Below are 144,179 nucleotides of genomic sequence, written 5' to 3'. Positions count from 1 at the left end.
TTCTTGTGACATGAGATTTCAGAAAATATGTTGGTTTCCAGCAAACTGGTATCAAAGAGAGAAGGTTTACTTGTCAGAATGACAAGATCAGTGGAACCTTCCCATTCATATTACAGACTGGTGTGTTACTACAGCCCACTCTATGGAGATGTTTGGGATATGGACTGTGACCTGTTAATAGATGCTCCATACCTCAACTAAGGGCAACGTTACACAATTTGAGCCTGCTCCTGATGCTGGGGAATATGCTGTAGACACGCCTTGTAGTGCTCCTAGCGTCCCAGTCAGACTGCCATTCATCTCACTTCCAGGCTCATAAATGTCTTATCATTAATGTGCGTTCCTGTGGTCTCTTACACAGGATCATATTGCTCATACCCTAACTGATAGAGCACTGCACTGTAACATACCACGATATTCTTTGGACATATCCCAAGGATCATAGTTATGTTGAAGCGCATAATGCACTAGTCTCACAAGCACGAATTCATAGTAGTATTGTTTTGTTGCTGCCTAATCTAAGGCTATACACGCACACACTCACAGCAAAGCCCACACAGGCGTTAAAGAGAGCTTTGTGGTATGACTGCACTGCATGGGACGCTAATTTGTAGTCATCAGTACCACCACGGGCAATCATACACATAACTTTGGCTGCTTACTGAGTTACTGCTTTTAAGTGCTCTAGAAAGTTTCTTTTGTCATCTAGCAGAATGTCTAAATATCTACAAATAGTGCTGCATTTTACACATACTCCATCAAGCCTCAGGGAAGGATTTCTGGCAAGAGAAAGTCTTCCCTTCCGAAGTACGTATGTGGTTTTATGAACAACTATAATCAGTTTGTTGATCTTGCTTTTCCTTAAATCTCGCCCTGGAGTCTGCAGACACAACTCCTGGGATGTCATCTGCATATGTGACCACACCTTCAAGAGTATCTGACCTGTGTAACAGATGTAATAGGGGTTCAATACTAAGATTCCAGAAGAGTGTACCTTGAATTGAGACCTGAGGACAACCCTTGCTAATGTTTTAAATTACCTTGCTCTGAAGCTTTGGCATCCAATTTAGCAGAGTGCTGTTCTGACAAACGAGGAGTCACACTACTACAGAGACCATTTATCCATCTTAAGGCAAAAACAGAATAAATATAGAATACGAGCTGTGACATGTTGCACATTTGTGTTAGGATGAAATGCCACATGTAATTATGTGTTCATTAAGGTAGCTGGAGCCAGACGAATTGATGTCTTCACCCATGGAATAAATCCGCAGACAGACAGTGAAGTTTAGGTGGCCTCTCCCACTCCAGTAAGACTGAGGCAATAAGTTTGACACCATTATGCAAGGAGGCTGCAAGGTTTGTTTCCACTCTGTCACAGAGTAATAAGCTTTGACGTGTTTTTCTGAAAGGTAAAAATTACAAATGCTGTGGGAAGCCAAGTCACATTGCTGTCTGCTGTTGTGCACTGTGTTGTACCAAATACCATGTGGTAAGATATGCAAGTAATGGCTTCCCAAAAGATCAGAGAAAGAACCCTCAACAGTGGGATTGTCCACGGGATAATAGATAAAATGTGAGTACACAGTGGGGAACTGGTCGGAGTAAGGCCCTGCTACCCAACCTCCCCTTAACATGGCTAATGAATTCAGTCCAAGACACAAGTGTAAATCAAATATAAGTTTAGAAAGCAGTATCAGAGGAAGGACTGTGAAAGTGTAAGTAGATACAGTGGCTATTTGTTTCTATTAGTGATAAGCATGTGCTCAACCTGCTATGTTATAATATTAGTGCATAAGGAGAAGTAATAATCGTAGCTGCCAGAAAATGTTTTGCAAAATTGCACATGTATGGTAAGAATCATGATTCTGAGATGCAACTTGTCAGAAGATGCAGAAGGGATTTCAGTGTCATTCTAGGGAATGATTTCCTACTCCACGACCGCGTGGTGGCTGATTATGGGACGCATATTGTTTGACTCAGTGAAGCAACTCACTGTTTCAGTGACACTCGGGCCCTTCAATCACTCGTAATTGTGGAATAAGGCCTCTTCAACAACCTCCAACAGAGCCACATAGATGGGCATTAAAACGTAACACAACTGTCACAATCAAAAGAATTCTGTGAATAGATTCACAACCCAAATGCTGCCTAGATTGGACTTTCTGGTTGATCCACTTGGTTAGAACGACGTTTCCGACAGGTTGTAGATTCATGTGAGAAGAAGTATAATTAAAACAAACAATGGAAAAGAAGTTTTGTGCTCCATTATTTACTGATACCAGTGGGCAAAAGGAATAGACATTCCATGTGGAACAATACTTGCTAGTGGTCAGAAAGTTGTAGAGGAAGAATTTCAATGTGAAAATAATTTAAAGTATAACAGCCAGAAGCAGCATCCAATAGGGCAAATTCATTCAATCGTGATCTTACTTCTGTGAGAAGTCAGCACATCTGCCAGAGTCAGTGAAATCTTTTGTACTCAGTATTAGAGAAATACGCATGGCTGCTCGAGGAATAGCACTATTTGTCAATCACTGATGTTTTACAACTCGAAATTACAACTTAAGACACTAAGCCAGTTGCTTAGAAACTGAACAGGTTCCTATTTTGAATATTATATAACAACAGTTGGCTGCAGGGATAATTCAATCCTCTGCAAAACCCTGGTTGTTACGTACCGTTGGGGTATCCAAAAGTCAATCAGTGGGGAGAAAGCTTATTGGTTACGCATTGGCATACAAGCAGTGAACAAGGTAACTACTTCTGATACTTACCCTCTACCCCATATCGACGAAACACTGGACAGATTAGGGAAATGAGGTATTTTACTACCTTTTGTATGCATTCTGATTACCATCAAATTTCGATTGGACTATAAGACTGACCAAAAACCGAATTTGTGGTTCTGTGAGGGTTGTATGTGTTTTAAACATGCTTTTCAGGCTTAGAAATGCACCTGGCACTTCCCAAAGATTCGCTGACATGTTGTTAAGATGACTGAAATGTACAACATGTTTATTATATTGGGATGAAATATTTTCAAGGATTACTGACAAACATCCCATGAAATTGTGGTATGTTTTATCAACATTACAGCATGTACATTTGAATTTAAGGTGTTCTTTTGCACAGTCACAGGTTAAGCACCTGGGACAATTATTAGTTCAGATGAGGTTAAGGCAGATCTGTGATTAAATGAAGCAGTTGAGACTTTTACAGTGCACACTAATATTAAGGAGATGCTACTTTTCTTGGCCTCACCAATTAATGTCGTCATTTTGTGAATGATCATGCTATGAAAGCGAAACGATTAACTAAGTTGTTAAAGAAAGGTGCACTGTTTGAGTGAAAAAAAAAGAATGTCATTATATGAATGCATGGTGTCTGTTCTTTTGAACATGCCTGCAAGAACAGACACCATGCACAAATGATTCACCATGCATACATGCATTCACCTACATGGGCAATAGATCCACCTTCTTCAGTGCAGATGCACAAGTATGACTGACCTCCTGCAGGAATCTCAGAGTAGCGAGCATGGAAGAAATGGACAGGGACTATGGATAGGTGGCGCTTGGTGGGAATGTGGGTCAGCTGTGAGGCATGACAAGATAGTCTACGCAGTTGCGATAACATTGTGTCCCAGATGGTGCAGTGGTTAATACACCTGCCTAGCGAGCAAGGGGTCCCAGGTTTGAATCCCACTGAGATACACATTTTCACTCATCACCGCTGATTCTGTATAATGTCCCAATGCAGCTGACATCAGTTATCCCTTACCTCTCCTTTCCTTTCTCCCTTCCCCTCAACGTTCAATTTAAAGAGAAAAATGTGAATTGACAATGGGGAAACAAACATGTTTTTACAATTTCACATTATTTCGCAATATGTACAGATTTTGAAAAGCCTTTTATCCTTTCAACAGACACCTCGATTATGCTATCAGTGCTGTTCTTAGTCAGGAATATAATGGAGAGGGAAGGCCCACAGGCAGTGTTTATAGATAGTAGAACCAAGTAGGGACAAATTAAATTATCACTGAGAAAGAATTGCTAGCACTTACATCCAGGGTGAACTACTTGAGACGTTATTTGTATGGAAGAAAATTCACTGTGATCCCTGATCATACCGCTCTTTTGTAGATGCTCAGTTTAAAGGACCTAGTAGTCACTTAAATCGTTGGGGATTACAACTATCAGAACAGGATTATGAAATATGCCACAGACCATGCTAGATTTTCTGCTTAATAAGTAACCATAATAAAGAAACTTGCAGTGCTTGTACGAGGTGCGACAATAAAGTAATGAGACTGATTTTCTTTGCAAGATATGGCAACCCTGCAGGATTGCGTATGCACAATATCTTTGACCTTGGTCTATAAGCTGCTTCTACTCCAAGCGACACATCAATGCAAATGATCAGTCGTGAGTTGTGCTGTAATAAGCTAACATATGTTTGTGTCTCTCGTCACAGAAATGGAACCACATAATATTGCGCAATGGTATGTCATTTATTTTTGCGATGAATTGGGTGAAAACACAACGACAACTTACGATAAGCTTCAGAAGGCTTTTGGAGATGAGGTTATGTCAAGAGCTCAAGTTTTTCGTTGTTTAGTAAAGGCAGAACGGATGTTTAAGATGAAGACCGCAGTGGACGATCATCAATCTCATGGACAGATGTGGACTTGGCCAGGGTGCATGAACTCATACGATCTGATTGAAGATTATCCATGAAAATGATTTCAGAAGAACTAAACATCAATCAAGAAACGGTTCATCATATAATAACTGAAGATCTTGGTATGACAAAGATTTGTGCAAAAATGGTAACCAAAAGTCTTACACCACAACAATGAGAAACACGGAAAAATGTGGCAGCCGATCTGCTAGAGCAAACGGAAATCAATCCAGGTTTGTTGAGTCGTATTATCATTGATGATGAGAGTTGGTTTTTGCAGTACGATCCAGAGACAAAACGCCAAAGTTTTCAATGGTGCTCAAAGGGATCACCCAGACCAAAAAAAGCTCGCATGTCAAAGTCAAAAGTGAAATGCATGCTTGTGTGCTTCTTTGATTCCCAGGGAATCGTTCATAAAGAGTGGGTGCCTACTGGACCAACAGTTAACCAATATTACTACAAAGAAATTTTAAAAAGACTTTGTAAAAAGAGTTCTTCGTGTCCATGCCAACATTGCTGATAATTGGATTCTGCATCACGATAATGCGCCATCCCATACTACTCCGCCAGTACAGCAATTTTTAACCTCAAAACAAATTACAGTACTACCACAGCCACCTTATTCAGCAGATACCGCTCTGGCGACTTTTTTCTATTTGCAAGAGTCAAAACGGCAGTCAAGGGACACCATTTTCAAACAACGCAAATGTCCAAAAAGCTGTGACGATGGTCTTGGAAGATATTACAGAAGATGAGTTCCAGAAATGTTGCCATCAATGGCAGAGGCGCTGGAAAAAGTGTGTGCAATCAAAAGGGAACTACTTTGAAGGAGACAACACTAAACTTGACTAAACCGGTAAGCAACATTTTTTTTTTCGCATCAGACTCATTACTTTACTGTCGCACCTCGTATGTGGAGTATGCTTTCTATTTGTATTACATTGGAAACGTTTGTGTTAGAGTACAACAATAAAACTATCAGGATAGGGTGCCGAAGCATGCCACAAACAACGCTCTACACACGTGAATGCTGATGCTCTAAGCGGTAATGTCACAATTATTCAGACAGACGATGCTTTAATAGAAAAACTGAGAAGTAATGTCATTGATACAATACTTTTCCAGATTTTGTTACAGTCGATGGAATTCCATGCTGCAAAACTACCCCATGCTAACAGAGTCGTAATTCCGAAAAGAGTTGCAAGTACGTATAACAGCTCAATTCTTGACAGTTTGTAGGCATGTCACAATGGACAAAAAGCCATGAATGGCAGAACAGATACATGGTTTTGGTGGGAAAGTAAACAGACTAATGTTTAGATGTGTATACAAAACTACTTGTTTGCAGTCAGAGGTCAATCCCATCATGAACTTAAATTTCCTTGCAGACCAGAAGCTAAAAAACTATTTCAGAATGTTGATTTAGATATGGTCAGGCTGTTCTCACAGAGCACACAAAACAATAAATATATCCTATCTATCACTGATTGTTTTTCTAGGTACTTAATCCTCATATAAATTGCAGATATTACTGCAGTAACAGTGGCAACTGCCCCTGTCAATAGTTTAATTTTATCATTCTGAAGCCCTGATGCTATTTTGACTGATCAGAGGACTGATTTCTTGTCCGACCTGTTTCAACACATGTAAAAACTACTGCAAACCAAAAAAATGGAGAACCACTCCTTTTCATTCTAAAGCTAATGGTCACCTCGAATATGTTCATCAAACAACAGTATGGATGTTGTTTTACAACATAAACCACTTACACAGTGACTACGACAGTCACTTGTGTAGCATCTGTGTTGAATAGTCATATACATGAATCAACTAGTTATACACCATCTGAGGAAGTGTATGGATTGCCTATGAACTCCCCATCTGAACATCATAAATTCTCATCTTGCGTGGATCTGGCAGAAGTTAAAGAATTAGCATGCCACCTCATGGTTGTCTGGAAGTAGGTAAAGCAAAATAGATGTAAAGGTAATCAGAAACAGAATGAATGAAGTAAAAAAAATGACTGTACTTCCCCAGTATGGTCCAGGGAACCTGGTTTTGCTTCATAACCCCAGAATTAAGAAAGGGAAGACTAAGAAATTCATGCATCAATACAAAAGCCATCATACGAGTGACTTTTTCTGTTAATACAGATATTAATTGACAGACCATAAAGTGGTAGTACATTTTGACTGGTGAAGGCTTTATTATGGTCAAGCTCTACCACCCTCTGCACTGTCACTTAGTCAAACTCAAAATAATTCAGCACAAGTTACAGGTGCCATCATGCAGAAAGGCTGGAAGAAAAATACAAGTTGGTGCCAACATGTCCTCAGTATGCCTTGAGAAATAAGTACCACCATGTCTCGAGGTCACGGGACAAAGATATTGTTTGCTTGAACGAATTTCATGTGGTATATTATTCTGTGTAGCAGTGATTTCATAATGGGAATAAATGTATTTTATTGATGCTGTTGCGAATAATAAATTTGTCATTCAGTCAGACATTCTGCGTTTTACGTTTTAGTTTAAATGAATTGTGTTAGATTGTACAATCAGTTTCCAGTTGATGTTAGTTTACTTTTTTCCTCTAGAGGTATTACTTTGTAGGATGCTGCAAGAATTGCTTTCTAAAACAGAAGTGCAAACACCAAAGTAACGAGTGTTGTGTTTTAGAGCAAAAAAAAAAAAAAAACCTGGGGTCATATGCGCCCAAGTCAAAACTATAGAACACGACCATAGAGAGGAGTTAAACGACTATACATCAGACCCAACGGACAGGAGACAGCTAGAAACAGGCACGTGGGAAAAAGGCTAAAAAAACACCATACAGAAATGGAGATCCACAACTAAAAATTAAATAGCCTTCGCAATATTGCTTCGGCGGATAAAAAGTAAAACGTGGTCGACAGCCCGCACATTATTCACTAAAACGGCTGATAAATCAGATGGCAATCCCAAGCTGGAACGTAAATGGTTAAAAACAGGGTATTTCAGCAGGACGTGGCAGACAGTTAAGATTTGGGCGCAATGTGTACAAAGTAGTGGGTAGCGCCACTTAGCAAATGACGATGGCTAAATAGGCAGTGCCAAATATGCAGCCAAGTTAAAATAATCTCCTATCAGCGGGAGGGCCGAGAGGAGGTCATCCAAGGCGCGGGGAGAGGATTGATAAGCAGAAGCTTACTCCAATGAAGGGAGGACCGTTGGCGAAGCCAAAAGGACACCACCTCCTGAGAGATGGAAATGCGGAGATAATCAGAGGGAATATAGGTACTTGCGGGCTGAGGTACGAGGACAGCAGCCTTAGCAGCAGTGGCAGCAGCCTCGTTTCCTGGCAGACTGACATGACCAGGGACCCACAGAAACATCACACTGGCTCCACCAAGAGTGAGCAAGTGACAGTTTTCCTGGACCCACTGCACTAAGGGATGGGCAGTGTACAACACACACAGACTTTGGAGGGCACTGAGTAAGTCTGAGCAGAGAACACAATTGGAAAGGCAGTGTCGCTGGGTGTACTCTGTGGCCTGGTACAAGGCGAAGAGCTTGGCTGTAAATACTGAGGAGTGTGCTGGAAGCCAATATCGAAAGACACGGGTGCTCATGACGAAGGCACACCCGACCCCACGATCAGTCCGAGAGCCATCAGGTACAAAGGTACTATCACGAAGTACCATGTGAAGGTCGTGAAACTGGAAGCGACAGACTGAGGCTGGAGTAGTGTCCTTAGGAAGCAAATAAGGCCACTTCACGAATCCAAGGTGGTGAAGGGTTCACACCCACTGGGAAAGTTGAAGGTAGTGTGAAGCCCCATACTGATGACCAAAGGAATCATCAAAGAAGGAGGCATAGGAGGGGTGGCCACGCATGGCAGACAAACGGCATGTGTACCTGCTGAGGAGAAAGTCATGGTGGTAGGACAGTGGTAGTTCAGCAGCTTCAGCATACAGACTGTCAACTGAGCTGGTGTAAAAGGCGCCCGTGGCCAAACAGATGCCATGATGGTGGATAGGGTTGAGACGGCGTAAAAGGGATGGGCGTGTAGATGCATAAACAAAGTATCCATAGTCGAGTTTCGAATGGACAAGGGACCGGTACAAACGGAGGAGTGTGGTTTGACCGGCACCCCAGGAAGTACTATTGAGGACACGTAGGAGATTGAGGGACCACGTACTGTGGGATGCCAGGTAAGACACATCGGAGGACCAAGAGAGTTTCCTATTGAGCATGAGCCCCAGAAATTTCGTAGTTTCAATGAACAGATAGGCAACAGGCCCAAGATGTAGAGATGGTGGAAGAAACCATTTGCGCCGCCAGAAATTCATACAAACGGTTTTGTCAGTGGAAAAGCGAAAGCCATTGTCGATGCCTCGGGAGTAAAGATGATCGAGACATCACTGAAGACGTCGCCCAATGAGACACATCCATGGAGAGCTGCAATAGATGGCAAAATCCTCAATGACAGAGAGAGCCGGAAATGCCTGGCGGGAGACAGGCGGTTATAAGGTTAATGGCGAGAACAGAACCCTGAGGCACACCATTTTTCTGGGTAAATGTGTCTGACAAGGCAGAATCCATTCACACCTTGTGAACTCAGTCTCGTAAAAATGCCCAAAGAAAACAGCGCAAGCGCCCAGGGAAGCGCCACTTGTAAAGAGTACGGAGGATACCAGTTCTCCAGCAGGTGTCGTAGGCCTTCTCCAAATCGGAAAACACGGGCAACGTCTGGGATTTCCGCAGAAAACCATTCATAACATTGGTGGACAAAGTAACGAGATGATCATCTGCAGAACGCCATGTTCGAAATCCACACTGTGCATTTGTTAGTAAATGGCGAGATTCAAGCCACCACACCAGCCGGGCATGTCTCATAAATTCCATCACGTTCCAAATGCAGCTGGTGAGAGAGATGGGGCGGTAGCTAGAAGGAAAGTTTTTGTCCTTACTGGGCTTAGGTATGGGTATGACGGTGGCTTCACGCCAGCGTCCAAGAAATTTGCCCTCTGCCCAGATGCGGTTGTACATGTTAAGTAGAAAGTGCTTGCCCACAAGAGAAAGCACATGTGGATTGCATCTGGCTCTGGGGCGGAGGATCGGGATGAACTGAGAGCATGATCTAGCTCCCTCATACTAAAGGCGGCACTGTAGCACTCACGATTTGGAGACGAGAAGGGTATCGCCAGAGCCTCCTCTGCTTGTTTCCGATGGAGGAAGGCAGGGTGATAGTGGGAAGAGCTCGAAATTTCCGCAAAATGGCGGCCCCAGATATCGGAGATAGCAATAGGGTCCATGATGACATCGTCAGTGACCGTCAGGCCAGAAATGGGGAATGGATCTTTATTCCAGACAGGCGTCGGAGGTTGGACCACATGACAGAGGAATGTGTGGAACTGTTGAAAGCACTAGTGAATCCAGCTAGCTCTTTTGATATCCCAAAGAACGCGACGACACTTTGCATGCATCTGTTTATAATGAATGCAGTTGGCCAGAACAGGGTGGCGGTTATAAACGCGGAGAGCACGTCTCCATGCGCGAATTGCGTCACGGCATGCCTCAGTCCACCAAGGGGCTGGGACACGACGTGATAAACAAGTGTGAGGAATGGAATGGTCTGTAGCAGTAAGGATAATGTTGGTGAGATAGTCCACCTGGTCATCACAACTGGGCAAATCATTTTCTTCAAAGGTTGCCAGGGAGGAGTGAAGCTGCGAGTCAGCCTTAGTAATCTGCCTTTTGCGTATGCATGTGGATGGGATAGGAGTCAGCAGACAGAGAGCACATAGGAAATGGTAGCTAGAGAAGGTGTCAGAAAGAATGGACCGCTCAAGAAAATGAGCAGGCTGGGCAGTGGTGAAGGATAGGTCCAAATGGGAATAGGTGTGCAAGGAGTCAGAAAAGAAAGTGGGTGCTCCAGTGTTAAGGCAGAATAGGTTATGTTGGTTAAGAAGGTCAGCCAAGAGGGCACCTCTGACAGGTCCTGGGAGAATCCCTTTTGGGGTGCAGTAAAGTCTAAGTAGCAAAAATGGGGGAGGTAGCTGCCTAATTAGCTGAAGGAAGTCTGCCATGGTGACAGTGAATGATGTGAATGATGGGAGCACATGAGTGGTACAGAGGGAAAAGGTCAGGCAGGGAAGGAAAAGGGAAACTGCAACAGCTTGAAGGCAGGTAGTCAGGGAGATGTGTTAACTATGAAGGTCATCCCATATGAGCAGCATGATGCCCCCAAGAGAGGGAATACTGACCTCAGGGGGAAGCTCAAAACGAATTGGTAAGTAATATGAAAGCTCAAAACGGTTGTGAGGGCGCAATTTTTTTTCCTGAAGGCAGAGTACAAGGGGATGCTGTGGCGTTAAAAGCAGCTATAAATCCTCTTTGTGGGACTGAAGGCCGTGAACGTTCCATTGGTGGACTGTCATGAGGAGGAAGAAATGTAGGGGTGTCAACTCTGCAGTCGCTGAGTGACAGCCGGTGGACAGTCGCTACTACAGGGCACAGAAGCATGAGGATCCTGCTTCATGGCGTCCATAGAAGCATCGGCGTGTTCGTGCAGTTGGTCTGTGGAGTCCAACACTGAAGAAGTTTTGGTGGTGCAAACTGGAGAGACACAGGCTGGCTGGGCTAACGGACCACATGGCGACACCATTGAGGAGGATCTTCGAGGTGGCGAAGGAGAAGACTGTTCGCCTTTAGCGGACTTCTTCGAGCCAGTTAGATGAAGACTCGGATGTTTGGCTGCAAGGATGGAGGAAGTCTTCACAAGAGTACTCCTCCAGTCCTTTCCTGCCTGCTGGTTGTGTAGTAGGTGGCTTCGCCCCTTTTGTCTTTCGTTGCACAGTAGGAAGAAGGGATGGCGATGTTGCCTTGACACTGGGTGGTTTCACAACCTCAGAGCCGAATTTGAAGTCGCATGTCTGTGTGGCCATGTCCTTCATGGAGCGAGGGGTAACAAGAACAGACGAGAGAACACAGGGTTTGCGACTAGCCAGTAACTTGCGAGCAACTGGGTAAGGCACTTATTCCTTTACCCAAATCTCTTGAACAGGCTGCTCATCTAGATACATGGGACAATCCCGAGAGGAGGCTGCATGACCGCCATTGCAGTTCATACAGCAGGCAGAAGGAGGCGAACATTCACCCTCATGTGCATCCCTGCCGCAGGTGACGCATTTGGCTGGGTGTCGACAAGATGTGCGAGCATGGTTGAAACAATGACACTGGTAGCAGCGCATCATTTCCAGAATGTATGGCTGGACTGTGATAATTTTATAGCCTGCTTTGATCTTAGAGGGCAGCACCACCCTATCAAAGATGAGGAGAAGAGTGCGGGTGATGACATCGTCAGTGACTGTCATGCTGGAAATTGGGGAATGAATCTTGATTCCAGAGAGTTGTTGGAGGTTGGCCCACACAACAGAGGAAGGTGTGGAACTGTTAAAAGAAGTAGTGAATGAAATCCAGTTAGGTCTTTTGCTATCCCGAAGAACGAGACGACACTTTGGACACATCTGTTTATAATGAATGCAGTTTGACAGCGTAGGGTGGTGGTTAAAAATGCAGAGAGCACGTCTACATGCGCGAACTACATTCGGCATGCCTCACTCCACCAAGGGACTAAGACATGATGTGGTAGAGAGGAAGTGCAGGGGATGGAACATTCTGCAGCAGTAAGGATAAAGTTTGTGAGATATTCGACGTGGTCAGCACAAATGGGGAAATATTGTTCTTTGAAGGTCGCCAAGGAGGAGTAAAGCTGCCAGTCAGCCTTAGGAAGCTGTCATTTAGGCATGTACGAGGATGAGGTGAGAGGCACCCACTTGCCTTTCTCATACTGTGGCATCAAGCAGTCAGGCCTGCAAGATGAGTGGTTTGCCAAGCGAGTGGATTCTTCCTTAATTTATCGAATAACATGAATTCTCGTATCTTACTATTTAATTACAAAATTATCCTCCTGTGTGAATAACACGCAACGGAAACACGCATCTGACTATCAGTGATTTATAGAACTCTGACTGCACACTACGCACTGGCAATACCACATTTAGTTTTTTGTCATTGATTTAACGGCTTTTATATAAATTCGGGACATTATGACAACATACAATTTAATGAAAAAGGCCACCAATCTCTTTCTTTTCACTATTTGATTTATTCCTAAACACACAAATTCTACAACCTACGACAATATCATATGAGAATTTCCGCCCAATGGGCATGGCTTTACATTAGTGAACCTCTATACTATGGTCTCGTAATCTATTTACCGCAACAGTGCACTTCCTGGATAGGATGGTGGATCTTTTATTATACCTCACACTTCGACTCTCACAATCATCCTCACGAAACTTTCCTCCAGATCGAGCGATACAGAAGGAACAAGCATAACCCACAAATCTTTCGAAACTATCTTGCTACTCCCATACAAAACACACATATCCAAATTACATGACATACACAACACAACAATATGAAATACTACACAAAGAACTGTTACAACATCATCACTTTCCGCTTTCCCACTTCAATCAATATTTATCCCAGTTTCACACGACACTGCCCCACTTTGTAATTCTACTTTCCTACTCTGAACTCTGGAGATAAACGCACGTCTTCCTGTGCTATGCAAGCCAAGTGGCGTTGCTGGAAAGACGGCCGACTCACCTTGATTCTCTCTCAGAGTTTAAATTTAGCGTCACACGGAATGATATTTCTTAAATATTTCAACTTATGATACACACGCTATTTCTTAAATATTTCAGCTTATCCTACACACGCTAGTTATTTCAGCTTAAATTAAGCACACGGAAGTATCTCAACTTATAACTACACGTGGTCTCATTGTGACCGTTGGTTTACTACAATCCCCTTAAAGTTACCTGCCTCACATTTAATTCTCCCCACAAAAGTTCCTGAGGAAGAGAAATTATTAATTCTAACTACTCTTAAATATTCCACATCCATACCATGCCTCCACTCTTTCATTACGGAGCACAACAAAAAACAGGTCTTTACAGCAGAAGGTCCAGCGGCAGAAGTGCCGAAACATGGCCGTATTCCGGTTCTCTCGCACCTCTGTCGAAGTGGGAGAAGCACCTTGCTACCTTATTGGTCAGCCACATTTCAGACGCCCAAAGCTCTGGTAACTTCCATCTCTTTGGTCCCACCAAAGGTAGCCAAAGGATCGACTCAAAGATGATCATATACTCCCATTCACTATCTGTGGTTAGCAGACGACCATACATTCATTCATTTACACCACACAGATCTCACCAAACTGAATGTAGGGATTTATTTTGAGGGAGTGCTCATGTGATCAATTAAATAAATAAATTGTCATTCTTTCCCACACTGGTATCCGGCTTCGCTGTATTAATTGAAATTGAGTTACTCTTACACAAAAAATTTGTTGTTCTGACAAGAATTTCGTACCTATTTTCAATGTTGGGCGGTACTGTACCCTTTCAGAGGTATGAGTCAGCAAACGGATAGCACATGGGAAATGGTCGCTCGAGTAGATGTCAGAAAGAATGGACACTCAAGATGATGGGCAAGCTGGGCAGTGCTGAAGGATAGGTCCAAATAGGAATAGGTGTGCGACTAATTGGAAAGGAAAGTGGGTGCTCCAGTGTTAAGGCAGAAGAGGTTAAGTTGGTTAAGAAGGTGAGCCTTGAGGGCACCTCACTGACAGATCCTGGGAGAATCGCAAACGGGATGATGTGCATTAGTCAGCAACTAGCAAAAATGGGGGAGGTAGCTGCCAAATAAGTTGAAGAAAGTCGGCCCTGGTGACAGCGGATGATGGAGGGACATAAATGGTACAGTGATGACATGAATATTTAAAAGTGTGACAAGAAGTAATTGCTTCTACAGTGGACAGATGTTTAAAGAGATCAGTTGTTTTACAATAATGTAACAGTAAAAGAGAATGTGAGGGGCTACTATTCAACATCAGTATGAGTTTACCATGTTACTCATTAAAGCTTTTGACGTTCCTTTAAGTGAGAAATGCAGTGTGGCGAGACATGAAACACTGATTACTTTTGTGTTACCTTAAATACAGATTTTACATCATGTGAAATGTACTTTTTACTACTAAATTTACACTATTGCAAACAAGTTTTAATCGGTACTGGATCATTGTGAAATGAGGATTATAGTTTTGAGGTAGAAGAATGTTTTACTTAACCAGTTCATTAGCAAAGTTGAAGTGAAATAGATAATTGGAGTCGTTAAATAGCAAAATGTCTTTCTAGTACCTACTATTAATAGAATGTTTTTCTTTGGCCTAGTTTCTTATGGGAAACACAAACACCAAATAGTTATATTCTCACTGGTTATCAGAACTCATGCCATTGCCATTTTCCTATCAAAATTTACTAACAGAATTCATTCTTGTCCACAATAGGCAATAAATTAATTAAATACATAAAGAGACAAGAGATAAGTGAATTAATTTATATAATAGTCAAGAACCAAATTTGTGACAGTTAGAGAACCTCTAAATCATGTGTTTGGAGTTAACACTAAAGCCAAATTCATACACTGAATAACCTACAGAGATCATGTACTCAACACACCAGCCTAACATCTAAAAACTGCAGTTATTTGGAATTACCCAAGACTCTCATAGTGTGCACTTGTGGGAAGTGATAAACTATAAAACAATATTATCTGAAAATTATTTTAGCCTTTTGGAAACCTGAATAACTTACACTACAACACTTTCTAGTATTCAGACCAACACATGCATAGAGTGCAGCATAGGTTACTGTTTGGCAACACCTTTGCAGGTTAGATGATATTTGCTCTTTTTATATAAAGTAGTACACAACAAAAGTAAGTCCTGCTATTCGTAATTTGTAGTACAAAGTATCATATCTTATGTGGATTGATCAGGTGAAACAAGCTACACAACTAGTGGCACATTTGATACAACCTGTAGAGAAGCTGGTGTTACTCTGTTGTAGAATGGCAGAACAGCGATTAACTGGAAAGTTGTCGGATAAACCTTATGTTGCTATAACGAACGAACACGCTGACAGCCCACTGCACCCCACATGATATGCTTAGTATCCATACGGGGAGGGCATAGTCACTGACTGCCTCAACCAGTTACAGGACCCTAGCCGGAAATAATGAGGCTGTCTCAAGTTCTACCTACCGTTAAACGTGTGTGTCGTTCTAGACCACCAAAACCCCTTGCCAGTAATTGCCAATAAAACCGTTATCAGTGTCTGTTTCCATCACTATTCACCCAGTACTATGATGATACAAGAGGAGACTCATAAGAAGAGACTCACAAGAAATGGAAACTATGTGATGAGCGAAACTATCCTAGGAGGAAACCATGGATATATTACAGCCTCCTGTAATTATAATACTGCATTTAGAACTAAAAACTGAAGTGCACTTTGCTCAAGCTGTGTCAGAAGGAGCAAATGCCCTGCAGGCCCAGCTTATTCATACACAAACGCACATGATCACCTGAAGAAATTTTCAACTCAATCACCTGGTCAGTGAAACAGCCATGGTAACTAAAAAAATTTATGGTTAGGAATTTTGCTATATGCCATTCTACGAAATGTATTATGCCTCTAAGTACTACACTTTCCTCGAATCTCCACCTAATTTACAAAATAATTCAGACGTGAAATCCTGAACACCAAAGATAAGTCCACCGCCAGAAGATGCTGCTACATGTCGAGACAATAGATCCAGTACAAAAAAGAGTGTAGGTTATCACAGGTAGGTCCGGAAAAAGTAAGTATACAGAATTATAAAAAAGTTTGAGAAATGGAATTTTGAACGGGAAAGCACTTACGAAAGAGGTGAATTATACACTACTTTCTTATCACAAATGATTTCGCTTCATCACGAAATAATGGTACTTGAGAGGTACTAAAGACACACAATGTGTCAAATGTATTTTCCCAGCAAGAATTTGCGATAGGTAACATTGAATTATGGCCAGTTATACAGGTTGCTAAGAGACAAACTATTCTGAAAAAGCAGTACCTCCTTCAGTGTCATATGGATGAATAATAATTGATTATGGTTCTGCAAAGAAGGGTACGTACAATGACTATTGTAACTGCACAGTGACGTGCTAACTGCTCATGCCACTGTTCCAGTTACTCTGAAAGCACGTCACTCATATGTTCACTTCTGTTTCACTTTCAATATTTTCACGAGCCCCACGTTCTTGTGCTTTGTGTTGTTTTCTACATTTTGTTTACTGTATTACATGTGTGATAGAAATGAGGTCTTCGCTGAGGACAGCCTAAACTAGTAAGCTAGTTTGTTGTACTGATACGTGGTTCATTACATTACATTAAGGATCAACTCAGTATTTCATTAGAAATATTCTTATCAGTCAGTGTGCATCATTTCTTATACAATAATGGTTTTATTTCTTTCTTTTATCGGTAACCCAGTAATTATGATTTGATATCCTCTTGGGAAAAAGTACTTATTATGTCCACTACTGTGGCACAAATTATGTCCGTCAAGTTTTGGTATTTTGAACAAGACTGCATGTACTCTGGCTGAGCAACGTAGCTGTTGTGGATTGGCAAGAGGGCCAACCCACTAATGTAAGAGGAAGCTGAAAGGCACGCGTTTTAGCCCACGCAGGCTGGTGTGAGGTCTGGAACAGGACAAGGAAGTTAGTCTAGAAAAAAAGGATGTAGCTGGTGGAATACTTAACTTTAATCCATTAATGTTGAACGTAGCTCTTGTCTGTACATTCTTTATAATATCAATAGCAACTGATAATGGCGCCTTGCTAGGTCGTAGCAATGACGTAGCTGAAGGCTATGCTAACTATCGTCTCGGCAAATGAGAGCGTATTTTGTCAGTGAACCATCGTTACCAAAGTCGGTTGTACAACTGGGGCGAGTGCTAGGAAGACTCTCTAGACCTGCCGTGTGGCAGCGCACGGTCTGCAATCGCTGATAGTGGCGACATGCAGGTCCGACGTTTACTAACGGACCGCGGCCGATTTAAAGGCTACCACCTAGCAAGTGTGGTGTCTGGCGGTGACACCACAGTAGCAACATTTCTTAATTGTGGTTACGCTTCTACTGCATCTACAGCTATTAAAATGTGTAGGTGTAATTAAAGCGAGTTGTTTCCACAAGACCTGGCAGTAATTACCTGTATCACAAATGGTTAATGTCCGGATTGACACGATTTTTATACTACGCCAGAGCTATGGGTAAATATACAAGTGGATCCATGGATGAACCTTTTTGCTCTTAGACCATCATAAGGTGCTGGCGCAAGATAATAAGAATTATGCTAGCCTCTTTTAACCTAGCTACCTGCTAACAAATGCGTATAGAGTCATTTGTCCTCATCCACAGTAAACTAGGAGGAACAGGGACAACTTCTCCATTAGATGGTTTCCTACAATACTGCTAAGCCACGCCACACAGTCATCCCATACTGCTGGAGAAATCCTGTAGTCACGTCTCATTGAAGTTACTTTTTTAACCCTTCTGTGTTATTCCTTGCCCTACTACCACGTCACTGAATCTATGCTATTATTCTTCTGTTAAAGAGAGACCGATGAGCACTTCATCTTGGCCCACATTAAGTTTCCCCATGATTTATTCATATCATCATGGCTGGAATAACTTGGGAATGGGAATATCGTCACTCCACTCTTGCGTTTAGCTAATTAAATGGACGGCCTGTTACTTACAAATTCAGCACTCCATAAGTGAACTATCTGAAACCTTGATCATTCATTCTTTTAAAGTATTCATGTGTTATGTTTCAACTGCAACATCTACAAAGATGATTCCAGGAATTTTCTAACTGTTTCAAGTGTGCAATCTAATCTGAAAAATAACTGTATTTCTTCACACCCACTTATACTTAACATGAGGATGTAAGATCATTAAACAATGACATAGTGTGAAAAATATGATGAGCCTTGGTTGATAATATAGCCCTCATGTTTATTCCATATCATTAACCGTTGAACAGTTTGTGGATGAAAGGAACAAATGGAAATCGCTAGATAGGCAGTTAGTGTCTTTCAATATGTGTCGCACTTAAATACAACCATTATGGGGGGTGCTGATTGGCCTTCTGGTCCCTCCAGGGGCATGCACCTTGTATGGTGTGATTAGCGATCGCCAGAGACACTGATCTCGTCATAGCATTTACTTCTGATCTGTCTTCATAGTATGGTCCGTTATACCATCTTTCATCTTGCTGTCACACAAAAACATACATGCCTTACTTGCACACTGAGAACTACAGTCCCTCATTTAGGGTTATAGTGGCTCCAGTCACACACATCACAAACACCTATGGAACAGAACATTCGCTCTTCAACACTTCACAGCGTGTTCCCCGAGTGGATATCTCTCTCTCTAATTCCACCACAACCATGTTATTTTGACTCATAGTGTTTCATCTATCATTGACACAGCCTTGAACACTATATGTACAGTGATCTGCCTGTAGGTATCTGTCTGTTCAACATATTTTTATAATAATACAGAAGCCTCCATCTGACGATTATGAACACTTGTCCTACACTACTCATCACCCATAATTTGTTGTGCAAAAGGGAACCTCGGACATTATCTACATTCTGCATTGCATCGAATGTGACCTTCAACAGGACAGAATCATATTTATCAAACAGTTCGTGGCTCATGTACCTGTCATTGCACCAATTTCAGCTTCATTCACTCCTTCAAGAAAAATATGAATAATCAAGTCTTCTTCCAATGTGGTCGCCACCAGTGTTATCAGATGCGCTTATACTCTTAAAACACTCACCAACCCATAATTCTGTGCACTTGTCCCTCCAGTGATGAGTTTTACCCGGCACTTAGACATTGCTATTTTGATGGTGTGAATGAAAACTCATCTGATGACGGCTATTGTCTTCATGGAAAGATTTAGCATCCTTCATGCAATCTGTCTGATTGCTCTGTGCTTCCCCATCTGTCACTAACTGAAGGAGCAGAATATCTGAATAGACAGACACTACTGATGTGGGTTAATTCTGATTTTCATTTCCACTGATGTGTTCCATTTTGTGCTCACATGTAGTACACCATGGACAGTTACACAGTTGGACGTATTCCAATGCCTTATACACCTACAAAATTAACACACTCATGCGAGCACTGCAATGCTGTGCAAAACTTTGAATGTTTTACCTATTTTAAGGCATTTATTTACCTCACGTCTCTATGACCATTTCTGCTTGGTTTCACATTGCTTAAGCTTTGACCTACATTTATAGCAGAAGAATAAGTATCTATGGCTTTACAACACAAATGCTTTATGTCAGCAACTCACCCACTTTGATTCCTACCACTTGTAGGCGTCATTACACCTTGACATACTTACGAGATTACAAAAAACCTTGGATTTATCAAGCAACAAGCTCCTGCCTTCCTTTTGCTTCCTTTTATGATAAAATGTAAGTAGCAGTAATTGTAGTGTATGACGTCACCTCCTTTCCTGTTCCTGTGTTTCTATTTTTCACTTGATAATGTCATGTTCTGCAAACTGTTATTTTTGTATAATTTAATTAGTGCTAACATGGACCAGTTAGGCCAATGGCCTTGTCACAGTGGTAAACCCTGTTGCCGTCAGATTGCTGAAGTTGTGTTGTTGGGCTCAGCTAACTACTGGATGAGTGACCATCCAGCCTATCGAGCAATTTTGCCTAGTGGGATGCACTCAGTCCTTGTGAGGCAAACTGAGGAGCTACTTGATTCAGAAGTGACAGATCCAGTCTCATAAACTGACATATGGCTGAGAGAATGGCGTCCTGACTGCATGCCCCACCATCGTCACACTCTGTGACGCCTGCGGGCTGTGGATGACATGGCGGCCAGTCAGTATTGTCGGGCCTCCATGGCCTGTTTGGGCAGAATTTAGTTTTTTATGGATCAGTTAGGTCCCTAAGTAGTTACAAGACTAATGTCCTTTTCAGAAGATGACTATTGTGAACACCTGTTTCCAGTTCATCATGTAACAGGCTACCCTCTGTGGTGCACAACATGCCAGTTTCCTTGGGAGGTTATGAGCTTGGGCAGTTGATCACGAGTCTTGCTAGCTCACCTCTTATCCTTACTGCACCTTCCTATATATATATTAATACATTACATACATTTAACCAATACCCTCAACTTTAATTTCGTTAAAGACAACTGAAGTTGGTTCTGACATTTTCCTGACAGCTGAGCTCTCTATTTTTTCCCATAGTACAATGAGTACACCCACTACTGGGTGAGCCTACTGGCTCCTATTGTAATATTCTTGTCCTACACCTAACATCTCCACATTCATACTAGTTTACATCATGGACACTTCCAAAATGTGGTTTCATTTTCATTAGATTTTCCGAAAAGCGAGGGTAGAAACTCACATTGGGTTTCCGCATAACGTGTAGAATTAGCACAACCACAGTAAATCGTTCACAGCAGTCGACTGTCACGGTAATTTTGCCATATGTTTGGCCATTAGTTCTATTCTTTCTAAAAGTATGCCAAATAACTATTACTACAAGCTTCACCAGTTTCACCATCAGCTATGAATTTCATTTTTTCAAAAAAGTAATAAACTTATACAAATGTTCAAAATAACTATCATCTGACAATATGCTACAGATACTGCTGAGCAATCGAACGTTGGTATCCTGTTGCAATTGCCTCTATGTGAGTGCTGACTCTTGCAACCTCCAAGCATAAATGATGAGGCAGTGTGTCTTACTTCCTCTATATTTTTACGACTTAGTTCTCCTTCACTGCATTACAGACACTGTTCGTTTCCTGTGAACATCCAGTTGCAGTACCACTCTGTTGTGCTATGTGAGTTTCGTTTCATGTGGGTGCAGCTGTGTTGAAGACAAATTTGATAGCCCTGATCAAGTTGATGCTGATAGCTGGGATAAAGTTCTCCACCAGGCTACATTCTTTGTTACTAAGAATCATGAAATCCTAGTATGCCAGCATGTACAGGTCATACACATTGCAGACAACCTTCTGGCTGCCAATTTAAAATTCTGTAGTATAGCCCCTGAGATAGTACTGCAATATAATGAACCTAAAAACTCGATCCAGATTGACTTAACAGCTGTACACAGGGAATTGTGAAAACTGACAGCTAGTATTACAGATCTTGTATAGTACCCGCACAACACAGTTACTTGTGGACACCTTGCATACAATCGTTCCTGTAGGATTACAACATAATTTCAGCTCTAACTACTGCCATCTAAAACCTTCTCGCCAACCTTAACTAATAATTAATTTCATATATCAGTACACATGCAAATGATCTACTCCATGTAGGAATCAACGTTGCTGTATTATTACACTGCTGCTAATGAACTGTCATGATCTACAGATGTGTTAAATGTGCAGATATCCCTGACTGTAACTTGTATCACTTGCAAGTATGAGTATTACCGCCTTCTCTTTCCCTGTAGCCTGAGCAGCTGCTTAAGAATGTTATGCTTGGGGAAAAAGAAAAAAAACCACCGGACATCCTGTTTGTTAGCAAGGATCTTCAAACAGGCCTTGTCATGTAGCTCGAGTTTCAACTGTGCAGTCACACTAATTATTACATGCATCCTACTTTATTATTCTGCACTTGTTGCAACTTGTGAAATGGCATTCTTTTTTAAAATAACTAAAGCATTCCATGTACTCACACTGTTTTTGCAGTGCACGAACTCTTATTTATGCTCACTGAAAACAGATTACTGTATTTGGTACCACAGCCAACTGTAGCAGAAGCTCTCTGCTATGATTGTGCATTTACTCCTCAAACTTATCAAGTTTCTGTAATGGTGGACTTTTATTCAACAGTTCTTATTAAGGTGCGATTCCGAACATGGCAACAGTGATCGACTGCGGGTGCAGAAGACAGATGGCAATGCTGTCGCCTGCAGTTGGTGCGTTGCAGAAAGCAGTGACAGAGAAGCTATGCAGTTGCCAGGAACTACTACGCATTGCGAGAGGTCTGTTAACAGCACCGCTGTTATTGGAAAAGGAAGACGACGACATTTTATTGTTGCATTCCAGGAGAAGACGAAAGCTGGTAATGCCTTTATATAAAAGTAGAACTGCAGAAGGTAGTTACACAGCACTGATAAAAAGACGTTTGTTAGGTGATGAACATATCTTCTGGAGCTACTGTCGTTTTAATAAAAGACAGTTTAATTTCGTGCTGTGTTATTACAGATGACATAAAACCACAGCGCCTAAGAAATGCAATAAGTGCAGAAGAAAAATTATATTTGACGCTGAGGTAAGTCCGCAAAATGTTATACATTATTAGATTGTGATACAATTCCAAGACTTCATGAGAGAGTTGTGGAGGTTGAAGGGCTGCTGTTATCACTAGGCTGATGTGTGTTGCACTGTGCATCCATTATTTCATGATCAGAAACGATCGTGCTATTTTTTTTTCTGCCTTATAAACTGGAGGTAAACTTACAACTGTGTTGACGTGATGGAAAAATCATCATCTTTGTGTTCCATAAAAGTTTCTGGTAAATTTTGCCTAATTTCGTCCCTTTCTTTCCACATATTTAATACTGTATCACCATTACTATGAACTTTACTACATTTTCTTTTCTGTGCTGGCACATAACATTCATCATTTGTTACCACAGATGTTTCACCACTATTTTCTATTGTATGTGTTTCTGCCTTATGTTCTTCCTGTGATGCCGAAAGGTCCAGTTGATGAGCTTGACATCCACTGTCTTCTCGGCTTTCTTGTATTGTTGTCTGTGAAGATGTCAAAGTAATATTTGTTCCTCCAGATCTGTGTTGTGGAATACTGTCAAGGAACGATAGCTGTTCGTGTCTTTCTTTTTGAATTTTTTGAGGCAGCAGAGCCCGTTCCTAATTAGCTTTTCTTCTTGAACCTCTGGTAACCTTCCCTTAAAAATTTCCTCTTCTTCTTGCAGTCATCACCTGCAAATGTAAATTATATTAGCTGTATGTTTTCGTTTGTTTCAGATTCTTGGCCATAGGCGAAAGTTACCGGTCTCTATCATTTGCCTATCGTATATTACCATCTCAAGAGTTGTTAAAAATGTTTTGAAGATATTAAGAATAAGGCTGCTGCCCATGTTGATGCCACCTACTGAATCAGATTTCAGACGTATTGAAGAAGAATTTTGGCTTTAATGGAATATACTTAATTGTGTAGGCGCTATTGTTGGAAAACATGTTCACATAAGGACACCAGAGAAAAGTGGATCTCTGTTTTTTAATTACAAAGATTTTTTCAATTGTTCTGTTGGCTAGTGTGGACGCAAATAGTAAATTCATTAGTGCTGATGTCGGCACTTATGGAAGAAAAAAAAAAAAGAGTCTGATAATGGTATATATCAGAAATCAGCCATGGGCAAGAAAATAGCCACAAAGGAGTTTAATATACCTCCACCAAAATGTTTGCCAGGCACAACTGTGATACTACCAACTTTCCTGATAGGAGACTAAGCGTTTGCTCTCAGTGATTGCATGATGAAACCGTATTCCAGAAGAGTTGCTGCATCACATTGAGACAGCAAGATCTATAATTATACACTCCTGGAAATTGAAATAAGAACACCGTGAATTCATTGTCCCAGGAAGGGGAAACTTTATTGACACATTCCTGAGGTCAGATACATCACATGATCACACTGACAGAACGACAGGCACATAGACACAGGCAACAGAGCATGCACAATGTCGGCACTAGTACAGTGTATATCCACCTTTCGCAGCAATGCAGGCTGCTATTCTCCCATGGAGACGATCGTAGAGATGCTGGATGTAGTCCTGTGGAACGGCTTGCCATGCCATTTCCACCTGGAGCCTCAGTTGGACCAGCGTTCGTGCTGGACGTGCAGACCGCGTGAGACGACGCTTCATCCAGTCCCAAACATGCTCAATGGGGGACAGATCCGGAGATCTTGCTGGCCAGGGTAGATGACTTACACCTTGTAGAGCACGTTGGGTGGCACGGGATGCATGCGGACGTGCATTGTCCTGTTGGAACAGCAAGTTCCCTTGCCGGTCTAGGAATGGTAGAACGATGGGTTCGATGACAGTTTGGATGTACCGTGTACTATTCAGTGTCCCCTCGATGATCAACAGTGGTGTACGGCCAGTGTAGGAGATCGCTCCCCACACCATGATGCCGGGTGTTGGCCCTGTGTGCCTCGGTAGTATGCAGTCCTGATTGTGGCGCTCACCTGCACGGCGCCAAACACACATACTACCATCATTGGCACCAAGGCAGAAGCGACTCTCATCGCTGAAGACGACACGTCTCCATTCGTCACTCCATTCACGCCTGTCGCGACACCACTGGAGGCGGGCTGCACGATGTTGGGGCGTGAGCGGAAGACGGCCTAACGGTGTGCGGGACCGTAGCCCAGCTTCAAGGAGACGGTTGCGAATGGTCCTCGCCAATACCCCAGGAGCAACAGTGTCCCTAATTTGCTGGGAAGTGGCGGTGCGGTCCCCTACGGCACTGCGTAGGATCCTACGGTCTTGGCGTGCATCCGTGTGTCGCTGCGGTCCGGTCCCGGGTCGACGGGCACGTGCACCTTCCGCCGACAACATCGATGTACTGTGGAGACCTCACGCCCCACGTGTTGAGCAATTCGGCGGTACGTCCACCCGGCCTCCCGCATGCCCACTATACGCCCTCGCTCAAAGTCCGTCAACTACACATACGGTTCACGTCCACACTGTCGCGGCATGCTACCAGTGTTAAAGACTGCGATGGAGCTCCGTATGCCACGGCAAACTGGCTGACACTGACGGCGGCGGTGCACAAATGCTGCGCAGCTAGCGCCATTCGACGGCCAACACCGCGGTTCCTGGTGTGTCCGCTGTGCCGTGCGTGTGATCATTGCTTGTACAGCCCTCTCGCAGTGTCCGGAGCAAGTATGGTGGGTCTGACACACCGGTGTCAATGTGTTCTTTTTTCCATTTCCAGGAGTGTAGATTATGACGTGCTCATTGGGCTAATAAGCCAAGTATTTGAGGTATTTTATAGTCCTATTGCTGTGGCGCCTGACGTGGCTCATGACCTCATTTTGTCAGCATGTTCTTTACACAATTTGCTACAAGATGCTGATCTTGAAGAAAATGGTATTCCATTTTATTGCTATAGTGTTAACAAAGCATACAGCCAAAACAAAATGCATAGCTTTTCTCGTTTTGGAGGATTTATAAACAGCAGTGGTTTTGAAATTAGAGACAAACTTAAAGATGTTTTCTCCAATGAATATGGTTCTGTGGTGTGGCAAAAGGCAGCAGTTAACAATGGGTTGTGAATAACAATGGATTGTAAATAATGATTTATGCAAGATGAAATATATATATTGTTGCCTTTTTAATATATTCATATAACTGTTAATGCACATTTGGATTTATTTGTTAGTAAATAATTGGTTGAACATACGTTCTTGTTTTATTTAAATCTTGTGCTACAGCTTCTCAGACGTTACCTTTCACTAAAAGATTTCTGTATTCTTCATGTTCTGTGTCACAAATTACAGAATATTTTGCCACACTGTTAATTAACTTTTCTTCATTGGAGTCCGAGAAACTCATTTTCACTGAATTGGGTATGTTCGGCCAGTAAAAGCAGTCTCCAGTTGCTATGAAGCTCGGTGGCAGTGGCACTACTGGTTCCTGACCAAATGTGCGGTGTGCCACCAAAGCAGGTACACGGTGGCAAGCGACACTGCCACCGTGTTCTGCACGCCTCACATTGCAAACAATGGCAACCAATGGTGCTGCCTGCAGCCGGTCAGTGTTGTCTGCAGCTGTGTTCGGAATCACACCTTTATGATGTAGAACACGCACAACTAGGTTATCTGGTAATCTAACTTGCACAACACCTTTTAATCTTTTCTGCTATATTTGTCTGGATCACCTTTTGTGCTGGCACCAATTGACAGTTTTCGTACACTACCAAATAAATCAAAGACTCGTCTTCTGCAAACCACTGATGAATTACTACCTTGGGAACATGGTAAGTTACCCTTGAGCATGCCACCACACACGTCACCAAGTTATGCCTGCATAGAATGGTTGTCCCCAGTGTCATCTCTCTTCCAATAACTGTAGTTGTCAGAATGGTTATATGATCATATGTAATCGAGGATATTGTGAACTATTCATATCACCAAAACTAGCTATGCTTGAACAGCAGATGTTGGGTAAATATCATACTTAAGCACATTTTGGAACTGTTTCCATTGTATAATTTCTTCCTTTTGCATATTTTGTAATATTAGAGAGCATTATATTCTACTTGGTTAAGGACCAAACCAATGACTTAGGATTAAACAGTATTAGTCTCACTGTGGAGGGTATGAATAAAAATTTAATAAAACAGTACTAGTATTACCGTCATCTTAATGATATCAGTTTATTATGAATACATAATCAGTTTATAATTTATCTTTCATTAACTTTGACACTCTAAATTTCTTACCACAAACAACAGAGTTTATAGGGAAAGTAATGAACATTAGCAATAGTACTGAGCTAAACCTCCTTTTGTATTGAAATACATCACCCTCAACTGACGCACCCCTTTGATGGAGTGTTCCAATCTATTATAATCTGCAAGGCTAGACCTACACAACTGGTAACCATCTTCGGTTGCCCCAATGCTGTCATTCCCAACTACAATACTCCATCATTCCACTAGGCATCACCATTTCACCAGTCCAGCCACTGCCATGTCGATGCATCTTGGCATCCCTCATTCTATTCCTGTTGGCTAAGTACACTGGGAGCAAACCTGTTGCCTCTGCACCACCACACCACTCCATCAGTCCACCATTTTAGTTGGCCACATATTTTTCTACAATAACCAAAATCAGCCAAGTAAAACTCTAAATTATTGTGCTATTATGTGTAACATCAAAATTCTTTCTAGCTTTGTATCCCTGTCCACTTATTTTACTACATTCAGAAATTTTTCTGTTACTCCCATTCGATCATAGCACCCCTTGGCAAGTGCCAGCTGTCCAAAGGAACATTTTCAATCATTCAACAAATACATTTTTTGAGACCAGTAACCTGCTGCTACAGAGCAGGAGTAAAGTGTGCATGGTGGATTGACACACTGGGAAAAAGATTTATTTTAATCATAATTCTAATTTTTCAAACTTAAGCTCTTTATATGGATGAACTACATTTCACTGCAGAGCCTTGGCTAGGCAGGGGCTGGTTCTGTACCAGTTACCATTCTATATTGTCAGCAGTCCATGCCTTGTTCATGTGCATACCATTTTTACAGTGAGAATGTTGAAGGGGTGACACTTCAGAGAAACAACGCTGGTTAGGAAAAGCTTCTAGAATAAACGCCAGCAATCAATCAGAGAGCTGTGACTGATCACATGGAGCCATAGAACAGATGTACATTTCATTCTTCTCTTGGGCAGTATGACACTCAGTCTGTTAGTGGGTTCCCGGGCACCACTTGCATCCCTTAGAGGTAGATTTTGGAAATAAACACATCAGCTGTTTTGTAGCACACACTATCATTCTCTTTTGAACACTATGCTCAATTTTCTGCACTCCTGGATCCAGTTCTTGCACAATCTGTTGCTCAGTCATGATTAGCTTAGGTTATGATTTCATTACGTGCATTTACAGTCATTTATTTATGGGTATCTATTGTGTTTCTATAGATTTAATTCTTTGAGTGGTTTTCCACACAACCACGGAGTATGACATTCATTTCCTGTTTACATGTTATGTACCAGAGAAACACTATTAGCCATCTTTAGCGGACACATGTGGGTATTTTGTACATATTGTGATACCTTGTTCAATGTTTTACTATAGATTATATGGTTTTTCTTGGACATTCATAATATACAATATAGTTGCAAAATTTAGTAGTATAAATTCATATGCAATTAAAGATGGGACCTGTCCTGAAGCCTGGTTGTGATTTACTTTCATTGGAAAATAAAATTTAATGCAAATGTACATGGAGGTTACCAACCACCAATAATCTACACAGCAGTGGTGGACATCCTATCAAGAGAAACAGGGATGAAAATGTGATCACACTGCTACAAAGTCTCATAGCTAAAGTGAATAATGCCAAAAGTTAATGACAACTACCTCAAATTATTAAAAGTATGATGAGACATATTAAACCACTTTAATCAATAATTAATAGGTAGGAAATAAAAAATAAAAATAATTGTTTTGAAATTAAAAACAAGGCGTAAGTACAGAAGTCCAAAAATATTTTGTTTATTTGCAGAAATTAAGAAAGATATCCATTGCAAAAATATTTTTAACACAAGAAACAATCAAAAAGAATGCTCATTTGATTTCTTTATTTAGTACAATAAAATTACTCATTTATATTAAATTCATGCAATTAGTAATCACATTTTGAGCTCTCCCAAGTGTTGTTTTTGCGTATGTGTTACCGTGAATGACCAAAATTGGATAATGTCAACTTACACCAGTGAATGTCAACAGATACCAAATACGTCAGTGAAAAATCGAATATTTCATTACATTGTTGCACATTCGGACCCTCTCCAATGTGTGTCGACAATCACAGATATGCTCTAGTGGAGGTCCAAAGCAGAAGAGTAAAAAAACAAGTGACCGACTCTCTCCCACCAAATCCTTTTTTCTGCAAGGTGTCAATCAGCTTTGTCAGTCTTACGCAAGCTTTGATAATGCGAGCAACGTTTTCTTAATTTTTTTTCCAATACCCTAATTTATACTAAATGGATACTGCAGTAAATTGAGATCTTTTTCATGAAAAGTTAGATGCGTTAGTTGTGGGTGAACGAAAAGACATTTGTTTTTATATTTCTCAAGAAAAGTATTCTAAAATACTTTCTGAAGTGGTTACTGCTAAAATTAAATGCAACACACCTTTGGATTACAGACGATTAAAATGTTTTGATGTGTTAAAAATTAATGATGAAGAGAAGTTAATTGAACCATTAAAACTAGAGGAAACGAACATACAGTATTATGTTACCAATGAAGAATTGTACAGTATATTATATGAAACTCACATCAGAATAGGCCATGGAGGATGACCACTTATGCTTAAAGAGTTGCAAGTTAAATACAAAAATATTACATATGAAGTTGTAATGTTGTATTTAAATTTATGCAAACAATGTCAAATGAAACACAGTGGCCGGCCGTGGTGGCCAAGCGGTTCTAGGCACTTCAGTCCGGAACCGCGCGACTGCTACGGTCGCAGGTTCGACTCCTGCCTCGGGCATGGATGTGTGTGATGTCCTTAGGTTAGTTAGGTTTAAGTAGTTCTAAGTTCTAGGGGACTGATGACCTCAGATGTTAAGTCCCATAGTGCTCAGAGCCATTTGAACCATTTTTTTAAACACAGTGCACCTAAGAAAGAAATTTTTGTGAAGCCAATGGTTAGTTCTGAATTAAACTCAAGATGTCAAGTTGATCTGATAGATCTGCAGTCAAACAGAGATGGTGAATATAAGTTCATAATGGTGTATCAAGATCATTTAACTAAGTTTGTCCAGCTACGACCTTTGAAAACTAAAAGAGCTGAAGAAGTAGCGCATCACGTTCTTTCAATATTTTTAACATTTGGTGCACCAGCAATATTGCAATCAGATAATGGTAGAGAATTTAGTAATCAAGTCATATCCGAAATTTGCGCTATGTGGAAAGATGTTAAAATAGTTCATGGAAAGAGTCATCACAGTGAAACGCAAGGCTCAGTTGAAAGGGCCAATCAGGATATACAGACTATGCTAACTGCATGGATGAACAATAACAATACAAATAAATGGTCAGATGGTTTATCCTTTGTTCAATTTGTTAAGCACACTACATAACACGAAGTCCTTATGAAACTATGTTTGGCATTAAAGCAAAAAGAGGCATAGCATCGTCTTTAACTGAGTGGTGGTCGTACTGAAAACCATATTCCAAAGCAAAATATTGAAGAGGAAGAGGACCTACAACCTACAACACCTTCACATCAAATTCTGTCTGAAAAACACGAGTTGATTTCTACAAAAAGAGTGGCCGTGAAAGAAAATCTTCTACTGCAAGCAACAAAGATGTTACAAACCTCACAAAAACTATATCCTCCTGCTCAAATTGGTGATAATGTACGAATAATTGTGATAATGTACGAATACAAGTCCCTGATGTCGACTGTGGTTGTACAGATAGCTGAAATGTGTTAGCGGTTGCTGTTGGAGTAGAAGACTCCGACTTCTATAAACTGGCAAATAAAAATGGTACACTCAAGCAGCTTTACACACATAATCAGTTCGTAATTTGTAAAGAAAAGTTACTATCCATAGATGAGATTTCTTTTCAAGAAATGTCACTGAGAGAAGCAGCTGCAGCTAATTCGGAACGTGGGGGACCAGGCTATACAAACTGGCATTGCAAAAGGAAGTGTTCCACAAATAAATGCAGTAGTAAACGCAAGGGACTCCTGTGCAATTCAGTGTCATAATGGTTTAAGTTTTTGCAATAAATAAGATTTGAATGACATAAGTAATATTTTATAACTGTTATTTTCTTTTCTCATGTAGAATGTACTGTGTACTTTATGTTATGTCACCCTTGTGACGTTTTATAGCGATTGAATTACGGAAAAGAAAATATAAATCTCCGTGTTCAACATTCACCATTAGTGCATGGTACTGTCACATTTACCGGTGTAAGTCAGAAATAAGGGTATTTAGCAAATACTTTGGACATACACTAAGTGACTATGTGAATGTTGACATTCACTGGTGAAAGTCGACATTCTCCAGATTTTGGTGTTTCACTGTAACATTAAATGTTTGCTTTCCAATTCAATTTTGTACATGTTTACACAGTATTAAACAGTGAACATGTAATTAAGAGCTTTGGTGCACGATGTTTATCTACATTATTTCTGAATCTGTTCAGAGCTTTGTGAAACACAAAAAGCATTTCACAAAAAAATAGCTATTGTGCATTGGTGTTAAGGGCAACCAAGCATTACGAATTTGATAGACTACGCATATTACTGATTCACTTATATGAAGATGCACTGATGGGCAAAGACGTTATGCACAGTGTCCACCAGGAGACTTAATGCCATATGTTGCAAGCACACGAGATAGCAAGGAGAGTATAAGAATATAAGCAGAGCACAAATCAATGAGGAATTATTCTACCAATGACATGGGCTGCAAAAATGTAAATCCAATGACATATGTGACTTTAACAAAAGGCAATTTGTTCTGGCCTGGCAGCTGGGAACGAGCATCTCAAAAGTGGTGAAGCTTGTTGTATGTATGTGACTGTTGTGAACATCTGTAGAAAGTGGCCGAAGGGTGCAAAATCCACAACCCAATGAAATGGTGCAGAGCATCTACACCTCATTATGAAATGTGGAGATCAGAGTTTTGCATGCTATGTGGTTGGTTGGTTTTGGGGAAGGAGACCAGACAGCGTTGTCATCGGTCTCATCGGATTAGGGAAGGATGGGGAAGGAAGTCGGCCGTGCCCTTTCAGAGGAACCATCCCGGCATTTGCCTGGAGTGATTTAGGGAAATCACGGAAAACCTAAATCAGGATGGCCGGACGCGGGATTGAACCATCGTCCTCCCGAATGCGAGTCCAGTGTCTAACCACTGCGCCACCCCGCTCGGTGCATGCTATGTGACTTATCTAATGACAGAAAACAATGCTGGTGCAGGCACACATGATTTGGAAAAGAACCATGCAGTGCACATTGTTGAACATGAGGCACCACACCAAATGACCACTGCATGTCCCCATAATGATCCATCATACTTTACAATCGCAATTGCACTGAGCAAGAGGTCAGTGAGACTGGAATGTAGGTCAATGTAAATGTCACCTGGAAGGATTAGTGAGATTTTCTGTTATAACAGGTTAGCAGTTGCGCCCCGATATGCCATACTCTAGGTGAATGGTAGCAGATGGAAGGACCATTATCCTATGGGGGCATTCACCTGGGCTCCCTTGGGACACATGGTAGTTACGAAATGTGTCATGACAGCTGCACACTACTTGACCATTATTGCCACTGCCTAACTCCCTTCATGCTAGATGTGCTCTTACATGGTGAAAGCATCTTCCAGCAGGATAACTGTCCATGTAGCACGACCAAAATTACTCCACACTGTTCTGGGGAGCATGGTAATGATGTGTAACAGTAAGGTCTTTGAAGGTCAATGAAGGTCCAAAAGGTGGCATAACATCCATTTACAGAATATTCAAAGTGATGACCACTGATATCAATGTAGTGCTGCATTCTTCTTATCATGGATTGAGTGGTATTCCTTATCACATGGGCACTTATCGAAGCAAGTGCTCTGACAATTCTCTCTTGTATATCATGCAAATAGTAAATATTAGCTGAATACAGCATATCCATCTAACGTGCTCTACTGTATCTTCCTTTGTCGTCGGTGTTGTCGTTGTTACTGTGAGGCACCGTTATACCAAGCGGAAAGGCGCGTCAATCTTAGAGCATGAGATATGGTAACCTTAAGTCATTGACAACACACAACGGTCACGGTAGCACCTGATTCCAGAATAGCTGCAGTAGCTAGGATCTACAAACTACCCCCTCTTGACCGGGTCCCCAAAACTTCTATAAAGGCTTCATACAACGATAAGAAATGTTACAGTTCACGGAATAATAACAAATACGACCAAACTGTCTTGTTTGTTCTGTTTTATTTAACATAACTTTGTTCACAGTTTTATTTCACATTCGTCACTCATTCACACTCTGATGTGGAGTATATGTGAGTGCCTTAGCCCTAACTCCCAAGTTCCATCGAAACCCTTTGATGAACAGTTTTGGTTGCTCGACACCAACAGTCAATGATAATGATACAGTTTTACTCCTTTTCATAAATTGGAGCCCACTCTCCACGATATAATTTTAAAAAAATGGTCTCAATACCACGTCCCTCGTGAGATGCGTTTAGATTTATCCCAGAATTGACCGCCCTGTAGGTGTACTCAATTTCATGACCACACTTCGCTATCCACGATTTCGTGTAACTAAATGTCCATTTGTTACTCTAATTGTATACTGTAGTTCTTTAAAACTCACCGCTATATTTTTTCACTAAACACAATTAGCACTTCTTTACTTGTTTATTTTTTCTAAGAGTAAACAAAAAAATGATGCCGCATCATTGGCTTCATCGATATAAAGCAAAACACCTCAATATGCACAATTTCATCTCTTCTTATAGGATCGGCTACCTTACTCATTAATTTACTACATATTATTATTATTATTATTATTATTATTATTATTATTATTATTATGACCGACCACATTGTAACAAATCGTGCGGCGTGCATTTTTAACGATAGCTTTACACTTGCCCAGCCTTTATTCATGCAATATTATATATAAATATACAGACAGGACCGAAAGATCGATCTCTCTACCGTAACCAATAGAGGCAAATACGCTATTCAAGTTCTGTTACATCTATCTTGACTCGTATTGTTACAGTGCCATTGACATGTAAACACCATTCGACAGTTTCACAATACAACATTAATACGAATGCTAAGACTAGTATCATCAACTCAAGCAAATGTGAATGCTGTATTCTTTCGAAGAACAAGTCGATATGCTTCTAAATTATGTAGAACGGCAATGAAATTCAGTGAGAGCTAGAGAATTTTACGCTAAAAGATATCCTCAACATACTCTCCCTACATGGCATACATTTAAATATGTGTATAATAAATTGAGAACAACTGGATCTTTAATTTATTGGCTACATATCCAGCAAAGGAAAGATACTAATAAGGAAACAGAAATTGGTACTCAAGCAACTGTGGTTCAAGATCCTTGTGTTAGTTCTCGTCAAATTGCAAACGAATCTGGCAAGAGCCAGAGTAGTGTTGTTCATATTCTGAATCACCATAAATATCATCCTTACTGTATCAGTCTCCACCAAGATTGAATTAGGACAGATTGTATCAGTCTCCACCAAGATTGAATTAGGACAGATTGTATGCGTCACATTGAATTCTGCCAATGGGCTCAACTTCAGATTCAGATAGATGAAACCTGTATTAATTTGATTTTATTTACTGATGAGGCTATATTCACGAACTATGGAAATGTTAATTTGCATAACATGCATTACTGAGCAACTGAAAATACGTGTTAGCTGCAGAAAGTTGCACACCAAAAACCATGGTTGGTGAATGGATGGTGTGGGATTCTGGAGGACAGAATTATAGTTCCCTATCTCACCAAAAGAAATCTTAATATTAAGAAGTATACCACATTCCTGCAAGAAACGTTAGTTCAGTTACTGGAAGAAATACCTTTAGAAACAAGGAGCAGAATGTGGTATCAGCACGATGGGTGTCCAGAAAATTTTTTGCTGGTGGCTAGAAATGAGTTGCAGAGACAATTCCAAATCATTGGTCTGGACATGGCGGAGATGTGTCGTAGCTGGCTCATTTACCAGACTTGACGGATCTGGATTTTTTCTTGTGGGGATTCGTAAGAGACACTTTATAAAGACATTCCAACTAGACCTGAAGATAAGTGCGAGAGAATTGTCAGAAAAGCACATGCTTATATAAGTGCTGATGTAATAAGGAATACCACTCAATCCATGATAAGAAGAGTGCAGCACTGCACTGATACCAATGGTCATCACTTCTAACACCTTCTGTGAATGGATGTTCATGCCACCTTTGTGACCTTTGAAGATCTTACTCTTGCACATCACTGGATTCATCTCGATAGCCTCTAGCAGAAAATAAGTACCAAACTACAACACCCCATTTAAAAAAAAACATAGTCGACATTCATATTTCTGAAGGGACCCCATCTAGGAACAAAAACACTATGTCATATTATGGCCTCTGCTGTCCCATGGAACATTTGTCCCACAAAATTTTCAGCTACCATCATACTTTCACGGTTATTCTAGGTGGCAATAGTTAGAATCACTCTGTATTTTTGCTGTTGCTGTGCCTATAATGCAGAGCTGAATGTAGCACATGACTATCTTCCATATAATAACCGGCAAACCATCACATTTTCTTGGCCCTGTACTGAATACAGCATGATATTTATGATTAGTGACATATGTAAGTGATTTGACACAATTCGCAACCTCCATGTGCAGTTAAATAGGAAAAATAGCTGCATTAATGACAAACACATTTGACTCACTTTTTTTGTAGGAGTCACCTCAAACTGCATACAAGGATTTATATATTGTAACATTATTTATGACCACTGTGTGGTACACATTATTACCCAGTTTTTCACAATTCTGCATATTTTAATGTTAATTCAAAGGTATCACAAATTTATTGTCTCCCTGCAATCTCCATATTTTGTGGGAATTGAGGGCACCTATGGTAGATACCTGTTTGCTTCAAGTAACACTTATTTGTGCTCTCTTTCTTATATGAAGTAATTCAAGTGCTTTGAGAATACCCAACACAGCAAAATATTTGCTACAGCAATCATATTTGTGAGGTCAGTTTCCAGTGTAACAACACATCACTTGAGATAAGCCAGCTGTGTAAGAGATTTGCCTCAAATACTACAATTTTGTGGAGTTTTCCCAGAGTGTACCAATGCATAACTCTTGAGACTACCCAACTTAGTTTTCAGTTTTGTCACAGAGTTCACACTTGTGAGTTTACGTTCCAGTGTGTGTTAATACATGTAACTTGAGATCACTTGATCCATCAAAAGATTTGCCACAAATATCACATTTGTGAGGTGTTTTTCCGATGTGTGTGAATACATGTTGCTTAAGATTACCTGACCTAGCAAAAGATTTGCCACAAATATCACACTTGTGGGGTGTCTTTCCGGTGTGTATGAATACATGTTGCTTGAGATTACCTGACCTAGCAAAAGATTTGCCACAAATATCACATTTATGAGGTCTTTTTCCATTGTGTGTGGATGCATGTTTCTGGAGATCACCTGACCTAACAAAAGACTTGCCACAATCATCACATTTGTGAGGTCTTTTTCCGGTGTGTATGAATATATGTTTCTTGAGGTCACCTGACATAGCAAAAGATTTGCCACAAATATCACATCTGTGAGGTCTTTTTCCATTGTGTACGAATGCATGTTTCTTGAGATTACCTGACAGAGCAAAAGACTTGCCACAAACATCACATTTGTGAGGTCTTTCTCCGGTGTGTGTGAATGTGTGTTTCTTGAGATCACCCGACATGAAAAAAGATTTGCCACAAACATCACATTTGTGACATCTTTTTCCGATGTGTATGAATAAATGTTTCTTGAGATCAGCTGGCATAGCAAAAGATTTGCCACAAGTACCACATTTGTGAGGTTTCTTTCCAGTGTGGATTAATGCATGTTTCTTGAGAGTATCCAACGCAACAAAAGATTTGTCACAAATACCACATTTATGAGGTTTCTGTCCAGTGTGAAGTAATGAATGTGTCTTCAGATTACGTGACCTAGCAAAAGATTTGCCACAAATATCACATTTGTGGGTTCGGTTTGCACTAACCACAGCTGCTTGGGCACTGACATCAATAGCTGTAGATGAAGTTCCATATTCACTTGTTTTCTCTGCATCGTTTGTCATGTGTGTGTTAAATATGTAATTAGACGAGTTGTTTGAAGCTTTCCAAGTTTCCTTATATGAAGACTGTTCATTTTGTTCTGTGACAGAAACTTCTGGCTCACTGTCCAAGGAGGTACTGCTTTGGGGCTCATCACTACAGCCATATTTCTCATGATTGCCAGCAGTTAAGATTTTATAATTGTCACTCATTCTCCAATGTTTTTTCAAGCTGACATTGCTGTGAAAAACCTCACCACACCACTTACAAACATACAAAGGTGGCTGCGTGCCATCAATGTGCATAAACACGTGCATTATAAGCCTGTATTTTGAAGTAAAGCTCTGTAGGCAGAAATTACAACTATACACATGAAATTCCTTTTCCCTCATACCACAATCATATCTGGTGACAAATGAGCTATCCTCATTCACAGTTAATTCTTCTGTATGAGTATCAAACTCATGTGTTGACTTCTTTCTGCCTACCTCCGATTCATCCTTGACCAGTCCATGGTGATAAGTTTCTTCACATGAAATGCCGCACCTCCCACTATCACTTTGAATCAGTCTGAAAATTGAGGAGAAGAATGTTAAATACTCATAAATACGAGACATAGAAACCATACTTCAGTTTCCAGAAATTAACGACTGTAGGCCACAAGTCATACAAGTGTGCATAAGAAATGAAATATTCAGTAAATGTTAGTGATTTAAAATTACGTGCTACGAGAAGCAAAGAACTGAAGAGGTAAAAGTTTAAAACGAAACTAACCAAGAGGAAATTCAATAATGATTAAACATATTAACTGCTGTTTTGATTTGGAATTTCTAGATAAGAATCACAATCATTCACTTTCAAGTGTTTCAATCTTTTTAAAATATGATGCTACAAGTTAATAGTCTACACCATTTTATTAAATATACCAAAAAAGTATCAGTTATGTTCTTAATTTAAAAATGTCAAGTTCAGGGTATTTCAGATCTAATTAAGAGATATAATGATTATACATAATATTATATAATTTTTTTGGTGGTGTTCTTCCATCATAATAGCTTTGTAAGTGCCTATTGTTTTGTACACACTTTCATCTTTGGAAAGAAATTGGCATGACCATCAATGATTTATTTCACCAAGTACATCAGAATTTTTTGCTGTTTGATTCCTAGTGAGTCAAGAACTATGGTTGTCAATCAGGTGGATAATGATTGTTCATACACAAGAATGAATGTCAGACAAAAACAGCAAAATAACCAATTTGCATACCGAGGAATGAGTGTGAATGACACATTTACACATGGCTTCAACCTAACACTGTGTTTTTGGCACTGCAACTTATGTGAAACATTGCACAAATAGAAGTACTGTCTGAAAGGACATTTTTAGATAGTCCAAAACACCACTGACTGAATCAGACATGTGTATCAATAGCCACAGTGACACCCATCAGAAACAATGCAAGCTGGGATACTGTACTGTGTGACAAGGATGTCAGCTGGTGCATGAGCTACCCCTATAGTATCTGAGTCCTATCAATCCAGCTGCAGTCACATACTTTTCCCCAGAATGGAAAGGTGATGCCTTCCAGGTACCCAGTATGTCCATCACATTGGGCCTGAGAGATTGCAAACACAGGACGGCCTGGATGCTTCAGCATTTTCCTTCTATTCTGATTGTAACTTCTGATTCTCTTTGAACTGTGTTGTATATAGTTTTGTCTGGCATAGTATCCAGGCAGTTTTGAGTGTTTGTTAACTATACATGGAATACAATTTTGAAACATAACTGGTATAATGGTGTTGTCAGTTTCCAGAAGTTAAGAGCTGAATAACTAAATATTCTCTCAACTTTTTTTTTTAACTCAACTAGTTTCAACATGTGTTTTCATTCGAATGGAAGTGAAGTAATTGAATATTAATAACGAAGAAGGAAATCCAAAAAATATGCAATTAATGTTCCAAATAAATACTTCCCTATGTTTCTCAAAATACTAGAAGAAAAACTTTTTATTATTATTTTTATGCTATGCCAGTATTTCACAAACAACCAAGAACAAGAAACAGAATTTCTGGAAAACTTCAAGGACAAATCAATTTTGGTGTTAATTACCAATGTTTTTAGAGGTCTCTATGTAGGTATCATATAATTACTTGGTCCTGGTATCTGTCATACACTTAATCTTTACTCCACAGTTCAGCAGTTTTCTTGGCAGGTAGATCCACAAACTGTTCACACAGTGTTGACAGAAGTGCACAAGCATTTTATCAACACACACAGTACAGCCTGGATAGTAACACTGCTGACAGTTTTCAATACAGTTGTCAAAAAGTTCGACACTATGGCAGTTGCCTCAACTTCATTACTTTCTTTCTTCTCTCTATTCTCAATTCAAAGATTTGTCATCATGATCATAAGCCGTTCCTTATAGCACTGTGAAAAATGTTGCATCACGTTTCACCTACCACTAGAGCATTATCAGCGTATTTGATGGCAGATTTGGAGACTGCTGTGAATAAAAGCTAGCCTATAAAAGCCTTCATCTCAGAAACATCAATATGATGCATGAAAGGTACGTTTTTGGTACACTTTTTTATTATTAAAATTTTGTTTGATGACTATTGAATCTCATCTACAATACTGAGTGAAAAGTACACCCAATTACTTGTTCAGTGTTTGGATTCCTACGCCACACAATAAGTCACATCTCAGCATTCTGCTAAGCTATTTTATATTGTCTTGCAGCAATGTTAGTTAGTAGTTGTGCATCCCTCCATTTGAAAAATTTACCCACACTATAAAAGTATTCCTCTGGTGTCACCATTGTCATCATCATCATCATCCATTTAGTGTTCTGAATTTGTATCACCACCAATTTCTATCAAGTAATCTTAACGAATATCAGGAACTGCATTAATCATTTCCCCAAAATATATGCTGAAGTATGATTTACATACTCTCAGAACTCACGGAGAATAATAAGTCTGTTCAGGCTGTCTTGAATGGTGATATGGGCATAGCACATGCTCCACAATGTGAAATTAATTGCAAGACACTGACAGAAGTCACCATAATTGTTACACTGTAATAATACAATAACCATGAACTGTTGATAAAAGCGCCAGCTGAATCTCGTATAGTACATCTGCGACACAGCACAGACTTTATTCTGAATTTACTGAACGTCAAAATGTGCAAACAGCATCCTGCTTTAATGGCAACTGGTCATTACAAGACACACCAAGTGGCTATAATTACACTGATGTTCCAAGTGTGCAATGTGGGCTGCATACATCGTAGGATGCTGAAACATTGTAGGATGTTCATTAATTGGTGTCTTCATGGAGAATGCTCAAAAGCAATAGTTCCATTTTGTGCCACCAGGTGAAAATATGACAATGTCAGCAGTCAGTATGTGATGTCAATACAGAATAAAGGAAAGGACCAATCAGACAAATGATAATGGTGGTTCTAATATGTTTATTAGGATCTGATCAAAAGTTACAATGTGGTCAAAATGGTCTCCTGACTCAGCAACATGTTGCATCTGTAACATGACATGGTTAACAGTTGCTTGTAGCATATACAGGGTGGAGAAAAATTGTGTCACGAAATTTTTACTCTGGATAGCTGATGCCAGTAGGAACCAAAATTAATAATGTTGTGCAGGTTGACAACAGATCATTTTTATGCAAGTAAACTTGGCGCAACACGCTCAGATTGACTGTGGGATTGACCTGTTGCCTGATATTCCGGACAATACATGACCACAAATGCTTTGGCTGCCAGAGATAATGAGGTATCCAAGGTGGCCTGAATGCTTGGTGGTAGCATGCCAGCCTTCCATTCTGGGGGCGAATCTGCCGGGGTCCCAACATCAATTGTAGTTTCATTATAAGACATACTGGGAACAAACCCATTAATAGCTGTTAGTTCATGTACAGGAAGCCTTTTACAAATTGTGTCAGCCCTGAAAATGGACTTTTTTGCAGCTAGGACATGGTTTACTTAAAGCAGGTGCTCAAACTGGCGACCCTCTGATGCGACAAGCTTGATAATGTCTAACGCTGTTTTGTCGAACTCTTTCAAATATTCCTGGCATTGCCTTGATGTGATTGGAGGCATGTTGAATGCAATATATCTTCGTTTCTAGGTGGTTCGCATCCAGTTGGGTGAACTAGAACCTTGAAAAATCCCCAGAAGAAAAAGACAAGTGGTGTGGTGTCTGGTGATCACAGGGGCCATGTCTCATGAACACGTCTGCCAACTACCCATCCATTGAGGAGTTCATTTAAATATCTGTGCACAGCACGACTTCTGTGTGGGTGCCCTATCATGCTGCAACCACATGCAGAGCCATATGTCCATGGGAACATCTTCCAGCAGGCCAGGTAGAGTTTCTTGCAGTAAGTGATGGTAATTTGCTCCATTAAGTCAAGGAGGTAGATGGACTGGCCGAATCAGATGGTCACCCACAGTGCCTGTCCAAATGTTCAGCAAAAATCGTTCCTGATGTCCTTGAACATATGTGATGTAGGATCTCCCCTCACCTGGTAATGAACATTTCGCGTGTTGTAAAGGCCATCCTGATGGAAGGTGCACTCATCAGTTAAGAACACAATGGTGGGGAAGTCAAGATCTAGTGCAACACCGCAAAAGCCACCGCAAAACCCTAGCCTGTGTTCATAGTCTATCACAGGATTTAGGTCTAGGACAAGGTGGAAGCTAAATGGATGCTGGCCATCATCCCTCAATACCTCCCGGACTAACCAATTAGTCATCTCCATGTCGTATCAAACTGCTTGAGTACTTGTACTTCCTCTAAATGCTCGAGAACAGACTCTTCCAATGCTCCATCCTGTCGTGTTTGAGGCCTTCCAGCATCACCATGATGCTAATGAGCCTGTTTCACAAGTTGCCAGTGAATTGTCATAAATGTTTGCAAGTATGAGTGGCGTCTTGGTTGGTACCGTTCCTCATAGAACCATCAAGCTTCATGCTCATTACCATCGGATAGATCATAAACAAAAACCGCATCCCACTGTTCTTTTAACGAATACTGTGCTGCCATGCTTACTGATGACTAAATCGCAAGTGACGTGTGCGCTCCGAAGAGAAACTTACGTGTGAATGCCTCTGATGTGAGGCGAAGAAAAACAGTAAGACCTATTCAATACATGTGCGTATCATGTTTGGGAGTGACGTGACAACAGTAAGACCTATTCAATACATGTGCGTATCATGTTTGGGAGTGACGTGACGGGACGTTTGTATGTGTGAACAGACAACCATAGCACTGCCCGTCAACCAACGACCGGCAATAGGACAATCCCACGGCCAATCAGAGAGCGTGGTGCCAAGTTTCCATAGTTTAAAAATGGTGCATTGTCGACCTACACAACATGAGTAATTTTGGTTCCTACCGGCATCAGCTATCCAGGGTTAAAATTTCGCAACAAATTTTCTCCACCCTGTATATTGTAATCAGAGTGATACGTCATTGTACACTATCCTTCAGAGCAGGAGTAGTCTGGATACATCTCTGATTGATCTTTCAGATATCACAACATCCACAAGTTATCTGGGGGCTTCTTTGGGAGCATATTTTGAGTCTTGTAGAGATGCCATGTAAAATGTGCCACAAAATCACTTGAGCTGTTGACCGGAGGGGGGTGGGGGAGAGGGAGGAGGGTGAGGGAGAGAGAGAGAGAGAGAGAGAGAGAGAGAGAGAGAGAGAGAGAGAGAGAGAGATCAATCCAGTGACAGCTCTAATGATTACTGCACAAGTTGAGGGGTCTGCTGCACGATCAGCCTTAGCTAAAAGCAACTACAACTGCCATGGGAATGGGACATCTTCCTCTCCCTGCTGCATCATCTAATTCACCTGTTTCTTCATAGTTCTTGATCGTATTCTTTAGCACATTTATTGACATGGGACCTCTTCACAACTCGTTTTTCTGAGAGATTTCTGCAAGGCAGTGCCCGTTATTGCTGCTGTTGTTATAAAACAACTTTACCAGCAAAGCATGGCCTTCCTTATCAGCAGCCACTGCATTTCGTATGGAAGACAGACCTTAACTCTCAGTAGAAGAGAAAAAAAAACAGTTTTTTTTCCCCGAGATTCTCGAGCCAAAAACCCATTTTCTCATGTGAAAATAAAATTTTTTGCGGGTGAAATTGTGTTTTACATGTTAAGCGACGATATATTTTCCAATGGAGCTGTAAAATTGATCAATCCATTGAATGGTGAACGATTTATACACCACCATTGAACTTTGTGGCAGTTCAGGAAACGCAATGTAGCAACAAACGAAGCGTTTTTGAAAGATCTTTGATACACAGCAACATGTACACTTCATATTATCGGATTATGAATGCATAAACACGAATTCTGACAAATACACCATGGTAGCTTCCGAAGCCTCGAGATTGTCACCTGCTTTCCTCAGCCAGTCATAACTGATGTGACGTGATCTCATCAGCCAATGACAGCAGATATTCAGAGCATACGAAATGTGATGGGGGTCACCCAATAAGATCACTGTAAAGTAGCGCAAACACACCAATAGAAAACTTAGTCATTTAAATTAGTATACATACAGTATAACCACAAGAAAAGCTAAGCTTTCACATATTATATCGTCATCAAATTTACGCTGTTTTTTCTTCCGAGGCTATGTTTAGGCAGGATCCTAAGAGCACCTGCTTCAATTGCAGCAGCTGAATATTCCTGACAAGCACGATTATCAATTTCACTGCAATGCCACAGGCACTCCGTGGGTTACCTGGCAATACATGTGCTGTTAAACACTTCGACTTTTCCCATAGCAAAGCCAGTTATGTGTGAAAGACAACTAATTTTTGCCAGCATTACTGCATAATCTGTATAATCCGTAATCAATGAAAGAACTAAAATAAATATGACAGACTAACCCCAAAACGTGTTTTTTTAGTGTGTGTTGCCTTTTTAAGTAAGATCAAACACATGTGACAGTAAAGTTTTAAATAGTAGCATAAATGGATGATCTTCTGGGTCCAAAATTTTTCTATGCAGCTAGTCCTTAGCATTGATTAAAGAAATTCATTGCACATTCACATACTTAATGTAATCAATCCTGCGTAAAAGGAAATTTACTTTGAAATAAGGCTTCTTGAAGCCAACATTCACAATATTCTCCCACAAATACAACCAGTTGTTACACCACACTTATCAAAATGAGGCCCAGAAGAAAGACATATTGCATACTCTTTGACACTGCTGCTGGTAGATGATTGTGTGTGCATTGTTTTATTGTTTTAATGGCCCATTTTCCTTGTAACTAAAGTTTTATTTTGGTGTTAGAATCTCAATTATGTTTTACTGCTGCAGTACTCTTCTGCAGTGGCGAGCAAAAGTAAAATTTTTTTGTCAGTCTCAGTTCTTACCAACCAAAATTAAAAACATTTTAGTGAAAACTAAAAGAATGAAAAATTCCAGGAATTTAAAAATCCTGAATTTTTCTCTGATTTCTCAGTTGTCCTAGGGCATATACACTCTTTAACCTTTTAACCAACAATCGCTTCACAAAAGAAAACAACATGTCACCGAGTGGCAACCACCATGCAAAGATCAAAACAGGAAACATTTCACATTCTGACTGCTTATAGTGTGGTATTTTCACCTGGTGCCAGAATGTGGAACTATTACTTTTTCTGCCTACTCCATGTGCTCACTGGTTAATGAACATATGAAGAATGTTTCAGCATCCTGCGATGTATACGGCCCACACTGAAGCACTCTGAACACTGTCAGTTTAATTATGACCACCTGATATAGTACCAGGTTATTAAATACTTTTAGTTCCTCATACCTCATTTCAAATTTTCATTGGGTATATCTTTTATACTTCTTCTAAAGACCTATTCAAAAATGAACCACACTGTACCATTCACAGAAATACGTTATTAATTACATAACACACCATTGATACTGACGCTCCCAGCTCTTAGTGCACGTACTCGGGGTAATGGGACACATTGACATGCTGATGTTGACAGAGGACAAACGTAAACTTAAGTACAATGCACACCCATCATTCCATCAACCATCATCAGTTGAAGAGTTGTGTGAATAGAATTTACACCAACAAAGGGAAGGTAGAAATGCTACTCATCTATGGGGAATGTAAGTTACCAGAACAGTAATTGCAATACTGTTTTCTTATATAAGGGTATATTTAGTGCGGTGGTTTAGTCCTTTTAAATATTATTGTGTAGAGTTGTCATACAGTAAAGGCTGTCCTTCCTATGAACTGCATCAACATAATATTTCTTTTATTGCTGTTGTTAAAGGTAGATGAAGTACTACGCAGGCAGCAGAAATGTACACAGAGTGATATCCTGACAAGAACCCAACTTCCTGACAGTTGTTTTCTCATCCTGTTGCAACGCTTCAGGAAATAGGAAGTTTCAACCCACAAGAACGCGATCGCCGTAGCACTTGCACAGACGAAGCTGCCGAAGCTAGTGTTCTCACATCCGTTGCTATGAATCTACATGTGAGCACAAGACAGCTTAATCACAAGATCGACATTCCTAAAACCTCAGCATGGGGGGGGAGGGGGGAGGGGGGGAGGGGGGAGGCGGGGCCGCGCAGCTGCAGGGGCTGGACAGGTGACCATTTTCAGGATGCAAATACTGTAAGTGTGTGCTGTGCACAGATAATAAAAGTAACCTACAGCCTGCTCCTGAGCTAATAGCAACAAAACATAATGAGAGAGGTAGATTAATACTTACATGTTTCTTTTATGCACAGGCATTTTAAACAATTCTGATGTATGTGACCCTTCAAACATATTAGTTGTTGTAGCATAACATAGTGGGCGCAGTAGTGCCAGGGGCATGTGGCAGAGGATGCTTGCTCTTAGCTGGATGCTGATGCTCATATTAGTGAAATATGACATGCATGTAAACTGTAGTCGAATCTCACTTATTCGAATGCAAGGTGTAAGGGTGCTTGGAATAGGTGGTATTACATGCAAAATTATCAGCATTACAAGGAGGAGGCAAACTGATCCCATTCGCCTTTGCCTTCAGTACCCTCCTGTAGCTTTAACATATACTTCGTTAGGTATGCAACGAGTAGTAGGCAAACATGCCAAAGAGCAGGAAACAGTAATGGAGTTGCAACATTTATGTTGTTAAAACCAGTGTCCGATGAAACAGATATATCAAGTGGCAAAATAACAATAGTATGCTACATAAAGAGAGAAACATGGTGAATAGTGTGAATGAGGTCAGAATGCAAAGTTGTGCTTATATGTCAGTAATAAAAAGCGGTACTGTGACCTCCAGACAAGATGAGAGGAAATGCAGTTCTGCAAATCGTAAGTAATTACTTTCTTACATAAAAAATCGTGATGTGAACTGTTTAATAATAGAAAAATAACAAAACTGTAACGTTATAGAACCCATTCATGAGGCCTTAGAACAAGAAAAGGGCAAAACGCAATTGGGATTAATAAATTAAGTGGCAGCAGGAAAAGGCAGTTTTATTTACAAATATGAAACAAGTACAGCTATTATTATTTCTATCTATACTGAAGTTGGCGTGACTGACACACACACACACACACACACACACACACACACACACACACACACACACAGAGAGAGAGAGAGAGAGAGAGAGAGAGAGAGAGAGAGAGATTAAAAACGACTACATGTTAATCCCAAATGACCAAAGAGAAGACAGCTAATAACAGACCTGGAGAAAGGTCTATAAAATAAGGCATAGAGAAATGGAGGTCATGAACTAAAAATTATATGGCTTTCGCCATATTGCTACGAAGGATAAAAAGTAAAATGCATTCGGCAGCCCCTGCATCATTAGTTGAAATGGCTGTTAACTGAGATGGCAAACACAAACGAGAATGTAAGTGGTTTAAAAAACGGCATTCCATCAGGAAATGGAGGACCATCAAAGGTTGCGTGCAATGAGTATAAAGTGGTGGGGGAGTGCCACTTAACAAATGGAGATGGTTAAACAGACAGTGCCCAACATGCAAGCTCACTAAAAATGATCTCATGGTGAGAGAGCCGAGAGATCATCCAAGCTGCTGGAGGAGGCTTAATAACCTGGAGCTTGTTCCCATGAAGGTAGGACCAGTGGTGATGCCAAAGTGACAGAACCTGCTGACAGACGCCAACACAGATTAGGAGGAAATGGAAGACCTATAAGGTCAAGGTAGAAGGACTGCAGCTTTGGCAGCAGCATCACTGGCTGTGTTTTCTATCAGATTTATGAGACCAGGAACCATCAAACATAACAGTGGCTCCATCAATCATTAGCAAGTGACAGGTTTCCTGGACCCGTTGCACTAAGAAATGGGCACTGTACAGCACACAGATACTTTGAAGGGCACTGAAAGAGTCAGAGCAGATGACTCAATTGGAAAGCCGGTGTTACTGGATTTGATGCACTGTGTGGCCTGATACAGGGCAAAGAGCTGTGCTGTAAATACTGAGCAGCGTTTCGGAAGCCAATTCCGAAAAACGTTGGTGCCAATAATGAAGGCACACCTGACATCACGGTCAATCTGAGAGCCATCAGTGTACACGAAGGTACTATTGTGAAATTCCATGCGAAGGTCATGAAACTGAAGGCAGTAGAGTAGGGCTGGAGTAGTGTCCTTGGGAAGAGGATGAAGGCCAAGGTTAACATGGGCCATTGCACGTAGCCACGGGGGTGACGGGTTTACACCCAAAGGGAAAGTTGCACATAGTGTGAAGTTAAGCTGCCAGAGCAAGAGCCGAAAGCGAATTCCAGGAGGTAACAGAGGGGAGGGATGTGCCCCATACTGGCGATCAAAGGAGTTATCTAAAAAGGAGGCACAGGATGGGTGGCCATGCATGCCAGAAAAACAGCTAACATATCTGCTAAGGAGAATGTCATGGCGGTAGGATAGCGGGAGTTGGCCAGCTTCTGCATAGACTCTCAACCAGGCTAGTGTAAAAGGCAGCTGTGGCCAAATGGGCACCACGATGGTTGATAGTATTGAGACAGCATAAGAGGCACAGACTGCATAAACGAACAATAGTCTAGTTTCAAATGGACGAGGGAATGGTAAAAACAGAGGAGGGTGGTTCGCTCTGCTCTCCACGAAGTACCACTGAGGACACACAGTACACCGAGGGCCTGTGTACAGCAGTCTGCCAGGTAAGACACATGAAAGGACCAAAAAAGTTTCCTATCGAGCATGAGCCCCAGGAATTTCGTAGTTTCAATTAACGGAGGAGCAACAGGTGCAAGATGTAGAGACTGTGGAAAAAACCAATTGCACAGCCAGAAACTCACACAAACGGTTTTGTCAGTGGAAACACGAAAGTCACAGTCGATGCTCCATGAGTAAAGACGCTGGTCAATGAGGCACATCCTTGGAGAGCTGCAAGAAATGGCAAAATTGTCAACGAAAGAGGGAGCCGGAAATGCCCGGCGGGAGACAGGTGGTTATAAGGTTAATGGTGATAGTAAAGAGGAGAAGCTTAGGACAGAACCCTGAGGCATGCCGTTTTCCTGGATAAAGATGTCTGAGAAGGCAGAATCTACATGTACATTGAAAACTCGTTTTTTTAAAAATTCCTGAAAGAAATGGGGCAGGTGGCCATGGAAGCCTCCTGTGTAGGGAGTATGCAGGATGCCAGTCCTCCACCAGGTGTCTTAAGCTTTCTCCAAGCCGCAAAACACACCCACAGCCTGGGATTTTGGTAGAAAACCATTCATGACAAGGGTGGACAAAATGACGAGAAGATCAACAGCAGAATAGCGCGGTCAAAACCCACACTGTGCAGTAGTTAGTAAATTGCGAGACTAGACCTACCATATCAGCTGGGCATGGATCATACGTTCCATCACCTTGCGAACACAGCTGGTGAGAGAAATGTGGCAGTAGCTGGAAGGAAGGTATTAATCCTTACCAGGCTTAGGTATGGGTAGGACAGTGGCTTCAGGCATCTGGGAAATGTGCCCTTTGCCCACATGCGGTTGTATGTACAAAGCAGAAAGTGCTTGCCTGGAAGAGAAAGGCGCTGCAACAGCTGAATGCAAACATCGTTTGGCCCTGGGGCAGAGGATCAGGATGAAGTGACAGCAGGATCCAGCTCCATCATAGTAAATGCGGCATTGTTGCACTCACGATTCTGGGAAGAGAGGGATATTGCCTGAGACGCCTCCACTCCTTTCCGACTGAGGAATGCAGGGTGATAGTGGGAGGAGCTCGAAATCTCCGCAAAATGATGGACCAAAATGTTGGAGATAGTAATAGGGTCCACAATGATATCATCTGCTAATGTCAGGCCGGAAATTCGGGAATGGCCCTTGGTCCCGGAGAGCTGAAGCTGTTGGCCCAGACGATGGAAGAGGGAGTGGAACAATGAAAGAATTAGTGAATGAAATCCAGCTAACTTCTTTGCTTTCCCGAAGAAAGCCACAACACTGTGCACGCAACTGTTCATATAGAATATAGTTTGCCACTGTAGGATGATGGTTAAAAAGGCGGAGAGCTCATCTCCGTGTGTGAATTGCATCGCAGCACCCCTCAGTCCACCAAGGGACTGGGACGCGCTCTGGTGAAGAGGAAGTGCAACAAATGGGACATGCTACAGTGATTAGGCAATGTTTGTAAGATACTCTACCTGGTCATCACAACTGGGGAAAAGATGTTTGTTGAAGATCAACAGGGGGGAGTAAAGCCTCCAGTCAGTGTTAGTAACCTGCCATTTGGATGTGCACACATGTGGGGTAGGAGTCAGCAATCGAGATGGCACACCAGAAATGGTAGCTCGAGTCAGAGAGTTAGGCAGTGCAGCAGGATAGGTCCAAATGGGAATAGTCTGAGAGGAATGTGGATGTTCCTGTGTTAAGGCAGAAGAGTTCAAGTTGACTGAGAAGATCAGGCAAGATGGCACCACTCTGACAGGTTCTAGAAGAACTCCAAATGCAATGGTGCACATTGAAGTCACCAAGCACCAGGAAGGGGTGAGATAGCTGACAAATAAGCTGGAGGAAGTTGTCAGGTGACATCGAATGACAGAGGGATGTAAATGGCACAAAGAGAAAATGTGAAGTGAGGAAGGAAAAGGCGAACTGCAACAGCTTGAAGATGGGTATTCAGGGAGTTGGATTGACTATGAACATCATCCTGTATGAGCAACATGACTCTCCACAAGATGGAATGCCATCCTGGGGGGGAGGGGTGAAGATCAAGACAGACTAGGAAGAAATGCAAGAGCTCAAAGCAGCTGTAAGAACGCAATTTTGTTTCCTGAGAGCGGAGAACATGTGGAGACTGCAATTCTAAGGGCAGCCATAAATCCTCTTTGTTGGATAAAAGACCACAAACATCACATTAGAAGCAAGTCATGATGAGGAATTAATGAAGAGGTGTCACCTCGGCAGCTGCCGAGGCCAGCATTTGAAGACTCGCTGCTACAGGGCAAGAGGCAGGAGGATCCTGCTCCACGAGGTCCACACAAGTGTCGGCATTCTCCTTTGGCAGAGTCTAGGGCAGATAAAAGGCTGGTGGTGTGCAACAGCATTACGGAGGTCGGCCGGGTGAGGGTACCACAGGGCAACATCATTGAAGAGGATCTTTGAGTCAATGAATGATCTTCTCATTCATTGACGATCTTGTTTGCTTTTGTTTGACATCTCTGAGTCTTTCCAGTTGGCAGAGGAAGGCTCAGATGGTGGTTGGCTGTAGGGATGTAGGAATTCTCCACAGGAGTATTCCTTCTGCCCTATCTGGCCAGCCAGTTGTGTAGCTGGTGACTTTGTCCCATGAGGTGAGAGTTCAGTAACGTGTTGCACAGCTGGATGAGGAGATGGGGACACTACCATGCTTCTCAGCAATTTCAGAACCACAGTGCTAAATTTGAAGTCGCATGTTTGTGTTGCCATGTCCTTTCTGGAGGGAGAGGTAACAAGAACAGTACTGTAAGTGCCAGATGGTACAACACACGGTTTCTGACTAGTCAACAACTTGTGAGTGACTGGGTAAGGCATTTTTTCCTTCACCGTGATCTCCTCGACAGCCTGCTCATTTAGATACACGGAACAACTGCGGGAGGAGGCAGAATGGTCACCATCGCAGTTGATGCAGTGAGGAGGAGGAGGAGGAGGAGGAGGAGGAGCAGGAGGCAGCGTGGTCGCCATTGCAGTTGATGTAGTGAGGAGAAGGAGGCGGACAATTGCCCTCATGAGAATATCTACCACAGGTTACACATTTAGCTGGGTGCTGACAGGACTCTCGAGAGTGGTTGTAATGGCTCTGAGCACTATGGGACTCAACTGCTGAGGTCATTAGTCCCCTAGAACTTAGAACTAGTTAAACCTAACTAACCTAAGGACATCACAAACATCCATGCCCGAGGCAGGATTCGAACCTGCGACCGTAGCGGTCTTGCGGTTCCAGACTGCAGCGCCTTTAACCGCACGGCCACTTCGGCCGGCTGTGGTTGTAACAATGACACTGGTAGCAGTGCATCAGGTTCAGAATATATGGTCTGATTGTGATGACTTCATAAACTGCTTTGAACACTGATGGAAGAACCACTCTGTCAAAAGTGAGAAATAGAGTGTGTGTGGTCACTAAGGAGGCATCTACTTTTTTCATCACTCGATGGACTGCAGTGACACCCAGATCAGAGAGGTTTTTCTGCCTAGTCCAACCATCGAGCAGTCTGGTGGAAACAACAGCATATGAAGAATTCAGCATTCGATGTGCCTTGACATGAACTGAATAGCCATGGAGGAGCAAAACTGCCAGCAGTTGTGCTTGAGAATCAGATGTAGTCTCTAAGGGCAAAGTGCCATTGTGTAAACAACAGCAGGATTTCACATGCCCAGCAATTGCATAAACACCTTTCTGAATAATAAACAGATTTACTGCAGCAAAGGACTGACCGTCTTCCATAATGGAAACCAAAAGAAACCATGGTGCCTCATTTGCTTTACGTTTCATAGTCACTGATTGTGAAGATGACTGTCTCATTGCAAGAAAATGCCCCATGATTGCCAGTGTCTCCAATGGCATGCGCCTGCCAACTGGGAGACCATTTCCGAACGGGGTGCACCCACCTTAGGTGATCGTTCACACCTCAGGTCACACCCCCCGAATACCTGACAGAGGGACCAATCGGCAATTTGGGAAATTAGCAGATCAGATAATCACCACTCCCTGGGCCTGACCTGTACCACGGGGTACGTGCAAACCCTACATGTCGACCCGGGGCTGGGAATTACATGTTACCCAGTCACCTGTTACATGTCAGACACATGGGCCAGCCTTAAGGAGTGCACAAGGAGGAAGAAGAAAAAGGGGAACGTGAAATGCCGAAGTGGAGAAATGATAGGAGAAGGTGACTGAAGAAAGATAAAAGGAACGAAAAACAGTGGATAATATTCTGGTATTGCCTACCGAAAATGCAGTATATATTTACAAAACAGCTCAGACATGTTCCCCAAGGGAGGGGAAAAAAGAACAAGAGGACAGACAAGCAGCATCGAAGGGAAGATGCTGCACAGGCTAGGGCCCCGTGGTAGCAAAGCATGAACCCGCCAAAGAGCAGCAAGCCCCCTGGGGGAGCACACACACAACACAGCATGCAAAGATGTACAGGAACAGAGTTTTAAGAGTTTAATGAATGCCAGCTATGCAATACAGCACGAGCTAAAGTGTTGACAAAGGTGGCAATCATATCTACCTATTTTATGAGAGACTGCGCAGAAATCTACTGTAGTTAGCTCGCCAAACTCTCTGCCTATTGGAAAAACCATAGTTTAACTCCATGATCATTGTTTATTAGTGGAGGTGGAAGTATATTATGATGATTGGTTTGTTGGGCACTCACTGCGTGGTCATCAGCACTGGTACTAACTCCCACTTTTCACACAGTCCAATTTTTTTCACACTCCAATCTAGCCACTGTCACGAATGATGATGATGAAATGATGAGGACAACACAAACACCCAGTCCCCAGGCAGAGAAAATTCCCAGCCCGGCCAGGAATCAACCCGGGATCCCATGATCCTGAGGCAGCAATGCTAGCCACTGAGAAGATAGTAAGCTGTCGTGGAAAGCCCACGTTCAGGATCTTGTTCAAAGACTTAATACTGCCATTTTCACTATTCGAACGGTATCGAAAGTGAGTGATACTTCGACACGTAAATTAGTCTACTTTGCTTATTTTCATTCACTTATGTCATATGGTATTATGTTTTGGGGTAACTATTCCCATTGTAGAAGGATATTTTTGGCTCAGAAATGGGTGGTTCGGCCAATAAGTGGTGTGAGTTCACGAACCTCTTGTCAACCTCTGTTCACGAGTCTGGGTATTTTGACATTGGCCTCTCAATATGTATATTTCTTACTGTCGTTTCTTGTTACCAATATTAGTTTATTTCCAACAATAAGCAGCTTTCACTCGGTTAATACTCGGCAGATATCAAACCTCCATTTGGATCAGACTTCCTTAACTCTTGTGCAAAAAGGTGTGCAGTATACAGCTGCATCCATTTTCAATAAGCTGCCACTCGAATTCAAAAGTCTTAGCAGTAATCCACGCACTTTCAAATTGAAACTGAAGAGTTTCCTCATGGGTCACTCCTTCTATTCTGTCTAGGAGTTCCTTGAAAAAATAAGATGATTCTCATTGTATTGCTGATAGTGTTTGCTTAAACTTATGGACTGATTTTCTTTTAGTTTCATGAACATTTATTTTTATCTGTTATTACTTTTATGTTGTAAGTTCATGTACTGACACATTCCATGACCTTGGAGATTTGCTCCTCAATTTGGTCCTACGGAACTGGACATGTAAATAAATAAATAAGTAGACCATGAGCTGCGGACGGAAGTATATGACTGAACATTCAACAGATGTGGGCGTTCAACTACCACCTTAGTTGTTTACATATCCAGCTGTAAGTAAGAATTTACAAAAGCCTCTCCACTCCAATATAAATGAACAGTTACCACCAGACCCAAAGGACAAAACAATCTCAACACAAGGGTCATGTTGTAAGCAACTGTTATTGCAGTGCTGAGGATGGAAACCAGAAGAATGAGGCAAATGGATGATAACTTCTTGGTACTGCAGGTGCTTCGGTTATTGGGGCTTCAAGCTGGAGGAAAGTAATGTGGTTCCTACACTGTTGACATATCCTGTGGGTGTCTGCTTCGAGCATGTATATTTTTTCAAAAATTCTGTTTCAGTCAAAATACCGGATACTGCAGGAGATTTTGCACGGAATTAAGAGAGTAACAAACGAGACAGCTGGCAAAATCAGTGACATTCCACCACCTGAAAAAGTAAAGCCAAACAGCATATACATAAGTGTCAATGTCTCAGTGGAAAATCAGAATGACATCTGCAGATATTTCTACTCTGGCTGTCATATGCAAGTCAATATATTTTATGTCAGCGAGACATTCTCAAGGATCCAAAAGCAGTTGGCCCTAGATAACACAAACCTTATTATCGCTTTCAAGCAGGACAATCTGAATTTAAAGCATATTGACCAAGCACATGTAGGAACTGAGAGGTTACTCAGTGAATTTGTTACATGTGGGGATTGCTGGAGTAACTCACAGTATGGCTGCCTGGTCATTGACAAAACTAGGAAATTGTATCAAGCTCAATAGAGAGTGAACTTCAGTGTGTATCAAAAAGTGACTATCAGTTTACTGTAGACTATGAACAAATTTGCACGTACATCACACATTCATTCTTCAGAGGGCACAAAGCACATTCATTTATTTGACAGAATAAATTGAGACAATGAACACTAAATTAATGGAACTGGAAAGATGTATCAAGGCACGTGCTAAAAATGTTGAATGTTTGAACACAGCAATGTGAACTGTGTGCCAATGAGTAAATTGAAGTAATCAATGCAAATGTAACATATGTGTGGAATGTGACAGCTAAGGCACTTCACTCCCATTACCACCAGTAGTGTCAAAGTATATGTAAGTTGTAAACTGTCTAAAAAATGGCATAGTATACAACAGCATGTTGTCAAAAATGTGTAATTCCATTGTGGTACAGAAGGCTATTTGATAGAAGCTACATTTGTTAAAGTTAGGGCAATTGCAATTACACCAGCAACTTTCATAAATGTTTAAAGCCAGTAACCAACAGGCTTAAAAAGCTGTATCACACTATGAATAGAAAAAAAAAAAAGGAGAAGGAGAAGATGGAGTAAAGGCTATTACTGAATGTATTATCTATGATGGACAGAATATACGGGGTCACAGGACAAAACCATATATGTTAGGTAAGTACTCAATAGATTTAACAGAGAAGAAAGCAGTAAGAGTTGAGGATGAGGATAAGGAATTTGAAAGAATGACTGGTCTATTACAGTTAATATTCTTGAAAATTGAGAACATGGAAAAATATATCCTGAAAGTACAAAAACATACTATCAAACATTACAGTTGCAAATAAGACCCCAAAAGGATGAATGAAAGTCTCAAAGAGTGAGAAATACAAGAATTTAATGAAACCAGCAGTAGCAGCTGCAAATAGTGCAGGTAAAATGGTTGAAGTTCAGCACAAAGACTGAACAATCTACCTCTAGAGTAACTATATTATGATGACCCAAATGAAATCATAGATCGATTACAACTGCTTACAGATTCAGCTCATGCAGGGAATGCAGGTCACGTGAACGAAGTATTATCCTTCATATTTGAGCTTCGAGAAAAAAGCATCAAATAGTAATTATGGAGACAGTTGTTCACGAGCTACACAGACCTGCACATTGAAGATTTCTGTATGGACATGTGATAATATGAGGAATTTATTATTTATAACAAGCTAATCTCTTACACATGCAAGACTCCTCACAATCAAACAATGGTTTCAGTTACATTCAAACAGTCATATATACATATTACAAATTCGCTTGGGCCTTACCTGTGAAGGTAGGCAGGGAAGGAGGTTCCAGAGATTTCTGAACAACTGTTGCAGGCTGCAGCAAATCAGTTGCCCAACAACCTATTGATTGATCATGAAGGTGAATTTTACAATAGGCATTTCAAAGCAGAAATGCAACAATACGGGGCATAGCAATATTGGAGAATCTAGCATGTCACATGGAAGAGTTCAAGTGTCACGTGTTTTGCCCATGGGCCCTGCATCTGAGGCACCTCCTAGTGCACCCGACACAGTGGTTCCATCCTCACAGCAGGGTGAGTAGCAGGTGGTAGCACATTCATGTCACTCAAGGTAGATGGGAATATGGAGACTGGTCACCTGGCCTCACCTATTTACCCTGTGAGTGGACTGGTGGCCACTTCTTCAGTAGGGTCCAGGCATATGGGAGGAGAGGTTTAATAGTTATTGGGAACTCCGGTGTTAGGTGCATTATGGAGCCCATTAGACTGATAGCATTCAGGATTGGAAAGGAAGCCAGTGCACACTCAGTATGCCTACTGGTGGCTCTCATCTGAAATGTGGAGGCGGCCTTGCCTGTGGCTATTGAGCATGCAAGCTGCAGTCGTCTGCAAGCTCTCTCTCGCATCAGCAAAAATATTACCTTTCACATGGGGCTGAAGTGATCCTCATTTCGTACAGGCATGGGGTGGAAGTGGTGAAGAGCACTGGCTTCATGCACAGTGCAATTTGTAGCATTGTTCCCAGAGTTGATCAGGGCCTTTGGTTTGGAGCTAAGAGCTAAGTGAAGGGTCTCAACCAAAGGCCTTGTCGAATACTAGACTGTCTTGGCTGCAGATATCTAGACCAGTATTATCGTGTGTGGATTTGTAGCATACTACTTGATAGGTCAGGGGTGTACAACACAAAGGAAGCAGCTACTCAGAGTGCTTATGGAGTGTACGAAGGTTTTTTAGGCTGGGCAGTAGTTTTGAGGTGCTTTATGAACACTCGCCAGTCAGAATATAGCAAAGGAAGTCAAATGGCATTCAGAATAAAGACACTTCAACTGTCAAAATTTTATCAGTAGACAGTCGAAATATGCGTAATAAAGTTGCCGAATTTACTGCCCGCCAGGAAAGTTCTCACATTCAAATTAATTTTGGGACTGAGAGATGGATGAAGCCTGAAGTGGAAAGCTCTGAGATATTTAGCAAGTCATGGAACATATATTGGAAAGACAAATTAGAGGCCCTAGGAGTGGGACTGTTCATTGCAGTTCACAAAAATATTGTCTCTATTGAGGTCAAAGTTGATTGAGACTGTGAAGTCATCTTGTCACATGTAACAGGTGTAGGTGAAACCAAATTAATTGTTGGATGTTTTTACCAGCCACCCGATTCTGCAGTGACAGTTCAAGAGTCATTAAGAGAAAGTCTGCATTCAATAGTGCATAAATACCCAGAACATGCAATACTAGTTGGATGGAACCTGCTGAGTATGGGCTGAGATGTCTATGGATTCATTAAGGGAGCTTCCAACATACAGTCATGTGAATTACTTTTGAAGATGTTTTCTGAAAACTGTCTTTAGCAGTTTCCTCAGTAGCCCACATTCAGCATAAATATCTTAGACCTTGTAGCTACAAATAGGCTGGACCTTATCGACAATCTGCGAATAGAAGCAGGGATGAGTGATCATATCATTATAGCAACTATGGTTACCAAACTTAAATCAGTCAAGAAGGCAAGGAGTGTTTCTGCAAGACAGAAGATAAGCAGTTACTAGCATCTCACACAGTGAATTGGCATCACTTAGTTCCAGTAAGAAGGATGTCCAGTGATTGTGAGCAAAGTTTAAGTGGACTGTATATTGTGGTCAGGAGAGTTATGTGGCTAGTAAGAGGAAAAGATTCACCATAGTTTAATAATGAAATTTGGAGGATGCTGAGGAAGCAGCGGCTGTTGCATTCTCAGTTTAAAAGGGAATGCACACACGATGACAAGCAAAGATTAGTAGAGATTCGTGTGTCTGTGAAAAGATCTCTGTGTGGAGCATACTAGAACAACCAGTGTCACACCTTAGGAAGAGATCTGGCACAGAAACCAAGAAATGCTATTACGCAAAATCGCTAAGTCGGTCTAAGGCTTCCATTCAGTCCCTTGTTGAGTAGTATGGTGTGACAGTTGAAGATAGTGAAACGAAAGCCGAAGTTTTAAATTTCACGTTCAAGAAATCGTTCACAAAGGAGAATCTTACAAACAAACCATTATTTGACCACCAGACTGACTCATATATGTACAACACACTAATAATTCTAATAATTATCCCTGGCATAGAGACACAACTGAAAGATTTGAAAGCAAATAAATCACCTGGGGTGGATGCAATCCAAATTCGATTTTACAAGGAGTACATTATGGCATTGGCCCCTTATGTAGCTTGCATTTATCATGAGTCTCTTGTCCAGCATGAAGCCCCAAGTGACTAGAAAAAAGCACAGGTGACTCCAGTATATAAAAAGGGTGAAAGAACAGAGCTGCAAAATTACAGACCAATGTCCCTAACTTTTCTTTGCTGCAGATTCCTTGAACAGCTTATGTCCATAAATCAGCATGGTTTTAGAAAGCACTGCTGAAAACTCTGCTTGCCCTATTCTTATGATATACTGCAAACTATGGATGAAGTGCAACAGGCAGATTCACATCTCTGTATTTCCGGAAAGCATTTGACATGGTGCTCCAGTGTAGGCTGTTAACGAAGGTAAGAGCATATGGAGTCAGTCCACATTTATGTGAGTGGCTTGAGGATATCTTATGACACAGAATCCAGTATGTTTCCTTTGATGGTGAGTGTTCATTAGAGGCAACAGTATCATCTGGAGTGTCTCAGCTATGTGTGATAGGACCACAGTTGTTCTCTACATACATAAATGATTTGGCTGACAGGTTGGGCAGCAATCTGCAGTTGTTTGATGATGATGGTGTATGGTAAGATGTCGAAATTGAGCGAATGTAGGAAGATACAAGATGACTTGGGCAAAATTTCCAGTTGGTGTGACGAGTGGCAGGCAGCCCTAAATGTGGAAAAATTTAAGTTAATGTGGATGAGTATTAAGTTCAAACTTGTAATGTTCAGATACAGTACTACTAATTTCCAGCTTGTCACAGTTAAGTCGTTTACATATATGGGCACAGCATTGCAAAGTGGTATGAAATGGAATGAGCATGTGATAACTGTGATAGGGAAGGCAAATGGTTGACTTTTGTTTATTTGGGAGAATTTTAGGAAAGAGTGGCTCACTCGTAAAGGAGACTACATAGGACACTGGTGCGACCTCCTCTTGAGTACTTCTCGAGTGTTTCAGATCTGTACCAAGTCAGATTGAAGGAAGACACCAAAGCAATTCAGAGGTGGGCTGCTTGACGGGTTACCGGTGGGTTCAGATACCATGTAAGTATTATAGAAATGCTTCAAGAACTCAAATGGGAATCCCTAGAGGGAAGGTGGTGTTCTTTTCGAGAAACACTACTGAGAAAATTTAGAGAACTGGCATCTGGAGATGAATGTCGAACAATTCTACTGCCACCAACATACATTGCACATAGCCACCATGAAGGTATGATACGAGAAATTAGGGCTCATATGGAGATATATAGATAGTCGTTTTCACCTCGCTCTGTTTGCGAGTGGAACAGGAAAGGAAATGGCTAGTAGTGGTATAGGGTACCACCGTATGGTAGCTTGTGGTGCACCTGTGTGGATGTAGATGTAGAAATTGCTACTCAACATTCTCCAATTTGAAAGACAGTATTATCAAACAGCTGAGCAGGATGATCTAAAACTGAATATAGGAGCAATTCTTCAATGTATGTACAAATGACAGAACATACTACCACTATCACATTACTTACCATACAGTTAAGAAAAAATCTGTTAGAAAAAGTATGAACTGAATGTTTTCCTCATAGAGCACGTAATAAGATGTTGGGGGAACAGGGCATGGTTGTTATTGCTCAGCTTCTCATCAAAGTCCAACTGGGTCAACACTTGCCATTTCCTATGTACCAGGAAAAGCCCACCTTAAATCACAGAGTAGTGTGACCTGAGTGCTTCGAAATATATCAACTGAAGTGGAGGTGGTAGGCTCATAAATCTGCCATCCACACTTTGTATCTCTTGATCAAATTTCTGTGGACCTGGAACAAAACTGAAACAATACCTATCTTATAGTGATAAGGGATTTACTGTACAGGACAATGCATGAAAAGTCTGCAAATTGGTCACACTACAGAAAAACAACATCATATTGCAGACAAAATATGCTCTGATAAGGCTAGACTTATGCTGAAGAAATTATATTAGTGTAGGGCAACGTGTTTCTATATTCATGGTTCATATGGCAATGGGTGCCAAACTTTAATTGGGTACTGGAATAACCTTCAAGTAAATAATGAATGTAACTCATTACACACTGAAGAATGGACCAACAGAATGTTTAAAAATTGCATGGGATCAGGGTGGCAAAAGGTGTTTTGAGGCAGAAAGAAGGAAGGAAATGATGTGTTAAAATGGCCAAGACCCTGCCAATACCAGAGACATCTGACGGAAGAATTCCGTTTATAATTCCTCCATTTTCTGCGCTGTCAGCCACTGGTTCATTAGCTGGCAGAGACACTGCTATATCTCAAGCAGTACAGAATGCCCAAAACGCTGAAAAGCAATATCAAGAAGGTGGGAGGCCTTATACCTATGGAGGCCTTTGCTATCGGTAAAAGCCTATAAATTAAACCACACAGGAAAGGGCTTGGGTTGTACATTTTTAAAAAAGCCTCTAGTAATGCTACCAGAGACAGCATGTAAGCATAGATCTGCTTAAACTCATCAGAAAACTTAAGATCACGAGATTTCGCAGCATGTTTATGTAGGATACGTTGCCTGATGCAATGTGTGATTGTCAAATTGGATGTCGTGGGGGTACAGAATCCTGCGTGATTTAAAACTGCCTGAAGAATTATGTCGTTACTTCACTGACACAAACTAGGTGTTGTACAATTTTCGACGCTACCAAGACTTCATTTCATACATCTGAGTACATTTCTACCTGATATTTCTACTGAAAATGACATAAAAATAAGCAGTATATAAGTCTCTGCATCATTTGAAGTTGCAGTATAATGTTGGTCATTCAGAAAGAACGTTGGTCTGAATTAAAATCAAACTACTTTTGTCCAACGTATCTGAGCATAGGTAGAAAAGTATAGCATCGACTGATCTAGAAACACACAAAAGCATTGCTAATGGCACTGAATTAATAATAAATTCCATCTAGGGAATGGGGGAGTTGCAGCAACACCTTCATGCTCCTGTGACAGTGGCGATTTATATGTAAACAAAAAACGATTTGTAAAAGGATTTGAGCTAGGCTACATGCAAACGTTAATATGTTTGAATCAGAGTTAAAAAAGACGACATTGTTGACAATAGTCACAAATGTTCAATAGGAAGGCAAGTAGGTTTCTCAAAAGGGACAAGTGATGGTGCATAATAAGGATAAAATTGATGAGTCGAATCAACCAGTGAACATATTGCCAGTCAGTACAAGCCAGGTAGAGTGTAATATCACAACGAATTTCATACCTTCACAACAGATTAATCCGTACTATACACAATCGGTCCTGCTTATGAAACTGAAGTGAATGAATTCCAAGATGAACACAGGCTGCCACACAAAGCTAAAGCGGTGAAGGATTTAGATCCCTTGGAAACATGGCATGTAGAGAGAAGCAAACCTGATGGAGCAAGAGCCAAAAGTGAACTCCAAGAGGTAACATAAGAAGGGCACATACCATACTGGTATGCAAGGCAATCATCGAAAATGAGGGGATTCGATGGGTAGCTGAGCATGACACAAAATGGGATGTGTATCTGAGGAGGACATCACACTGGTGTGACAGTGGCAGAGTTTGGCAGCTTCTGCAAAGAGACTCAACTGGACTAGTGTAAAAGGCACCAATGGCCAAACGTATTCAACGACGATTCATTGTGTTAAGATGGCATAAGATAGATGGGCATGCAGAGGAATAAACAAAGCACCTGTAGCCTAGTTTTGAACATACAAGGGATCAGTACAAATGGAGGAGAGTGGTCCAATTCACTCCCCCAAGAACTACCACTTGGGACACGTAGGACACTCAGGAATCAGGTACAGCATACAGCCACGTAAGACATGTGTAAAATCATTGATGAGAAGAGTGTCATAGATGCCTGATGGGAGACAGATCATAATAGTGTTAGAAGATATAGCAAAGAGGAAAACACTCAGGATGGAGCCTTGAGGCAACCTGATCTGGAAAAAGGTGCCTGGAAAGGTCAAACCCACAAATACCTTTAAAACTCTGCCTCTTAAAAATTCCAGTAGGAAATGGGGCAGACAGCCTCTGAAGCCCCACATGTATAGAGTACAGAGGATACCAGTCCTCCAGCAGGTGTTGCAGGCTTTCTCCAAATCAAGAAAAAATGGCCACAGTCTGGTGTTTCCACAGGAAACCATTCATGACATGGGTTGACAAAGTGATGATATGGTCAACTGCTGAACAGCATGTTCGAAATAAACATTGTGCAGTGGTTTGAAGATTGCGAGTCTAGTCACCAAACCAGCCAGCCATGAACCATACATTCCAGCACCTTTCAAACACAGCTGGTGAGAGGAAGTTGTTTGTCCATACCAGGCTGAAATATGGTATAACACTGGCTTCACATGCCAGGTCCTAAGGGACCAAACTCCTTAGGTCACTGGCCCCTAGACTTACACACTACTTTAACTTATGCTGAGAACAAAACACACACACACACACACACACACACACACACACACACTCACACAAGGATGATGGAGGTCTCAAACCTCCAGCTGGAGGAGCTGCACAGTCTGTGGCGTCCTGTCTCAAACTGCACGGCCACTCCGCATGGCAAGGAGAAAGTGCTTGTCTTCAAGAGAAAGGTGCTCCAACATCTGAATGTGAACATCATCCTGCGCTGGGGCAGAAGATTGGGATGAAGTGAGAGCATGGCCTAGCTCGCTCACAGAAGGGCATCATTGTAGCATTCACCGTTCTGAGAGGAGAAGGGTATCACCTGAGCCTCCTCCACTCGTTTCTGGAGGTGGTTTGGTTAGATTTTTTTTTTTTTTAGTAAGTTCCTATGGAACTGAACTGCTGAGGTCATCAGTCCCTAGGCTTACACACTATTTGATCTAACTTAAACTATCTTATGCTAAAGACAACACACACACCCATGCCAGAGGGAGGACTGGAACCTCCTACGGGTGGGAGAAGCACGAAGCATGGCAAGGCGCCTCAGACTGCTTGGCTCCGAATGAGGAAGGCAGGGTGATGGTGGGTGGAGTTCTAAATCTCCGCAAAATAGCAGCCCACAGTGTTGGAGATAGCAATAGGATCTACAATGACATCTTCATTTGATCATGTCAGAAATAGGAGCTTGGTCTCATAGAACTGGCGGATGCTGCCCCACATGACAGAAGAGGGAGTGAAACTGGTAAAAGAACTACTAAATGAAATCCAGCCAGCTTTTATGGTATCCTGAAGAATGTGACACTGTGCAGCCAACTACAAGGGCCATTCAAATGAAACCAGTCATTAGTGTAAAGTAACAGAACGATTTTATTAACTCAAAAATTTAGTTACACACAGTACACATACACAAAAAGTCACGAAAACTGTTGGCATATTTATCCCCTTGTGGCACTAGCTGGCTGATTTCATCCTTGAAGAAGCTAGTTGGCTGCTGTCAGATCAAGCCCTGGGCCTAGTCACACACTTTATCGTCCATTGCAAATCGATGTCCGTGAATAGCTTGTTCCAGTACTTCCCTCCAAAACTGATTCAATGTCACCTTCATTGCATTGGCCATGTGTGGGTGGGCATTATCATGCAGGAGGATAATGCCATTGAACAACGTGCTTCAGCACTTTGACTTGATGACTCATGTAAGGTTCTGTTACGTGGCTTGATAATGCTGGGCACTGATGGTGGCTTCCTGTTGACAAGCAGTGGTCCCTTGTGGTAAAAAAAAAAAAAAAAAATAAAAAAAGACATGACCTTATCAGAACTGGTGAGCTCGGCCTTTTATTTCATTGGAGGTGGTGAAGTCACATGTTTCCTCTGCTTACTCTGACGCTTGATTTCCGGTTCAAAATGGTAATATCATGTTCCATTGCCTGTGAGAATATGTGACAGAAAGCAGTATTTTTTTTTTTTTCATGATAATGTTGCAGATGAAGCAAAGACAGCACCATTCGAGAATGGCGCTGTTCAGTGATCAGTTGGTGGGGAATCCAATGCTCACAGTTTTTTCGAAAGTTCCAGTGTTGACACATTATGGTGTGGGCGGTGCCCATGCTAATACCCAGTAACTGATGGCTCTCACCCACGGTGATTCTGCAGCTCTCCAAGATTAAAACATTCACTTCTACAACCATTTCCGATGTGATGACACAATAAGTCTGTCCAGGATGAGCATCACTTTCCAGTGACTCATGCCCCTCAAGGAATCGTTTGCGACATTCCACAATACTTGAACGACTGACTGTACTTAGCCTTCATCCATCAATACATTTCATAGCCTCCAACTCGCTCCACCGCCAAAAATTGAATCACTCCTCGTTGTTCCCGCTTACTCGCCTGCATGTTTGGTAGTGGATGATAACTCAGTTTTTGTTGTTGCTTAAGTCTTGTGAATATCCTTGTGTAGGGTGGCTTCCTAGAGTAAATTTTCCATATGGAGAAATTTATTTCTGTTTAATAGCTTGCGGTCTTAGAGAACAGTGAGAAATCTGCACAGTAACTTTCAGTGTTACTTTATTCTCCTTTGGTATATTTTGGAACTCAGTAGTGCCATTTGAGACCTTGTATCTATTTTATACACAGTACAATATGGCTAGGGACTGTGCTTGTTGTAAGTGGACACAAGGAGAGTTGGCTGCTGTCCAGAAAGAGCTGGAAGCTATGTTGGCAACCATCGACAAGCTTCCAGCTAATGTTCGAAGTTGCGGTGAGATTGGGATGCCAGTGATGAGACCTGCGACACCTTTGGTGCCACTGGAATCCCCTAGTGACCCTGACATTGCTGTGGCTTCTGATACACAACATCTGATTAGTCTGTCCTCACTCCAGAGTGGGTGGCAGACAGTGGTGGGTTCGCATGTCACTGGGCATAAGGCATAAGAGGGAGCAGGCCATGCGGCTGGCTTCCTACATCTTAGCAACAGGTACGAGGTGCTTCCCAGTGTTGCTGATAACTGAGCCAGCACATGATGCCTCTCCTGTTAGGCCAGCGGTCAATTTTCTTGCCCAGTCTGGACAAGTACAGAGGCTGGGTATGCTAGTCATTGGGAGCTCCAATGTTAGGCGGGTGATGGAGCCCCTCAGGGAGATAGCAGGCAAGGTGGGAAAGAATTCCAGTGTGCATTCAGTATGTTTGCCGGGAGGTCTCATCCGTGATGTGGAAGGGGCCCTGCCGGTGGCTATCGGGCGCACTGGGTGCAACTGGCTGCATATAATTGCACATGTTGGCATAAATGACACGTGCCACTTGGGTTCTGAGGCCATCCTTGGCTTCTTTCAGCGGCTGGCTGATTTGGTGAAGACAACAAGCAACCCACACAGGGTGCAGGCTGAGGTGTCTATTTGTAGCATCATACCCAGGGTTGATTGCAGTCCTCTGGTTTGGAGCAGAATGGAAGAGCTAGACCAGAGGCTCAGATGGCTCTGTGACAGTATCGGATGCGAATTTCTCGACCTCCACTATCAGGTGCAGAATTGTAGGGTTCCCCTTAATAGGTCAGGCGTGCACTACACACAGGAAGTGGATACTTGTGTAACAGAGTATGTGTGGCATGCACATGGGGCCTTTGTTTAGGTTAGAGGACCCCTCCCTTGGAAGCAAAGACAATTTGCCTGTTAAATCAGCCACAGCGACCTCAGAGAATCTTTGTTCTCACAGATCAGAGATAGAAAAGGTTAATATGGTTTTAGTAAACTGCAGGAGCATACAAGGAAAGATCCCAGAACTAGTATCGCTTACTGAAGGTTATAATGCACAGATAGTATTGGGAACAGAAAGGTGGTTGAAGACAGACGTCAATGACAACGAAACCCTAAGTTCAGATTGGAAGGTTTATCTTGAGGATAGGTTAGTCACCAATGGCGGTGGTGTGTTCATTGCAGTAAAAGAAGTTCGGTAAAATGCAGCAAGGTTATCACGGATTCCAAATGTGAATTAATCTGGGTGAAACTGCCTATCAAAGAATGCTAAAAAAATGTGATTGTATGCTTTTAAAGACCACCTGGGTCAGGATCTGTAGTTCTAGAGTGCTTCAGACAGAACTTGCAGAATATCATTAGTAATTTTCCTGCGTAATAGGGGTAAGTTCAACATACCACGTATAGATTGGAAATGTTATGCCATCAAAACTGGTGCCACAGACAGGGAATCATGTGGCATTGTTCTGGATGTCTTGTCCAAAAATTACCTTGAGCAGATAGAGAACCAATTCGTGAGGGCAACTTCTTAGACCTTCTGGCAACAAAAAGACCTGGACTTATCGAATCAGTTAATGTAGATGAAGGTACCGGTGATCATAAGGGTGTGACAGCATCTATGACAACGGGTCCTACAAGGAATGTTAAGAAACGTAGGAAGATATATTTGCTCAGCAAGGGTGATGGGATACTAATTTCAGAATATTTCAGCAATCAGCATCAAATATTCAGTGATGAGGACGAAGATGTGGAGAATAAATGGAAAAAAATTCAAAGGCATAGTTCAATATGCCCTACACAAATATGTTCCGAGTAAGGTTTTAAGGGATGGGAAAGATCGACCATGGTTTAATGGCCATGTTAGAAAAGTGCTACATAAACAAAGAGCACTTCATCTCATATTCAAGAGAAGTAAAAATCTAGCTGACAAAAAGGTCAACAAAGCAAAAAGGAGCATAAGGATACAAATAAGAGAAGCGTTCAATGATTTCGAAAGTAAGACATTGTCAACTGACCTGAGTAAAAACCGTAAGAGATTTTGGTCATATGTAAAATCAGTAAGCGGATCAAAATCATTATTCATTCTCTCAGCAACCACACTGCCACCAAAACGGAAGGTAACAGAGAGAAGGCCAAAATACTGAATTCGGTCTTCTGAAGTTGTTTCACCATGGAAGATCATAACACTGTCCCTCCTTTCAATTGTCATGCGAACATCGAAATGGCAGGTATTGAGATTACCGATTGCGGACTTGAAAAGCAGCTACAATCACTTAGTAGTGGAAAGGCTTCATGACCAGATGAGATCCCTATAAGATTCTATGAAGATTATGCGAAAGAACTTGCTCCCCTTCTAGCAATAATTTATCGTAGATCACTTGAGGAATGAAAGCTACCTAACAACGGGAAAAAAGTGCAGGTCATTCCCATTTTTAAGAAAGGCTGTAAGACATATCCACACAATTACAGACCTATATTGTTGATGTCAATCTGTTTTAGAATTATGGAACATGTTTTATGCTCAAGAATTATGACTTTTTGGAAAATGAACATCTCCTCTATAAAAATCAACATGGATTCCACAAACAGAGATCCTGTGAAACTCGGCTCGCTCTGTTCTTCCATGATATCCACAGTGCAGTGGCGCTCAGGTTGATGCCATGTTCCTTGATTTCAGTAAGGCATTTGACACCATCCTGCACTGTCGTTTAATGAAAAAGATACGGGCTTCAGGAGTATTGGAGCAGACCTGCAATTGGATTCAAGACTTTCTTGCAGACAGAACTCAACACTTAGCTCTTAACCTTAACGGAACTAAATCGACAGATGTAAAGGTAATATCTGGAGTACCACAGGGAAGTGAGAGAGGACTGTCACTATTTCCAAAATATATGAATGATCTACTAGAAAGTGTCGGATGCTCTTTAAGGCTATTCGCAAATGATTCACTTGTTTATAACAAAGTAGCAATGCCAGAAGATAGTAAGCATTTGCAGAACGACCTGCAGAGAATTGATGAATGGTGCAGTCTCTGGCAGTTGGCCCTGAACGTAAATAAACGTAACATATTGCGCATACATATGAAAATAAATCCACTACTGTACAGCTACACTGTTGATGACAAGCAGCTGGAGAGAGTGTCTGCTGTAAAACATCTAGGTGTAATCACCCACAGCGACCTTAAGTGGAATGATCCCATAAAACACAGATAGTGCGAAAAGCAGACACCACACTCAAATTCACTGGAAGAATCTTCAGGAAATGTAACTCATCCATGAAAGAAGTGGCTTATAAGGCACTTGTTCACCTGATTCTCTAGTATTGTCCATCTACCTGGGATCCCTATCAGGTAGGGCTGATAGAGGAGATAGAGAAGATCCAACAAAGAATGGCGCATTTCATCACAGGTTCATTTACCTGGCGAGAGAGCATTATGGAGATGCTAAGCAAACGACCCTGGAATATGTTACAAGAGAGGCGTTGTGCATCATGGAGAGATTTAGTATTGAAATTTCAGGACACCACTTTTCAGGAGGAGTCAGACAACATATTACTTCAAACCCCCCCCCCCCCCCACACACACACACATACATCTCATGTATTGGGGAAAATCTGACAAATTCCAGCCAATACAGAGGCTTACCAACAATCATTCTTAACACACACTATTTGTGAGTGGAACAGGGTTGGAGTGATCAGATAGTGGTACTGAAAGTACCCACCGCCACACACCACTAGGTGACTTGCGGAGTATGATGCAGATGTACATGTAACTTGTGTGACCATCTTCTCTTTGGCGTGAAACCAGACTGGCGCTATGCAACATCAAACAGTGTGCACGAGTCAGACACACTACCAATGGATGACATCACCATTCACGCTGTTACATGGTGCCACCACCTTACATGTAAGGCAAAGGTAGATGCAATGACCAGGTTTCATTTGAATGAATCTCATATATATTACACACACACACACACACACACACACACACACACACACACACACCTATATAATGGATACAGTACAGTATAAAGATTAAAAATGCGAAGAGCATGTCTCAGTTGGAATAGGAGTCAGCAAACAGAAAACAGATAGCACACAGGAAATGGTAGCTCCAGTATGTGTCAGAGAGAATGGACCACATGAGATGACGGGCAAGTTGAGCAGAGAACAAGAGGTCCAAGTAGGAATAGGTGTGCATACAGTCTGAAGGGAACTTGCGTGCTCCAGTGTTAAGACATACGAGGTTGAGCTGCCAGGTCAACCAAGAGCAAACCTCTTTGACAGGTTCTCAAAGAGCCCCAAAGGGGATGGTGAGCGTTATAGCTGCCAGGCAGCAAAAAAGGGGTGAAGGAGCTGACCAACACATTGGAATATGTCTATTATGGTGACAGCGAATGATGGAAGCATGCATACATTACAAAGAGAAAAGCTGAAACGAGGAAGGAAAATCGAGACTAACAGCTTGCAGACGGATGTTCAATGAGATGGTTTGGCTATGAATTCCATCCTAGATGACCAGCATGCCTGCCCCCCCCCCCCCTCCCCTCATGCTGGAATGTACGTTGAGTAAACTGGAAGTAAATATGAGAGATCGAAGCAGTCACGAGTACACAATTTTGTTTCTTGGAGGCAGAAAACAAGCACATGTTGCAGTGCCAAGTGCAGCTGTTCCATTTGAGTAGATTGGGAGGGGGGGGGGGGGACAAATGAAGGATAGTCACCTCAACAGCTGCCAAGTGACATACTTCAAAGACTCACTAGTACAGGGTGAATAGGCTGGAGAATGCTGTTCCACAAGATGTACAGAGGTTTCGGCATTCTACCTGGGTCAGCCTGGGGACTCCAGGACAGAAAAATGTTAGCCAGTGTGCACTGGCAAAATGGAGGTTGGCCAGGTGAGGGTAACATGCGGTGACACCACTGAAAAAGATCTCCAAGTTGGGGAAGAAAAGGAGACTGTTTGCCTTTGATTGATTTCTTAGAGCCTTTATAGTTGGCAGATGAAGACTCAGATGTATGTTAGCTGGAGGGATGTAGGAAGTCTTTGTGGAAGTATTCCTTTGGTCTCTTCCAGCCCACCAGTTGTGTAGCATGTGATTTTGCCACCAGGGGCCATGGTTTGGTGGCTTGTGCACCTGTAGGAGGAGGAGACAGGGATGCTTATGTGATACTGTACAATTTCACAACTGCAGTACTGAACTGTGTGTTGCAAGCTGCTCCTTCATGGATCAAGGTGTAGTAAGAACAGTACTGCAAGCACCAAATGGTGTAATGCAGGGCTTATGACTAGGTACCAACTTGCATGTGACAGGGTAGAGTAGTTTTTCCTTCACCCAGATCTCCTAGATGGCCTGCTCATTGAGATACATGGAGTATTCATGGGATGAGGCACTATGGTCACCATAACAATTGATAAAATGGGGGAGGAGGAGGTTGGTAATCACCCTTGTGAGCACTTCAATTCCAAGTAACACATTTGGCCATGTTTTCAAAGAGCATGTGAAGGTGATTATAGTGTTGACACTGGTGATAATAAATCTTGTTTGGAACATATGGTTGGACTGTGATCACTTCACAGCCTTTAAGGGAAGCACCAGTCAATCAAATGTTACAAAATGACTGCATGTGAGCACTATGTTCATATCAATCATATTTATTACCTGAAGGACTCCAGTGATGCACTGATCAGACAGATAAGCATGGATTTCTCCCTCAGTCAGGCCATCAAGTAGCCAAGTGTGAATAACAGTACATGAAAAATTCAGTGTATGATATTCCTTGACATTAACAGGATAGCTGTGGAGGAGGGAAACTATAAGCAGTTCTTAGGCTTAAAAATCACAATTTATCCCCAGAAGCAAAGTCTGCATTACGTAAGGAAGAACAAGATTTCACAGGGCCTGCAATTGCATCAACACCTTTCTGAATAATACAAGATTAACCATAGAAAAGGAATTATTTTCTTTGGTACATGATACCATGAAGACCTGAGGTGTGGCTGGTGGAGTCTGAATCTTTGAACTCATTGCATTTATGTTTAGTAGATACAGACTGAGATGGTGATGGGCTCATTGCAAAAAAGTTCTCAATGATTGCCAGCATCTCCAATGGCGTACTCTTTCCAACTGGGGGGCCTGAGAGGGAGGCTCACCCACCTTAGGTGACTGTTCACATCTCATGTCACTTTCTGAACACATAGACCAATTGGCAGTTGGTAAGGTAACAGCTCAGCAATCACCCCTCCCCGGCACTGTTTTGTACCAGGAGGTACACGCAAACCCTACCTGTCGATCCATGGCTGGGAAACACCTGTCACCCAGTTACCCATTATGTATCACAAGCATGGGCCGGCCTTCAGGAATGCACAGGGAGGAAGAAGAAACAAAGAGACCTCAAATACCAAAACACAGGAAGGGGAGCTGGAGAACAAAGTTAGAAAGAAAAAACTGATGAGAAACTGTCTTGATGCCAAGCTATCGAATTTTCGGAACACATTCCCAAAACTATCCAAAAACTATTCCCCAACAAAATGGAAAAGAACAGGAGAATGGACATGCAGCAGAGAAAGGGAAGATATGATGCAAAGACTGCTGGGACCCCATGCTAGCCGAGCATGAGCTCATCAAAGAGTGATGAGCCACCTGGGATGGGTATGGGGTGATTTTTTTTTTATTTAGTCTGTGAAAACATACTTTTATCCTATGATATGCTCTAAATTCTCTCCAGCTATTTAAAATACTTTCTGTTGGTGGCCTGTAAACTGTCAATACTACAAACTGAGCAAGACTGCAGCACAGCATTGGAAGATCTGTTCAACACTTTATTCATTAATCGAAGATTCTGGGAATTAGCTCCAATTTGTGGATAGATGGCCACTCATCCTTTCTTCTCACTTGTCTTACAGTAGTGTAACATTAGCTTGCGGCCATCAAGATGAATCTATCTAATTTTACTGATTTTTAGGTGACATTCTCCATTAAGCACAATACAGCTGCTGAAATTCCACTTGAGCTTTTATTTTCCTGTGTGGATATTAAAAGTTCACTCTATTTATTTAGGAACAGTCACATAATGGCTGTTGTAGAGAATAGCATTACTGACCATACTGTCTTGTAATGTTGTTGCTTATTGGTAATACGGAATAATTATAGAAGTGTATTTTATATCTGAAGTACTTCAACATTTAGTACATAAAAATTTATACTACCCAAAAAGTGCTGCAGTGAATTATGAAAACTTACCTTGCACTATCAGATTTGCATCTTTTTGAGGTTGCCACCTGAAATATACAAGAAATGGCCCATGATTTACAACTGATGAGACAGTAAATAAATAAAATTCTATTAACACTAACCAACATCTGATTGGTCCAGAAAATGCTGTTTGTGAAGTTTGAAAATAGCATTAAAGAAGATATGACACAAAATGTTGCAGTTATTGAAACAGAATGTTAGTAAGAACACACACTTCATTTCTACACTTTTGTTTTGGCACTATAAATAACTACACAAGCCAGTGGTTCAGTTATAGCCATACTTTCTACTAGAGGCTTCAAAAAGGTAAGTGGCCAAAAACACCTTTCATCTGCCATACACTTAAGCTTTGCAAAAAATTTCCTTTCCTTATTTTATTATGAAAATTGTTATTCACTTAGAGGTGAACCCACTATCACTAGTGATGCATTTGGGCATTTCTGTTCTGGGCAGCCCAAAAACTATTTGCAAAGGTGAGGAGTGTCCTCTAAGTCCAACCACAAAATTCAAATGCAGAATTAAGTACACACTTGTAACATTAAATATACAAACACTTATCAATGTTGGCAAATACTAAGTGCTGCCAGACATTGTAAATTCACTAAAAACTAAAATATTGCGGTTACAAAATACCAGAGTCACAGATGAAGAAATACCACTTTTGGATAACTGTAGATTCTTGACAGAGAAAGCAGAAAATAAATACACAATACTGTGCCAAACCAGGTTCTCCATTCATAAATGGTAAATCAATATTAAAATCATTATCAAATTTTTCGTTACCTTAAGACTAAGTCTTCCCCTATAATAACTCAATATGCAAATGACAGGTACCTAATACTTAATACACATGCACCAATAAATCAGGATAACAAGAATAATGCCAGCAAAGTAAGACAGTATTGAGAATGCTCTGATGAAGTACCAGAGAAAAACAAAAACAACTTATTACATTTCAATCCTCAAACTGATACAGAATTGAGATTAAAATATTTTCTACCAAAACTGCTATTAAATGTATTTATTCACAATTGGAATTTTGACTATTATGACATTCTCAAGTGACAGCTTACTATGAAGTCAATCAAAGTTATTGAGTGTCACACCTGGTGCATACGGATTGGAAATTAAAAAGTGCAGTCTGACATGAGTTTAATACAAATTATTACATGAAGTGCTACTATATTCCTAGAAGATTCAAAGAAATTCCATGAAAAGGACAAGGAGAAAATAAAATAACAGCAGAAATTCTACAATACAACAGATAACACACATGGCTCAGGACAGGCAGGTTCTGTGAAGGACACATTGCTATGAAAGGAGTAAAAGAGCAAAATATGATTGGAATACATTTGTAAATTTTAGAAAGGCTACGACTACAAAGCTACACCAGTTTTATTCAAAATTCTTACAGAATCTGAAATACAGAAGACAACAGGAGTCCTCTTAAAAGAACTTCAGCATCTGAGATAAGCCATGTCAATGGACTACATCCATTATTGTTTCAGTACTGACTTGAAAATGTGATCATTGAACAAAAGGAACAGCTGCAACAATCTAATATCGAAACTGGAATACTTCTTGGATGAAAATTGGATAATGTCAAAATTGACTGATTAACTTTTGTAGATGATTTAGCAGTATTGGCAGTGTAAAACAAGCAAAAATAGAGAGGAAGAAAAACTGTAGTAAACGCATGACTACAAGTCACCTCTGATAGGAAGCAGTACTGACAAAGAACAAAACTGCAACATCCAAATCAAAGATTAAGTATGGGAGTATCAGGGGAAGACTAATTTAATAATCTATGAGATGTCAAAACCAAATGGTGGGGGGAAAAGAAGCCGTAAGAGAAATACTATGAAAGATAGACTTTGCTTTTGACTTAACATAAGATATTTACAATAAAAATTCATTTTCCAAAATGTCAAAACCTCCTAGTTCTAAGGCAGTCATTTGGCCAGAATGCACATTTGCATCAGAAACAGTAATTTTAGGACTGCTTTCATAGTGAGAATAGCGCAATGCCTGTAACTGTCACTCCATCAGGGGCTTCACGCAGCTGCTGTTACGTATCTAGTGAATGAGCAAGGTCACACATAAACAAGTAAGTCCATATTCCTTTAGCTAAAAAGTATTATGTATCCTTCTTGATCGTATTATTTTCATTAACCATTGTTACTTGGGCATTCACTCACTCAGTGATTGTTTACTTGTAGAGGCAACTAGAAGTACAGCAAAACAGAACACTTGCTTAATGTGAGACAAGCTGTTTTGCATGTTTTGAAGATTGGGAGGCAGACTACTACTGCTAGAGACCATCCCATATCATGATGACATTTGGTTTGTGGGATGCTCAACTGCACAGTCATCAGTGCCCATAAAAAGTCCCAAATTTTACACAGTCCAATCAAGCTTGGGTGAGAAAGCAACATAGATAAATAGAACCAACAAAATAAAAAAAAGCACAATTTATAACCTGGTCAACATACAATAAATTCCTGTCAATAGACACTAAGATCCAACATTACAAAACTGTAACTATCCCAGAAGCAACTTATGCTTGTGAAACTCTGATCCAAATTGAAACTGAAAGAAGAACCACATAACTTCTCAAGACTGAATGAAGAGTTATCAGAACTTGCATCAATAAAATATACCAGGTTGGTGGAGTCTGGAGAATCCTCCCTAATGAAACTATCTATTGTGAGATTGGCCCAATCACCAGCACAATGAAGAAGAACAGAATCTCATATTTATTTCATGTCTTACAACTGCCTGACAACAGGATTTTTTTAGATGACTAGTGATGACAAGTCTCGGAAAGAAGACAGGTGGACAGTGGGTCAAAGAAATTCAGCAACATCTTGAAGTAGTTGGACTCAGTATTACTAATGCAGAGAACAAAAACAAAATTAACACTCTCCTTAGGAATCACAAATTTTTAGCAGAAATGACACAGAAGACCAGTAAAGATTTGAGACGAGTGAAGAAAATTGCGTTTGGAACAAATAAAAAATTACTGGGCTGATCACAAGAAGCAATTAGTCCAATCTTCAAAGAGGAATTGAACGTGGAATGACTAAAGTGGTCCAATGTCACCAATCAAGTTAATAAAAGTAATAATAATAATAATAATAATAACTGTGGAAATTCAGTATGGAGTAGCACAACCACAAGCTGCAAAAAGAGCTTTTAGACAGAACATAGAATGTCTGAAAAGTGTGTCTGAAAATGCCACTGGGGAACACTTGTTTGTAGGCATATTCACAAATCGTCAACTGTGGCTGCAGCAGTACCTGAATGAACAGGTTGCCAAGTGACCATATCCCAGACATGTTCAATGGGCAACATTTTAGGCAGATGAGCAGGACTGCAAAGCAATGGTACCCATCGTATTTCAAAGAAGGCTTGCACATTCCTCACCACATGCAGATGGAAATTGTTCTGCTGAAATATGGCATGTGGAACATCCGCAGGAGGGGCAGTGCCTCAATCTGTAAAACATCCTCATGTAGTTCTAGCTGTTCAGACTGCCCTCAAGACACAGGAGGTGAGATCACGTATTACAAGTAATGGCACACCAAACCATCACACTTGGCATTTGTCTGCTATGCAACTCAACAACAGTAAGCAAGACTTGGCCGAAACCACTACATTCTGCTGCTCACCATGCCAGTGTCAGCATTTACATGCCCATTGCAGTCTGTGCTGTTGGTGGATTCTGGTGAATAGAATACGATGCAATGACATGCATTTCTGCCCACAGAACTGTCAACACAGGTATGTCCACACCTGCTGCAGTGCTCCAGTGTCACACAGACACTGTTTACGAAGCTGTTCTGTCCATTATGGCCAAGTGGGCAAGATGGTGCTCATCTCGCACTGTGGTCACATTGTATCCTCCAATACCCTGTCTCATTGTTGAAGGAGGGTGCCCTCTATGAGCTGCAACATCACAGAATGGCAAAGACACCTCCCGGAGACCAATCTTTCTACCTCATTTGAACACACACACATGCTGATATTCCACCCTGTGAAACTGGCAAGACATAGTGGCACATATTATACATTTCCATTTCTTCTGACAGCTCTGCACAGACAAAATACATCTGCATAGTACTGTGCAGATCACACTTAAGTGCCTGGCAGTGGGTTCATCAAGCCACCTTCCCAATAATTCTCTATTATTCCTATCTTTAAAATTGCGAGGAGAAAATGGACACCCATATCTTCCTATGTGAGCTCTGATTTCCCTTATTTTATTGTGATGCTCTTTTCTCACTACGTAGGTCAATGTCTACAAATATTTTCGCATGCAGAGGAGAAAGCTGGTGACAAATTTCGTGAGAATATTCAACTTCAATGAAAAATGCCTTTGTTTTAATGATATCCACCCCAAATCTTGTATAATTTGAGTGACACTCTCCTCCCTACTTCTCAATAGTACAAAACATGCTGCTCTTCTTTGGACTTTCTCAATGTGCTCAATGCCCTCTGCCACACACCGATGGGTGGCTTGCGGAGTATAAATGTAGATCTAATCCTATCTGGTTAGGATCCCACACCATGCATTCTTTCTCCAAATGAGAGTGGACAAGCATAGTGCAGGTCTCTTTAGTAGATCTATTGTATCTTCTAAATGTTCTGCCAATTAAACACGATCTTTGGTTCAACTTCCCTACAATATTTTCTGTGTTTTCTTTTCAATTTAAATTATTTGTAATTGTAATTCCTGGTTATCCAGTTGAATTTATTGCCTTTGAATTTGACTGATTTGTCATGTAATCACACATTAATGTATTTCTTTTAGCACTCACACTTCATTATTTAGGGTCAACTGCCAATTCTTTGCACTGTAAAAGTATCTTTTAAATCATCATGTGATTTGTTTTGATCTTCTGCTGACTTTACTAGATGGTAAATGACAACGTCATCTGCAAACAACCTAAGACAGCTGCTCAAATTGTCCCTTAAATTGTTTATATAGCCAAGAAACACTAGATGACCTATAACACTGACTTGGGGGTCACTTCTGTTTTACTTTATGACTTTCTATGAATTACTATGAACTGCAGCAAGTCTGACAGGAATTACAAATCCAGTCACACAACTGAGGCAATATTCCCATAAATGCAATTGAACTACAAGCGGCTTGTTAAGTACAGTGTCAAAATGCTTCTGGAAATCTAGAGATATGGAATCAATTTGAAATACTTTGTCAATAGCAATCAAGACTTCATGTGAGTAAGAAATTAGTTGTGTTTCGCAAGAATGATGTTTCCAACATCCGTATTGACTGTGTCAACAGACCGTTCTCTTTGAGGTAATTCATAATGTTTGAACACAAAGTGTGTTCCAAAATCCTACTGCATATCAGCATTAATGATATGGGCCTGAAATTCAGTGGATTATCCCTACTACCTGCTTTGAATATTTGCATGACCTGTGCAACTTCCCAGTCTTTAGGTACAGATTTTTCATCAAGAGAGCAGTTGTATATGATTGTTAAGTATGGAGCTATTGCATCAGCATAGTCTGAAAGGAACCTAATTGGTATACAGTGTGGACCAGTAGACTTTCTTTTATTAGGTGATTTAAGTTGCTTCACTAACCCGAGGATATCGACTTCTAAGTTACTCATATTGGCAGCTGTTCTTGACAGTATTGTGGAATGTTTACTTCATTTTCTTTGGCGAAGGAAATTTGGAGGACTGTATTTAATAACTCTGCCTCAGCAGCACTTTTGATAGTATTTCCATTGCTATCATACAAAGGAGGCATTGACTGCATCTTGCTGCCAGCATACTTTATATATGACCAGAATCTCTTTGGATTTTATGCCCAGTTTCAAGACAAACTTTCATTGTGGAGACTACTGTAAGCATCTTGCACTGAAGTTCATGTTAAATTTTTTTGCTTCTGTAAAATATCAACAAGCTTGAATATTTTGTGTTCATTTAAATTTGGCATGCTTTCTTTGTTCTGACCCGTTGCAAAACACTGAACTGTCCAGTCACACAAAAGAGGGCTGTGTCATGCTGCAAACCATTACTTCAAAGTGTTTTACTTTTTAGAAACAGAAGTGTGTTATTTTAACAGTATTATTGTATCTATATCCTGGAGCGACACACACACACACACACACACACACACACACACACACACACACACACACACACACACACACACACACACAACGAAATAACCCACTTCAGAATTATTATGAAATGAAGTTATTTTTTGTCTACATTTCAACCATGACAATCACGGTGAGAATAGTTTATCTCCTGCAAAATGTACTTCACTTTGACAGCACCAGCTGTAATTTCTAAAGAAACTAACTCTCAACATCAACGTTAATAATTAAATAGCACTATACTACTAATTTAACAAAACATTCATTCATTTACACTGCATTTGTGAATTGCCTCATAATAAAGTTCAAACCAAGAGATCTCTGCCACCAGCTACAGGTCAGATGCCAAATACTTTTATACAATGGACAAGACACAAAAGCAACAAAAACATTACTATTTCAGAATCTTTTACCCACTCCATAGTATAATATTTGTCAATGAGGCATTACACAACTCCAGTGGGATGGAGTGAGAGAATGTGTCAACCTACATGTATAAAAGCAGTACTTTCAGTTGGTCTTATATGCAAAATATTACAATTATGGCCCAAATTTCCATGTGGAATCAATTGCTGGGCTGGTATCTTTCAAGTACTATATTTTACAGACTAAGATGCACATTAATTTTAAGTAGTTTTTTTAAATAATATTTTTACCACTTATTATTAGATTGTAGGTTCAGACCAAAGAAATTATTAGTATATAAAATCAAAGTGACCTTTAAAATCCCTGAAAATTATCATCTTACCTACTACTCTTTCTCCTTCTTTGTCATCATTGTCATATTAATATGTAACATGATGTTCACTGCCATTGAGAGTATTATGCATGCTGCACTTCTTGGAAGATTTAACAATGTCTTCTCCCACTGTAGACCACAACTGCTTTATCTACTGACACACGTGTTTGATTGTAGGCCATTTCAATGCTCCCTTTGGCATGAGTTCATGTTGGGTTTTCTCTGTAGTATATCGACCATATTTAGTCAAAAAATTCACCAGAGCACAAGTAAGTTCCAACAGAGCCAGCTACAGGCAGATGAGTGTGTCATGCAGTGCAGATCAAAACACAGCTAAATAGCAAGGCAAAACAGAGCCAGCTGAGAATGATATAGCAACAGCCAACACTATATTATAAGATGACGGAAGCCTTTCCTCACTTGCTACCAAGTTATTGTTTAGAGAATGTGCCTTAAGACCTAAGCGAAGGTATTCTGGAGTATATAAATACTCAGCCATTCATGTACTAAATGATTCTTGTCTCAGCATCACAGCCTACACCACAAGCCTGTGACATCTCTAGCGATGCCCCCCCCCCCCCCCCCGAACACAATATCAGATTCTGGGTTTGACCACAAGCACAAGACAGGACAGCCCACCCTGAGTCATGAGGGAGTTGCCCACTCACTGGAGAAAGTTCAGGGCCAAAAACATAAGCTGCACTGCAAGGCTTCATCACAATTGCACATAGAGATGTCACTTACAGCAGAATTTGGGTAATGCCATGCTCAACTCTGTTCCTTGCTCTGTCAGCAGTGAGCAATGCCAGGCACCTATTGCTCTGCATGAGAGGTAACTGGATCCCTCCACCAAGCTGTTCTTGATGTACTATGGCTGAGGGTCAGAATAGAAAAAAATTAATTGACAAAATCTACAGTCAGCTGGATATACCATTGCACATTCAATGGGTGACTATCCAAGGGTCTTGCAACACTGGTGTTAGAGCAATGTCTAAATCTACAGCGTATGGTATGTTTTATTAAAAAATGTTGTACTTTGGTTATGGGGAAAAGTCTTATGGTCACGCCTTTTTAAAGTAGATTTATTGCAAGTACAGAACCAGTGGATTTGTCTACTTTTAGAGTTAATGTAAGTCACGACTGGTCTCAGTCTGTTGGATGTGCGCAGTGTAAACCTGAGGGTCACTTAACACCATGTATGAAATTACTTCCAATAAAATGTTAATACATGTAATTATTGGGGGCATGTGGATAGGTAGCACCAAGAGACAAGATAGCTCACAATTACACATACAAATTAAGTTAATGTATTTTGTTTCCTTGCCTTGTGCTTGTTAGTTCTCTAAATGAGTGTCATCAAGGACAAAGCATCGACTCTGCGTGGGTTGGTAAAATCACGATCATTACAATGAGTGTAGATTTGTCACTCAAGTTTAATTGCTCCTTTATCTGATATGGTAATTGAGGATGTGCAAACCTTTGTGGGAGACCTTGAAAATCTTGGCCTGATAAGAAATTACTGAGTGCTGCAAAATTGAGACTAATAGGGGAAGCGAAAACTTATGTAGGGCATACAGAATCTTGTAAAGGAGTCAACATTCAAAGAATTTAAGGATGGGTTAATTCAAAGACATATGGAATGAAATGGTGTCAGACACTATAGGGAACAATTAGAAGCAAGAACTACAAAAAATATGGAAATTGTGGAGTAATTTTCAGGTAGGATAAGGAAAATTAATGGATGTAACTATGAATTATGGTAGGTTGGTGCATCAGTGACTTTTGTTTTTTTGCACGAAGCTGAGCAGAGGGTGCTTGATGTTTTTCTGAAGAGGGTTGCATGCTGTAAAGTCAAGATGTGTGTGGATAGGGGTACGACTGATTTGTGCGTGAGGAGATCTATTTGTTGACTGGAATGCAGGGTAAAAGGACAGCGTTTGCAGCTCATATAAAATGTTTCTGGAGTGGACAAATAGTGCATGTAAGGAGGCAGTGTTGCAAGCCTCAGGGCAGTGTGAATAAAGTAACAGGAAGTAACTGTTTTAGAAGTACAGGACCCGGTAGGAATAAGCTGTCAAACACTGGGAACCGCAGGTCCACATATGGACCTTCCCAGTAAGATTGTGTGCTATGAAACCATATGCAGAGATGGAGTTTGCAGTCAGAGGAATAGTAGGGAAAAAAGGTCAATAAAAATGTAAATGTTGTGTGATGCATGATATTATTGGACACAGTGGAGCATGCGTCAGTCACCAGTAGTGATCTGTTGAAACATAAGCAATGGGACCCACCACAGTACAAATTGCATGGAACGAGGATAAAGATGTGACACCATTAGGATTGTACTTTCAGCAGGTCGAGGCACATTGTTTGTACTATAGCTTTGACAAGATTGTAGCAGTGGCTCATTGTTTCGAGCAGGGGAATGTTACATCAGCCAAGAGGGTAGAATTCAGGGGGAATGCTTTCTTACTACATGGAACAGCATGCAAGATAATGGTGTCTACTTTCTGACTGCCCACCATGATTTCAGAGATAACTTGCTTGGGTATTTCCCAGCCACGTTTGTACTGGTCAGAGGAGCCCACGCAAGTGCTACCTGCCACAAATCTAACCAGCTTCAATCAAACCCTAGGGCTGGAATTAATGCAGTCTATGTGTGTGTGTGTGTGTGTGTGTGTGTGTGTGTGTGTGTGTGTGAAATCTTATGGGACTTAACTGCTATGGTCATCAGTCCCTAAGCTTACACACTACTTAACCTAAATTATCCTAAGGACAAACACACACACCCATGCCCGAGGGAGGATTCGAACCTCCGCCGGGACCAGCTGCACAGTCCACAACTGCAGCGCCCTAGACCACTCAGCTATTCCCGCGCGGCATGCAGTCTATGAATACACTTCAGAACCAGCAGAAGCACATCTCCCTAGAAACCTTATTGCAGTGTGTATATTCATATTGGTAAAATCAGTACTGGAAAGAGACAACATTAGCTACTGCCATACCAATCACTGCAGTGGCACTTGTTCTGTTGAGCACAATCCTTGTTTTGGTACATAGAAGATGAAGCACAGGACTGAGCTTGGACCCAGCCATAGCTGAAATTCCAGTGGAATGAAATACCCTGAGCATAAATGCCAGAGAATGGAGCTGAATGCATAAGGGGTGTAGTATTAAGAGTAACTGATTAATTTTAGCTTTTAAGATGGGAATACAGTTAGAAGTGGCTGTGCAAGAAGTCCAGTAATGAAGTTAGTTCCATGATACTTGAGTTAAGGATTTGGGCAGGGGGCCATGTATAAATGTGTAAGATTATGTGATAGGTTTAAGGAAACTATTTGTTAGAATAACCCTTAAGAAGTGAAACAGGGCCAGAAACCCACTTACCAGAGACTCTAGTGTAAATGATAATTAGTTTGGTCAACCCAAGAGATCAGTTCTTGATAAAAAGGAGGGCAATGTAGTGTATCTACCATAGTCAGTCAAAAAATACGACAGAGTGGAACTGAGTTGCAACAGAGCCAGCCACAGGTGGGCGAGAGTGTCATGCACTACGAAGTAGAACACACCCAACTGGCACTACAAAGCAGAGCAGCTGTGCACAGTATAGAAACAGCCAGTACTGCAGTACACTAGTGGAAGGAAGGAAGGAAGGAAGGACCAAGCATTGAAACCTGCAGCAGTTTGCGGAAGGACTGAACTTTTTGTCACGTTGACCAATTCTCTTCAGTTGTAATTGGTCCTGTTCTTGCATGATCTTTTTCCGGCTGCAGTGATGTCGCAGATTTGATGTTTAACTGGACTACTGCCCATCACTCATGCGCTGACTGTAACACCACATTCAAACTCACTTAAAGCTTGATAACCTGCCATTGAAGCAGCACTAACCAATTTAACAACTGGATCAAAAAATTGCTGTCTTATAATATAGGTTTTGCCAACTGCAGCACCGTACTCTGCCTCTTTACATATCTCTTATTTGAATATGCATGCCTATACTAGTTTTTTTTTTTTGGCACTTCAGTGTACTATTTTCCATTACAAAAATAAGTACTAACAACAATACTGCACTGTTACCAATAATACAAATCAATTTCAATTCAAGTTCACTGGCAATGCAGACTGCAATGACACAGCATAGGCTAGCCCGTTTTCTGGATTTGTGACGGCAGGACGAAAGGGAAGTAAACAGTGTTGGCAAGCTTGTGAATTCCCACAACTCTCATTCATTGCATTGATGCAATGCTGTTGCTAGTTGAATCCATTGTTGCCAGACAGGTATCTGTTTTCCACAGTATTGCATTCTGGCCATTTTTAACACTGGTGAAAATTTTAAATAAAAAAAAACTGGATGTTTTATATTAATTTTGAGTGAAAGACACACTTGAATTTTGAAGGCAATTTTTCAAAGAAAACAGTGCATCAATCCATAAAATATGGTATGCTTTTCTTCTCTCTTCAAAATATGAGGTAAAGTTGGTGGTGTTTCCTTGTGAGAGGCACTCTTTAGGTCTGAGTGACCTGCCATTCTTTCCTAACCTTCCCCAATCTATTGCAAACTCCTTCCAGATGATGGAACTAATAATTCCAAAAGCTAGAGAAGTTCCTTGTACTTTCGTGTGTTTGTATGGTCAGTACTAATAATTTCACCTCCTGAAGTCTAGTACATGCCAGTCATTTTGTCACCTAATTTTATAGCTTTGAGCTATTCAAGAATGTGAGCTTGAGACAAAATTATAAATTACTGAACTTTATCTTTGTTTTTGCATTGTGGTTTATCTGTCATGGGGAATCTTTGTCTTCACATTACATACCTAACTTAATGATCGATATGACTTTCTGTGTGCTGATTTGAGCTGTGTAAACCATGTTACAAAATACATATCGTTTTGCTACAGTTTTAGAGGCATTTCATGACTAAATTCATTGTGTGACATCAGATAAGGAACTAAAAATACTTATTAAGTTGTGATTTCCAAAGTAGAAATTAATATCAAGGAGCCTTACTCCACAGAAGGTATGTCAGAAACAAAGATTAGACTTTTTGTTAACTAACTTTAACCTAAACAATTTTAAGGATAAAGTGCTGTATAGCAAAGATATTGTAGTGGAATTATTTTGTGAATGAAATAATAAAACAGTTCCATTGGTTAAATAATTTACATAGTAATACATCTGTATGTAAAAGGCTAGTAAATTTTTACACATTATTAATACTAACTTTTTTGTTAAAGATTATGGACTGTCAAATGAAGAGAGATATTTTACAAAACTATAAGCAAATTCATTGCATGTGGCTCATGTAGAGAGAAAGAGAAGAAAATATCTCAATATTTCAGAAGAAAGGAAAGAGAGCAACGTGGCAAATGTCTAGATTTAAAAGAAATGAAAAGCGAGGGAGAAATAGTCATGAAGATTATCTACAGAGAAAAATAGAAGCGTAACCACTCATGTCAGTGGAGTGTAATCATCAGAACTCCTTTTAGGTCCACACAAATCCCCATGAACTTTAGGAAAAACAGCAAGAAGATTAGAAGAGCTACATCCAGACAGTCCAACTTTGAAGTATGTTGTAATGAACAAATTAATTGTTCCAGTGCCACATTTCCATAATGTTCAAGCAAACATTAACAATATAAATTGAACACCAACATTCCTGAAGAAGAAACCAAACAGTTGATTTTATTTTTACAACAGACATGACAATCTACCAAGCACCTGAAAGATGGAATACTACATTATTTAAAAATCATGACAGTAACAAGCATATAGTTTTGCAAAAACTGTACATAATATTTTCAGCTCAGGGAGATTATATGCAGTTTTAGACAGCCACTAAAATGGGACAAATACATATTTTCATGAACTAGATATTTAGTCGGGTTTAGCTACACCTCATAATACAGGGTGATCCATTGATTGTGACTGGGCCAAATATTTCATGAAGTAAGCGTCAAACTAAAAAACTACAAAGAACGAAACTTGTCTGGCTTGAAGGGGGAAACCAGATGTCGCTATGGTTGGCCCGCTGAATGGCGCTGGCATAGGTTGAACGGGTATCAACTGCATTTTTTAAAATAGGAACCCCCATCTTTTATTGCATATTCGTGTAGAACGTAAAGAAATATTAATGTCTTAGTTGGACCATTTTTTTCACTTTGTGATAGATGGCGCTGTAACAGTCACAAACATATGGCTCACAATTTTAGACGAACAGTTGGTAACAGGTAGGTTTTTTTAAATTAAAACACCAAATGTAGGTACGCTTGAACACTTTATTTCAGTTGTTCCAATGTGATACATGTACCACTGTGAACTTATCATTCCTGAGAACGCATGCTGATAGAGCATGATTCCCTGTAAATACCACATTAATGCAATAAATGTTCAAAATGATGTCCATCAACCTCAATGCATTTGGCAATACATGTAACGACATTCCTCTCAACAGCGAATAGCTTGCCTTCCATAATGTTCGCACATGCACTGACAATGCGCTGATGCATGTTGTCAGGCGTTGTCGGTGGATCATGACAGCAAATATCCTCAAATTTTCCCACAGAAAGAAATCCGGGGACATCAGAACCGGTGAAGGTGCCATGGTACGGTGCTTCGACAAGCAGTCCACCTGTCACGAAATATGCTCTTCAATACCGCTTCAACTGCACGCGAGCTATGTGCCGGACATCCATCATGTTCGAAGTACATCGCCATTCTGTCACGCAGTGAAACATCTTGTAGTAACATCGGTAGAACATTATGTAGGAAATCAGCATACATTGCACCATTTAGATTGCCATCGATAAAGCGGGGGCCAATTATCCTTACTCCCATAATGCCGCACCATACATTAACCTGCCAAGGTCGCTGATGTTCCACTTGTTGCAGCCATCATGGATTTTCCGTTGCCCAATAGTGCATATTATGCCGATTTACGTTACCGCTGTTGGTGAATGATGCTTTGTCGCTAAATAGAATGTGTGCAAAATATCTGTCATCGTCCCGTTATTTCTCTAGTGCCCAGTGGCAGAACTGTACACGATGTTCAAAGTCATCTCCATGCAATTCCTGGTGCATAGAAATATGGTACGGGTGGAATCGATGTTGATGTAGCATTCTCAACATTGACTTTTTGAGACTCCCAATTCTTGCGCAATTTGTCTGCTACTGATGTGCAGATTAGCAGCAACAGCAGGTAAAAACACCTACTTGGGAGGCATCATTTGTTGCAGGTTGTATCCGGCGAATGGTCCGGACACTTAGATGATGTCGTCCAGGATACCGAGCAGCATACATAGCACATGCCCATTGGGCATTTTGATCACAATAGCCATGCATCAACACTATATCGACCTTTTCCGTAATTGGTAAACGGTCCATTTTAACACGGGTAATGTATGACGAAGCAAATACTGTCCACACTGGCGGAATGTTACGTGAACCACGTACTTATACGTTTGTGACTATTACAGTGCCATCTATCATAAAGTGAAAAAAGTGGTCCAACTAAAACATTCATATTTCTTTATGTACTACACGAATATGTAATAAAAAATGGGGGTTCCTATTTTAAAAAATGCAGTTGATATCCGTTTGACCAATGGCAGTGCCATCTAGCGGGCTAACCGTAGCACCATCTGGTTTCCCCCTTCAAGCTAGACGAGTTCTGTTCTTTGTAGTTTTTTTCGTTTGATGCTTATTCCATGAGATATTTGGCCCTGTCACTATCAATGGAGCACCCTGTATATCTGAAAGATATGCTCACTCTGATTATCTGGTGAATGCATTGAAAAATGACATTGAAAAAGAGCATTTCTCATAAGGTAATGAGTTAGTGGAACATGCACTCTACTATCAATTTGTGTGTAACTATGAACTCACGTCTAAAGTGCAAAATTGTAGCCCCTAAACTTCCCTCCATGTTAAATGATGATGACTGATACAAAAGTAAAATGGGAACAACGGATTGATATTGACAGACAACTAAAATTTTATATTAGTTAATGATACTATTGTTGATGTGTCAGAAACTGATAAGTGAATTTTATATTTTACATTTCACTGCTTCATTAAGAACTGACAACCTGCTACCTGTCCCATGCACCCTCCCACCACCACCTACTCCAGTCCTGTAACACGGAAGGTGTACACGATCAAAGGCAGAGCCACGTGTGAAAGCACCCACGTGATTTACCAACTGACCTGCCTACACTGTGAAGCTTTCTATGTGGGAATGACCAGCAACAAACTGTCCATTCGCATGAATGGACACAGGCAGACAGTGTTTGTTGGTAATGAGGATCACCCTGTGGCTAAACATGCCTTGGTGCACGGCCAGCACATCTTGGCACAGTATTACACCGTCCAGGTTATCTGGATACTTCCCACTAACACCAACCTGTCAGAACTCCGGAGATGGGAACTTGCCCTTCAGTATATACTCTCTTCCCATTACCCACCAGACCACAACCTCCGCTAATTTCAAGTTACCGCTGCTCATACCTCACCTGTCATTCAACAACATCTTTGTCTCTGTACTTCCGCCTCGACTGACATCTCTGCCCAAACTCTTTGCCTTTAAAAATGTCTGCTTGTGTCTGTATATGTGCGGATGGATGTGTGTGTGTGTGTGTGTGTGTGTGTGTGTGTGTGTGTGTGTGTGTGTGTGTGCTGCTTCCCCCCACCCCCCCACCCCCGTAAGGTAAGTCTTTCCACTCCCGGGATTGGAATGACTTCTTACCCTCTCCCTTAAAACCTACATCCTTTCGTCTTTCCCTCTCCTTCCCTCTTTCCTGATGAAGCAACCATTGGTTGCGAAAGCTTGAATTTTGTGTGTGTGTTTGTGTTTGTTTGTGTGTCTATCAATATGCCAATGCTTTCATTTGGTATGTTACATCATCTTTGTTTTTAGATGTATTTTTCCCCACATGGAATGTTTCCCTCTATTATATTCATATCATTAAACTGTATAATTTATATATAGCTTGTTTTGTAGAGTTCCAAAAATTGCATTAAGAAAGACAATTTGTGAGAGTCCTGTATAGAACCAAAGGTATCTCAAATGGGATTAGTTTTTAATATTTATCTTCAAGATTTCAAGTTTTTGGTATAATTATTGCACGCCAAAGTATTTAATTATTAATGTATTCTTATTTTAAAGGAAGGTGGTAATTCAAACAATTTCTGGAATCTGTACATTCTTGTGCAGTCCTGGCTCCCTTTTGCATCCTGTATGGAACATTCAATTTTCTGGTTTAAATGTAATTTTTGAGAATTCTTTCATAAGCTATCTTTAATTCCACACAACCAACTGTCTGAAGGCATTATCAATTATTTAGAAAAGCAACTGTTACTACAATGACTAACAAACTTCATTTTTGTAAGCATGGTTGCCTAAGATGAAACTTTGAATGGCTCTTTACTCCAATGAATTTTATATTTGATACAACTGACCTACTGTTTTATTTTATCAAGAAATCATTCTATCTTGATCCCCTTAACACTTTAACTAACTGCTCTGGACATGTTAACATGCACACCTTTGTACCTTGCCCTATGTGTTCTGAACACATTTACACGCGCCACCAGTCCTTCTGTCGTGTGAAGTTAGCACCCCTTTTACGAGAAATATAAATGTTTTTCATAGTTCTTGATAGATGTGCCATAGTTCTCGAGTTCTTTCTACAAAATTTCAATAGTTCTGCAGAATTTATCGAAGAAAACAACAATACTCGTAAAAATTGTGGTATCGAAACGATCTTTTGTCGATCTTCGCAAAAAATAAATTCGTACGACAGTTCTGAATAGAACCCCAGTAGTTCTATCGAAAATCCAAATAACATTTTTTTGTGCTGCTAATAGTTTACGAGATAATTGCAATTTAAATCTTTTCACTTACTGTGAAGTTGGCACCCTTTTTTTCAGAAATGTATATTTTTTCAGAGTTCTTGATAGATATGCCATAGTTCTAGAGTTCTTTGTACAAAATTTCAATAGTTCTGCAGAATTTAGCGAAGAAAACAGCAATATTCGAAAAAATTTGGGTATCGAAAATATTCTTTGTCAATTTTTGCAAAAAGTAAATTCGTACAACAGTTCTGAACAGAACACCAAGAGCCCTATCAAAATTCCTAATAACATCTTTTTGTGGCGATGATAGTTTATATGGTAACTGCTTTGATGTTAGACCCACTGTCTCCACAGAAAAAAATAAATTCGTACGACAGTTTTGATGAGCAGTTCTGGATAACACCCCAAGACCTCTATCGATAATCATAACAACATTTTTTGTCGTTATAATAGTTTGTAAGATAATTGATTAATTCTGGGGCTCACTTACTCTACAAAAAAATTATGTCTATGCGTACGTTCTGATGACAGCTCTGGATAGCAATGTGAGAGTTCTATCGAAAATACTATTAACATATCCTGAGCAGGTAATTGTTTACGTAGTAACTGCATTTAATAAGGAATGCTTATGAGCATTTCCCGTGAAGTTTGCACCCCTTTTACGAGAAATATACATTTTTTCCATAGTTCTTGATATGTATGCAATAGTTCTAGATTTCCCTGCTCAAAACATATTTCTTCCTTTGATTCGGAGGAAACTGATCTTCAGTTAGTGGACAAGTGGTTATACTAGTATCCATCATCAAGTAGCATCCGAATTTCTTTTCTTCGACAGTTTCTCCTTTACATTTCTTGCATTTTATGATAGTCTTTAGACCACCATTTGTTGCATCTACAGCCTAGTGCATGAATTTATAACGAAGTCTGAAAAGCACATACGTATAAACGGAAATACAATGTGGTTTCACATAACGTGAATTTAGGCACGTCAGACACGATATCTTTTTGTTGCAAATTGGGATATATATATAATTCCCCAACATTCGACTCTGCATTAAGAGACAATATTTTTCGAGAGAATACTTCTTTTTTTTTACAAACGGTATCACATATATCAAATCTCTGCTTAAAATGCTGGGAGTTTATAATTTTTTTGTCCAAAACATCCAAAGCCAGATACAAAAATGGATGGCTCAGCATTTGAATGGTACTTTTGAAATCATCACTGAGTGATATTGCTTGCACGAATAAGGTCATCAAAGAATCGAAACCGCACGTTCCTTTCAAGTTGTAGGTAGCAGATTTGAATCTGCTTGAGGACCAATTTCGGAAAAGTGGCAAATTAATGTCTATGAATTTCTTAGTCGAATTCCTGTTTGGAAAATCATCCAAGTAGTTTTTCTTGCTCTTAGTTTGCATGCTCGATGAGACAATGATTGCATTTTGAAGCTTTTTCAACATTGCACTCTCCTCCATTTTATTATTACAGATCTCTCGGTTTTCTTCTGTTTTCGAACCACAGGATGAAATCTCAGTGACACCCCTGGCTAAGTATGATTCTCGATAGTCTTTCTTAGAATGAAATATCTCTTTAGAGTACAAATTCGGCAGTAAATTATTATCTGAAGAGCGCTGAAAACACACACTATCACTCTTGACTGAGACACTGTTGTTCTCCGCGTTCATAACAAGTGAGCTCGAAGTAAGAGAAAACTGTATTCAAAACTATTAAAAATTTTTGTCTAACTCTGTCTCATTGCCACCTTCGTGTTGGGTCTCACTTCATAAGGTATTGTTCAGTGTGTTCTCAGAATTATCGAGTAATTGATTGCTTTTGGGGTTTGTTATCTTCACCTTCTTATTTTTTCCTCTCCAGTTTTCCTCTTCGCGGTAAGGCAATGATGCTTCAGTTGGTTTGTGCTTCACAGCTTGCTTTGAATATTGGTTTTCCATCATAAGTGGCGCTAACAGTTTTGTTTCCTCACGCAGCCACTTCAAACGTTGAAAAGTTAATTTGTCTACTCGTAAAGGCAGCTTGTCAAAGCCCATTGTCTTTAATTTTGAAAATTGTCCTTTCATCGCTGCTGACAAACGAGTAGATAAAGGAATATGAAAAGAAGGATGCATCACAGCTGTCCACAGTGGTATATAATACATCAACTCTTTCAGCATCTCTGCAGCATTAGGAATGTTGTACGGATTCAAATCAAAGAGATTGTCATCCTTAGTCTGATTCGCGATAACTTCAGCTTCATTGTAGATACGTTTTGCCCTATCAATCCACGCGTTTGCAGTAGATTCCTTAGAGTTCCAAATTGATTCCAAAAGATAGTCATCATTGTCTTCACCATCATCAGTTTTCTTGTCATCATCTCTCTTTTGTCAATATATGAATGACATGGACCATCTCTGATAATGTTATCACGGTGGCGCTGATGTTCCGTTGATGAATATTCTTGACCGCACTCATCAATACCAAGATGTTCACTCAACGCAACAACCAAAAGTGAGCGCAAAGCACTTTCAATATCACGAAAATCTGTCATCATATAAATATGGGCCAAAACTCGAACATAAAGTTGTTTGACTTGTGATTTACCTCTTGAATTTCCACCTTGAAATCATGACCATAAAATGGTTTAAATCTATTCTTAAACAACACAAGGGTAGAATTACTCTTTCATGCAAAACAATATGACTATAACACCTATTCAAATAAGTCCAAGCAATTGGCTATTGCTCTAGAAATGGCAACCAACAAAGCCTTACCAAAATCAGTTACAGTGATTTTTGGTCTGGGAGCTCCAGATTTGACGATTTCCATAAAGAAAAGTGACAAGAATTATGTGTCATGCCTTGAGGATATCATCTGATAAGTTGGGCAACTGATTGATGATCGATTGACGATATTTGGATCTTTACTAGTGACGTTTACTTTGCGGATGCTCATGTACTGATACAGGTATATGTACTTGGACTTAATTTCCACACAGTCAGCCCTGTTTGACAGATCCCCAAATCGTGAAATAACTCAATATGCAACGCCACCTGTAGCATCTACTTGATCGTACACACTGCTATTGATCTGATGACAATATTTGTGCAACAGACTTTGATCTAACAGAAGAATGGGTCCAATTCGATTGCGTGAATTTCGTCCCGATGGGTAGTATGTTTTGCAATTTGCAGGTTTTCAACAGGCTTACTAGTTGTTATACAAAATCATTTGTTCCTTACCTCTTCTTTAGCCTTTCTCAAGACATCAGCATTTGGTAAATTTGCAGGAATCATGTCTCCGAAAGACATACTTTTTGCTTCATCATTTCACCAAACAGCTGCAGGCATCTTGTTAGCAACCAATTTAGCAGCTACCTGTTGTCTTCTCATGCCACGAAGTTGTCTTCTTTTCAGGTGATTACTATCGTCTGAAAAGTTTGAAAGTCTGCAGTTCAGAATAATATCGTTGTCCTTTTTTGACTTCTTCAGAGCAATCCCTTCGAAAGTGGCTCCGCATTCTGTACATCTTCCTTTGATCTTCAAGAAGTACTTTGAATTGAACTTTCACACACTTTCGTATATTTGAAAGAAAAGGCACATGGAATTTTGTGATGTTCATAAATTTTATCAGCCATCAAATCAGTCAATTTCCCTATTTCCAGTCTTGACGACTTTCTAAGTATCCTCTTTGTTTGTTTTATGGTAGACTATTTTTCTGCTGACAGTAGTAAGTCAAATTGCTTTGTCATGTCCTTGTTGCACAAAGAACCAAAAACATTCCACGACTCATCTTTGCTGTCATCGTCTGTTTCTTCAACAAAACATTCGAGCCTGAAGGTGTTTCTAACAGAAGTAAGCAGATCATGATGATCTTCTTTAATTGTTGTGTAAATATGTTTTGAAGACATTTTCGAGTCGATGTCCGCCATGGCATCGGACAGTTTTTGGAATACCGGATGAGTGGAGCGAATTGAATGTCTCTATCATTGATTACTTTAAATTTTTATGGATATTACGGTTCATAAATATCACTTACACAACAGCACCGACTGCACAACAGGCACCGACTGCACAAGAGCTCAGACTGAACGAGCATAATGATTATTCACATGACAGTGAGTAGTATTGTTACGTTTAGTCATTAGGGGCAGATCAAGGAGTGAAATGCAGTGCTGGCTGGCGCCTTCACACGACGCGGCGCGCACCAGCCAAAAAGTGCAGCTGTTGTTGTCATTAGCTTTGATACTACAGCGAGAAGCTTTGATGCTACCTCTATTGTAACTGCTACGCTGACGTCACTTGCCGATTGTTTAAAAGATGCAGTTCACATGTTCATTGTTTCCAGATGAAGTTCCACGACTTTTGCACTGTTGCTGTGCTTTGTTTATTATTTTTTGGTCTTGAGAGGTCTCAGGGATGTATCATAGTTTTTATTATCCTTCCATTGGGCGCAGCTGTTCAGATTGATACATGTCGAAATTTTCTGTAAATGACTTTTAACAATTTGTATTGGCGCCTTCTCGTTAATAGCTTCCCTTCTCCGTATGCTTTTATTGTTGTGTGATTCTGTAAATTACTTGTCAACAATTGGCAGCACTGGCGCCTTCTCGTATGATTCAGTATCGACGCTAATGCTCTCTTGATGAGATATGAGCCGATTGTTCGTTTTTATCCACTGTGCCCTTCCATATTTCATTTCAGCAATTAATTTATTTGTTTATCAACGTAGTAAGTAGTACAAAGCTAATCCAGAATGTAAAATGCACTTAAATTCTGTTTGAATATTTAATCGTCAGTGTCTGCTGTCTGAACGTCAAATATCAAATTAATACACTGGTTGCGTTATTTTATAGGAATATGGAAGAACTGGTGGCACGCGTAAACACATTCACAGCACACAGCGACAGGTACAAAGGCGTGCACGTTAACACGTCCAGAGCAGTTAAAGGGTTAAACTACCAGACCTACTGACCATCCAACAAATCCAAATTATTTCAAACAATAATTGGTGAATATTCTTCATTTCTACAATGAAGTAAACAAATTTATTAACTAATTTACAGGTTCTGCCAATTATTCACAGTGTTTTCTGCATACAAAACTACTTTTTACAAGCTACGCTCACTTCTAACAACTGCCAAAATATTTTAATGAATCCTCTGGGGTGTTCATTAAAATTATCAAAACAGAATAGAAAGGAAACTTTTGTTTACCACAAAACAAGAGCAATTTTCCTTTATGTTATATAACTGACTAAACACACACCTGACTGAAACATTCTGCTAATGTTCTGAGAATCAAAGCCATACCCTTTTACGAGGAGAAACTGAGACTGGTCTGACGTTTACTCAGCCACAACCCAACTTAGGGATCAAAATTATTTCAAGAGAATATTATTTATAAACATTTACTACACATGCACGAAGTAAAGATATGCATTGGTAAAGGTATGTAAAACACCTACTGTGTTCGCAGTATCTGTACCCATGGACTAGGCTTAACAGACCAAATATTACTTTAAGCATTATACATATTGGTTAGATAGATAAAAGAAAACACAGTTTACTAGTACAAATAATAAAGGTTATGTGGATGTGCCCATTTTCAGCAAGTATTAGGTTGGTGCATAATTTCATAGCATATTTCCACAAGTTTAAAATACAGAACAGATACACATAGCAGACACTTTAGTCAACAATGATATATTATCCTTCATTGTTTACAGCAATCTGCCAACGATGGGGTGACTTCTTGATTCTGTGACTGTAGAAGTAATGTGGTTTTGAGGCAAAGAACTCATTGAGCCATGTTCAGAGTGCATTTTCATTTGGAAAGAAAGTTCTTTGAAGATTATTTGATACGAAGTAGAAAAGGCGAAAATCTACTGACCCAAGATCAGATGAATAAGATGGGTGTGGAATTACTTCAAAAGCCCACTCCTGTGAACCATTTTTTGTCTGTCTAGAAGAATGTGGACAGACGTAATCGTGGAATAGCATCACTTCACACAGTCTTCCCGGCCGTTGTTCTTGAGCTGTGTCTCCAAAACGTGTCAGTTGTTGACAATAAATGTCAGCAGTATTGGCTGAATACACTTCAGGGGAGCAATTCATAATACACCACACCATCACTGTTCCACCAGATGTGTAATATTACCTTTTGTGTGGATGCTTTTTGTTACTGCTTCGTTTGGGTTCAACCATTACTTCCCTTTCCTTATTTTAGCAAAAAGACACCACTTCTTGTCACCAAAATGTTACAGGACAGGAACGGTTGGTGGTGTTCATGAGCCAACTGGTAATGAGCAAGCAGAGATGTGCATATGGCTACCCACTGATTTTGTGATTTTGGTTTAGAGCATGTGGCACACATACACTTTATTTTTGAGCCTTCCCCATTGCACACAAATGTCAGAAGGTGATGAAATGATCACAATTCATCGAATTTGACAGTTCTCAAGTACAATGATGTGGATCTTTGTGGATTAATGCATTTAAATTATCTTCATCAAACTCCTAAGGTCTTCTTGAACATGGAGAGTCACCAATGGCAAAACAATTCTCCTTAGAATTACAAAACCATTTTCTTGCTGAGCTCTGTCAAATGACATTAAATTCAAATGGTGCAAATGTTTCTGGCAACCTCCACTGCTGCTACACCTCTATAGAACCCAAACAGATTAATGTCAGTAGTGCTCCAGTTTCTCCACCTGGCTCTCCACTTTCTAGTGACCACTGTTCCACTCAGTATCTCCAAATGACAAAATGACAATACATAAACTCAGATATAAGTAAACACAAACAGCAACAGTGAACTACAAATAAAAATAACAACTGATAAATAAACCCACAGCGACCAGAATACAAACATGCAAAACAAAAGTGCTACAAACTTATGCACCAACACAATATTTAGAAAAAAAAATTGAAAAAATATTGGGGGATGAAAACAATTTCACATCAGTAGCTGGAAACATGGGAAAAATAAAGTGACCGCTGAAATTAGATCCATTAGATTCAGTCAGGAATTTTATACTTGACCAGCAGATGTCAGTTTTATCAGATGAATTGTGAAATGAATCACAAGAATCATCTGGTGACAGAAGCAGGAACTCTTCATTATGAATGTAACAACCAAATTACTAAAATGTGCTGACTTTACAGCATGACTGAAATATGTAGTAGAAGTCGAGAAAACTTATTGGCATCAAATTAAAACATTGATCTCCTCTTTACTTAGGAAACTACGGCATTATGGTGTTAAAGGAATTACACTTAAGAAAACTGAATCATCACTTAACAACAAAAAACTGTGTCATAGTAAGAAATAATACCTTGGGAGGGAAACTGAATTCAGAATGTAGAAACAGTATAAATTTTTCCCATAGGGTTCAGGATTCAATTTGTCTTGACCTACATAAATGTTATGCTAAAGCCATTGGACGACTCTTGAAAAACTACAATGTTTGCCGATTACACAAGTACACTGATAATCAACAAAAACATGCATACCAAAACAGCCAGAAGAATAATGGAACATTCTTACAACCACTTTATAGGCAACAGAACAAAAATTCAACATTTATACGTACAAAAACACACATCATGCAGTTCCATACAAACCCAAATAACTTACAAATACAAGGAGGAGATATCAATGAGACAGACATTGGACAAGGATCCACATGTTCCTGGGCATTCAGATGGATAACAAACTAAGGAGGGCACCAGCATACGAATGGGTTAACCGAAAAAGCTCATATCTCTGCCTTGCAATTATAAATGTTCCTCCAGTGTGTCAACCTGCAGAGCTGCTTCCTAGCATAATTTCCACAGTTTCACTGAGTACAATCCAATAGGGCAATCTCATGGCACATGGCAGCTAAGATCAAATACATATTTATCCTACAAAAGCATGCAGTTGGAATATGATGTGATGCACATGACTGAAGATCTTGCATAAACCTCTTCATGGACCTAGGGAATCTTGCACCTACATGCCAGTATGTAGCTGTGTAATGGTTTTTATGTTAAATATAAATATTTTGTTTATTTCTGAGGGATTGCCAGATTCAGGCTCTGTCTCAGGCTAATACTGATCTTTGGCCTGACATGGCTGCTTGTCCTGTTCCAGAGGTAGCCCCTCAGTCTGCAAGATCCGGGCGGTCGCAGAGGGTGGGCTTACTGGTAGTTGGGAGCTCCAACGTCAGGCGCGTAATGGGGCCCCTTAGGGAAATGGCAGCAAGAGAGGGGAAGAAAACCAATGTGCACTCCGTGTGCATACTGGGGAGAGTAATTCCAGATGCGGAAAGGGTCCTTCCGGATGCCATGAAGGGTACAGGGTATACCCATCTGCAGCTGGTCGCTCATGTTGGCACCAATGATGTGTGTCGCTATGGATCGGAGAAAATCCTCTCTGGCTTCCGGCGGCTATCTGATTTGGTGAAGACTGCCAGTCTCGCTAGCGGGATGAAAGCAGAGCTCACCATCTGCAGCATCGTCGACAGGACTGACTGCGGACCTTTGGTACAGAGCCGAGTGGAGGGTCTGAATCAGAGGCTGAGACGGTTCTGCGACCGTGTGGGCTGCAGATTCCTTGACTTGCGCCATAGGGTGGTGGGGTTTCGGGTTCCGCTGGATAGGTCAGGAGTCCACTACACGCAACAAGCGGCTACACGGGTAGCAGGGGTTGTGTGGCGTGGGCTGGGCGGTTTTTTAGGTTAGATGGCCTTGGGCAAGTACAGAAAGAGCAACAGCCTCAACGGGTGCGGGGCAAAGTCAGGACATGCGGGGACCAAGCAGCAATCGGTATTGTAATTGTCAACTGTCGAAGCTGCGTTGGTAAAGTACCGGAACTTCAAGCGCTGATAGAAAGCACCAAAGCTGAAATCGTTATAGGTACAGAAAGCTGGCTGAAGCCAGAGATAAATTCTGCCGAAATTTTTACAAAGGTACAGACGGTGTTTAGAAAGGATAGATTACATGCAACCGGTGGTGGAGTGTTCGTCGCTGTTAGTAGTAGTTTATCCTGTAGTGAAGTAGAAGTGAATAGTTCTCGTGAATTATTATGGGTGGAGGTTACACTCAACAACCGAGCTAGGTTAATAATTGGCTCCTTTTACCAACCTCCCGACTCAGCAGCGTTAGTGGCAGAACAACTGAGAGAAAATTTGGAATATATTTCACATAAATTTTCTCAGCATGTTATAGACTTAGGTGGAGATTTCAATTTACCAGATATAGACTGGGACACTCAGATGTTTAGGACGGGTGGTAGGGACAGAGCATTGAGTGACATTATACTGAGTGCACTATCCGAAAATTACCTCGAGCAATTAAACAGAGAACCGACTCGTGGAGATAACATCTTGGACCTACTGATAACAAACAGACCCGAACTTTTCGACTCTGTATGTGCAGAACAGGGAATCAGTGATCATAAGGCCATTGCAGCATCCCTGAATACGGAAGTTATAGGAATATAAAAAAAGGGAGGAAGGTTTATCTGTTTAGCAAGAGTAATAGAAGGCAGATTTCAGACTACCTAACAGATCAAAATGAAAATTTCTGTTCCGACACTGACAATGTTGAGTGTTTATGGAAAAAGTTCAAGGCAATCGTAAAATGCATTTTAGACAGGTACGTGCCGAGTAAAACTGAGAGGGACGGGAAAAACCCACCGTGGTACAACAAGAAAGTTAGGAAACTACTGCGAAAGCAAAGAGAGCTTCACTCCAAGTTTAAACACAGCCAAAACCTCTCAGACAAACAGAAGCTAAACGATGTCAAAGTTAGCGTAAGGAGGGCTATGCGTGAAGCGTTCAGTGAATTCGAAAGTAAAATTCTATGTACCAACTTGACAGAAAATCCTAGGAAGTTCTGGTCTTACGTTAAATCAGTAAGTGGCTCGAAACAGCATATCCAGACACTCCGGGATGATGATGGCATTGAAACGGAGGATGACACGCGTAAAGCTGAAACACTAAACACCTTTTTCCAAAGCTGTTTCACAGAGGAAGACCGCACTGCAGTTCCTTCTTTAAGTCCTCGCACAAACGAAAAAATGGCTGACATCGAAATAAGTGTCCAAGGAATAGAAAAGCAACTGGAATCACTCAACAGAGGAAAGTCCACTGGACCTGACGGGATACCAATTCGATTCTACACAGAGTACGCGAAAGAACTTGCCCCCCTTCTAACAGCCGTGTACCGCAAGTCTCTAGAGGAACGGAAGGTTCCAAATGATTGGAAAAGAGCACAGGTAGTCCCAGTCTTCAAGAAGGGTCGTCGAGCAGATGCCCAAAACTATAGACCTATATCTCTGACGTCGATCTGTTGTAGAATTTTAGAACATGTCTTTTGCTCGAGTATCATGTCGTTTTTGGAAACCCAGAATCTACTATGTAGGAATCAACATGGATTCCGGAAACAGCGATCATGTGAGACCCAACTCGCTTTATTTGTTCATGAGACTCAGAAAATATTAGATACAGGCTCCCAGGTAGATGCTATTTTTCTCGACTTCCGGAAGGCATTCGATACAGTTCCGCACTGTCGCCTGATAAACAAAGTAAGAGCCTACGGAATATCAGACCAGCTGTGTGGCTGGATTGAAGAGTTTTTAGCAAACAGAACACAGCATGTTGTTATCAATGGAGAGACGTCTACAGATGTTAAAGTAACCTCTGGCGTGCCACAGGGGAGTGTTATGGAATCATTGCTTTTCACAATATATATAAATGACCTAGTAGATAGTGTCGGAAGTTCCATGCAGCTTTTCGCGGATGATGCTGTCATATACAGAGAAGTTGCAGCATTAGAAAATTGTAGCGAAATGCAGGAAGATCTGCAGCGGATAGGCACTTGGTGCAGGGAGTGGCAACTGTCCCTTAACATAGACAAATGTAATGTATTGCGAATACATAGAAAGAAGGATCCTTTGTTGTATGATTATATGATAGCGGAACAAACACTGGTAGCAGTTACTTCTGTAAAATATCTGGGAGTATGCGTGCAGAACGATTTGAAGTGGAATGATCATATAAAATTAATTGTTGGTAAGGCGGGTACCAGGTTGAGATTCATTGGGAGAGTCCTTAGAAAATGTAGTCCATCAACAAAGGAGGTGGCTTATAAAACACTCGTTCGACCTATACTTGAGTATTGCTCATCAGTGTGGGATCCGTACCAGATCGGGTTGACGGAGGAGATAGAGAAGATCCAAAGAAGAGCGGCGCGTTTCGTCACAGGGTTATTTGGTAACCGTGATAGCGTTACGGAGATGTTTAATAAACTCAAGTGGCAGACTCTGCAAGAGCGGCGCTCTGCATCGCGGTGTAGCTTGCTCGCCAGGTTTCGAGAGGGTGCGTTTCTGGATGAGGTATCGAATATATTGCTTCCCCCTACTTATACCTCCCGAGGAGATCACGAATGTAAAATTAGAGATATTAGAGCGCGCACAGAGGCTTTCAGACAGTCGTTCTTCCCGCGAACCATACGTGACTGGAACAGGAAAGGGAGGTAATGACAGTGGCACGCAAAGTGCCCTCCGCCACACACCGTTGGGTGGCTTGCGGAGTATAAATGTAGATGTAGATGTAGAAGATAATTCCAAAAACAAATGAAAAATCCAAAAGAAGGCATCATTGCTGTCTTTAGGCAAATGGCACTGAGTGGATGAGCTTGATGAGTTTATTGATTTGTTGACTCTATTTAACTTTGAAATTCAAGCCGACACCAAGTAATTTTACACAATGCGTTTAACTTAGTGTATGACCAATAATATCTACTACTTCCAGTAACATGTCATCTTTCATAGCTTGAAATTATATAAAATAAGTCTCTGTGGGATTGAGACCTAAAGTGGTAACTGTAAACCAGTTGTAGGCCACATCAGCTATCATATGATTTGTGTCTTCTTAGGTTGAGGATCAACATTTGATTGATATGCCTGTGTCATCAGCAAACATTATAGTATGCAAAACAACTTGATGGGAAATTAATGAGATCACTGAAATGTCTGAGTGACAAATTACATAAACAGCCACTGTGCGAAGAACGTAAATGGAGAAGAAGCCAGAATGAGTACAACTGCAATAGCAGTAAAATGAGTCTATAAATGGTGCCTATCAGAGACCCATAACAACCAAGGAGAATCAAGAAATTCAGTCGGTATGCCACAAGGTGATCAACAATCAGAAACCTGTATGATGTGAACAAACCACCAAGCACTAACAGTAAGGGATGGACAGTTATGAGAGCAGCTAAAATTAAGGCACATATGTATGTTTATTTTGTTAAAAATTAACTTCTCCTCTCAAAACAAGTAACAACAGTAGTAAGGGTAATGTGCTGTGCAGCAGGGAACTGGAAGTTTGTTGGTGATCATGATTTATTATACAACTTTGTAATTCTATGAACAATTTAGAGAGATTAATACTGAATTGAATGTGAAGAGTAGGAAATTCTGTAACAAATTAAAGAATGTGGACAAAATTGGAAAAAACATAAATGGAATGGATGAAAATGATCAGAAATATAATTTTTCATCTGCACTGAAACCTGCATGAAAGAGCACTTCATGACAGTGAGCTGCCTAAAGGATTGGTCAGATATAAGGGGCCTGCAGATCTGATCTTGACATTTGCTTCATCTCACAGTACAGTATCTTTGTTCGTTGATGGGAGTTTGTGAAAGGCTCCATCTACATGCCCTCCCTTCAACCAACTTTGGGTTAACTATAATGCTACATGGTAACAGCAGTGACTGGAGGAAGTCCTGATACATTTGTGAATGCATGGGTCAAGTCTATTGTTTGTATACTTATGTGTGTGTGTGTGTGGGGGGGGGGGGGGGGGGGGAACAACAATGTTGGTATTTGTGATCAGTAAATGGAGAATTTGATCCTAAACATTAGTTGTGGAAAGTACCTTAATGTTTTATGTGCATGCACATATATCACATAGAATTGGAGAATCATATGGTTCTTTTGTAAATGAAGGCTTTGCAGGCAAGCGTCGAAGCAAAATACTACCCAAAGTCTGTATCTTCATTGATGTCACAGTTGTACCCTTATGAAAATTAATGATTTTAAACAACCTGATGAACTGCTTATACATGTACAATTTCTTTTAGAAAATTATGATAACTTTAAATTGTCTCAATGTGTTGCATTTATTATTAAATATTTTAGAATGTTTTCATAAAATTAAATTTGCTTTTAGTGTTAACATTTTAATCTCTACCTTGGATAGAGATGGATTGTGAAGGTTATTCATTCATTTGTTCTTTGATTTACACATTGCATTCTGTAGATGAAGATGTGGATAGATGTAGAATGAGCTAGGCTGCAAATTAAAAGGCAGAAGCTGCCACAATAATTTACTTCTGTGAAGTATATGGGCAACCAGCAACTTACAGAGCGCAAATCTACACACACAGCTCATTATGGGAATTGCTAATAGATTATTTTGTACATGTGTGTATGTACATTAACTAATATGAAAAATATCACTTTTGCTCCTACCACATTACTCGGCTACTTATTTTACCTAATATCTACATCGATACTCCACAATTCTCCTTATGGTACATGGCCAAGAGTATCCTGTACTGCTACTAGTAATTTCCTTTCCCATTCGACTCACAATCAGAACAAGGGAGAAATTACAGTTATATACCTCCGTATGAGCCCTAATCTCTCATATTTTATCTTTGTGGTCCTAATGAGCAATGTGTGTGTGGCAACAGAATCGTTTCACAGTCAGCTTCAAATACCAGTTCACTAAACTTCCTCAACAGCATTCCTCAAGAACATCACCTTCCCTCCAAGGATTCCCATCTTAGTTCCTGAAGCATGTCCATTACACTTGCATTTTGTTCAAACTTACTAGTAAGAAATCCAGCAGCCTGCCCCTGAATTGCTTCTCCAACAAAGGATTAATACACCTTTACACAGAAATTATGTCAGCTGTCTATGTATTGGCGAAGTTTAACCCCATTCAACATAAAAACTAAAGTTACATGAAACTTGCATCCCTGAGTCAAAATATTCTGATAGGCACAAGACAGTGGCTAATAATGTAGTACTGAACTTTGGTTTTTGATACATGATGTCTACTGGAAACTAAATATTCCTGTTCATCCACTCTACAAGCAATCAAAACAGCAAAACCACACCCTAATACTCCGCACAGAATATAACGGGACAACTCATTGAATAAAAGAATGAAAAATACACCTATGCTTACTTACACATTCATTCCTCTTGTATTCATCCAAATGTCTCTGCAGAACATTGTGCACCTTCTCACCTCATCTCATCTCATCTCATAGCTCACTATTTCTTTGCAATATCACTCCACTGTATAACACCTCATTCTGTAATTAGTTGTGCTCTACTGGATCTGGCTGAAGGATTTAATTCTCCCCTTTACCTGAACATACAACAGTTTGATACTCAACATGTTCTCCAATTAGTCACTCAACAGTCCTCCTCGGTTCTTTCCCAGGAACAGCTGCTCCCAACCCACATTTCTGCTATCCACTTTTCCTTAATGATACTTGGTGGTTCCAAAAGATGATTTACCTCATCTCCAATTCTCAGTTTTCCATGTGCCTTAACTCTAGCACTTGCACAGCCGTAACCAGCATTCTAGAAACAATATTTCTGAAATTATGTCTTACATTTCTCGAAGCATGATCCATTACAAACTGACCTCCACATTCCATCTTTCATGCAATGCCACATCAGCCCATAATAACATTTAGCTGTTGGAGCCTTAATGCAGGACATGGAATTTGTGTTGGCAGCTCCTATGTGTTGGTCTGCAAGATGACGAAATCTTCAGAGAACTTGAAACAACTGAGAATTACTGTTCAACAGCACACAAATGATAAGAATCAGTTCAGCTTCTTGATACCAAAATCAAATCCCTTGACTTCATTCACTAGGTGATGAGTCTCTTACTATTACCTTCCTTACTGATGCTATCTTCACATATTACAAACAAGAAAATCACAAAACAGAAGGAAGTAGTAACATGCCATGAAAGTGCATCAAAATTAGGTCTGAAAAACAAATGACTAATGTGGAAGGAGCAAATCTGATGTAGGAACCAGTTCGGTCAGGTTTTCAGAAAAGATCAGTTGTGAATCAGGTACTTTAGGAGTACAGTAACGAAGACTTAAATTTATTGATCTAGTTTTTCATGCAATCAGGTAGAAAATTCCCAATTCCACAACTAAAAGAGAAGCTTACTGGCCATGTGTCAGTATTAAAATGGTCAGCCCTATTATTCTGCATCATTAAGACCCAGCATTTTACATTAAAAAGCTTCCAAAAGCACGAAGATCACTTGTCAATTCAGCCAACATAGCTAAGATGTCCCCTGCACATATGCTACTCAGGATCACTGTCATGGCCATAGATCCTATTTGTAGATTTTCTCAGGTGTCTCACACTATTTAATGTAAGTTATGTATTTCCAAATTAAAATGTGAGGTACACACCAGTGATTTCAGTGGCAACCCAGATGACAATATTTTCCAGAGCACACTACCACAAATACTCAAGCTTGCACACTTGTGTTGGAAGCAGCACTCGCAGCCAACACCATCTCCTCACCTCTGCCCGTGGTGCCATGGAGGCAAGTGGTATGACCTGTGGTCTCTGGGGGCCACATAAGAAGGCCAGTATGGCCTTTGTTTTTGCAATAAGTGGTTACCAACTACAACCGAGCCACTTTGACAGCAACTACAGCTATGCAATAGGACACCCAACAGTTTGTTGTGTTGGTCAAGCTTCTCATTTGCACAACTACTACTACACCTGGAATTTCCATTTCTGTAAAGCTCTTCTTGTACAACAACACTACTACTGTTTCACTCACTGTCCTGTCTACTTGTCATTCCAATTCATCACTTTTATCTGTTTAAAATAGCATAATATGAGTCTCTGTGACATTAAATCTTGGCCTATTAGCTGCCAATCAGCCACACTCCTTTACATACTGTCTGGGCTGTTCCTAGCACATTATTTGGGTTTCTTGACTCTTATCTTGTATAATCACTAAACATTCAGAGTCTGAATCCTTTACAGCCACAGGGAGACTGTTTCAGTACAGTGAGATCAAGAGTAAACCAGTACTTTCAACAATTGTGTGTTGAACGTTCCACGGTCTATATCTAATTTTAGTCCTGTGACAATTTCATCAATGTGACCATCTCTTTCTCTCAAAGAAGTTATAAAGCATATTATGACAAGTAATCTTCTTTCTTTAGATCTGCCAGGTCTCTAATGGTGAGGTCATACATGGCTTCATCTATGAACAATCATTCACCAAAAGTCATAAATAAAGTTTTTCTCAGACTGACAAATTTATAACAAATACAACAGGTACCACAGATGCCACAATAGGTACAGGTTGTGGGCAAAGTATCAGGGATGATCTATAACACATGAATGTTACATCTTTCTTCAAAATGCTAAAAGGTTTTGTGACAAACTTATGAATAGCTGTGATTCACTCAAAAGATAAGAACATACACTATTCTTTTGAATTGTATTAAGTCCCATTATTGAAAGGAGGAATATTTCTCAAATGACCTATGATTAGAATATACGCTTTGTCTAAATGTGAAGTATATCCATCACACACTGCCATTATAAAATATGTTTTATATCAACAGTGGCTATGGAAAACAGGATTATACCAGCCGCCAGTCCCATTCCACTTCTATTTACAACAGTCAGCATGTAACAGGTGATACGAGGATAATCCCAAAAGTAAGGTCTCCTATTTTTTATAAGTACAGAACTCTGTTTGTGTGGCAGGTGGTCACACTGATATGAAGAGTGCTTCATGTGCTGTGTGTAAACATGCACATGCTGCACTGAGGTGCCCAGTCTTGGCTTGGCAGCCATTGAGAATGGAGTTCCCATTGGATGTTACTGCCAAGTGCGAATTGCGTGCAGTTATTTGGTTTTTGAATGCGAAGGGCACTGCGCTAATTTAAATCCATCGCCGATTGATGGAAGTGTATGGCGAGTCATGCATGGATGTCAAAAATGTTCGTAAGTGGTATAGAGTGTTTGCAGTCTGCCAGTAAAGTCATGGCAACCCTTTTTTGGGATCAGAAAGGGGTATTGTTGGTTGACTTTATACTCACTGGGACCACAATTAACACTGACAGGTACTGTGAGACTCTGAAGAACTCAAACCGGCAATTTAGAACCAGAGAAGAGGAATGTTGAGCAAGGGCACACACATTCTCCACAACAATGCTTGCCCACACATCGCTCGGCAAACCATTGTTCTCCTGCAACAGTTTCAGTGGAATAACAACCTACCCACCCTATAGTCCTGCTTTGGCACCCAATGACTATCACCTGTTCCCTAAGTTAAAAGAACATTTCGCTGGAAAGCGATTTAGCTCCGACGATGAGGTGAAAGAGGTTCATAACTTTCTGAACAGCATGTAAGCTGGTATGACATGGGCATACAAAAACTGCCACAGCATCTACAAAAATGCATAAACATGGTGATTATGTCGAAAAATAGGTAAATGTTCAAGCTGTAAACTGACATAAAACATAGTAGAAATAAACAGGTCTATGTACTTATTTAAAAAAATAAGAGACCTTACTTTTGGGATTACCCTCATATTAAAATCAAGTGGACAGGTAGAAGAATACTCTACAATTACAAACAGCAACAAGTTCCAGAAAACTAACAATCTGTGCCAATTGCACTGAAATGCGTCCTTTACTCTACACAATTAACAGATTACTTTTTCCTCACTCTGCATGCAATATATCAGGAGTGTGAATACTTACAATATTCTCAGTTACATTCACTTCAACATTTACTTCAGGATCTTCCTTGACAAAATCAGTGGACCAAGATAGTTCCAATAGATCTTCAACAAACTGAAAGAAGAAAACAATCTGTGAATTATAGCTGCTTGCTAACTTATGTATGTATGACACAGCTCTCAATACTTCTTCCATATGAGTATCATCTAATTTTGCAGAGATTCTTATTGCTTGGGAAGAGTGAGTGTCAGAATGCATCCAAATCAGTTCTAATGTCTCTGATTTTGCTATCAGCCATTAAGTGGTATTTATTTGGCATACTTCCACTTTCTATTCCTGTCACATAATCCACTCCGATTTCAGAGGCACTATGGCCTGCTCTATCAGGTGGTCATACTCCCATATATATATATAGGGAAACATTCCACGTGGGAAAAATATATCTAAAAACAAAGATGCTGTGACTTACCAAATGAAGTGCTGGCGGGTCGATAGACACACAAACTAACACAAACACTGTCTGCGCGCGAGTGTATACCTGTCCTTTTTTCCCCCTAAGGTAAGTCTTTCCTCTCCCGGGATTGGAATGACTCGTTACCCGCTCCCTTAAAACCCACATCTTTTCGTCTTTCCCTTTCCTTCCCTCTTTCCTGATGAAGCAACCGTTTGTTGCACACACACACACACACACACACACACACACACACACACACACACACACACTCTCTGCCACTTTCCTTGACATTGACCTCCATCTGTCCAATGGCCAGCTTCACACGACCGTCCACATCAAGCCCACCAACAAGCAACAGTACCTCCATTATGACAGCTGCCACCCATTCCACATCAGACGGTCCCTTCCCTACAGCCTAGGTCTTTGTGGCAAACGAATCTGCTCCAGTCCGGAATCCCTGAACCATTACACCAACAACCTGAAAACAGCTTTCGCATCCCGCAACTATCCTCCCGACCTGGTACAGAAGCAAATAACCAGAGCCACTTCCTCATCCCTTCAAACCCAGAACCTCCAAAAGAAGAACCCCAAAAGTGCCCCACTTGTGACAGGATACTTTCCGGGACTGGATCAGACTCTGAATGTGGCTCTCCAGCAGGGATACGACTTCCTCAAATCCTGCCCTGAAACGAGATCCATCCTTCATGAAATCCTCCCCACTCCACCAAGAGTGTCTTTCCGCCATCCACCAAACCTTCGTAACCTCTTAGTTCATCCCTATGAAATCCCCAAACCACCTTCCCTACCCTCTGGCTCCTACCCTTGTAACCGCCCCCGGTATAAAACCTGTCCCATGCACCCTCCCACCACCACCTACTCCAGTCCTGTAACCCGGAAGGTATACACGTTCAAAGGCAGAGCCACGTGTGAAAGCAGCCACGTGATTTACCAACTGACCTGCCTACACTGTGAAGCTTTCTATGTGGGAATAACCAGCAACAAACTGTCCATTCGCATGAATGGACACAGGCAGACAGTGTTTGTTGGTAATGAGGATCACCCTGTGGCTAAACATGCCTTGGTGCACAGCCAGCACATCTTGGCACAGTGTTACACTGTCCACGTTATATGGATACTTCCCACTAACACCAACCTGTCAGAACTCCGGAGATGGGAACTTGCCCTTCAGTATATACTCTCTTCCCGTTACCCACCAGGCCTCAACCTCCGCTAATTTCAAGTTACCGCTGCTCATACCTCACCTGTCATTCAACAACATCTTTGCCTCTGTACTTCCGCCTCGACTGACATCTCTGCCCAAACTCTTTGCCTTTACAAATGTCTGCTTGTGTCTGTATATGTGTGGATGGATATGTGTGTGTGTGCGCGCAAGTGTATACCTGTCCTTTTTTCCCCCTAAGGTAAGTCTTTCCGCTCCCGGGATTGGAATGACTTCTTACCCTCCCCCTTAAAACCTACATCCTTTCGTCTTTCCCTCTCCTTCCCTCTTTCCTGATGAAGCAACCGTTTGTTGCAAAAGCTTCAATTTTGTGTGTATGTTTGTGTGTCTATCGACCTGCCAGCGCATTTGTTTGGTAAGTCTCATCATCTTTGTTTTTAGATATATTTTTCACACGTGGAATGTTTCTCTCTCTCTCTCTCTCTCTCTCTCTCTCTCTCTCTCTATATATATATATATATATATATATATATATATATATATATATATATATATATATATATGTGTGTGTGTGTGTGTGTGTGTGTGTGTGTGTGTGTGTGTGTGTGAACATTTCAAAATTAAACGCAGATAAAATAGAGATGCACATAATGTTCCACCTGTAAACCTATAAACAAGAGGGCTTCTTGGTCATTAGTCAAATGAATATGGCATTCCATACATTATCACCAAAAATGACCAAATTTAATGGTATTTACACAGCTTCTTGTTCTGTCATCTAGTATTTTCAATGTTTGCTCTTTAAGAAACAATGCAAATTTATGTCATGTATACTGGAGGAAAATCGTAAGGAATTGCATACAGCCAATGCAAGATTTCAGTAATGATGGATGTACTACAGTGAATAGTGACTGGGAAGTCTAAAATATACACCCACCAAGTGTCTTAGTTCCGAATCTTCTGTTATAGCACTATGACACAGAGGCCATTACTTCGAAGAGGAAGTCTTCCTAGCTTCATTGATACCAAATATATATTTAAGTCATTTATTACATACAATCATAATAAAAAATTAATACAAGGGTAATGTTTAGTAAAGATATGCTTGTTACAAGGGCTGATAAAATACTATAGGTAATAACCAATAAATAGCACATCTAACGAGAGTTAACTAAAAGTCCACAAAATTCTTGAAAATAGCTGGTATCAATTGTTCACCATCAAATTAAAATTTAGCTTGAATGCCCCATATTTGTGTCATGACACTCTTACTACACTTCATGCACAATACAGTGCTTGGGTGAACACCTACATTACACTCAGAGCTATCCACAGGTTTCAGTTCTGTATCTTGCTTTACCCAAACACTAGGTCCTTCAGCCTTCAATGGGTCTTCAAGAAACTGAAAAAAGTGAAGTGATCAAAGGCTTATGTACCTTGTTCCTACATGCTCTCTCTTAGAGAGGAGTAGTGGAGCAGGGAGAGGGTGGGAGGGAGGGAGAACTTGGGGGAGAGGGGGAGGGAGGGAGGGAGGGAGGGAGGGAGGGGGGAGAGGGAGAGGGAGAGGGGGAGAGGGAGAGAGAGAGAGAGAGAGAGAGAGAGAGAGAGGGGGGGGGGAGAGAGGGGGGAGAGAGAGAGAGAGAGAGAGAGAGAGAGAGAGAGAGAGAGAGAGAGAGAGAGAGAGAGTGGGGGGGGGGACTTTCAAAGAGATCTTGTGTAGAAGCTGACAAGGCCATAACACTAACAATCACACGTATTCATCAATTAAAACAAGGCAGCAAGGAAATTAGGATCCCACAACTCAAATATTTGAACCCAAAGCTTTGTTTATTTTTGAATGCAGGCACGACAGAAAGAGATTGTCCACCAAATCAACCAAAATTAGTTCTTATGCATCAAGCCGCAATCAGCATACACAGCATCCATACATATTATGGAAGTGGGTGTGTTTCAAATCTCCTCATAAACCACTGGATTGACTTTAACTGAACTACGTACACAAATACTTACCATCCAGACCAAAATACAAAGAAGGTAAGAACCAGCAATCTCCTATAGAGGTTGGCTTGATAATGTTGAGAGAGGAGGGGGAGGAACAACAGATAGAAAGAGATGGCAGGAACAGATGGATAGAGATAGGGTAGCAGATGGACAGAGATGGTTGGCTGCTTGAATGATTAAAGGGACCAAACTATTAGGTCATCTGTCCGTTCTTCCACGAACAAATAGGCCTACATGATTGTAGGTGAGAGAGAGCCAACAACACACAACCCAGATCAAGAAAACATGAGGTCTACGAAAGGTCAATAAAGCTGATAGGAGACACAAAGAAGAAAGGGAAACAGAGGAACAGAGACAGGCAAGATGCCCCATTTAGCTGGAAGCCCCAGAGAGCAGAATGCAATGAGTGACCATACGTCCCCCAATCCCCACCACTTACCAGATGTACTCCACTGCCTAGGAAAGGCTAGCAACACAAACAGGGCAAGAGGAGCACAGAGACAAAAGATGAATTACTGTAACATGCCATGTGAGAGGGGTAAAGAAGAGGAAAAGAGCAGATAGGGTGAGAATCATGCTGGACCACCAAGCCCAGACTGTCACACCCTGGACTGGGCACAGGCAGCAACAGTGTGTTCTGCCAACCCCTCAATGGACAGATAAAGGTTAAGTGACTCTCCCTGAAAGGGAGTTGTAAAAGCCCTCTTCATGAATAAAATGTAAAACTAAGTCAGCCACTGAGGCATCGTCTCCTTACACCATGGGTAGCGGGTGCAGGAGATTAGGATTTGACCACAGGGTGGCTAGGTTGGGACAGTCCAGCAAAATGTGGACCACTGGCGAATGGGAACCACAACAGTGGGGTGGAGGAGATGACTGTGAGTCAGCCAGGTATGGCTGATGTGGAACTGGCAAAGGACAGTAGAATCGTTGTGAGAGGCTTGCATGGAGGACCGCCATACATTCATAGTCTCCTTTATCACTGGCAGTTTGGTGAAGTCACAGTGAGCCATTCCATATTCCACATTTCTAAAACTTGAGTGTGTAACAACTATCAGGGGTTGCTTCTAGAATACTGATCACCAGAGCCAGTTTACTGGTAGCCAGTTTGGCCAAGCTATCAGCAAGTTCATTCACAGAGATCCCAACATGACACATAGTCCAAACAATTGTCACTGAGCATTCACATTGTTCAAGGGCACACTGGGAATCCTGGATAGCAATGATCAAGGGGTGGTGAGGGTAACATTGATCGAGGGATTTCAAACTGCTCAAGGGGCTGCAGCAGATGAGAAAGGATCCACTGGTGCAGGAAAAGGTATGTTCAAGAGCACAAGAGATGGCTACCAACTTCACAGTCAAAAACACTACAGCTTCAGGCAAGGAAAGCAGTTCTGTGTTACCTGTGTGAGTGTAAGCAAAGCCCATGTGATCAGCAATCATCGAGCAATAAAAACAGACTACTTCTCAACTCCAGGATGCACCGAGTCTGGAGGAAAATTGGTGGCAGAGGGCCTCAGGGGGTACCATGCCTTTTGGACTTTGTGATAGGTCAAGACGAAGCTGTAGCCGAGGGGTATCCCACAGAGATGTATATGAGTGGGCCATGAGGAGACCTAGAAAAAGAAGTAACTGGAGTTCAGAGGGGAGGGACAGGATGTGGATTGTGATCATAATGCCTGATGTGGACCACCATTGTGGAAAATGGGCTTCCATGTTTGGAAAGAGTGGATGGTAGTTTACATGCTTAGGGGAGTTGCAAACATGGGTAGCATAATTGAGAAGCTGCTGCTGGCACCTGATACACAACAAAGAGACCCCAGCCTCCAAGAGTATCCCATGCACAGGACTTGTTCAAAAGCTTCCTGTTGCAAATCAAACTCCACAGCAGTTTATCATATTCAGTATCCACAATAATGAGGGTGATGCCGAAACTTATGCCAGACTCCCACAATCAAGACATGGTTGTATCAGGGCCTTGTAAAACTGCAGAATGGTAGTGCACTCTGCATCCCAGCTGGTGTTACTCAGGCAGTGAAGTGTACTGAGGTGCAGCAAGCACTTTCACTGACACTGGCGAAAATCGGGAATTCCCACTGACTGAGAAGCAGAGACCAGTCCTAAAAAGCGATATGTCCCTGTCACAGGGAGTAATTGGTCATCAAGATAAAGATCTGGTTGTGCATGAACCGTACGACATCAACAGAAGTCCGTGACATGAGTCTTGGCAGCTGAAAACCGAAACGCATGGGTGAGTGCCCATGACTGTGCCTTTCATATGAAGCCTTGCAGTCTACATTCAGTGACACACACACACACACACACACACACACACACACACACACACACACACACACTAGAGAATCAATAGAAGGGGCAAAAGTAGTCAATGCAGAAGGAGGATGATACTGAGGACCTCGCAGCAGCTGGTGATCATTGACAGCTATTAGAAAATCACGGACACGCAGTACAGAGCCATGAGGGATCACATTCTCTTGTATGTGGTGGTGGTGGTGGTGGTGGTGGTGGTGGTGGAGGAGGAGGTGGAGGAGGAGTTGTGGGAAGCACCAACTCGAACCAAGAATATACAGTGTGACAGCAAAATTCTGCATAAAAATTGGGAATGAGCCTGAAACCCCACTCAGGTAAGGTAGCAAGGCTATGGTATCACCTGTGGTGACATAGGCAATTTGTAGGTTGTAGAAAATTGCTATAAGGCATTGACATTGGGCAAACACTGTTTGGATTGCATATTGCAAGTAAACCAAATTAGCAGTAGGGGAACACCTTGGAAAAAATCACCCTGGGATGGAGGCAGAAGACCTTGAGACTCAAGAAGCAACATAGCCACCAGTTCACTGTGCATTCAAGCAACTTACAGAGAACATTGGTGAAACTTATTCAATGATAACTGCCAATCTCTAGATGGTGCTTAACCAGTTTCAGCACTGTGACAATGATACTTTCTCATCATTGCAATGGGAATTGGCTGCAGTTCAGATGTAGTTAAAGATGACAAGCATATGATGCTGACAATCCACTGATAGGTGCTTGATCATTTGGTTGTGGATGTGACCTGGCCCTGGGACTGCAGCAGGGCAGAGTGCTTGGACAGTGACGAACTCCCACTCACTGACAGGAGCTTTATATATTTCCAGGTGGTACATAGTATAAGATAAACGCTTTTGCTCCACCCACTCAGTTTAATAAGTCACAGCTGCAAAATAATAATGCTAATTCTTTACAGACGAATGGAAAAACTGGTAGATGCGGACCTCGGGGAAGATCAGTTTGGATTCCGTAGAAATGTTGGAACACGTGAAGCAATACTAACCTTACGACTTATCTTAGAAGAAAGATTAAGAAAAGGCAAACCTACGTTTCTAGCATTTGTAGACTTAGAGAAAGCTTTTGACAATGTTAACTGGAATACTCTCTTTCAAATTCTAAAGGTGGCAGGGGTAAAATACAGGGAGCGAAAGGCTATTTACAATTTGTACAGAAACCAGATGGCAGTTATAAGAGTCGAGGGGCATGAAAGGGAAGCAGTGGTTGGGAAGGGAGTGAGACAGGGTTGTAGCCTCTCCCTGATGCTATTCAATCTGTATATTGAGCAAGCAGTAAAGGAAACAAAAGAAAAGTTCAGAGTAGGTATTAAAATCCATGGAGAAGAAATAAAAACTTTGAGGTTCGCCGATGACATTGTAATTCTGTCAGAGACAGCAAAGGACTTGGAAGAGCAGCTGAACGGAATGGATGGTGTCTTGAAAGGAGGGTATAATATGAACAACAACAAAAGCAAAACGAGGATAATCGAATGTAGTAGAATTAGGTCGGGTGATGCTGAGAGAATTAGATTAGGAAATGAGACACTTAAAGTAGTAAAGGAGTTTTGAGATTTGGGGAGCCAAATAACTGATGATGGTCAAAGCAGAGAGGATATAAAATGTAGACTGGCAATGGCAATAAAAGCGTTTCTGAAGAAGAGAAAGTTGTTAACATTGAGTATAGATTTAAGTGTCAGGAAGTCGTTTCTGAAAGTATTTGTATGGAGTGTTGACATGTATGGAATTGAAACATAGACAATAAATAGTTTGGATAAGAAGAGAAGAGAAGCTTTCGAAGTGTGGTGCTACAGAAGAATGAAGATTAGGTGGGTAGATCATGTAACTAATGAGGAGGTATTGAATAGAATTGGGGAGAAGATGAGTTTGTGGCACAACTTGACAAGAAGAAGGGACCAGTTGGTAGGACATGTTCTGAGGCATCAGAGGATCACCAATTTAGCATCGGAGGGCAGCGTGGAGGGTAAAAATTGTAGAGGGAGACCAAGAGATGAATACACTAAGCAGATTCAGAAGGATGTAGGTTGCAGTAAGTACTGGGAGATGAAGAAGCTTGCATAGGATAGAGTAGCATGGAGAGCTGCATCAAACCAGTCTCAGGACTGAAGACCACAACAACAACAACAACAACAACAACAACAACAAATTGCTTGAGACCATGAAAAACTGGTTTTAATCCTCATATGCTGTGACCCTAGCATAATTCAGAGCAAAATGTTCAGCAATGGCATCCAGATCAGGTGAGACAGTGCCATTAAAATTAATAGCAGATACACCTACTAGGGTCTGCTATAAATAGGGATGTCTGATATTAGGCCAAACCTGCGAAGGAGAGATATGAGGTCCGATGGTTGAAACATACTGATACCAGCATTCTTCTTTACATCATTTTATCAGGTGGCACACCCAGGCATGAAGCCATTTAAAGTCAATGAAATGCTCCATCGACGGGTGCTGCTTACAGTGCTGGAGAGCCCACCTGCTATCTCGAATGGTCTCTGCAACTTCTGATGACCACCAAAGTACTCTCTACTGTCACAGCAGGCACAAGGAACAGGGGATTGCTAAATCAGCTGCCAAAGGAATGGCTGTGATTATATTCTGCACTGCCTTGTTGAGATCTCCATGCGGCAGTGTGTCAGGGCAGACAGCAGAGGCAAAAGCAGTCCAGGCAGTGAATCTGAAAGCCCATCTGGGCAGTCATGTAGGGTAGTGATGCTGACGGAGGGAGGAAGACTCTAAAGTGGTCATTACCACATAGTCATCATGGACTCCCCAGTGGATTGATGGGAAAAGACAAGGGCTGCAAATGGAAAGGTCAATGGCCCAGAAAGCCCTGTGCACCATGCTGAAGTGTGTGGGTGAACCAGTATTTAATAGGAAAAGGCTGTTGTTCCAGTAAGTTTCCAGGATCTTTACCATGGCAAGTGATTGTGGTCCCATCCCACAAAGTGTTATAGGCACTGAAATCACCAAGATTAAGAAAGACGTGGAGAGCTGAGAAACCAATCCTAACTGTACGTCATGAGACACTTCACCGTCACGAGGGAGGTAAACACTGCAGATGGTGCAACCCTGAAATGCCCTTACTATAACAGCCACAGCCTCCAAAAGTGTATCAAGGAGCAAAAGTTCGCCATATAGTGTGTGCACAACATATCTGCAAACTCCATTCTGGGTTCCATTGTGTGGTTTGAATTGGGGCCTCAAGTCCCACTAAAATATTTGCCTCAGCCACAGAGGCTGAGCAGGTGGGATCTGCTGGCATGGGGGGCCACCGGAAGGTCCTGCTTCTTGGAAGCCTTCTTTTCTTGTCTCTTCTCTCTTAGAGGATTTTGATGATGGGAAGGGCTTCTCTGCTGGGAAGAAAGTGTCCCAAAGGTCCCATTCTTCACAAGAGTCTGAAGTTAGTTATTCATCTCAGGCTGGGAGGTTATCCAATTTACACTGTCAGATTTTTAAGTAGTTTTGATGGTCAGCTGGGTAATTGTCTTGCAGTTCTTTAAGCAAAGGAGAAATTCACAAAGGAGAATTTCACATGGAACATGGATGCAAACATTCTCAGTATATGCATTATGTTTGATTTTAAAACTACTGAAACTCTACACTCCATGCAGTCTCATGTACCTGCATGCAGCCTACATCATTCACATGTTGACTCTTGCATGTGGAAGTACTGAATGCCAAGTTGCGCACATAAGAACATAAACTTTTCTACATTTACCCGAGGACGACGACAGATCAGCCCCACTCAGTCTAGCACTTAAAAGCGCTTGTGCAGGAGCACATAACATCCATAGGCTGCTAAATGATGTGTTTGGAGAGCTCAATAGGCCTCAGGATGCTACAGTTATTAGATCTTTGTAATAGTGAATTTATTTCCCTGTATGTTTAACTTTGTTGGTCTGTATTCAGCTGTAACTAAATAGCTAAAAAGTTGCAGAGGAATAGATTTGTATGTGAAAGGAGGTATCTGTAAAGCTATACCCATATGCTTTAACAGATGTGATGCATTTAGTGTTACTGATAGTACACTCTAACCAATGTAACTTAATTTCCTGTTGAGACCGGGGGAAACCATCCTTGCGAGGAGGGAAAGGTTGATCATCACTAGGACCCTCAATGTCAGAGAGATGGCATTCTTAGCTGCCTTGTCAGGGAAGAAAACAGATATCAATACTACATATATGCCAGGGATTGCATCTGGGATTTGATGTAAATTCTATTGGCCAGCTATGACATGTGGCTTATGTGCAACAATTAATTCTGTGAGTTGGGATCAGAGGACTTCTTAGGCACACTTTTTGGCTGTTGGCTGAAGAGGGCAATGATGGCTACGTTTTATGCGAATGCAGGCTTTCTCGGCAAATATCGATGATAAAATCTTGTCAGGTTGACAGCCGAGTCAATGTGTTGTTCTGCAGCAACGTTTCAGCAAGTTTCTTACTTGTCATCTTCAAGAAACTGGCTGAAATGTTGCTGGAGAACAACACATTGACTTGGCTGTCAACTTGAGAAGATTTTATCATGGCTACATTTGTTAGCAGGACAAAAGAACATCTTTTGATTTGTAGAGTCATGCTGGGGATGACCTACCACATAATTTGGACCAGACCTGAAGGGTCAAATCAGACGCTTGGCCGATTTTGTAATCTCCCCTGCATATTTTGTGACGCATGTTACTCAGTGGTAAACAGTAGGGTCCCTATGTAAAGACCATGAGTATTTCAGATGTGTAATCTCACATTTATGACATTGTACTGTGCAGATTCATGCAGTTTGTTGCACAGTTGTCCTTTGTTTCATAAGGCCAACAACTGCTTGTCTAGGCCTAGAAAGATTCCAATGGTGGAATATCACACTGGCTGAGCTTGTGTCCCCATTGCTGTGGGTTGATACCAGCAAGCCAAATTATACCATATTGTGAAAAGTGTTTTTGCAGTCATAGCAGTCAAAACTGATTTGCAGTTATCCATTAGATGATGGTTATTTAAAATGAAAATTAAGCCAGTAAATTATTGGACCACTAATAATACCATAATTTAATCAGGATTGTTTCAGCAGCAGGTTACACATGAGCAGCTGAAATCAAAGGGGACTAAACCAAAAAATTTTTGTTTTGAGCTATGTAACTCTGTTCACTTACAATGCACAGAAATTTGTTGTGGAGAAGTTGTATAACAGTAACTCCCTTTGGAACCACCTGAGAGATATCTCACTCTCACCCCCCGAGTGCATTTGCAGGAATAGTGGTGTAAGTCAAGCAGCAAGGCCACATGGTCTTCTTGTTCTGTGCTGGTTTACATGTGTATTTACACTCTAACATCGAAAAGCACTGTAGAAGTGTTAGTGACTATCAGCACTGTTTTCTTTCTTTAGGTTCATAATATCCAGATTTATTAAAGCAGAAATTGTCTTTATAAGGGAAATTTGCACTCCATGTGTAAGTCTAGGTTAAAGCCTATATGCACAAAACAGTAATATCTCACATTAAATACATAATCCACAAAACTCATCCCTCTCAACAATGCTGTGTGACCTGCAACCAAGGCAAAATGGAACAATATGATGACACTTGGCCCATACATCCCTCCAGCACACCAAGCTTTCTTGAACCAATCGACAACTGCAAATCTGGATCAGAAATCTGGATGATGAAATAGAGTGAGCAGACATGCTCCATTATACAACCTATTTCAACATCAGCATGGCAAGAATCACACAGAAATTTCAAAATTCAGGAACAACAGTTCATTTATAATCTGTCGATAAAAGAACAGCTGAACTACTACACAGACTCAGTAGGTAACTCTAGGCATTATGAACAACAACGCAATTATTTGAACTCGATATGTGAGAGAAAAGTGCATGATGGGATCATTAAGTACGCACTCACATTTACATTTTGTGTGTTATAAATAAATTGGAATTATGGAGATTAAAAGATCATATTCCTACTCAGGTATTCAAGTTCATGAAACATTTATAAGAAGAGTACAACTCCTAATTTATACCACTTTACCTTTCACTTTCAGTAAATATGTGGGAGGATAAATCGTACTCCAAATTTCAGGAACTATAAAAAGGAATTTAGGGTACAAACAACTAAAATGTCTTTAGTACCTGTAATTATTATATTTCATTTGTACATTTCATCAAATGGGTCATGCATTATTGTAAAGCATGAAATCACACTAAACAAACCACAAAACCTTTTGTTTCTCAGAACTGGGAGTTTGGGTCTTAGTGGCTCGTATGTAGCTTTCTGCATTTTAATTGCATTCCTTAAATGTTCTGTGTTCAAAAGGTGTAGTCTCACATTTTTGGGACTAAATTGCGTTTGCACAGTCTGCAGCGCAGCTGTCAATTCTTTTGAACAGCCAGCTACACAGCTCAGTAATGCATCAGCCTCTACTGGTGAAACATCAGGAGGATAGCAAGTTCTTTCTGTCTGTACTTTTATAGTTGGTTCTGGAATCAGTAGTACTCAGATGGATATAATATGTGCATGCTGTATGGAGATACAGGAGGAGATGGGCTCAGTTTGTGAATAACTGAAAATGCTTTTGGCCATGTTCAGCAGCTTTCAGGCTGCTGCCCCTCATAGTAGCAGTGACGGAGAATCTGGTTCGTCACATGGGACACCTCGAGTGTTGCTTACTTTGCCCACGGCTCTACTACTAAGGCACCTTGCAGTATACCTAATGTGAATAAGCTGCACTCACCAAACAATGATAAGTGGGAGGTAACAGTTAGCTTTGTTTGAGACAGGAAGTGAATGCTGATGCTGGCCTCACCCATCCATCTTATGAGAGGACTGGCAGGTGCTGCTCCATCAGCGTCCAAACAGGCACAAGGGGAGAGGGATTTGCTAGATGATCAGGAGTTCCAATGTCAGATGCATTATGGAGCTGCTTACCCAAAAGGCATCCAGGACTGGAAATGAATCCAACATGTACTGAATACGTCTACTGGGGAGGGGGGGGGGGGGGGGGGCTCATCCAAGCTGTGAAGGATGCCATCTCCTTGTGGCTATCAAGTTTACAGGGTGCAGCTGTCTGCAAGTTGTGCCTCATGTTGACACCAATCATGCCTGTCATTTGGGTTCTGATGCCATCCTCAGTTCATACAGGTAATGGGCACAAATGGAGGAGAGCCGATAACCCATGTGTGGGGTGCTGGCAGTGCACACAATTTGCAGTGTCATTCCCAGAACTGATTGGGGTCCTTTGGTTTGGAGTGAGCAGATGTTCTTAACCAAAGGTTTCATCGATTCTGTGACTGTGGGACGACTTTACAGGACAGCGGTGCACTACACAAAGCAAGCCGATACTCAGAGAGCAGAAGACTCATGGAGAGCTGATACGTGTTTTTTGACAATTGGCTGTCAAAATTTTAACAGTAAATTGTTTAAGTATACATAGTTCCTGAATTTAATGCCCTCCAAGAAAATTATCATGGTAAAATTAGCCTTTGAATTGAAAGCTGGCTGCAATCCTAAGTAGAAACCCTTGAAATATTTAGCAAGGCATGGAATGTACACTGAAAAGCCAGATTAGGCATCACTGTGGTGGGAGTGTCACAAAAGTGATGGGAAGAGGAAGGAAAAGAATGAATATAGATGAAATTTGTGCAATACATGAAAGCACATGCTATTGGTGGCAACAAACTCCTCAAAGACTAGTGAAAATAAAATTCTCAGACTGAATAATATTTTTAGATTGCAAACATGTTTCTATACTTCAAATACTTTTTGCCCCAAGTAACTAGGGAATTATGGAAACATTCATTTTGATAATACATATTTGTGTGTTAACTGTGACTGTTGGTCACTGCTTCACCACAAGAGAAAATATTTGTTTAGTTTACCTGTGGAAGTGGTGTGTACTTTGCACCTATCCATTTGCATCATTCCGTTATAATATATCTTACTGCTTGCATGTAATTTCAGGCATAAAGTAACAACTCACTCCATAGTAGAGGTGCCGAGACAGTGAAAGGCACATCAACAAGACTGATAACTTAGTTAGCTTTCACCCAGCTACTATTTCCGAACTATGACCTGATTTTACAGGCTGACTGCACATTGTGCCAGTTTTGTGAATAAGCAGAGCAAACAGTTCACATGACCTGTGATTATGGGATCCATTTCCATTCTTTCAGAGGAATTCATTTGTTTTTCAAAAAGAGCCATCATACAGAATTAAAAAATCATTCACTAAGATTTCTGCATCAACTAGGTATGTCTGTTGTTTTGCACATAATTTCTGTGACTTTTCTTACAGATTGGAATCACCTTCATCTTTTTCTAAACACAAACTATTGTTCCATTAATGATCAGTTCTGATGCCACAGAGGGGTCAGTTCAACAACTTTTTTGTATTGTATCTGGAAACTGTGCTTTTAGGTCATGTGGCCTTCCCTTTGTTCAGCAACTACTTCTGGTGTGTATTCCATATGTAATTTAAGATTACATAGCTGTTTAGTTTTTTAAAAAATATTATATGCCCCATGCTATTATTACCTAATCAGAATAATTCTGGACTTTATTGATAGTATTAGGTAACCCAACGGCTAACTGCAAGACTACAAATACAAAGGTCTCTTTCATTAAGCTATAGGTACCTTGTAACTGGCTGAGAAAAATCAGTTCACAGGTGGAAAGAGGGCAAAAGCATACCACAGCCTGTAGGTAGGTTTTGTGTGTGTGTGTGTGTGTGTGTGTGTGTGTGTGTGTGTGTGGTGGTAGTAGTAGTAGAAGTAGAAGATAACAGCAGTATTCAGAACCTCCAGGCTAATGACAGCTTACCACCGCTTTAGTTTTATATATACTTTTTTTGACATTTCACAAAATGTATTCATCTCAGTGACAAAAGCACATGACTTACCCTTGGCTCTTTGCATACTCCAGTTAACTACTTGTTAGCCTTACAAAGTAGTTTTCCAAACCTAGAAAGCACAAGAATGCATTCCACATGCAATCCACAACTCGATTAGCATCTTTCTGGCAGCTGTGCATCTACATCTACATACGAACTCATATGCTTGTTCCATTTCATATCACTTTACAATGTTATGCCTAGATATTTAATAGACCATCTGTACACTACTAATGCTGTATTCTGACATTATGGGATTGTGTCTCTTACTGCATTCACTTGCATTTTTCTATTTCTGAAGCAAGCTGACATTCATCACACCACATAAAAATTTTGTCCAAATCATCTTGTATCCTCCTACCGTCACTCAATGATGACTGCCCCTCAGGCACCACATCATAATCATCAAACAGCCACAGACTGCTGCCCATCAGATCATTTTACATATAGAGAATAACAGCTGTCTTATAAAATATATCTATGTCACTTTTGGTGATACCCTTGTCTCTGATGACAACTCGCTGTCGAGGCCAAAATACTGGCCTCTATTACTTGAGAAGTCTTCATGCCATTTACATATCTGGGAACCTATTCCATATGCTCATATCTCCATTAACAGTACTGCATTAAATTCTTTTCAGAAATCTAGGAATATGCAGTCTGCATGTTGGTATGCAATATATAATGTGACAAAAGGTAAAGATGAGTATTGTTTCTATCTCAAGGAAATTTATGACACTCGATCTGAGAATATGTTCAGGAACTCTGGAGCAAATGGAGTGTTAAGGATATTTGCCTGTGATTTTGCAGATATATTCTTTTACCATTCTTAGATACAGATGTCACTTGCACTTCTTTCCAGATGCCTGAGACTTTGTATGAGCTGAGAGATTTGCAATAAATGCAAGCTAAGTAAGGGGCCAATGCTCTAGAGTACTCTCTGGAGAGCTGATTTGTGATTCCATTCTGACATGGCCACTTTTTTTCTCTTCTCTACACCACACAGTCCATTACTTTGTCCCCAATACAGGAGTCTGTGCAATGGTCAAATGGAAGTACATTTTTTATAATCTCCTGTACAAAATTTGAAACTTCACACAAGACTGGTCAATGAGTGACTGGATAGAAGCCGTTGACACACTTAGTGATTTTATGTCTCATGTTCTAGCAAAATCTGTTGCTGAAGTATGATGGTGATAGCTGTATGCCTCACACATCAATCGTTTTACAGACTCATGAATTTCTCACAATTTTTGCCCATCATCACTTGGCATACTTCTTTGAATGAAGAGCGCAAGTCTGCTTCCTCACTATTTTCTGAATTTTGTTATTAAACAACAGTGTGTATTTTCTGTCTGCAATCTAGTTACTTGCCACAAACTTGTTCAGAGTGTGATTTACAGACCATTTACCCACATTCCTCTATGTGCATCATATTTGACCTAAATGATATCTGCTCATTGTCCAAGTTCAATGCCAACAACTGCTTATCTGCTCTTTCTTGCAAAGCTATTCTCCTAACCTTCTTGAACAATTCATTAGCTATAGTACCCATCATTGCTGCACTGATATCATGACCACTAATCCATCTCCATGCTAATACTGTCTATTATGTCAAGACTGTTCATAGCTACAAGGTCTAAAATATTTCAATTATGCATGTGCTGTCAAATTAGTTGATCAAGTCAGTTTTCAGAATACTGTTTAAAATACTTCACATGAGTGCTTGTGCATACCACATGCAATGTATGCACAGACATTTTAGTCTACACTCAGATTAAAATTATCATCTTTCTGCACTACTGAGTGTAGATATTCATTGAATGATCCTGTAACTAGAGCAGCAGTATTACATGGTGAATAAAAACATCCAATGCTTGAGTTCATCATAGCTCAACTCTTGGACTTGGCACCAATTTTCATGTCACTTTGTATGCATATATTTTAGACTCCTTACTTGTATTTATAATGTAAGGAAGCAATTTTACAAACACACATGGTAAAACTATTTCACCCGCTCGAAGATAATACTTAAATCCATACAAGATAAAGCATTAAAAAATATTTTACTTTGCCTGTTTCCTAGTTTCCAACAAGGAACTCACTATAGTCATATGAGTCTTCCACTGTTACCCTAATGCAAAAATGTGACTGCTAATGTGAGTACACGTTTGTCAACCACCTCATTATTTCCACCACAACTCAACAATGCTTAATACCATTGAGTCACATAAATTCTAAAACTACCTCTTTATTTGCACTCTTCTCCAACCCCTCTTTTACATTCATCCTGCACGGGCAAACCTGAGTCTACGGTAATAATAACAATCTGTAATGAGTGCATTTAAACAGTTACAGTATTATATAAATGTATCACACACATATTGTATAAAAGTATCAGATATATAAAGACTAACTATCATACTTCTTAAGAATTAATTAGTAGTTCTGGGTACAAGTCCTCTTGTGAGTTAGAAATTCTGAGCAACAAATTCACTATGGTATATTTCAATGGGAGGCAGCAAAAAATTTTACAACTGATTAATGACAACACCTTTGGTAATTCATTAGGTTCTTGCACATTAGCCTTCTAGTTGTGCTATTATTTTCTGTCATATTTTCTAGTTTAATAATCTTCACATGTAAATAATGATAGTGCATTCAAATAACACACATATGACCTGAAAAACTAAAATCGACATTGTTCATATCAAGTAATGGAACACAGTGTACTCTATCTGTGTAGGGAAGCATGACCTGGACTGTCCTGTGCCACATCACTCATCCTACTTTCAAGACCAGAGTGGTAAGACATCTAGAATAGTCCAATCAAAACTTTGTTTTTCACCGAACACTTATTTCTGATAACAAATGATTAATACACACATATGCCTTTAACACTCTCATTTACTTAGCACTCAAATTACTTTTCTAACATCAAACAATTCCATGTTAAACAATTCATCAAATTAGCTTTACCTCCAAACTAAACATAACACAAATATCTCAACAGACAGTTATCTTACATTCCCTTCTATACCTTTTTCCAAACTTGTCGAAAACTTTGACAAACAAAGGAAAAAAAGCCTTCAGGTCAGGAAGATACAATTCCCACAAACTAACGGTTTTAGTGACTCACCTTGCACCATTACCGCAGAATCACCATGAAACTCATGTATTACTCACACACTCCCTTTATTTGGTAACATGTTAGTATCAATTATTTTCTAAGGTGCATCAATGAGATCAAGTTAATGCAGAAAAGTCAGGGTACCTGGATTAAGAAATTGTAACTATTAATAAAAACATGATTTACTAATAACAGAAAAAAATGAAATATTACTTTGGGAATAAGTCAAATGTGCGAACATATTAAATATGATGAGGATACTAAGATATTTTATCTTCAGAAATGGATAATAAGAAACCTAAGTCACTATTAAGTTCTCATTTTACATACTCTTTACAGGTGTTTGTTTCAATGGTCTGCCAGAAAATAAAAATAATAAACTCTTATGTCTTGGTTCTTATGAGGTGACAAGGACAGCACACAATAATGCTGATTCACAGGTTGCAATGAAAGGAAGAAGGCATTAGTAAAGACATAAATGAACAGTTTACAGTTCTGATGTGAGACAGAAAATAACATCCACTTCTGATAGAATGACAATGTCTTTCCCTGTAGCTGATCAAATGTCTCACTGTTGTCCAACTTTGTTGTTGTCTGACCAAAGTCCTACAAAGTGGTACAGCTGGTGGACAGGTTCCTGTCCACCTCTGTTGGGTGCAGACTAATTGCTGTCTTTGTTGGAGTCCTGGACCACACTGGGTTGACATCATGTCAGTGCTCTGGGTGGTGCTAAGGACTGCTGCTGAAGGTGCTAACAATGAGCAGCAAGGAACAGCTGGCGTTGAGCCCAAAGCACGAGTGCTGTCAGCTAGTTGCCATGCAGCATTGTGAGTAATCTGGCAAAAAGATTTCCATGAGGTGTCACATGACATGTGAACACATGCTGCATGGCATGCAGATGAAATGTAGTGCTGTATTCATAGCACGAGTTATCTGTGTGCACTGTTGGTGGGTGACACTGGTGCCTCTCGTGAGCCAGCTCGAGTCTGGCATGTACACAGAGCGATGTCCCACTGTTCATAAGCACATGTCTGGCTTTGGTGAAGGCTACCTAGGGTTATTGCAACCTGCTCGCCACATGTTTTTCATGGTGGTATTCCCCAAAATGAGTTGCCAGACATTACATAAACCAAAAATTGTAAATAATCTTACACTTCACACACACAGAGAATCACTTTGTTTATTTGCATGAAGACCTGTTTCATTCATTGGGGTGAAATTGGCATGTATACATGCCTGTGCTACAGCAGCATAGTGTTTGGTGATCATGATAGCCAGCTACCTTGACAGAAGTGAATGGAGGTTAACATTCCCCCCGTCAACCTGCACTGGTGGCATGGCTTATTCCGTAGTGACCCCATCCCATGCTTGTGCTGAGCCATGTCTAGTGGTAATGCCTGTAGTTGGCTGCAAATGTAGGGAAAGAATAGACTCATCCCATGTCCACACAGAGTTGATGTGTAACGTCTGGCATAGCTTGTTGCATTGGAGGAGAGGATAGCCCTGACTCACACCTACACCATGTTTATTATTTATTCTCCCTTGTGCTGTATCACTTTCCCCACACAAAGTCCTTTTTCGAACTAGCACTGCTGGATTCCTAATCTTTATTTCATTACAAACATAATTTTCAAAGTCGTTCATATTTGTAAAGTTTTTATCAAGTATTACTAGGTTCTGTCTGATATTACCATGTAACAAGGTTTGAAGTATGTCTTTTTCTTCTTTATTTTGGTCCTTCTCACACTGTAAAACATGTTGCATCCTCATGTTCTTGAGATGATCAGGGATCTTTTGTTTTGTTCTGCTGCACTTTTCTCTTCTTTCATCACCACACATTCTCTCCAGCATTTTGATCCACTCACTGATGTCAACATTGTTCACTGTTTCCCTTCTGAGATTTTTCTCCTGGGAATTGCATGTCAAATTCTTGGTAGCTTTCTACTGTCATTCCTAAATGATTGCACCTCACAACCATGTCTTCCCTTATCTTCTTTGTAACTAAACTGAAATCTCCTTCTGTTCAAGCAATCCATTAGCCTCCTCTAAATTTTGCTAAAAATGTGACATCATAGACTGAGCCTTTTGGGTAGAACTTATCATTCTTGAGAGTCTTGATATGTCAAATGCTCTTTACATCACATTCCTGTATGGTTTCTTCAATACTGTTTTTGTTCTTGGCAATTTCATACTTCATAGTCTCCATTCAGTTATGGAGTCCATCATATTTCCTGCATTTCCACTACAGCCTTCTCTATTTTGGTGAAATCACTATGCACTGCTAACACATTTTATTCCTTACCAAAATATGTGCTCACCTGGAGTAACCTTCCTACATTTCCAATTGTTTCAGTCTAGTTTTGCAGAGCTGCTCCCAATTCAGAAATTCTTTACTGACTGTTTGCTCTTAATTCGTTGCCTTTGCTTCCATGTTGTTCTGTCTTACTGACTACTGACAATTCCCTTAATCTCTTCTGTCTGCATTTTAAAATTCTCGAACTTCTTCCTTCTCCTTTAGGTATTGTACTTTTCAATCTTCCGCTTCTTACCTGATGAACCTGCCATTATTCCTTCTTCTTTAGCTATTGTGCCTTCTGATCATCACCTTACCTGATCAGCCAGTGATTCTTATTTCACCTAGGGTCTTTCACCTTCACCTTATCGAACCCATTTATGCTTTAATTTTATTTTGTGGTTCCTGTTTGATACTAGACACATTTGGCTTTTCTTGATCTTTGTACGACCCTGAGAAAGGTGTACATAACATTATCTTCCACACTGAATTCACTAGTGTCTAAAACCCAGAGTCAGATTTGCCCCCTTGTTTCATTTTGCCACTATTGTGGTCATTTATTTTCCCATTAAATACTTCTCTTGTTTCAGCCAGAATGAATAATTTTTGGCATTACAAGCTAAACAATCACCATTTGACTTCAGTTAATATCTAACATACATTTCCAGCACCAGCAGTTCTAATCTTCACATGATACTTCAATCAAAAATAAAAACATTACTCATAAAAATTCTACAGCAACAATGCTGGGAAAAATTACAACATTGCTTCTTGGTACACATCTTGTTACTGGGGCATAGTGTAGTGTGTCCTGCAATTCTGAAAATGACTCCATAGTGTTCTTGTGACTCATGTAACTATTGAACATATAAAGAAATTTCAATTTCTCACTTCACAGTTCCTTCACCCTTCAGTCTGCTCATGTGTTTCGCAACACTGGCTCCTACTGGTCAAACAACGTGTACTCTATCACCTACTATCAGTGAATCATGTTAAACTCTTCACAAGCACTTAATTTTAATACTATGATTTCAATTTATTCTCTCCTGCATTCTTCCTCATCCAAGATAATCCTGTCACTGCCCCTGGGCAGGGGATCAGGTACACTGAACTACTATGCATTATGCCACTCATTACTGCTTTTACTATTTGAATCATAAAACTTTTAGAAGCCAACAGTTACATCAAAACCTTTTATTTCACTGAACACTTATTTCTGATAAAATTATTAAAAAAAACACACACACACAGAAATCCTACCTCGTCACACCAGTCACTATTACTCTAACTTCATGGATTGTTTTTGGTTGGGCAAGAACATTTGTAAGAGTAAGAAGAAAGAGCATAGGCTAAAAGTTAAAACCAACCTTTTACTATGGATCAGAACTATGGGTTTCACATGCTGATCTCAAAAGAAGCAAAGTTCTCAAAACATTATTTATGAAGGAGTACCAGAATATCAAGACTGAGAAGACTTGCAATGCTGAAGTAAGTATTGGAATGAGGACAAATGAAACAGTGATAGCAAGAAAGAAAATGGTATGGACATTTGTTTAAAATCTTAACAATGGTGGCCAAAGGACAGTTTTTGATTGTAAATCACCTTTCTGACAGGAACATAGTAGGCCACTTAACTCTTAGAAAGACTGTATCACTGAAATAATGAGGCATCATGGTGTATGCAAGGAGGATGCCTTGGACAGAGATGCTTGCAGGAAAGAGCAAGAATACAGCAAAATGTTGTTATTAATTGATCTTTGTATTAATTAACTGCATAAATAATACTAATACACTAGTACTATCACAACAGAACAGTTTTCTTTCAATGACAGGAACTGCCATACACTGATCAGTCAGAACATTACGACCACCTTCATAAAAGCTGGTAGGTCCGCCTTTGGCACAGATAACAATGGTGACACATTGCACCATGGAAGTAGTGAGGCCTTGTTAGGCTGCTGGTGGGAGTTGGCACCACATGTGCATAAATGGGTTACCTAATTCCCACAATTCTGGGGAGGTGGGGGGGGGGGGGCAAAGGGCTCTGACACCACTTTCAATCACACCCCATGTTCAGATTTGGTGTGTTGGGGTGCCAGCACATCAATTGGAAGTCACCACCGTTTTCCTTGAGCCACTGTATCACACTCATGGCCTTGCGACATGGCGCATTTCCTTGTCGAAAAATGTTACTGCAAATGGAAAACATGATCATAATTATGAATGTACTTGGTCAGCAACTAGTTCATGATACTCCTTGGCCAACATGGTGTCCTGTAAGAGCTCTACTGGCCCCATGGATGCCCACATGAATGTTCCCCAGAGCATAATGGAGCCACTGCCAGCTTGTCTGTTCAATAGTACAGGTGTTCCCCTGGAAGATGACAGATATGCACCCTCCCATCAGTATGATGAAGATATCAGTATTCATCAGACCATGCAATCTTTGTCACTGTGCCAATGTCTAGTGTCAATGGTCACATGCCGATTTCAGTCGCAACTTCAAAAACATGGCCTTAACGTTGGTGCATGTATGGGTTGTCAGCTGCACAGACTCATCATTAGGAGTGTGTTTAAACACACTTGTACTCTGCCCAGCATTGAAGTCTGATGTTAGTTGTGCCACAGTTCACTGCCTATCCTGTTTTACTAGTTTGCCCAGCTACGACATTCAACATCTGTCATGAGGGGTGGCTGTCCAACCCTACAATGTATGGACATGATTTTGCCTTGGTTTCACCACATGCTAAAGACACCACAGCTATTCTCAAACACCTGACAAGTCATGCAGTTTCAGAATTGCTCACACCCAGTCTACAGACCATCACAACCTGTCCCTGGTCAAACTCAGATAGTATGTTCACCTTCCCCATCCTACACACAGACAGCACACACCCTGATACTACATGCACCATGCATCTGACTAGCAGTCATTCATCACCAGCTGACGATGCTATCACCCAGACAGGTTTATATCAATAGTAGACTGCTGGTCATCATGATCTGGCTCATCAGTGTGTATGCATTCAGAATTATGACTTCCAAATGGATGCTGGCCAAAGCCAAGCAAACCATGTGACAACTCTGGAGAGAATGGTCAAATCCCTCTGTTTATTACAAGCATGTACTGGAAAGTAACGCCTCCAAAATTTTTATACTGTTCCCAGTATCAGTTGAAGTATTACTAATCTCACATACACTGTCTACTTTCCCACTTTGCTGAAACAATATGCAATCCTCAGCTACTAGAGGACTGAATTACAGTGTGTAACATGGGGGTGTGTCACTTAAACATGTCACCACATGAGAAAACCCTCAGAAAGCACAGAGCACAAATTCAATAATTCGTCCACACATGGAGCACTCTCTCCTTCAGCACGACAATGCTAGACCATACACAACTTTTCTGGGACTGGCAACAGCCCGACACCTTGCATTCATTATTATCGATCATTCTCCATACAGTGCCGACTTGCCCTACCAATTTTCATTCGTTCCTAAAACATAACGAACATCTTCAGGCACTATATTTTGATAGTGGTGAATTGGTGTGAGCTGAGGTGAGGCTGTGGGTCTACCAACAAAGTAAAACATTCTACAGTGACAGCAGCAACTAATTGGTGTTATTGGAAGAAAGATGTCCATCATCAGGATGACAATGTTGATAAGTAAATATATAAAAATGAAGAATAAAGACATAGAATGTTAATAAAGTTTGTTTTAGTTGAAAAGCCTTAATAACTTTCACATAAATTCGGAGGCATTACTTTTCAGCATGTCCTCGTGCCCAAAACTTACACCTACCACACATTAAGTTCTAATTATTTACATAAGGAAGGTGGTTTTCAATTCATAATTCCTACACACATCTCTAAGGGTCATAGGAAAGTTCAGTCAATCAACTAACATGGCACACAAAGGAAGACAAGACTTCATGTGAGTAAAAGTTACATTCTGGGCACCCCCCTGCATTTTTCAGTGAACAATTGACTGTGCTACTGGTGAATTAGTAACCACAGCCGTTATTTGGCTTTCATATTTGTTGGTTTTCCCAGCTCTCAACCACATTATCACATTTCAACCTAACCTAGTCCTTGAGCTGCACTGTAAATCAGTCTGCCACCACCACCACCACCACCACCACCACCACCACCACCACTACCACCACCACCACCACCAAGATTTCAAAGAGTGCAAGGATGGTGTAAGACCACACTTTAACCTTTATGTGGCCTTTCGATAGTTTAGAGGTTCAGGTCCAAGGTTAATGAGTGTCCACATTCCAATTGGCCTAAAACAGACCACACGACAAGAATTTTAGTTATACTCATGACATGCCATTTGTTGGCTTTGACAAGTCTCAAACAGTTACATTTCAAATTAACCAACATTTGAGGGTCTGCTACAGATCACTACACCACCACAATTATGGTTGCACATTTGTTGACTTCCCAAAATGAAAAGCAAAATGTCCACCTTACAACCCAATGTGCACCTGAGTTTGTTCTAGCTATCATTCTACTGCAACGATTTTCGTTCCTCAAAAGAAACATAATGGCAACAAAAATGGTTCAAATGGCTCTGAGCACTATGGGACTCAACTGCTGAGGTCATTAGTCCCCTAGAACCTAGAACTACTTAAACCTAACTAACCTAAGGACATCACAAACATCCATGCCCGAGGCAGGATTCGAACCTGCGACCGTAGCGGTCTTGCGGTTCCAGGCTGCAGCGCCTTTAACCGCACGGCCACTTCGGCCGGCATAATGGCAACATAAATAATGCTTGTTGTGCATAAATATTATGCCATATATTATGTGGACAGTATACCGCGAGAGTATACCGTGACTATAAACAAATAAGAACTGGTTGCCCAAGGAGACAGCAGTGGTGTGGGGAAATAAGGCCACCCCCCTCCCCCCCCTCCCCATCCTAAATCTCCATTCTGTGCTTTCACAAAAGCACAACTGACTTAATGGTCATAGGATCACTGATTCCTCTTGTGGTGAATACCTCTATTCACCAGGATTAGTCCCTTCACTCATTTCAAAATAAGAAAAAAGGCGATCTGCAATACAAGGAAAATCGGAGTGACCCAGAATTTGTTAGCGGCTACAGCACTACGTTTGCTGTGATTGGCAGCGGTAATTCAGGCTTGGCCCCTATTGGTATCTTACACAATCATAGCTGTAAACACTCCCCGACTAAAACTCCCAAGATATGGTGTCTGTATAATACCGAATCGTCATTACGTTCAGGGTCACAGTCAAAGCCTGAACTACGTTGGTTCTAACCACCCTATTACTATGTTTACTAAAATTTAGTATATTTAGTTACTTCCCTATAATTCCCCTACAGGGATGGCTTAGGATTACTGTTCTGATACTGCTGGTCAAGTTGATCACAAAATTTTCACTCAGTTTGTACAAACTATAATGAAGCTTTCACATATATTGAAATGCAAATGCTGCATTAATGCTATCCTAATACTTCTGCAGTTGTGCCCAGCTGCTCAAGACAGATAGCACTCATTTATATTCAAAGGCAAATGCTGCTTTAATGCTATCACAATACACCAGCAGTTGCACATAAGATGGATGTCGAAGCAAACAGATTTGTTGAGTGCCGATAGTTCACAGGCAGTTTGTGTGGTAGGGTCAGGGCCCTCAATTCTGGTTGGCAGATTGTAAAACTACTAAAGGCAACCAGTGAGTTAGTTTGCCTGCTGATAGCTGAATAAATCCAAATGGTGGTGATGCATCAAATTTCAAGTGTCTTGTGCATGTAAGATTATTTACATCAATAACTAACATCATTGCAATTTTACGAACAATACATACAGCAATCTGTAGTGAATGTAGGAAGTGGTTATGAACAAACATGTCAATATTTAATGTGCAACCCCGTGGCTTTGCCAAAACTTTGCTGCAACATACAAATTCATTCCGCACCTACAGACTGTGTATCAATTTATGTCTGTCTGAAATGAAACGTTACTGCTGTCAGTCCTACTTTCACTTTGTTTACATATTCAGTCAACACCTAATGCCAATACAAAACATACTTCTGAGGCTTGTGACTACACAAATGTCATTAAAAATCATTTACAAATTATAATTCTTATTCCATACCATGTTACACTGCAACAATGTACCAACTACACATGACAGATCTTTAAATTTAATGGCACTGCAAACATTCATCTCAGTCAGTTATTCTTATGTTGCACATTAAGGTTGTCATTTAAAAGAAGCATATCAAAGCAGAATATACCCACTCTATAGCAAAGATCTTATCAGTATAATTTGGCAGTGCATTAAAAAATTTTCATGTTTATTGAAAATTAAATTTAAACTCTTGCCTGAATTCTATGTGAGGTTTAACACAAAGCTTATTTCAATGCTCTGTGTGAAGCATCATATTTGACAGTGAAAGATTACCAGGTTTTTAGTAGACTGAATTGCTCACAGTTCCAGCAGTATGACATGGTTCAAATGGCTCTGAGCACTATGGGACTCAACTGCTGAGGTCATTAGTCCCCTAGAACTTAGAACTAGTTAAACCTAACTAACCTAAGGACATCACAAACATCCATGCCCGAGGCACGATTCGAACCTGCGACCGTAGCGGTCTTGCGGTTCCAGGCTGCAGCACCTTTAACCACACGGCCACTTCGGCCGGCAGTATGACATGAATTATTTGTATTCATACACCATCCTGCACATAGTTATTAATGAAACATTGATAAGAAATGCAAATAGCCACTTACTGTGGAGCCTGACTCAGCTGGTACTTCATCTGTTTCCTCTTTTTTCATCCATACAGGTGGCTTCTGGTCCATGGCTGCAGTTCTATATGTCTGGAAAACAAGCATTCTGATAAAAACAGTTGTTAACAGTGTCTGTTGTTACCATGAGGTACAGCTCAAAGGCAGTATTTTCACTTCGCTAATGGGAGCAACAAGTGTGTGATTACACAGGAAATAGATTCAAAAGTGGCTGAGGAAAAAACTGTTCAGGGATATCAACTCATTTACATTTCTCGGGTTATAAAGATTGGAACACTCAAAACCATGTACAATGGAAATGAAGTAGTACTGATTGTTGCTACTACTTTGTAACACTGGCTTATGGCATACTAACCTATCATGACAATTAAGGAATATGTGTATTTTTTGCATGATCAATCAAAACAATACATACATTGCAGACAAATTACTGAACAGAACCAAACATTTCGCACTACACTTTGTTCATTCTTAATTTCAGTCTCATAGGCAGACGATGAAAACCCAGACATACAGATTATTTGCTACCCGGTGAATAAACATTTTTAACATAGGTGTTACTTCAAAACTTTCGTCGTCTATTATCATTCATGGTTGATACTCAATTTGGAGTAAGCACCGCCATTCTGGAATCTTTACCCGCTCATGAAAGAAAAGCATATAGCCTACCTTCAACTGTAGTCTACACATTACACTGTGGAAGTTCTGATTCTTGATTATCTTCAAGCTTTAACATTGGTTACTTTTTAACTTACAAAACTAATTTTGTTAGAGGCATTACACTTAAGATACTTAGGCCTAGTACCTCTTTCTGGCCAAATTAAATTTTTTGCCATTTCCTAAATAACGTTACAACATTCTTCTACAGAACTGCATTAAAAGCTACACACTCCAATAAACTGGTATTTACATGGGATTTACTGAACTATAAAAGAAAACTAAGTACAGGAATAATCAAAGCACAGAGAAAACTAACAAAAATGTAACTGAATTAATACTTTCTACAGCATTTCTTTTCAAGCTAACATACCCAAGCCACGAAATGATATAACTGGGGGCACATACCCAAACCACGAAATGATATAACTAGGGGCACTTATGAAATGGCGTACCGTAACCCTAAAATCTGGAACAGCCTGCATCTCTTCACGGCAAAGTTTCTTCACAAAAATTATTACGACTAAGAAAATAAAAAAAAAACCATACTAACATAGTGAATGTGCCAACTTCATTGTCCGCCTTTTCTCATCAGTCACGCAGCACATAACATGTACATTCACTTTCTGTGGAGATCATTGTATACAGCAAATGCTCCAGTAACTTCTGACAACGCGCCACAGTCTCGACCATTTCTTTTGCGAAGATACACATTCCGATTTTACCGGACAGGCCGAAAACTGCCAACACTTGACTGGATGCCATGCAATCTCGACCTGGCATTTTTCATAATGGGATGAACCGTAAAGACACAAAATGCTCTAAACTACTTGATTAAGTACTATTTACCTACCTTTCGCAGTTCGAAACCTTGAAAGCTCACTGGAAATAACCCAGGTGTTTGACTGTGATGAACATAACCTGCAAAAATCATACACAACATTTACACACTGCCACAAACTGTGACCCAGCACGCCGTAGATGATGTGATCACAATTAAATAATGAGTAAAATCTCATTCATATGTACCCACTAAAAATAATAACAAAAAAAATTGTGTCAGTAATAACTACCACAGCGTCATTACAAGATATTCGTGGACTACTATACTCATCAACATCAGCTGTTGTTATAATAGAAAAGAGGTGCCATGTTAACTGAGTTCCAAAACAAATTTTTGTCATTCATTTAGTCATGTTTGTAATCTCTATATGTTTATTTATTACCTGCAGAATGTAACACAAATTTCCTCAAAACCAAAACATGTCCAAAGATTACAAACGTACCGTTAGCGAAAGCCCAGGATCTGACAGGCGTCTAAAGCTAGCGAAATGAGGGATGCTCAAGTACCGGACCTACCGATAGATGGCTCTATCAGCTGATTACTGTCGTCTGTATTGTCCGCCATATTCGAATTTGGCAAGAAGTTTCTCTCGGTCTGTACGGTGTATAAGGAATTGAGGATTATCGAAATGGTGATTTCTTGTTCCGCTTTCAACTGTACGAAGCGATGGAGTAAGGAAAGTGACTTACCATTTCACAGGTAATAGGACTACCGATACAACACGATAAAAATACAGACTTAGTGCGTTTGCTAATTCGATGTTTTTGAACAGGTTTCCTCTCAAGCACCCAGAGCTGCTAAAGAAGTGAATTACTTCCGTGAAGCAGAAAGGTTTTAATCCTAATTCTTTTTCTGCCGAAACCATTTCTGACAAGATAATTACGTAGTGAGCTCTGGAACATGGAAGAAACGTCTCAAACCCGAAGCAGTGCCATCATGTTTTGACTTTCCGACACATTTGATGCCACCAAATAAACAGCCACGATGACAAGTTGTTAGGATTTTGAGTGACAACGATGCTTCTCCATTTGAGGTAGCTAATTAATTTCCTTGCTATGTGTGTGCTTTTTACTTTTGTGAATTTATTTCGGACGGACACAAATAGGCTACATATGTCTAAGCAATGTTGTAATACAGGTCCACATTTGTGTTTTTAGCGTTCTGTCATGGAATCCGTGCTCGATTTGCCCAGCGCAGAAGCTACTGATTGCGTGGAGAATGTTGTCAATGAGAATTGGTTGGTTGGTTGGTTTTTGGGGAAGGAGACCAGACAGCGTGGTCATCGGTCTCATCGGATTAGGGAAGGATGGGGAAGGAAGTCGGCCGTGCCCTTTCAGAGGAACCATCCCGGCATTTGCCTGGAGTGATTTAGGGAAATCACGGAAAACCTAAATCAGGATGGCCGGACGCGGGATTGAACCGTCGTCCTCCCGAATGCGAGTCCAGTGTCTTACCACTGCGCCACCTCGCTCGGTGTCAATGAGAATTCTTCCGTGAAAAGCATGTCCCATTTATCCAATGCAGAAGCTGCGAATTGTGTCGAAAACGTTAGTATAATGATGTTTTCACACCCCCAAAGTTTTCTTGTAATATTTTTTCATCAAGTCTTGAGTTATTTCAATCATATATAACGAAATTATTTCTTTATTTCAGAGTGCAGTTGGTTCTTCAGTAACTGATTGTGGTATACAGTCGAAAGTAGAAATGGAAGACAAGTCGACCGAAACTTGCAATTTTTTCTCAGACATTGTGCATGAATTAAAACATAAACTGAAGTGCGTCCGTGAAAAACTTCGAAGAAGAGAGAAGAAAGTGTTTTCCATGGCTGACATCATAAGTTCATTGAAGGAGAAGGGGCATCTTCCTGAGAAGTTACATAACTTCCTCAATCATCAGAAAGGAACACAAGTGGAATTAGTGTGCAATTTAGTGAACAACTCTCTCTCGTGAAAGGGTAATAGATACACAACAAATGTGAAAATGATTGCGATGACTGTGTACTTTTATTCACCAGCATCGTATGAATACCTGGAAAATTAATGCCTATGCACCATAAATCATTGATTTCCAAATGGATGGCAAATGTAGATTGTGAACCTGGCTTCTTAAAAGATGTTTTTAGCTACATTGATTTGAACCCAATTGTAAGGGACCAGTTCAGTGATTCATGTCTAATTGTAGACAGTATGGCAATTGATCAGGTGTTTACAGGGTTATAAATACAAAATCAAATAGGGGTAATGCAGGAGTAGGTTTAATAATGAATAAAAAAATAGGAGTGCGGGTTAGCTACTACAAACAACATAGTGAACGCATTATTGTGGCCAAGATAGACACAAAGCCCATGCCTACTACAGTAGTACAAGTTTATATGCCAACTAGCTCCGCAGATGTTGAAGAAATAGATGAATGTATGACGAGATAAAAGAAATTATTCAGGTAGTGAAGGGAGACGAAAATTTAATAGTGCAAAATGGCTAAGCAGGGATGGCTAGAGGACAAATGTAAAGATGTAGAGGCTTGTCTCACTAGGGGTAAGATAGATACTGGCTACAGGAAAATTAGAGAGACCTTTGGAGAGAAGAGAACCACTTGTATGAATATCAAGAGCTCAGATGGCAACTCAGTTCTAAGCAAAGAAGGGGAGGCAGAAAGGTGGAAGGAGTATATAGAGGGTTTATACAAGGGCGATGTACTTGAGGACAATATTATGGAAATGGAAGAGGATGTAGATGAAGATGAAATGAGAGATACGATACTGCGTGAAGAGTTTGACAGAGCACTGAAAGACCTGACTCGAAACAAGGCCCCGGGAGTAGACAACATTCCATTAGAACTACTGACGGCCTTGGGATAGCCAGTCCTGACAAAACTCTACCATCTGGTGAACAAGATGTATGAGACAGGCGAAATACCCACAGACTTCAAGAAGAATATAATAATTCCAATCCCAAAGAAAGCAGGTGTTGACAGATGTGAAAATTACCGAACTATCAGTTTAATAAGTCACAGCTGCAAAATACTAACGCGAATTCTTTACAGACAAATGGAAAAACTGGTAGATGCGGACCTCGGGGAAGATCAGTTTGGATTCCGTAGAAATGTTGGAACACGTGAGGCAATACTAACCTTACGACTTATCTTAGAAGAAAGATTAAGAAAAGGCAAACCTACGTTTCTAGCATTTGTAGACTTAGAGAAAACTTTTGACAACGTTAACTGGAATACTCTCTTTCAAATTCTGAAGGTGGCAGGGGTAAAATACAGGGAGCGAAAGGCTATTTACAATATGTACAGAAACCAGATGGCAGTTATAAGAGTCGAGGTGCATGAAAGGGAAGCAGTGGTTGGGAAAGGAGTGAGACAGGGTTGTAGCCTCTCCCCGATGTTATTCAATCTGTATATTGAGCAAGCAGTAAAGGAAACAAAAGAAAAATTCGGAGTAGGTATTAAAATTCATGGAGAAGAAGTAAAAGCTTTGAGGTTCGCCGATGACATTGTAATTCTGTCAGAGACAGCAAAGGACTAGGAAGAGCAGTTGAACGGAATGGACAGTGTCTTGAAAGGAGGATATAAGATGAACATCAACAAAAGCAAAACGAGGATAATGGAATGTAGTCAAATTAAATCGAGTGATGCTGAGGGAATTAGATTAGGAAATGAGACACTTAAAGTAGTAAAGGAGTTTTGCTATTTAGGGAGTAAAGTAACTGATGATGGTCGAAGTAGAGAGGATATAAAATGTAGACTGGCAATGGCAAGGAAATCGTTTCTGAAGAAGAGAAATTTGTTAACATCGAGTATAGATTTAAGTGTCAGGAAGTCGTTTCTGAAAGTATTTGTATGGAGTGTAGCCATGTATGGAAGTGAAACATGGACGATAACCAGTTTGGACAAGAGGAGAATAGAAGCTTTCGAAATGTGGTGCTACAGAAGAATGCTGAAGATAAGGTGGGTAGATCACGTAACTAATGAGGAGGTGTTGAATAGGATTGGGGAGAAGAGAAGTTTGTGGCACAACATGACTAGAAGAAGGGATCGGTTGGTAGGACATGTTTTGAGGCATCAAGGGATCACAAATTTAGCATTGGAGGGCAGCGTGGAGGGTAAAAAACGTAGAGGGAGACCAAGAGATGAATACACTAAGCAGATTCAGAAGGATGTAGGTTGCAGTAGGTACTGGGAGATGAAGAAGCTTGCACAGGATAGAGAAGCATGGAGAGCTTGTAAGGGGCCCGCAGGCCCTTACTACTAAGTTTGCGCTCACACAGGTCGACAGGGCAACTATCGAGTAGTGTGTGTGCAGGTCGCGAGAGCTAGAGGGGGTTCACCGGAGTGCCGAGTGCTGCTTGGGTAGATTCCCGCGAGGCGGGAAGAACTGGGCGGAGAGCAGTTAGAGTGGAAATGTGCTGAAGTGAGGATGTGGTAGGTTCCCGCGAGGCGGGCAGAGCTGTGCAGAAGCCAGCAGTTGAATTATTGCAAATTACCGCCAAAGGGAGTGGCCATCGCCGTGGTTTAACCCCTTTGTGTTAGTATTATACGGGAAAGTGAGAAAGTTTAATTACAGAGTGATTTCAGTGATATTAAGTGCCGCTATTGAACTTCCGCGTCTACTGCGCCGGCATTTCTTGGATTACAGTGATTGGATGTTGCGTGTGACGATTAAGAATAACTAAAGAAACCTGTGCTGAGATTAGCCGTCATTTACAGTGTATTGACGAAGGCAGTGGCTGTCTCCTTATTTTGTGCTTTTGCTAAGAATATAGATCTTGTTTGTGAAACTGTGTTGTGTCCTTCTTACCACCAAACAGTACTTATTACAGTATTTGCGAAGGACAATACGGAATGTAACATCCCCTGAGCAGTCCAATCCGATTGCCAGCCCATTAGGTACACGGTCACATTAATTAATTATCTAAATTTGCGCTGCTATTCAGATCCCGAACGAGCGGGAATAATAATAATAAATAAAAGGGCTTGTTACACCCTTGGCTTACCGTGAAAGGACAAGTGCAATTTTCGGACGAGTCGAACTAATTTTTCAATGTGGAATCGGGACAGTGCATGAACGTTAAAATCGCGACAAGGAACAGTGCATTTTTTGAACAATACGAAGTAATAATATCTCACGATTGTGACTAAACTATTTTTCTTGCCATATTAAATAACCAAATAGCGTCAATAAACTGTGTTGTAAAGTGCAAATGCGAAAATCCGCGCGAAAAACTGTGAAAAGTGGACGCTAAAGAAAGCCACGTTTGAACAGTAAAATAGTGAGACGAGCCAAGATTTCGTCATACAAGTTGTTAGAAAGGTGTTTTGTGGTAAAATGTTGACCGAAATTGCCTTTTGAACAGTGAAAATCGGACAGTTTCGTGTGGACCCAGAAACTGTTATGCTGACGATAAGGTATTGTGGCGACGCAATTAGTGAGTGACGTCACGCAGCCGCGTAGCAGTTGCACCAAAGAGCTTCGACCCGCGAGGTGATTTCACACGACACCACGGCGAGCGACGCAACTTCCAGACAACGATCGCAGTCCCGGCATCTAGCGGCCGAACTACAAACTACGCCCGCCTACAGCGCCACGGAGTGACGCAACTTCGAGACAACGAGCGCAGTTCCGGCATCTAGCGGCCGAACTACAAACTACGCCCACCTACAGCACCACGGAGCGGCCGACGGGGAACTACGTCGCCTTGCAGCTGATCTTCAACTTCACGCGAGCTCCAGCGGCAGCACAGCCACGCCCATCTTAAACGTCAAAACATCGCGACTCGCGGTAACGTCGGTTGGTGAGTGAAGACGACGGGTTAACATAACAGTAAATTGCAGTGTGCAGTATTCGCGATAAATAAACAGTTTTTAACTGGTATTTACATTAGGAAAAATGCTAAATTGCAGTAATTTCAGAAAAGTTGCGAAGTATACTCTGAAGTCTAGCATGCTTACCTATGCACACTGCACTGAATAAATGGTAATTGTTTTGATGAATTTGCAGTTATAGATTTTATGAGTGTTATGATTATCTTGCTTAAAACATTTTTTTACATAAATTGTATATGTGGAAATTGTTATTGGAAATTAATAGGTTTGAGAGTTGTGATGTTCAGTACTTATGCATATAGTATCATTTTGGAAGTTAACTGAAAGGATTGCAGGTACTGGTTGATTAGTTTCATGATAATTAGGAGTGTTTTGGGTTATTAAAGATTATTTTGTATTACTTGCCTGGGCATTAAATATAAACCAAACATGTCTTCTGAAGATAAGCAGGTCTGTGAGGCAGTAGTTGAAAGAAAAGGGATACGACAGGAAGACAGGGATGATTCAGGAATTAGTGATTGTGGATTGTCATTAGGAAGCCCATCAGCACATTCAACTAGTTACCCTGAAACACCGGGACAAGCGATGAGAGCTAGGCCAGTTTCAGAGGATGCTGATAGGTGGTCGATGTTGGTAGACTTGATAAAGAAAAATTCACAAGAAAGTAGAGAGAGGGAAGAAAGGTTACACAAATCAGTAGAGAAGAGTTCACAAGAAAAAGAGAATCGTTAGAGAAGCGTATACAAGAAAATAACAAATCACTAAAGGAAGATTTACAAGAATCGTTAGTGAAGAGTTCCCAAGAAACAAGAGAATCGTTAGAGAAGCGTTTACAAGAAACTAACGCATCATTAGAGAAGAATTCACAAGAAACGAGAGAATCATTAAAGGAAGATTTACAAGAGATCAAAACGTCACAAATGAAGATGGAGTATAATCTGAGGAAGGAAATACAGGAGTTACCAAAACGACTGAAGATGAACATCGACGAGAGAGAAAATAAGCTACAGACAAATATAGACCAGGTCCAGGGAGACGTGGAGAAAACGGAAGGAGAGTTAACAAAGAAGATAGAAGACGATGTTGAAGAAACTAGAACCGAAATGGGAGAAAAGATCACCGAGGTGACGCAGATGCAGAAACAATGCAACGATGTGGTTGAGGGGATAGGAGAGAAGCAAAACCAATTGGCAGTCAATCCGAGAAAGGCTATAGCCGTGCAGCGAGAAGAAGATGACCAGTGGGTTGTAATCGAAGGTGAGGACTTCACTTGTGGAATCAAGAGGAAGAAAGGGACTACTAATTATGATCAATTTGGAGGAGGATTATTGAAGAAATGCTGGCCCAAAAGTCGTCAGTGTGCAGCACTTGAGGACCCACTACGATGTAGACCACTTAGTAATTGGAAAGGAACGTCAGAAGAATTTGCCAAACATATGTGGGAATTGAACGAGATTTTGGAACAACCCCTGAATGATAACGTAATGGTATCTGCGATAAAAAGAAGATTGAATCAGAAAAGGCAAGGAACCATATCCAGGAGCCTAATTAAAGGTAGAGAGGCCTTAATGAAGATACTGGACCAATTGGAGTCTATTAGATCACAGAAGTACAAGCAAGCTCATGATCGAAACAGAGAAGGGAGTAATGACCCAAGGATTCATATTAATCATTCGTCTGATTACCGAGGAAGAGGCGGAGGAACCGAAAAACCGAATGACACTCCAGGTGAGGTCCGGTTAAGAGTGAGGGCTACCAGGACCCCAAATAAACCTGCTAAGACTTGGTTAGGATATTTGACTGTAAAATGGACATTTGAAAGAGGGAAGGGTTTATTTACATTGTGTTTTGTAAGGTATTACAATTAGAGTTGTATATTTCATGTCGAAGATTGTCTCAGAATGATTAAAACCTGTAATAACTATTTTTTAGTAATAATTCATATGTTCTGTGTTTAGGTAATAATATTTGAGTGGATATGTTGTGTGTTGTCATCTGATATTGGACCAGAGAGGACTATTGCTGGTTGAGATGAAAAATTGTAAATTTGGACAATGCCATTTATGTGATGTAATAAACTTTTGTAGAAATTGTTGTGGAGGCAGCCCACTACCGGAGTCCAGGACTATTTTGACAAATTGTAAATTCATTAATTATTTGTATTGCATGTTTTGTTCAAATGTAACTATGTTTTTAATCCCTTGCCGATTCTTTTTCACCTGCAGTTCAAAAGAAGTTTTTGAGGGCGGGGATGTAAGGGGCCCGCAGGCCCTTACTACTAAGTTTGCGCTCACACAGGTCGACAGGGCAACTATCGAGTAGTGTGTGTGCAGGTCGCGAGAGCTAGAGGGGGTTCACCGGAGTGCCGAGTGCTGCTTGGGTAGATTCCCGCGAGGCGGGAAGAATTGGGCGGAGAGCAGTTAGAGTGGAGATGTGCTGAAGTGAGGGTGTGGTAGGTTCCCGCGAGGCGGGCAGAGCTGTGCAGAAGCCAGCAGTTGAATTATTGGAAATTACCGCCAAAGGGAGTGGCCATCGCCGTGGTTTAACCCCTTTGTGTTAGTATTATACGGGAAAGTGAGAAAGTTTAATTACAGAGTGATTTCAGTGATATTAAGTGCCGCTATTGAACTTCCGCGTCTACCGCGCCGGCATTTCTTGGATTACAGTGATTGGATGTTGCGTGTGACGATTAAGAATAACTAAAGAA

The 144,179-nt window shown here is 40.7% G+C and overlaps 1 protein-coding gene across 1 annotated transcript; it reads right to left on the bottom strand.

Annotated features, from left to right (window-relative positions):
• Window positions 1-22,933: 22,933 nt before the first annotated feature.
• LOC126213428 (uncharacterized) lies at window positions 22,934-136,111 on the bottom strand. Its single transcript, XM_049941173.1, has 7 exons — window positions 136,089-136,111; window positions 135,656-135,723; window positions 134,128-134,217; window positions 107,098-107,190; window positions 72,527-72,564; window positions 37,790-37,871; window positions 22,934-23,648 (listed from the first exon to the last, which is right to left on the bottom strand). The coding sequence occupies exons 3-7, from the start codon at window positions 134,197-134,199 to the stop codon at window positions 23,616-23,618; spliced, it is 318 nt and encodes a 105-aa protein (XP_049797130.1). The 5' UTR covers window positions 134,200-134,217; window positions 135,656-135,723; window positions 136,089-136,111; the 3' UTR covers window positions 22,934-23,615.
• Window positions 136,112-144,179: the final 8,068 nt, after the last annotated feature.

This window comes from Schistocerca nitens, chromosome 11 (assembly GCF_023898315.1).
Source record: "Schistocerca nitens isolate TAMUIC-IGC-003100 chromosome 11, iqSchNite1.1, whole genome shotgun sequence".
Classification (NCBI taxonomy): domain Eukaryota; kingdom Metazoa; phylum Arthropoda; class Insecta; order Orthoptera; family Acrididae; genus Schistocerca; species Schistocerca nitens.
Note: the sequence above shows the minus strand (reverse complement) of the source record. Positions and strands in the feature narration are given on the sequence as shown.

Bases quoted from the DNA above. Each gene is read 5' to 3' on its own strand.
- LOC126213428 (XM_049941173.1), bottom strand. From the start codon at position 134,199: ATGGACCAGAAGCCACCTGTATGGATGAAAAAAGAGGAAACAGATGAA. The intron at 107,191-134,127 runs GTAAGTGGCTAT...TTCTTCTTTCAG, and splicing joins CAGCTGAGTCAGGCTCCACA to TTTGTTGAAGATCTATTGGA. The intron at 37,872-72,526 runs GTAAGTTTTCAT...CTCAATTTTCAG, and splicing joins TGCAAATCTGATAGTGCAAG to ACTGATTCAAAGTGATAGTG.